The sequence below is a fragment of the Amphiura filiformis genome, chromosome 11 (genome assembly GCF_039555335.1).
Source record: "Amphiura filiformis chromosome 11, Afil_fr2py, whole genome shotgun sequence".
In the NCBI taxonomy this organism is placed as follows: domain Eukaryota; kingdom Metazoa; phylum Echinodermata; class Ophiuroidea; order Amphilepidida; family Amphiuridae; genus Amphiura; species Amphiura filiformis.
This window is the reverse complement of record NC_092638.1, coordinates 4,910,793-5,020,253: the sequence shown is the minus strand read 5'-3', so window position 1 is coordinate 5,020,253 and position 109,461 is coordinate 4,910,793. Positions and strand designations below refer to the sequence as shown.

At 37.4% G+C, this 109,461-nt stretch overlaps 1 protein-coding gene across 2 annotated transcripts; it reads left to right on the top strand.

Moving 5' to 3' along the window:
• The first annotated feature begins 21,101 nt into the window (after positions 1 to 21,101).
• On the top strand, positions 21,102 to 83,533 carry LOC140164247 (ubiquitin carboxyl-terminal hydrolase 32-like). 2 transcript variants are annotated; one of them, XM_072187516.1, is made up of 29 exons: positions 21,102 to 21,248; positions 24,619 to 24,746; positions 34,208 to 34,313; positions 36,246 to 36,370; positions 37,059 to 37,224; positions 46,349 to 46,480; positions 47,654 to 47,761; positions 51,057 to 51,172; positions 54,407 to 54,565; positions 55,154 to 55,321; positions 56,175 to 56,468; positions 56,954 to 57,094; positions 57,871 to 57,991; positions 58,612 to 58,814; positions 59,612 to 59,768; positions 64,378 to 64,516; positions 65,185 to 65,290; positions 66,213 to 66,386; positions 67,823 to 67,997; positions 70,247 to 70,398; positions 72,307 to 72,457; positions 73,490 to 73,839; positions 74,554 to 74,750; positions 78,211 to 78,294; positions 78,817 to 78,937; positions 79,211 to 79,402; positions 80,489 to 81,163; positions 82,264 to 82,356; positions 83,233 to 83,533. In XM_072187516.1, exons 1-29 carry the CDS (start codon positions 21,191 to 21,193, stop codon positions 83,398 to 83,400), a joined length of 4,959 nt encoding a protein of 1,652 aa, XP_072043617.1. In that variant the 5' UTR covers positions 21,102 to 21,190; the 3' UTR covers positions 83,401 to 83,533. The 2 variants fall into 2 exon arrangements, with proteins under 2 accessions (XP_072043617.1, XP_072043615.1); XM_072187514.1 differs by lacking the exons at positions 21,102 to 21,248; positions 24,619 to 24,746; positions 34,208 to 34,313; ... (2 more) ...; positions 46,349 to 46,480; positions 47,654 to 47,761 and adding an exon at positions 49,586 to 49,650.
• The last annotated feature ends 25,928 nt before the right edge of the window (positions 83,534 to 109,461 follow it).

Here is a 109,461-nt window from a genome sequence, read left to right as displayed (position 1 = left end):
AGAATGGAAGGTACAACTGGCGCCATGACCAAACACTAAGAACAATAGCATCAGGACTCTGGGTTGAAAATGTAGATGAAAAAGAAACCTGCCGCTCCCTTTAACTCTTTATGATATTACACAGTGACTATAATAATACTTGTCACACACAAAGAAGTTGTGTTTGTTTCTCAATTGCCATCAGCCATGACATTGTCTTTTCCTTTAATGTGTCTTATATATGTCCTTATTGTACTCTTGCATGGTCAAACGTCACCCGTATGTGACAGTGCAATGGCAAAACTCACTTGACTGTCAATACCTCAGACAATTTCTTAACTTGAACAATGGATGGAGTTGTTCCATATGTTCTTTCCAAGTTTGACTGTAAACAATTAAGTCATTCACATACGCGACGCGTCCCAACCCTCTATGTCTGCCACAATTTGGTTTACCATTCTTTGGAAAGTTGCAGGCGCATTTTCAAGCCGAATGGCGTAACCTTGTACTAGTAAAGACCAAATGGTGTACAAAAAGCATAAATGTCTTTGGCACAGTCTGTGAGTGGAACCTGTCGGTACCCTTTCAAAAGATCAAATTTGCTAACAAATTTTGCATTCCCAATTTTGTCTATGCAATCAAGTCTTGGAATAGGATACTATAGTCTATCTTTGTATAATCATTCGCAGCTCGTATGTCTGCGACTAACCTGTATGAACCATCAGGCTTGGGAACAAGGATTCATGGTGAACTCCATTCACTAAAAATTGGTTCTATGATATTATTGTCTAGCCATTTTATTTATCTCATTTTTAAGATGTTCCATTTCCAATGGATTGACTTGTGTGGATGCTGCTTAATTGGTTTTGTAACCAACAGCGACATCATGAAGTGCAGTATTTGTTATACGTGGCGTATTAAGAAATATATTGTCAAATTTTTGAATCAAATTTGGAATTTGACTTTGCTGGTCTTGAGAAAGATGCCCTTACTTTTGATCCAAGTTAAAGCACATCAGAATCATTTAGTTTTACATTGTTTCACCTCATTTTCCTGGTCAAATGTGATATCAGAATTGTCGTCATCTTTTCTCTTGTCTACAATGGCGAGTTTGTCTACATCGACATATTTATCTACATTATTAGCATGTTTCACTGTACACACAGGTTTTGAAATGCCACTGTCACTTCTTTCAACATACTCTTTCAGCATTTTATGTGGCATAGCTGCCTGCTCTCTTACGTCAACCAGGGGTCTTAATAATACAGTCAAAGACAAAAGCTTGGAATACATTTATTTTTGTATCAAATGCAGTTTATTGTTCTGGAGTAGTGCTCAGTTGATATTAATTGCAAGATACAAATGTCCTTTGATGTTTACATCACACATGTATGGATTGTTTTGATGAAATTTCACATGAGACTGAACCTTAAGCATAGCAGTAGCCTATGCAGACTTTTTATTAGACGTACAATTTTTTATGTAACATATCTACGTTATTTAATCTATTGCCATTCTATTTCCAGTAATGTTTAAGTTCTAACGAATGTTTGGTGACATAAAATCGATAATATAGTTCTACCAGATATTATACGTAACATATTACGTCTAATACTCGGAGTCTGCATACTGCTTTAGTCTTTAAAACCACACGTGTAAATAATGATACTACAGGGTGTCCCAAAAAAAAGAGGCCCCTCATTGCGCCCTCTTTTTCTCCTATTTCTGAAAAGTTGATTAAATATATTTTGGTATGTAAAGAACTCGTTATCTTTAGCTTTAATAAACCAAAACAATTATTTCCATCGGCTCACAACTTTTGAAGATATGCCCTTTTGAATAAAAGTACCCGTTTTGCACTCTGTCCACGGATAGCAATCAGAATGGTTGGGATGGATCATGCTGTGGATGGCCTGCACGATCACCAGACCTCACACCACTTGTTTTTTTTTCCCTTTGTGGCAAAATCCAAGATCTTCGCAAACGTATTACTGGATTCATTTGCAAGTATCCGGCGCACAAGGATGGTACGCATGCAACGCAATTGATGCAATGAGAACCAGGGCTGAAACCTGTATTCGCCAAGGGGGCAACCAGGTAGAGGGCAGAGCAGCACAGTAAACTCACTTCAGAAGAACCAAAGACAAACCAAACAGCCTTTTAGGTCTACCTTTTATCCTAAAAAGAGAAATGACTTATGTTATAAATAAAAAATAAAAAAAGCAAGAAACAACAAAGTAGGAGAGTAAGAAACATAATAAAACAAAAAGGCCAAGAAAAAATAAGTAATTGCAAGTAAAGCAAAAGAAGTCCCATTCGGCATCCATTTTACCCACAAATTAATGACATTATTAACAAAATCCATTGCCCATAAACCCACCGGTAAAGCCCATTCCATAAATAAAGTTATTTTATAAAGTTATCATTGAGGAATGTTTGATATTCATGCATGGTATGTGTACTCCTTTTCAATCTTTGAAGTACCCAAACCTTCTCCGTGGACAGAGTGAAAAACGGGTACATTTCTTTAAAAGAGTTGTGAGCCGATTGATATAATTGTTTTGGTTTATTAAAGCTAACGACTCAAGGTTTTTTACATACCAAAATATATTTGATCAACTTTTCAGAAATAGGAGAAAAGAGGGCGCAATGAGGGGCCTCTTTTTTTGGGACACCCTGTACATACTTGATTACGTAACATCATAGCATAAAATCAATAGGCTACTGACAGTGCAATATCACCGTGTGGCATGTGTGGTGGCCTTCAGTTAGATTCACGGGGGGGGGGGTCGGGTCGGACTACGATATCCCCATTTTTTTTTTTTTTTGAAATCTACACAAACAATTCTAAATGTGGTGTCAAAGCAAAATTATGTTATTCTAAAACCGTTGAGATGCGACAAAGTAACCCGCTGTAAGCATGGTAAGTATGTTGCTTTTTCAATATGTAACTGCTAACCGTTTATTTTGAACAGGGTGTCAGCCTTGTAGTTTCGTCAGCCTCGTACATCACGTGCCGCGTGTCATAAAGGGTACATGCCACCAAATAGCTTTCCATAGACTTTACGTGCAAAACAGGGGTCACGTTTTAGGCTATAAGTCGAGTTACGTCTTACTTTGAAATATATATTTGATATCATTTTAATCAGAACAAATTCTGCATAACATATCTGAAAATGACACCATATTTTAGGTCTACTTTTTGAGAAAAATAGCGCTATATAAAAAGACCCGATTTTCCCGTGTTTACGTCTGACTGCTAACCGCGTTTTGACCTCGTGTGTTCATGCGCTCATCATCGTAAACATCACTCAAATTTTCGCGTTTTCTGTTCAAATTAGTAGAGATCACATTCACAAGTTCTAGCAAAACACGATTTGAAACACTAAAATTGTTAATATTGTACCGATTTTGCACATTTTGTATGCAAAGTTGGGACTATAGTCGTGATAAACTTTTACCGGAAACCGCTTCACACGCGGATTTAGTGGTATGAACCCTTGAAGAGGCTAAAACATCGTTTTTAGGCCTTGAAAATGATTTTGTTATCTTTTTCACTACATTTTGAATTAATTGTAAGAAATTTTGGGTTATTTTCTTTCATACTTTAGACAGGATGCCGATTTCAAGCACAAGCATGATAGCCGACAATTGCCATTTTTCGTCATTTTGATGCACATGAATGCACAATGGTTGCTGATTTGCTATTTTCATGAAGATATTAATTGATGTTAATAGTAAACGTTCTTTGAACATCTTTTGCAAGTGCATAACTTCAAAATTAAAACATTCTCAGTACCTGCAGAATATTTAAAAAGACAAGAAATGTCAATCAAGTAGGCCTACCCCCCCCCCCTCCATCGTCACTTTTAACCCGTTTTGTCCAAAAAGCAAATGTAATGAATGGCTATTTTAAATTAAATATTAATATAACTTAAACTTTGAATGTTATAACAATTTAAAATACTGGACAGTGGTATAAATAAAGCAAACTAGAAACTTAAATATCTTAAATCTAATTTTTTATGTAATTTTATTAAAATTGAAGGCCAAAACTTGAGTTTAAATGACAAAAAAATTGGTTAAAAAATAACAATGAAATTGAAAAACTTCTTTGTAATTTAAACACCAATAAACAATGTTTTCAATATTTTGAAACTCTTCTTTATTCATATCAAAAGGTTTCAAACTTCTACCAAAATCGGAACTTTTATTAAATTGGAAATAAAAGTAAGCCTATTCGCGGAAAACGCACGTACAGCGAAAAACATGGCGGCGTCCATGCACGCGCTTGTTGATGTCCTTCCTCATTTCTTCGCGTGCATTTTAAATAGATAAAGACGCGCGAAAAACGCATGGAATTGCTCCTTAAAGGCCCATTCAGTGATTTGCTCATCCGGACGATCGTAAAAATCATCAAAATTCAGATTTTGGTACCTTTGTAATTGGCATAGATGTGCTAACATAGCCTGCTAGTGGTTCGGTCGAAAGCCGTGTATTTTAGACAAAATAAAGCATTTGCAGGATTCTGGACTTTTGATACTGACAGTACAAAAAGTCCGACTCGAGATCGAAAGAAGCTCACTCTCCACGTACCAACACGCGTTGCGTATTGTTTCTACTACTTATTACATCAGTAGCTACTATTTTAAACAAAATACACAATTTTAACTGTTTTTCATATTTGAATTGACCGTTAGTTTGCCTCGGTGACGTTTAATTGCTTATTTTGTTTTCTACTACAAAAATTAAGCGTCTGTTTTAAATCAATTTAGACTCTACTTCCCCCGTGTTAGAAACACTGGACTAGGAAGTTTTTCCAGTCGATTGGTGGCGCACTGTACGAAAATCTCGATTTTCTCGAGTCGATCTGAGTTGAAGTAGAAAACCTTTCTAAAACTTCTGTTTTTGACTAATTTGTCGATGTATTCAGGGAAAAGTGGTTTAATGAAATTCTGTAGACTTATTCTTTATTTCTAAGCAACTCTGACAAATTTCCATTTTTTTTAATGTTCCTGTGAAATCACTGAAAGGGCCTTTAAATAAGGGTACATGCCACCAAATAGCTTTCCATAGACTTTACGTGCAAAACAGGGGTCACGTTTTAGGCTATAAGTCGAGTTACGTCTTACTTTGAAATATATATTTGATATCATTTTAATCAGAACAAAATTCTGCATAACATATCTGAAAATGACACCATATTTTAGGTCTACTTTTTGAGAAAAATAGCGCTATATAAAAAGACCCGATTTTCCCGTGTTTACGTCTGACTGCTAACCGCGTTTTGACCTCGTGTGTTCATGCGCTCATCATCGTAAACATCACTCAAATTTTCGCGTTTTCTGTTCAAATTAGTAGAGATCACATTCACAAGTTCTAGCAAAACACGATTTGAAACACTAAAATTGTTAATATGGTACCGATTTTGCACATTTTTTATGCAAAGTTGGGACTATAGTCGTGATAAACTTTTACCGGAAACCGCTTCACACGCGGATTTAGTGGTATGAACCCTAAAGGCATAAAGTGTTTAAACGTCAGAGTACAGAGAACAAATGATTTCCATAAAATATCACCGTCATACAAAATCAATGATCCATTGCAGACCTAACTTAATTGGTTTCCATAAACTATGTCATAATTAATATCATGCAGCAATTTGTGCAAAAGGAAAGTATAAGCATGATAAGGATCGCTGTTAACATGTCACTGGCATCTGTCCAAATACCAATTATTTTTGTTCATTCAGCCTGTGAATCAACCATTATGGTAGGCCTAACTCATTTTTTGAATTATATATAAATCATCATTTCATAATCTTTGAATATTTCGTGGTAAAATGAGAAACAAAAAATGAAAGCCAAATAATCAACAACAAAAGTCACATTTTTATTTGAAATCATGTGAAAGGTGAAGGTCTATACACTTTTTAAACAAATTGATTCAGTTATACAACCCCACTGGCCACATTTTCCAGTCTCCTTCACACCCTATAACCCCCTTTTTTGGTGTCAATGATCTCTTAATACCGGTAAGACCCCTAGTTTTGATGGTGTCCACACATCCCCATCTTGCACTTTTAAAAGCAAATCCCCGGGTAAAACAACATAATCCTCTTTTTATGACATTTGTCAGCAGACATCCACGAAAAAAAAATTGTCCCAAAATTTCAGTTGGTTCCGATTTTGCGCCGAGTAATATGCATGGTTAAATATTATGTATTACACTGCTCCATAAAGCCACTACCGTATGTTGTAGGCCTAATTCAATTTCGTTCCGTTAAGGGATCTAAAATGAGCGTTTATTGCATTTCGACAGTATTTTTTGTGGGACATGAGAGCACCTCAGACCTATCGAATTGCATTCTGAATACGAAGCATGTCTTTCTGATATCAAATAATTTTAATTTTTTTAAATCACAATATAATACAAATTTTATGACAAATTATAAAAATTTGATATTTTTCAAATTTTTGATATATAACAGTCCTCGAAGTAAATTATATAAATCTAATGACATATTCTTAAAGTGTATGTAGCAGGGAGGAAAAGCCGACGGTCAATTGAAAATGTTGACCTTTCATATTGAAGATATGGATTTTTTCCCAAAAAGACCTAATTTTTTTGGTGTTTTGGGAAAAAAATCCATATCTTCAATACGAAAGGTCAACATTTTCAATTGATCGTCGGCTTTTCATCCCACCTACATACACTTTAAGTATAAATCATCAGATTTATAAAGTTTACTTCAAGTACTGTTAAATATCAAAAATATCAATTTTTAATGATTTGCCATAAAATGTGTATTAAATTGCGAATTTCAAAAATCAAAATTATTTGATATCAGAATGACATTCTTCGTATTCAGAATGCAATTCGATATGTCTGATGTGCTCTAATGTCCCACAATAAATACTGTCCAAACGTTCATACCCCAGCCCTTAACCAGAACGTAAATCGAATTTCTGCAAGAAATATTTTGTACATAAACATTATGTAGCCAGATTTCCAGTGTTGTAAAAATCTCAGAAAAAGGCTGTGGATCACGAAATGCCCCTTTAATAAAAAAATATTATTATAACGTGTTATAATTTTTTGAACAGCCTAATAAGTTTAGTCAGATGCGTGTTTTTTCCCAAGTTATTATCTTTATTTCATTCTATTTTATTTTATTCTCTTTTGTTTCATTCTGATGTTCGTTTTATTTTACTTTATTTTATCTGTGTTACTTTCTTATTTGACACCAAAATAGAAAATGAAAGCTTTAGATTAATTTTCAATACTAATAATTTGCTTCTCAATAAATAATACTACTACTAGAGTGAAAGTTACGTACGTGGTTTCATAACAATCAATACCGATTTGAGAAAAACGCTCAATCAATTTACTACGAAGAAAAGAACTCCGCTTGGGCTTAAAGCCCACAGCGGACTTCCGGTTTCTTTTTTGAACATTTTCTGTTTTTACTTATTTTTTTAAAGTGAACTTTATGTGATTTTTTCTTCCCAAACATGCCAAATAAAGACATTTTGGGGCACATGTTAACATAATGTACACATTGCAGTTAACCTTTTGCTGGATGGGGTGAGGAGGAGGGATACAGGCCTGGTCTTGTTGATTTGACTAGATTCTAGTAAAATAAAAACTCTCACTTTATTATTTGCTCCAATTGTGTTGACTTAATTATGACAGTTTAGAGCAGAGACCCATCGCTATATTATTCAATTTACCAAGAAAATTGGGACCCTTCGGTATATCTAATCCTTATTGTTGGAAGACTTTGACATGGGTACTTCAATATGCCCCGTCCCTCCGGCCCTCCCCGTTCAAAGTTGCCAGTTGTTTATTTGGCCCTGCCCCCGGGGTCATGCCTCCTAGTATATATACACCCAATATTGCTTGTCACGGGCCGGGACAGGAGGGAGTAGCTGTAAACAGACAGAAAACATAACGAAAGGAAAGGCAGAAACGACAGAAATATTTGGAGTTATGAATTAGAGAGTTGACAAGAAGCTATGGGAGTTAAAATGTTTGGGTTGCATTTTGCCATTAATTGATAATCTGTTGGATAGTCATGAAACTTGTTGCATGTGAGTGTCAAAAATGTTCAAGGTCATATCAAGGTTATATCAAGGTTATCTGATTGTTGGATTGTCATCAAACTTGGTGGTTGTGATCTAAATCAAGTGCCGATATGTTCACGGTCATCTACAGTCAACTGAACGGATATTGTTCGATTGTCATCAAACTAGGTGGATGTGCTTGCAAGTGTTGTGACGATAATTCAGTCAACAATTGATTATTGATCATAGGGCAGAAAGCCATGAATAACCATTCATCAAGTGAACGTTTTTATATCCGATTCCGTGCATCAATTGCACTGAGTGAACCAATGATTTGTTTCTCCGTTAATAAATTCGTCACTCCTTGCTAGCCTTGCGACTGATGCACATCTACTCAACTTTGGTTCACGATGAATAGTTAGACTGGTGACATGATGACGATTCTAATGTCATCATGTCTTGCACGTGATTCATATTAAATTATACTACTTATGTGATGTAACTCTGGTAAGGTTTTATATTAATTCATACACCTTGTATTTTGATCAGTTTAACGTAAATTCATAATAAATTCTATGATACGTAATTTCTGTTTCACCTTGTTCATTTAGAGATTGTCATTCCCGTTTCCGTTCATTCCCTCATCCCTTGGGACTCCAAATCTGGTACCTCGCTCTTCCTTCCCATGACTAATTCCCCAATTTAAATTCATAATACAAGCGAGCGCCGAAAACGTGTAAGGTCATGTCAAGGTCATCTGAGTATAGTTGTTGGATTGTCATCAGACTTGGTTGATGTGATCACCATCGAGCGCCAAAGCTGTTCAGGTAATCTGAGCATAGTAATGTTGGATTTTTTAGATTCAGCACATTGATTTAAAAGTAGCCACATTTGTCGGAATCCATTGGTTCCCGGAATGCGCGACATCGCTCTCCAAAAGTAACCAAATTCAGTGACTAATTAATTGATCAAATTTGACGACAATCCAACAATCTATACTCAGGTGACCTTGGTATAACCATTTTTGGCAATCCATGGTGATAAAACAATCTATATCAGATGACCTCTAATGACTTTGATATGACCTTTAACTTTTGGTGCTTAATGGTGATCACATCACCAAGTTTTATGACAATCCACCAGACGACCTTGATATGACCTTGAACATTTTTGGCGCTCAATGGTGATCACATTCATCGAGTTTGATGACAATTGATCTTAGATGGATAACCTTGACATGATATAGATCAGTTATGGCACACAGTGATGATCACATGACCAATTTTGATGACAATCCAACAACTTACACTCGGATGACCTTGCCTATTCGCGGCACACACCATCAATTACGGGAACATGCGCCCTTAAACACTAATTCAAACATCATGTCAACGCTCTAGTTCATATTCTTTTCTGTCTTTTCTGCCTTTTCTGTCGTTTCTGCTTTCTGTCTGTTACAGTTTTTTCAGAGTCAGACTTCATACCAAGCATTTCAAATATATAACGGAATCGGAAATACGGTTTAAAACAGTTCTATAATGTATAATTTTACACAAGTGTTGCAACTATTTAACCGGGATTATAGCTATAGTTATAATTATAAGCTCCTATAGGCCTAGTTAAAAATTATTATTCTGAGACCATATCCAGGGACCAGATTGTACACAAACGGGCAGAGTGCAAACAATGATAAAAAAAAAAAAGTGGGCTATTTTTTCGGGGGAAAAACACCAAATGACCCACCTATACTCAAAATAACGTACCAAAATTGACCATGAAATTACAGCTCTCATTTCCAACATTAGATATTCCGAAATCAAACCCATGGGAGAAATGAATTATTTATCACTGGAGCCTTCAAAAGCTATAAATTGCGGTTAAAAGTCGGAGACATCTATATTGAACCATTGTCTAATGTCTGGATTTGGGAATAATAAAACGAAAACGAGTTGAATCACTTTCGCAATGTTCTTGCGCTTTTGCATGTCAAGCTAAATTGATTGCAAAAGTATTGTGCAAACGCGTGGTATTTTACCGTATTTTAATTTGCATAGTTCATGAATTGATCACATTATTTTTAAATAGGCCTGCTGAAAATAAAACATTGTGGTATTTTGCTGTATTTTAATAATAATTGCTCATGGCAACCGTATAAACTCACTCACTGATATGATATGTCGTCTTTAAAAGGTGGTACTATACACCCCCTGATAAATTTTGTGACTAATTTTGCATTTTTCTCAAAAATAACTACATAACAAAAGTTATGCATATTGGGGCAAGGAATCCAATTACTTCACTGAAATTTCAGTGATTTCAAGACAAGTGGTTCATTATGTATGTTAAGAAATGAGGTACATTCTAGCGGTACTTCTTTTCTTAACATAAATAACGTACCGTACCGCTTGTCTTGAGTCACTGAAATTCCAGTGCAGTAACTGGATTCCTTGGCCCTATAATCTACATAACTCTTGTTACCAGTGTGTTATTATTTTTTGAGAAAAATATAAAAATAGTCACAAATTTATCAAGGGGTGTAGTACCACCTTAAATTCACTGAAATTCACTGAAAGGCAGATAGTGAAAGTGATGCAAACAACTTGGCGCCAACCATGCAGATAATATTAATGCCTATGCCTAATTGCAAGGCTTGCAAGTTCAGACATAATTTGACACTATTTTAAAGTGTTGCGATTTGGTAGTTCACAGCATCTTGCGAATGGTAGTCAGCTTTGGCAAAAATCGCATTGCTCATTTCATAGCGAGTGTGTAGAAGATTTCAAATATCACAGATATACTTTTGTAGGTCCTGTGGTTCTTGAGTTATGTTGTAGGAGGGCTGAAACACCTGCAACAATTACATAAACGTACATAACTCATTAACAACGGTAAATCAAGCAAGGTTTGAAAGTATATGGTTTGTAGAATGAACTTTTGCAAAACATCAAAGTGTTATTTTTCAATAATATTATTGATTTACATAATGAAAATCGATACTCTTTGGCTGCTTCGACCAACAGTAGGCCTACCTTGTCTACCCTTAAGTCCGGGTAAAACAATGAACTAGTATTATAGCCTTATTATGTCCACAACCAAAAGGCCAATGGCCTATTGCTCAAAATACTATAGGGCCTACTGATCACATAATTTATTAGCATTTTCCAAAAATAAAACAGCATCAACATTGTAATAATGTTCGGGTAATAGAACACTTGCACTACTTATACAGGCAAAACAGAAATAATGCATATCATGATTGTTGTAATTTTGTTGTTGTTGTTGTTGTTATTGTTGTTGTTTTTGTTTTGTTTTGGGTTTTTTTAGTAGGCCTATACACACTAACCATAATTTCTCTCTGAAGCTTCAAATTCAATGTTCCAATTAAAATACAAAATGATCGTAATGATAATAAACCTAACATGGAGAGTATCAGTGTTCCCACTATACGAGTATAAGTGCAGCATAAAGTGGTATAATGTCCTGTCCTGTGCTATCTTCAGTAGACATGAGACATGAAAACCAATAATTCCAGGTCTGTATAATTCGATTTCATGAGGAAAGTGAGCCCTCTCATTTTTCTTTTAAATCAGAAATAGTTTGAAGACTGAAAATAGAGGTGGCGCTGTTACACATAGGGCCTACGGGCATAGACCTGGGCACCAGCCCTAGAGCTCCCTAGGCATAGACTAGGCACAGACAGTATAATAGGGCCTACTGGGGGCCAAAGCTCAGGGCCCGGGGGCTCAGGGCTTGAGCAAAATCTGAGGTATGGCTTTAAAATGTGACTCGAAAGACAAGCTACGATGAAGCATTGAAAGAAAGTGTTACCAGCAAGCCCGCCAGCACGGTGCTATCGGCGACCGTAAGCTATTAGGAGCTATTAGGCCTACACATATAGAGGCTAGGGGCCTTACTGCAATATTAAATGATGAGCGTAAAATGCAGTGGCGGCGCTTTTTTTCTCCCCCGCCAATCAACCAATTTTGCACAGAATGGTCGCAAAAAGTGAAAACTTGTGTGATTTTTTTTGCCTAAAAAGTGGGGGCGTATCATATTTTATTGGGAAAGCAATTTTTGGCAAGGGGGAAAGCAAGTTTTGGCATTTTAAATAAAACTCTCTAAAAATCTTTAATATAAAACTTCGCTTCTAAAATCCAGTGCGCCCCCCCCTCATCGATGCGGTAACATAGGCCCTTGAGCCTATGCCTTTAATTTATTTTATTTTCCAAATCAGTGTGGAGGATATAGCTTGGATGCCAAACGGATGCAGGTCATAACAGTTAGATGTAAATACTTATTACACTCATGAAATGGGCTGTTCCAGAAAATAATCAACCACCCCCTATAGAGGGCACTGGAATTCCATACTCTTTTTGTATGTACTTTGGTCTGGAATTCCAGACTTTTTTCCCAAAAACTCCTTCACAGTCATATACTCCAAACCTATAGAGGGCGTCGGAATTCCAGACTTTTTCCCCCCAAAGCATCAGAATTCCAGACTTTTTCCTCCAACGCGTCAGAATTCCAAACTTTTTTACTTTTAATTTCTGGAATTCCAGACTTTTTTGTAGAAAATAAAGTTTGCCCTCTATAGGGGTTCCAGTGGAATGTGCCTGGAATTCCATACTTTTTGCGGAGGTTGGGTTGGGATATTTTTTCCAAAACGAATTTGGAATTCCAGATTTTTTTTCAAAAAAAAAGTTTGCCCTCCATAGGGGGGTGTCGTTTATTATCTGGAATAGCCCAATCAATCATGTGATCCTCAATAACATGTTAGGGGCTGTGAAATAATTATAACTCATGCAGGCTATTTAGTGATGTCCTATTAGGCCTATTGCTATAAACAATATGTAGGCCCCTATATAGGCCCTATAAGAAAAAAACCATTATTATTTTTATCAGGAAAATGTATTTTTTCGGGATTTCGCAAATAAAAACGCAAAATGCAGTCAAAAATATTATTGCTCTCAATAGAAATTCCCCGGAGAAATTCAAGCGACATCCACAAACTTGTTTGATTATTTCGCGACTTTGCATGGGCCTATTGGCCTAATAGTTTTTGATTTGTTTGAAGCATTTGAAGCGGACACACCGCGCACCGTGAGTTTTCATATAGGGCCTACATCAATTTTTATTTTCTTATAATGTCATATCTTATTGTTTTAGCCTTGTTTTTGTCAATAATCAATAGACCTATAGGCCTAGTTAAGAAGCTAAAATGACTTCGAAAAGGTTCATTAATGTAGGCCTACACTCTAAATTACAAGGATTTAAAAATAAATCCTTAAGGATTGTAATTAGGGACCAATCAATTTTAGATTTAAAATTAATCTTATAGATTTGAATTTTAAATTTTAAAGACTTAATTTTAAATTTTTAAGATTTAATTTTAAATCACAATCCTTTAGGATTAATAAATAGGCCTACTTGAAATTTAGAGTGTAGGCCTATAAATGTCACGTTGAATTTTTGTATATGAATGAAAGTTAACAGTAACACTTCCCCCTAAAAACACTTTTTTTTCATTAATAGGTCAACTGATAACGCAATTCAATGTTTATAGCAAGGCGAATGTGGTAAATCTGTTGAAAACTTAACTACCTATCATTATGTAGGTTTTACAAGTCAAAACCTCAATTGTTCCTAACAATAGTTTGCAAATTTTTTGTCATTAAGGGGGTACTACACCCCTGGCCAATTTTTTGCCCATTTTTGCATTTTTCTCAAAAATTATAGCGCATTGGTGACAAGTAGGCCTAAGATATGTGTATTAAAGGGGCAAGGACTACAACTACTGCACTGAGAATTCAGCAACTCAAGGCAAGTAGTTCATATTGATCAAATATTGGTTTTCCCTAATTTTTGACTGTAACACCACAACTGTTGTTGGTGTTGAAATAAAATTTCAAGTGCAGTAGTTGTAGTCCTTGCCCCTATAGGCCTAATATAGGCCTACATATCTTACTTGTCACCGATGCGCTATAATTTTTGGGAAAAATGCACAAATAGGCACAAAATTGCATATAGGGTATAATCTTCTTCCACGGTAAACCAAACAGCTTCCGTGGTAAACCTTATAGCGCCATCACTTGATGAAAGTACGTTATTAGTAGGCGTGAGTTAAAAGCTATCTGGGCTAGAACTATTGCGACTGTAGGGGTGAGCTTGCCTACAGGTAAAAAAAAACTCTTGGCGGTTATATTACACGTCTAGTTTAGGGCAACGGGGTGGAAAGGAGGGTAGGCCTACTACGGGGATGTGTGACAGATTCGGGGTGCATTTTGGTTTATTGATGGCCCTCAATTTCATGAAAATTTGGTTTAAGAAAGATTGTTTTTATTTATTTATTTTTAAATTAATTTGTTTCCCAAATTTTTATCGGAAAGTGTGCCATTTTTTTTAATTGTTACCATGGCGTGCGATAATAAATAGGCCTATTAATATGATTTTATTATTTTGTTATTAATTGAAAATCTAAAATAGTATAAAATCGTATGATGCCTTAAATTAAAGTTTAAAACATTCTTCCAATATTAATAACTATAATTAAATAATTCCTAATATCTCGGACAACACGCCCCCTCCCCCAACACACACACCCCCCACACCCCTACACCAACAACCACATGCCAAGTCTTGGCGAAAGTCTACCTTGCACATCGTGCACGCGCGCGTGCACCATCCAGCATTGTCCCGCTAAAATACACTACCCTATTACGAGCAATGGAATAGCCCGTCAATCATGCACAGTGGTTGCTCCTGGAAGGAGGATTATACCCGTGACGCGGTTGCTAATGGAAGACAAGAAGGATTATACCCCTTTTCCAAAATTGGGCAGGGCTGTAGTACCCCCGGCCCCCTTAAATGAAAGATAGACACAATTTATAGCAATGGCAAATTCTCTCATTAAATTGCAAATCTTGTGCAAAAGGTTACTATTTTCGCCTATTTTGTCATACAACTGCAAATTCAAAGAACTATGACTTTGCTAAAGAGCGCTTACAAATAATTGATGAGAGTGAAATGTGTTTTTTTTTTAACCACTCTTGAAAAAAAGAGTGAAAACCACTCAAAGAGTGAATTTTAACTCGTCACTGAGTTATGGCCTAAATGATTGAAGGACAACACGTTTTTAGAGTTAATGTCCTTCATTTAACTCCTTGAAAGAGTTACAATTCACTCTTTTAGAGTGGTTTTCACTCTTTTTATAATGGTTTTAAAGGCTCGATAGGCCTGCAGAGTAGTAAACTTGGAAACGTGACTAGGAAAAGTGAGAATGTGCTAACACTTTTATTTTAATGACTTCTGAGACTAGGTAGGATAGGATAGGATAGGATAGGAAGCTTTATTTCACCACGGAGGCCCAAATCAACAAAGTTGTTCTTCCTTGGGGCCGTGGACATAACATAACATACAAAATATAAATAAACAAAGTACAAATAAAATTTACATCATCATAAAATTGATAGATTTAAACAACAGTTAAAAATATACACTTTTAGCATTATGTTTGAAAATATGTAAGGTCATGGATTTTTGAATAGTTTCATCTAAATTGTTCCAGATGATTCCACCTCTATATGATAAACTACGTTTCTTATAATCTGTCCTCGGTTGAGGGATCTTAACATTAAATTTACTCTGGCGAAAGTTGTAATGATTCTCTGGAATTGAAAATATGTGAGTTAAGTACGGAGGTGACAAGTTATTCAAAATCTTATATGTTAAAACAGAACAATTGTACTGCTGCCTATTTGAAACTGGTTTCCAACCAAGTTGATCAAGAACTATATTACTAGATGTGTCCCATTTAGCGTTACAAATTATACGTGCAGCCCTGTTTTGGATAATTTGTAGACGTTTTGCTACAGAAATACTACAATTTCCCCAAACAATGTTACAATATTCTAGATGAGGCAGAACAATTGAATTATAAACTATCTTCAAAATATCTTCAATGAGGAAATTAGATCTACATTTTTTTAGCATGAACATTCCTTTGAGAGCTTTTTTACGCACAGTATCAATTTGTTGGTTCCAAGACAAAGTATCATCAATAATAACACCAAGGTGTTTGCTCTCTGGCACCCTCTTAATATTAACACCATTTATATGAACATGGACATCTGCATTATTAATATCTTCTCTTACTGAATGTAACCTTTGTCTTGAGCCTATTAACATGAATTCTGTTTTGTCAGTGTTTAGACTAAGTTTATTACTTTGAAGCCATTTGTTGATGGTGTTAAGATCATTATTTATACTGCTAAAAATATCATTAATTTCATTAGAAGAATAATATATTACAGTATCATCGGCATACATACTTACTTTACAATGTGTTACATAATTAGGAAGATCATTGATATAAATTAGAAAGGCAAGAGGGCCATCAATTGATCCTTGTGGCATGCCACATACTATTTCACATTGATCAGAGAGTACACCATCTACAGAAGTACATTGGGTGCGACCAGTAAGATAGCTTTCAAACCATTTAATACAATAATTACTTAAGCCATATATTTTCAATTTTTAAGAAAAATTTCATGATTTACTGTATCAAATGCTTTTTTTAAATCTAACATACAAAGTCCTACCATATTACCTTTGTCAATTTCATCATACCAGTCTTCAGTTATGTTAACAAGAGCAGAACAGGTTGAATGAGATGGTCTGAACCCTGACTGGTTGATATTAATTAATCCATTAGTATTTAAATAGTTGTACAGTTGGTCAAACACTGCCCTTTCAGCTATTTTTGAAATTACAACAAGTATGGAAATGGGCCTATAGTTACTGGTGTCACTAGGGTCACCAGCCTTAAAAACAGGAATGACTTTAGCTCTTTTCCAGCATGTTGGAAATTTACTTGTTGTGAAGGAGTGATTGATTAAATGAGTTATAATTGGTGTAATGATAGGTGCTGCCAATTTGAGCAGCTTTGAAGGAATATTGTCTAAACCAGTTGCTTTATTATCAGATAATTTACAAAGTTGATTAAAAACATAGTCATAAGTAACAGGAATAAAATCAAAAGTAGGTCCTTCAAAATTTTGGCTGTTTTCATGGTTATAGTTACAAAAATCATTATCACTAATAGTATCTGCAAGTTGAGGACCAATTTTAGAAAAGAAATTATTTAGTTCATTAGCCTTTTCTTTTGGCTCTGTAAGCGAACCTTTTTCAGTCTTAATAAAAGACATTTTTGTACCTTTACTTTTTGAAGGAATGACATGTTTCAAATGTTCCCAAGTCTTTTTGATATTATTTTTGTGTTCATTAAGACCTTGATTTAGGAATTTTCTCTTGTTATCTTTGATCATTTTGTTAGTTTCATTCCTTGCCTTGCGGTAGGTTTCCCAACAAGTGTGATTATTTCCTGATTTGATTGCAATAACTTTAAGTTTATCTCGTTTGCGCATTGCATTTAAAACATCATCATTTAACCAAGGGGCAGTTTTCTTTCGTGTTCTACGCTTCTTATAAGGTGCATGCCTGTCAATTATACGAAGAAGTATTTTCTCAAATAACTCAGCACCTTTGTCAACATCACTGCTATTTAAAACAACCTTCCAATCAGTATTTGCTAAATCATTCAAAAATATCTGTTCATTGAATTTTTTATAATTACGAGACTTTTTAAACTTGTGATTTTGCTTCTGTGCATGGTTATCATCTTTGCTATCAGTATTACTAGATTTAGTCTTACCCCAAATTAATGCATAAGTGAGTGAGTGGTCACTAATTCCAGTATGAATAACACCTGATTTGCTTATCTTGTTAATATCAGAACAATATATTACATCAATTAAAGTTTTACTATTTTTAGTTATCCTTGTTGGTTCAGATATAACTTGTTTAAGGTTGAAATTATCACAAATTTCTTTAAGTTTAATTGTATAACAGTGGGGTGTGGTTGTCAAGAGATCACAATTAAGATCACCCATAAGAATATAATCCTTTCCTTCAGATTCAATGACCTGTAAAAGATTTTGAAAATGAACAAATAAATCAATAGAGGAACCAGGTACTCTATACCATAATACAACAATGATTGGCTTCCTCTTCGATGGCATTATTTCTATTGTTAAGAGCTCAAGTTTATCTGTATTTAGATCATCTCTAATTTTATGGTTACATGCTTGATTTACATAAAAGGCTACACCTCCACGTCTATTGACATTTAAGAATTTTCTATCCTTTCTGTACAGGAAGTAATTATCAATATTTACATTGTTATCACTTATAACATCAGACAGAAATGTTTCAGTAAGTCCCAATACATCAATGGGATTATCGTTTAAAATGTTGTTAAGCTCATCAAAATTGTCAACTAAACTACAGATATTTAGTTGAGCAATAATTGTACCATTTGAATGCAAAACACTATAAGGATTATTAATCTCATGATTTACCAAATTTGTACATGTATCTTCTGGTATTTGATTGTCAATAACATTAACATGACTACTTTTATCGTCATTTAATGAAGTTAAATTTACAGCACCATCATGATTATTCTCTACATTATCATTTCCGAAATGAGCATTTCTTCTTACAATTTTAGTTTCATTTACACTATCTTCATCATCAAAGTCATTAACATTGTTTGCACCATTGACTTGAACATCTTGAGAATAATTTTCATTAACAATTTTCATAACAGAAGTACATGTACCAACTAAAACATCATTATTTACACTATTTACATTATCATTCATAATTTCTTCATCAATACATGTATCATTCATATCATTTACACTTTTTGCATCTATCGCATCAATTTCATGTGGATGAACAAATTCATTATTGGTAACAGAGTCTAAGTCTTTGGGAAGTGAGGGCTCCAACAAGGAAAAACAGTTGTAATAGCCGTGCGTAGGTTGATTACAAGTCTACTTAAGCCCTTGTAATTCATATGAACGTCATCCCAATATAGTTCCTGTAAGATATCTCCTGTCTGTGTTACAAAAGATGTGGCATTGTCTACAAATGAGACATTGGGGTTGTTCATTGAGTTCCTGGCAAACATACTGTTGAGTTCATAGGCAACGCGATTTGGCATATTCTTATGCAAGGGGCATAGTCTTGGCAGAACACCCGAGATGATCACATGAGCTGTGGGGAATTTCACCATAGTCGCGTTGATCAGTTCTGTTGCATCTTTGTGGCATTCATCAGGGGTTTGTCGCGTAGTGTTATTTGTCCAAGCTTGGAGAATGACAATTGCAGGTGAAGTTTCTTTGGAGTCTGCAACTAGCTTCTCTACATCCTTTATACTGGCACCGCCTTTGTGATAAACTTTTGTGTTCTTACCTCTGTAGAAACGCTGTTCAACAATTCTTGCACATATAGAATTGCTGAAGATTACAATGTCAGCTTTGGAGTCTTCTTTGGTTGGGGGCTTACTAAGTTGCTGATCCATTTGTGGCTTAGGAGTACTAGTGGGTTTGGGGGGATTGCGACGAGGTTTACGTGTAGATGTCTGTTGTTTAGGTGGTGTCATCAGGGACATGTTAGGTGCACTTGGGACTGCTGGCGCTGGTTCCAAATTTGTCAGTTCATCCGTAGGAAGATTGAATGGATTCGGTGACGTTGATATGGCAGAATCAGGCTGGGGGCAGACACATGTTTTGGGGGTGATGATGTAGCAACTGGTATTTCAAAGTTCAAACATGTTTCTTGCTTGATCAGGCTGGAGAGCTTAGCTTCCAGGACACAATTGCGATCACTCAGTTCTCGATATGCTGATGTAAGGTGGGCAAAGTTACTGCGTACCTCTTGGAATTGGGCCAGCTGTATCTTGTAGTCTTCAACTTTTGATGTCAAAGATGATATCACATCCTTCAGCTTAGGGTCTCATCTAGTTGAACAGGAGTTTGTGTTGCTCTATCACAAACTGAGGGGCTAATTTGGCAGCCAGCATGTTGAACTGTACTAGGTTGATAGTAGGGGGATGTAGACTGGTGGTGTGGTGCAATTGGTGTTGATGTGCATGTAGGTGCTGGTTGATCTTCAAAGGAAACAGAAAGTTCATGGTCATCATCATGTGGACTGATTTTCTGTTCAATAATGTCCAGAGTAGAACCAATCCAGGATTCATGAAAACATCCTTGAACATGAAGCAACTTGGAGGAGCTGTAACATGTTATGGTGACAACAGCTGGGGTTCCATTTTCATGTTCCATGTTGCATTTGTAGATCAGTCCATGTCTACCCTTGTTCACTGGGCATCCATATAAATTTGTAAGTTCATCTGTCACTAGATGGAATTTCTGTGGGTTCACATACACCGTTGTTGATTGAGAGTTTTCTTTAATTTTCCATAATGAAGAGCCAAAAACTTCTTCATTGTTAAATCCAGTGAAGGAAGATCTCTCCATTAAGCTAGTGCTCATTCTTGACCAAACATGACTCATAGCTCCCATTGTATTGTTCAATATTTCCATTGTTATCTATTGATGTTGCACAGCAGGAAGTTCAAGTGGCAGGAAGATGCTTGATGATAAAACTACACAGTCAATATACTGAGATATAACAGCAATATTTGGTTCTATTTTCATTAATATTTCAGTAAATATGCAGATTTATTGTAGACAAAGCACATCAGAATAATCCTGGTGTAAAACCCTTGAAGATGATATAAAATTTAGTATTGAAATATGTCAAAAAAATGATATATTTCGGATGAAAGCTGGAGACTTCAGAGAGAGCACCCACACGTACAGCACACAGCATTTACAAAGGTATAGGCCTACTAGTCTCAGATGACTTTGACCACAATTTTTTTTTTTAATATCTTAAAAATTCGATAATCTGCGCTTTAAATATTGAACAGATAGTAGCCTAAAATCAATCAAAACCATCTCCATCCCCAGTTTCCATCAATGAAGCTTTCCAACTTCAATTCGATGACTTTTCCTTGCGGTTTTTTAATTGTTCCGTGTGTTGAAAATACTCCTTTACAAACACGTGATGTCGATGCGGAATCCCCCAATAGTTCTTGGAAGCAGCGAAATGTGTCAGGTGACAACATTGACAATATGGCGGCTATAGGTGTGAGAAAATATTTCCTGACAACCGAGAGAACAAACTGGTTTATTTGGTAATGTGATTGTCGTTTGCAGAATTTAAGTATAAAAATGGGGAATAAGGAATCAAGGCCGTCGATTATTCCTTACGAAGATGCAGTCAGAAAAGGCAAGTATTTGTGAGAGCGTGGAGAAAAAAAGCTGTTGCGCAGTTCAGTGATGTCGCCTATTTCAATACACGGTGAAGTGCTATGCAGCAGTACAGTCACTGCAGTGACAGTGTGTACAAACATGACAAATCCCATCACTGAATATGCGTAAAATAAAATACATGATAATAAAACATGTACTATGAATCATGGTGTTGTTATTTGTGTAGCCTACATGGCATGCATTGCATTTATTGCTTTGCCATCCTGTTCAATGTTGTATTTTAATGAACCAATTTCTTGGAATGTCGATGTGATACATGTATGTGTGATGTCACTTGTGCAAGTTGTGGGTTGTGTCATACATGCATGCACTGCTCTGAATGCACATGCATGATATTATCATTATGTGGTCTCTTTTAACAGTTAAAATTAAATAAGAATCATTTTTTGACTTGACTTTGAGAGTATATACTCACAACGCTTTTGTAGAAGCCAAGCGCGAAGGGATGTGAGGGCACATAGCCAATTATATTGGAACTCACGACACGGCTCCGACTGTGAGTTCCAAGGGCTATGTGTATGTGTCACAGCGATTTAGTGTGCATTCATCGCCATATTCACATGTACATAGTCGTGGGTGGACTTTTCGCTGCTCATAAAAGTCACTCATAAATCGTCTTTTTAAATATTTCTTTTGACTAAAGCTGATGCGTGGAATAAGTTGAGCGATCACAGATGACATACATCAGGGACACAGGTTTCTAAAGTGAATATTTTACTAGATACACTAATGCAAACTTGCCAAAATTAAATCCTGGAGGCACAGTAACGTTCGAAATTTGTAGTTACTACAACTAGAGGGCACGGGGAGTTGATTACTCGCACCGTTGTTGCTTTCTTAGTAGACTGTGGCTGAAGTATAAGTCTTGGTCTTTGTTTGAAGATTTTGGTTGCAGTTAAGTTGACTAGTTACTGATTCTGTGATAGACCTGCCTGCATGTCTTCAGTCCTATCCTTCAACATAGGCCTACTGACATTTACTGGCAGTGTTCGAAATAAGCACTTATCCTCTTGTCCTCTTGTCCAAAAAGTCACTGGGGACAACCATATTGAGATATGTACTTATCCCCCGGACAACCACTATATTTTACCTCTTAAATACGACACATTTTGGGGACAATCAAAATGTTTTGAGGACAAGCAGAATTTATGCTTTGGTTGTCCTCGGGACAACCTCCATATTTTCCTTATTTCGGACACTGTTTACTGGGCCCGTTCGACATGCTGCGGTTGATTGGCATCCGTTTCGCAAATAAATTCGCCTTCTTCATCGCCCCATAAAATATGTTATATAAAAAATAAACACCTACATCATGTCTAATATTTACCTCTAAACTACAAGCTTTCCATACGCTGTTGTTAACACTTCACTGTATTCTTCATTTTCTTGTAAAAGCAATTATTTCAGGAGCACTTTTTGGTCCCGTTACATGTATATTCTAAGTAGAAAGTTGTCGAGAGGAAGTGTGGTTAAAGGTCAAATTTGTCAACACGTGTGGCGTGTTTACAAACTTACACCTTGGGCTGTGTCAGAACAGCATGGACGTGGTTTTACAATAGTACGGTATATTTATGTAATAATGCTCCCAAAGTCCTATATCTACCTCCAAGCGGTGAGTGACAGTAACGAGTGTTCTGGATAAAAGTTGAATTAAACCTTGGCTGTAAAAAATATATGAAAATTTCAAAATAAAAGGGATGTAGAGCCTCCCTTATTTCCACTTTAAAATTTTGGCCGATTGTTTGGCTATTGGGCGACATTTCACGGCTATTACCCGCGACTTGGGCTAAAAAGTTTTGGCAACCCTGGTCGGAAGTGACGTCACAAAATTCACACCATGTAAACAGTGTGAAACGAAATGTGGAAAGTCCGAAAAAAAACCATCAAATTACAGTGTTATAAGTGAAAATATCAAGACATCCATATGCGGATAGTTCGCCGGAGTGTCTGAAGTTCACATATTGGACTACATTTGCGTAAGTTATTTATATGATTTAGAGAAAGAAGTTTTCGGCAACCGGTAATCATGTGGTATTGGCCAGAATAAGCTTCTTTGCGAAAATGATACGAATAGACCGATCTGTGACTCAGTAATCAGATAATGTCATAATGTTAAATAAAGATTACTGAGTTACAGTTACTGGAACTAATTCTGTGACTGAGTCAGTTACTGTATTACAATGTATGGCAGTATGAAGATCCACTGGTCATTGACAGTCAACAAGAGGATATCATATAGTGACCACACACAAAGCATCAACAATATTATAATACTTTATAAAGCACCCCAAACAAGTACAGCCAAATCTTCAAATCCTATCTATATATTGCTTTCCTCTGTGTGTTCATCAGATTTTATGGTGAAAATGAGTGTCCTTTTTCCAATCATTTGTAGAGCCAAGATTTCTTTGTGTTGTGGGCCCACACAGCTTGATATCTACTGTGCAGTACTTACGTATTGAAACTCCAGGACATAGCACTAGAGATTCAATTATTGGAGCTTGGATGAGATGGCTGAGTTTGAGAAATCCATCTACTATTCATGCCAAACCGATAGTTACAGGTGTAGATAGTACATAGTAGATAGCTCCTTGAGTAACTTAATTGTCAATTTTCAAACGCATTCTGTGTGAAGAATTAATGTTACTGAAATTTATTTTATGACTTATCTGCGTGTCTTCAGACTAACCAGGCATGCTAATTGCTAACAGTTTGCCGATGTCTCATTTGAACAACTTTTTCAGGGTTCGACTTACCATGGTTACTGATAACATTAGAGGTTAAAATCCTTTGCTATGGTAGTGAAATCTAGTAGAAATCATGAAGCATGACACTGTAAAAAGCAGTGGAAGTTCAGAAGTAAATACAGCCATTAGCACCAACCACCAATCCGGCTTTATATATCTAGATAGATAAGTTTATTAGAGAACAAGGATTACTTTCAAGTCTATTTGTGGTACACTAGGAGGTTTATCCTTCAGATTCTCACATTTGAAAAAAAGAAATAAAAAGAGTCTCCTCATTTTTCTCAAGCACTGGTGGAAAAGACCGAAAACTATATACTACGGTACTACATATATAATGCTAATTTTACATTGAAATAAAAAAACAAATTAAATGCTTTAATACTGTATGTAGCCAAGTGGCCTGTAAAAGTGATTGGCTGATCAAGCATCATGACAACTAGATGGCTGGCCACTGGTTGATGGCGAGTACAATGTGTGCAGAGAAGCCATTGGCACGGTATGACCAGTGAGTTGAAGGCATTGGTTTTGGCCCTTCATGATAATACTCATTTTGTGACTTCTGTTATTGTTATTCCACAGTTTCTGATGATGAATTCAAGAGACTTAGAGAGGCCTTCAAGAGATACTCTACACCAGCAGGGTACATGAGTAGACCCATATTTATTAAAGATGTCTTGGGTGATAGCATGCCAGCTAAACTGGGAGAGGTAAGTCAACATCTGATTGTAGGCACAATGTTTAAAACTATTAATTTGTTCCCTTGATTTTTGACGAGTGGCTGATCTAGATCTAAATTTTGTCTTTGTTGTTGGTTAGCATGTAAACATGAAATGTGCTCCACTGCTCCAGTATATCAGCCGTCTGCGTGGCACAATAAATCCATGTATCGCAGTGTGTCTTCAATATCTTGACTGCAATATTTAAAAGAATAGGGCCCCTGGGCTATTTTGCTGACAGGGCCCTTTTCCTTAAATTTGCCACTGAATCCATGGTATGCAGTTGTTGTTTGTGCTGTTACATGTACAGTAAAATATTTTATTAAAACTTAAAATGTGACACGATGTGGTCCATGGAGGGTTGCAGACCAAAGGAGGCATTTTTGAAAACATACATTAAGTTGTCATTTCTGAAAACACCAAATGTCTAGCATACTTGGTTCTAAAGTTAGGAAGTTTTGTCTATTTTCTATGTATTTTATTGTTTATTTACTCCATATTTTTGCCTTTATATCGATTTCAAATTTTCCGCCTTTGGCCTCCATGGAATGGACCAGAGCATGTCACAAATGTTCATTCTGCTGCGCGTAGTTTGGGCAAAGGTGGAGTTGCCAAATAAAAAACAAACAAACAAACAAGTTCTAATGGCCCATATCTATTCCAAAAACTGATCTAAGATCAAGTCGAATGTGATTTGGATTCCTTGCATCATTTCCTTTCTGAATATATACTTCTCATCATTACATTTTGAGGAGAGCGAGAGCAATCACTCTACTGCTCTCCTTAAATCTGATATGGGAGAGTGATTTTTAGCTCTCCTTAGTTGACCATTCTCTCCTTATAATTACATTCTATTGTACATGTGAATGCTTAAACAGCTTTCCTTGAAGGCCCCAAAAGAGCTATTTAATGCTCTGCTGCAAATTCCAAATGACAGTCCCTGCAATAAAAAAAAAACAATATTTAAATTACTGACTCAAGAAGATACAGCAGTTGTCACTACTTTCCCGACCATAAACATGTTGTACAGTGTATTTTGTTTTATTATTCCGCTACCTCATAAATATTTTCACTATCACAGTCATGTAAACAAAGCACAAGGACAATACCTGTGTGCATACTGATGACTACCTCTCATTGAAGATTGAGGCTTACCTAATTTTATATGCAGGATATCTAATCAATTAATGTAATGTAATTCCTTCCTATATTCTTTGTATGCACACAACTTTGTTTCATAGTCTAAGTCAAATTTGCAGGGGTACCGGTATATATAATCTTGACAATTTCTTACTTTGTATCTTGGAAAAATAAGCACTTTTGGAAGTTATTGAAAGAAAAGACCTTTTACCCAATGAAATACATGTCAATTGTCAAGTCATGGACAGTTAAACATCTCTTGAAAATTAAGGTATGGAAAAAATAAGCACTTCTGTAAAATTGTATGTTTTGTACCCCTGCAAATTTGTATGTTATTATTCACTCACTGTTGATTACAAAAACAACCAACTGCAGATGCCATATAGTCGTCTGTTTGTACATGTACATGTATGAATATTTTTGAAGTAATACAAGTTTTTATAGTAAATATAAAACTTCAGAAGCAGATCATGTGAATGTCACTTGTGATGTTCTACTCTCAATAGACAATATTTTGTGCTGAAATTGGTCATGAAATATAATTTTTAGGTGTGTTGGTGCTGGCACAGAATTCCACAACCACATGGTGTAAAAGGAGTTCATAAACAGTGGGTGAGGCAATGAACCAATGGCAGCGATTTTGTCGACGTTCAAATGACAAAAATCAATGCACTTACGACTTAATTTATTCACATTACAATGCATGACCCCGGTTAAAAAATTAGAGGGTGCTTGCATTGATTTTTGCCATTTGCACTGCAACAAAATCATTTTGCCATTTGGAGGGAAATTGAATAGTGAAAAATGTGTGCAATTTTGGTGGTAAATTGTTTGTATGTTCCCAGAAATACATGCATGTACACTTGGGTATAGGTTGGGGTCTTAAATCTCTCATCCATTTATTTGCCTGAATATGCTGCAGTTAAAACAAATTCTGAAATTAAGAATTGCACGCTTCCGGGAGAGAAGATGGCTTAATGGACTTCTGTCAAATATTCATAAATCATCTTTAAGTGAGCACTGTTAAAAAGAGAACATGCTGAGACAAAATGGCAAGAGCGGATAAATTAATATCCCTACAATGTCATGTCTCATTCATAACTTTATGTTTGTGACATGATCCTAGCAAAATTATCCATTTATCGCTTTCGAGTTTGAGAAGAATTTAATTCCTTATTTTCTGCATCTTAGCATAATTATCTCTGAGATGCAGCGTCCAATTGTCACCATGTTGTTGCTTGTTTTATTAGCTTCCAATTAACAATGTACATTTAGTAAATGGTATGAATATTAAATGAAGTATAAACATTGATTTTACTCAGAAAATGGTTCATTTCCACGATCGCAACAAGCATAAAAAATATTTAACTACAGTGCATAACTGAAAAGGTTAAATGCATACAGCAGAAGATCTAAAATATTTATTTTATTTCTTTAATCACATATATTTAATCATAAATTTACTTACATTTATTTTTATTATGTACAATACAACTGCTTTTTTTTATTTGGCCATGATTGGCTGGATAATATTCTGGATTTAAGTGAAAATTACTTTTTTTTTGCATTTTGGTTTTTTTTTTCCCAAATCCCCAACACACAAGACGTAAAAGACAGCACAAATTCAAATTTCCTTGTAATTTTTAAAAATTTCAATCCTTGAAAGATGATCTATTCTTGTCAAACGTCAAACGTTTACTAAAAAAAATTACAGTAAAAATCCAAAAAAAAACAAAAACAAAACAAAACGACCGCATTAGATTAAATTCAACTTGGGAAAGGCTTTGAGACAAACCATTAAATTTTAAAGATGGTCTTATTAAAGGTGTATATTTCAGGTGATATTCTCAAGTTGCACTTAAATGACAATCTGAAGCCTTGCATTTAAATTAAATTTCGGATTGTAATTAGTAAACATATCCCATATATATCGGAAACTTGTGAAAAGCAGAGATTCTTAGGCTAAAAGCAATACAAGTACATATTGGTTTAAAAATTACAAAGTATCAGCAGTTTCAAATTGCACCCAACTAATACTCCTATAACCTATTGCATGACCTACATATAGTACTAGATAGAAGAAGCCTCCCTCCCTCCTACAATGAGAGGATAAGCTTACACAGTCCGGTCTGGGAATACATTACTATTATGTATGTCACACACACACTTCTTCTGCCTGGGCAAAGTACTTAACCAAATACTGTCTATTCACAGCACTATCTTGCGTATTTATTTTATTCACTTTTTTTTTTGCAAAGCATAAATTTATTAACCGGATATATTAATGTTTCTGTGTTTTTGCTGGTTGAAAATTGTGCCCAATATAGCATGATACCTGAAAGGCTTATTTATTGGAATAAAATAAAAATAGCATTGATTTGTAAGCAAAAAACATGCTAAGAAAAAAACATGGAAAATGACGGTGTTGGGGCATTGTTGTGATCAATGTGAATTGCGAACCTGCTCAGGTTAGATAACAGGGTTGCCAAACCTGCGATTTGGTAGCCCAATTGGGCTACTCTTGAAGATTTTACCTGCGACTTCTGAACGATTCCTTTCCAATAGCTAAGAAAAAAATTGGGTGACTTTTCAACATTGGCTCCTGTGACTTCTGTAAGTTTCCTGTCCTCTACAAACCAATGGAGAAAAAAAATTGGGTGCCTTTTCGACTAGTTGATGTGTGATTCGGGCTGAAAATGTTTGGCAACCCTGGATAGGTAAGCAGGTTGAGTGGCAGGAATTTACACTAGATGCAGGGTTGCCAGTAACGGAAAGCGTGGCAAGTATTACGTCAAGGTGACGATGGGTGACGCTCAGGTAGCCCACTTTCCTGTCATAGGAAAAAACGACATCCCAAATTGGGTCAGGATTTGAAATATTATTTTGATTACAACTTTCACTTTGGGCTATTTTTCAGATCATATTATGAAAAGTAGCCCTTCACTGTTGAATATTCACAGAGAGCTATTTTGTGAAAATTGGGGGAAAATTTTCCTAGCACAATCAGTGTACTAGCCTTTTGAGGGCTTGATTCAAAATCTAAAGCAGAATGTGTTCTTTACCCCCCGACTCTAACTCTTACTCAGTTGAAATTTACATTCTAAAACACATAATGAAATATTTTCAATAATTTAAAGTGCTTATAAAATTACATAATTCTTGCGGCAAATACTTTTTAAAACATATTTTACCAACATATTTTTATTTTAAAAAATGGGGGGAAATTAAATTGGTCGCTTTCTCCGAGACAAATGCAAAAAGCAAATGAATGCATGCAGTGCTCAGCTTTTGAGGCATAACAATTGTGTGGCCTTATTTGTAAAGGGCACTTTCACTTTTATGAAACGATGAAATTGGGCAATTAAGTTCCAGTTACAGTTTCAGTATTTTAATTCATTGATGCTCTGTGAATATGAGGTACCGTATGTGAATTAATAAAAAAATTACAAAACACATTTTAAGTAAGTAGCTTAGCAACAAATACCTGTTCAGGTAGTAAAGTAAATGACAATTTAGCAAACCACCGAGCTTTGATTACTTGCAAGTAGCTCAACTTAAAAAAAGCACTAATATTTTGTGAGACATGGCAGCCTTGGCAGGGCTGTAAACTTGGTCAGAGAATTGATTCATGCAACGATTATCCTAAACTTACCTTGGCAGGGCTGTAAACTTGGTGATAATTAGAGAATTGATTCATGCAACAATTCTCCTAAACTTAGTTTGAGAGAATCAAAATTGATCCTCCTAAAATCATGCAGATTCCACCAACACAGTAAGAGAGATGAGATTGTAAGCAAGCCTGGAAATAAGCAGACTGGAACCAGTAGCAATTTGTTTTTGAACATTGCTTCTTTGTTCACTGGGATTTTACAAACACCAGGAGCAATATTTGAAGAAACAGGAGCAATTTCCAAATAGTAAATCCATTTCTGCACATACAGTATATAGCATTCCAGCAATTCCATCAAGTGGAAAAACTGAAACCAGGAGCAATTTTCTAAAATAAATTGCTCCTGGTTCATCAATGTGAATTTGACAAGAACTAGGAGCAATTGGTGGCTTTATGAGGGCAAATTTGCTCCTCGCGCCTGCTTATTTCCAGGCTTGATCGTAAGATGAATTTACATGTAAGTGAGAATCAGTTCTATGAGGATCAATTTTCCCAAATTGTTCAATGTTCATCATTTCTTGCAAGAATGGCATGGTTCTGAAGTGATATTGGTTTTCAGAGGCCATTCACTGGACCTTCTCTGACATAGCAAGGGCTCTGACTAAGAGCTGCTCTGAAAGTAGCCCAATATTGTGCAACTAATGGACTTGATAGCAATCCTAGACTGCATGGAGATGTAGTGTGTGCAGTGAATGACAAATTGTGCTTGTCAGGATAGTACTGTGTTTACAGTGTTTTTGTAAGGGCATAGGTAAGGGTTTATTACTTGGCAGGTTGCAACCTGTCATTTTGTTGCTTGTTTGTTGGTTTGGAATCAGTTGCCATTTAATCAGTTAAAATTGGGGTCTTCATCTCATATTTTAAAGGTCTTAATGCAAAATAGAGGTCTTCATCCGAAATGGAAGTCTTCATCCCAAATTGAGAACTTATCCCAAATCCCTGATGAATGACACTCATACCAGCACACACGCAATGTCTATCCTTGTTTAGGGGCAAATTTCAAACCAATTCCTTGCTTAGGATGTTCTTATTGTGTCTATCCTTGTTTAGGGGCAAATATCAAACTAATTCCTCGCTTAGGGTGTTTTTATGTGAGTAAAATCCATGTTTAGGGTTAGTTTGACACATTTTCGACATCCTAGCTTAGGGTCATTTTTGAAAGTCAATTCACACGGATGCTTACAGCTTTAAAACATGAGTCCCCCTACCCCCCCCGTATTGGGGTCTTCAATGCAAATTAAAGGTCTTCATCTGAAATGGAAGTCTTTATCCCAAATTGAGGCTTTTATCCCAAATTGAGACTTATCTTCGTCCCAAATTGTTCATCATCAAGTCTGCTAGTTGCAAGCAAGTCATCCAATTTTAAATATATAGAAAAAGTGTGATAGTTTAGAAACCCCTTTGTAATGTACAGTTCCATAATGTAGTGTAATATATTAAAAACAAATATTTTTTGTCCATTATGTTTTAACATACATGTACTTTGTGTAACTTAAATATTTATGGGGAAAGAATGAAGCCAAATTGACTTAAAAAAGCATGACATAAAATGTTCAGGATACAAAAGTGGAAGTACATTGTAAACCCCTTGTACATGGTTTGATACATATTTAATTATTGACATAAAGGCTAATGTTCTATTTGTCAAGTGGATTCCTATTTACATAGGGCTATATAATTCTACAATTCCATCTAGGTAATAATTGACAGTCTGATGAGTCGGATTATAATGTCTTCGCATATTCCTCCCACTTCTTCCATCGGCTAATTAACTTTAATGAGGAATTGAAAAATATTGCAATTTTGATATTGTCCCAGCATGTTGTGTGTTGATGAAACCTTGCTCGTTTGGCATGCTAAATTATGAAGATATCAATGTTGTGTAGGCTGAGTGGTAATTGTTTGGTGGTTATGACTTATGAGTCAGAAAGAGAAATGATATGTTAAAACAGGATATAATATTATAAACCTTCTGTTATTGTTTTGTGATGATATTGTTTTTCTATATATAGCGTAAGCTGCCCATTCAGATATTGTGTCATTATCAGAAAAATGCATATGTCTCAATGTGTTTTAATATAGGAAAATATGACTACATTTGTATTTGTCATGTGATGAGGAACGTGTGGAATGTTCTCAAGGACAGATCTAAAGGTGATAAAAGCAATGTTCACATGAGTATGATATCTTAAGATATATAGATAACTTCAGTGTGATGATGATAAATCGATTACTTTAATAGTAGAGCAAAGAATTCTGGACATCCATGAGACGATTACACCAAGTTTACACCCAGTGGCAAAATACTTAATGTGTTCATGGTACTGTGGCCAAAGATCTCGCTAATTTGGGACGGTATTTAAAAATACCACCCTGTTCTATGGGCACATGGACCAATCAAGTAGGGTCGGTCGGTCTGGTTATTTTGTATTTTTTTGTATTTTTTTTTTCTGTAAACCAAAATTTGAAGTGGTTACCAGTTCATTCATATGGTACAATTGATCTTAAAATTAAAGATATCATTGATTTGGAGTAAGGAAATGGTACATTCAAAGAGTTAGGAACAGCCTGTACACGTATGTATGACATTGTATGTAATACCAATATTACCAAGTTTATGCTTTTGTAGCTCTGCTTTTAAATCCTAATTTGGTAAAACTATATTATATTATTTCCATGTTATTGGCCTCATTTAAATTGAAATGTCATTGTAAATTTATTTTATTTTTCTTGCAGTTTTTTTCTCTTCATTCACTTCAAATCTTAGGCACATGTTTTTCTCATTTTCTACATATGTGAAGTACTGCAAATCCATGTAGTAGTTCTCCCTCTTCAGTCCTCATTCTCCATGATTGTAATTTATATGTCAAAATATGAAAAAACAACATGATTGATTCGATTTGACTCAGAACAGTGCATGGGTTTTGGAAAGGTGTCAATCCCCCGAGAGTGGGGGGGGTACTGGATTATTTTGAAGGGTAACCGAAAATAGGGACCCATATCTAAGGATTTTCAGGAAATAAGGACCATATCTAAGGATTTGAGCTTACAAATACTAAAAGCAACATGTTTCCCCCATGTTTTTCACAGAAGGATTTTTTCTTCAAAACATAGACCCATGTCTAAGGGTTTTTTTGTGGAAAACCTACCTATTTGGGCGGCACATCCCTGTATAGCGTTTGTATGTGAGTACCCCCCAGCCTTTCCCAAGAAAAATGAATGCGACATGCTGTCGCTCTGAATATGAGATTAGAATAAGAATATAATAATTGTTCAAAGGTACATGGCTAAGTTAAATTTATGAGTAATGAGTATGGCCGGAACTGATGCTGTCTAATTGCACCTATTTCATGCTCTAAATGAGTCCAATCTTATTTTACACTTGGTTACATCTGGTAATGTGTGTGTCACTTAGACAAGGTGTAGGATTGATAATAATATTATGTACATCTTAGATACCATATTTACTGTATTAAGGTTCGTTCATACTACCACCGCATTTGCGATGCGTTGCTTTGCGATGCCGATATATTGATTACTTTTGCCGCAACTCCGCAACTCGTCGCATTTCCAGGTTAAAATGTATTTAACTTTATTGCGATATCGCAATGCAGCAGATGCGGTGCGACAACGCACCGCATCGCAAAGCAACGCATCGCAAATGCGGTAGTAGTATGAACGGACCTTTAGTCTCCTCCTTCTATTAAATGCCCCCAATAAATCCTGAAATTTCCATACTATCTTACAAGTAAGCTTACCACGGTCCACACGCGATAGAAAATGACAACTACATTGCAGGTGTTATTTTATTTTGTATTTTTTTCAGCCACCTTCGGCATATCAGGTCTAAAATAACCAAATGAATGGTCTGTAATGTTGGTAGAGCATTTGTTTTTTCTCAAAAAACAGTAAAAAGATTTCCCAATTATTTTACTGATTAATTACTAACTTACAAACAAGCAACAGTAATCTATCATTTGTAAAGGAGCATTTGCCTGTCAAATATCTCAAAAAGTGAAAAGCTAACATTACAGCCCATTTTAGATGGATGGTCATGTAGGAGAATCTGTAATTTGCATTTCTAGGTCTACATGTTTACAGACTGAACAAGTCTATAGCTCAAATGTCACATACCTGTAAAGCATGAGACATCTAGGTATAGGCAAAAGGAAAAACTAGTTAACTGTCTCCCTGCTAGTAGCATACATTGTAGTCAGGATCTTTTTCAAGGGGGCCGGAGGTGACTTTCAGGGGCAAGAGGGGTACATGATATTCCACAGGGAGGAAACTGCCACTGGCTATGCCACTGCTCAGGGCCATAGCAAGGTTGAAAAATGTGGGGAGGCCATCACAAATGTGGGGCGGCCAAAATACAAATATATGCCAATATTGAAATAAAGATATAAAGAAAAACATAACAAATTTCTCAAAAAGTGGAGCGGCCATGGCATCCCCGGCCACCCGCTTGCTACGGCCCTGCCACTGCTCCCCGCATCAATTTGTAAATGTTCAAGGTTATGTGCTTGTTCTAATGAAATATTTATTTTTTATTTCTGATCTTGATCCTGAAATAGAATGATTGATATTTAACATGTAATTAACTGATTTTCTTTATCTTTTTTTCTTGTTTCTCTGATTACAGCATCTATATTACGCATTTGGTGGTACTAATAGGGGAATGGTATTCAGAGACTTATTTAGCGGCCTTGTCTTACTTACTAAAGGAACACAAACAGAAAAACTCAAATGTAAGTGTCAATATACTATAACTACAGACTACTACACTGGGTTTCAGAGAAGAACGGCAGTCCCTTGCTCAGATTGATGCAAGCGCCCTGTTAATGAGCGACCAACACAGAGCTGTGTGTTCTCTTTAAGAGCACCAAACTGTGCCGACCAACGTTTTGATGTGTAATCGCCCAATCAGATTATCGGTTTATTGTTATGATTGTCAGACGATTGAATCAGCCAATCAGAACCCCACTTCTGTGTTTACGCTCTACACGCTCTCAAAATATAAACAAATGCTGTTCTTCTGACAAAAACTGTAGAGTACAGACTATTCGCCAACAACCAAAGTCCCCATGCTTTGTATGCTGTAAATTCTTGCATATTCATTAGGACCAATCGTTTGATCATGCATGTCTAGTAAATTACAGCGTTGTGTCCCTTCGCATTATGTGTGTCTTTGCGTTTGCACAAGAGACTATTTATGTGGTATGTGCGAAGCAGCTGCATCTATTGCACTGCATGGAATTATGGAATTTTCCTGTTGGCGAATAGTATGTTGTAGTCATTGCATTTAACAGGGTGGGTTGAGGTAATGATTCTTGTGATGTGTAGGTCAAATCAGAGCTGAAAATGTGAATTTTCACAAACTATAAACTCAATTTTTTCCCTCCAAGAAGATAGAATTTCCATTCAATTTGTTATGTACATAAATTTCTTCATTTTCAAACTTTAAATTTCCTTCCAATCCCAAATTTTTACAATTGAAACTGGAAGTCCAATTTTGATGGAGTTTTCAGCAAAATAAGCTCAAAAAATGACACATAAAATGAATTTTGAAACACATTGATTTTCCTCAAGAAACTACTCATTTTGCTTGATCACATCACATCAGTAGTGTTAAAAGGATGAAAATGACCTTGCTTAGTTGCTTGTATGTGTAAGAACCAGATCATACTATTGATGTATGTAATCAAATACAGCAAGTGTCAGTTTTGTCAAGTAGCGCATATCAAAATAAATAATAAATGTTTGATTTCAAATGTTTGGTATTATTATGGTAGAAATGTGTGGTGTAATGATTTGTGTGGGTGTGTTAGGTGTGTGATTTGGCACATGAGTAGGTTTGTGGGTGTTTCAGTCTGTTTCCTTTTGATCAGAATTAAAGTAGAAGAATTTAATTCTGTAAAAGTGGTAATTTTTGCATGTGTAATTTTTTGCGCTTTGCTTATTTTGAACTTCATTGCTTGTTTTAATTTCCCAATTTTGAGTTTCTTATATAGACCTATTTGTGTGTTTTTATTTTTAAATATCCACTTTTACAGTACATGTACTGTATAAAGCCAATATTTTTGCGTACAGATATTTTTGCGGTTGTGAGATTCACTAGCGTTGTCGCAGATTGATGATTTTGCAGTTATAAATTTTTCAGTAATTAGCGTAGTAATCAAGTTTCATTATTGGGCGCATTGGTGGATGTTGAATTCGCGGGCGTATATCAAACTGGGAAATATGCAAAAATAAAGCCACAAAATTGAGGCTATACAGTATTGAAACATTTATATGGAAGCCCAATTGATTTTTATAGGCACAAGAAGGTGGAGAGGGTTTTATTTTAATGAATGTAATTGAATCATTCTGTCAAAAATTCCAAGGGTTTCTTAATATTTTCATATGAACTCCTGCTTGAGTACTTAAAAGACCAAACAAGAAGGTTCAGTGTGCGCTGGGTAAAACAATGTTATTCAGGTTGTTAAGTATCAAGGTTGTCACAAATTTCAGCCCATTTTGGAGACACAACACTTAAAATGTTGTACAAATTTACCAAAATCCGCCCCAAATTTTATCTTTTCAGAAATGGGCGGCTGAACGCAACAATCTCAAGCCTAGTTTATGTAAATGTTGATATAATTCATGTATTTCTAACCATTTTTCTGCATATTTTGTTGCAGTCATATTTGCACTATGTGCCAGTCATGACAACGGGATGTACATTAGCCGAGATGACTTGGAAAACTTCATCTCGGCTTGTGATGGCAGTCCTCCGTCGCAAGAGGTAGCGGTGCTGTTCAGAGAGGTAAGACAGAAATCAGCCAAAGACTAACTTTAGAAATAATGGTCGTACAAACCAAAAGTTCAATGGCGTCCTATAAATAAATGAAAGTCCTTTCACTAGAGGGAGGCAGTCAAAAAGTCTTAGTAAAAACTAACTAAAATATCGGTCAAAGATCATCTTTCTGGTTTTATTTTCAACATTTTACACTTACGTACGTTACAGGGAGGGAGGGGTCAGTGTCCTAATAATGAAAGGACATCATCAACCTTTTGGTTTGTTTGCTAAACAACCTCGCCTTACATGTATTGCATACATGCACCTGGAAGTAGAAAATCATTTTTGTGAAATAAAATATTTTATCTTCCTGATGGGTTGAAACTGGATTCAACTGTTTATTTTTATGCAACTTTATCAGTCTTAAAATCAAAAACAACTTTTATGACATTTTCCTAATCATGTTTGGTTTGAGCGCAATTCCCAGAATGTTTAGATGTTTGTTATGGATGCTAGGCTATTCCAGTTGAAATCCATACACCCCATGGAAGACATGTTCTTAATCTTCTGCACAGGGAGTGTGAATTTCAAATGGTGTTAGAATACCAGAATGGGTGCCAGATCCCAGTGTTGAAGATTAAGGTCATGTCTTCCATAAGAGGATGTATGGATTTCAAATAAAATAACCCATTATCATTGTTTTGTTCAATCACAGGTGGATAAAGTATCCTATGAGCAGTTCTGCGCATGGTTGATTAAACACAGTCATGTGATGAAGCTGTCGGCATGGTTACTACAAGACGTCAACAAAGCCGGACTCAGGTTATCGGACGAGAGTGAAACACCTACATTTTATCAGACTTTAGCTGGTGTGACACACTGTAAGTAAATAGAATAATGGATGAACAAATCTCTAGAGCCCTAGTGTGGGGTCCTCATCAATTGTTGTAGAGATAGTGGCGTAGCTGGGACTTTTTTCGGGGGGGGGGGGCATAGGGGACCCAATGGAATTCAAAGTTAATCAGGCACAGAAGTTTCTATTTTTGAAACGGATGGATGAAAGAAGGTGATGTGAACTTAAAAATTAATTTAGAGCTCTGTCTTCCGTCTTGGATGTAAACATTTTATTAATTTATATGTTTCTTCATACCATATTATGCCAAGGTCCCCATATATATAAGCAAAGAGAACGGTCATGAAGGATCTTGTCAATTAATGGCACCTTAAGGGCATACTACACCCATATATTGGTTTGATTGGTCTAAAAAATATTTTTTCATTTATATATATGCGATATATGCAAGGATCATCTGAAATTAAGAAAAAAAAAAAAAAATAAATAAAAAAGGTGTTTTTAAACCATTGTATAGTAAGTCATTTTAGCCCTATATATTTTTTGTTTACCGTATCCTGGTAACTCAGATGCGTGTTTCATAACAAATCATAATTTATTCTTTTCAACATGTTCAAGTAGGGTACATGAATAGAATACATTAAATCCTTTGTTATACTCTCTATAGAAAATCTAGTGGTGCTTGCAAAATATATAACACTGAATAAATTAAATAAACACTTACACAATAGATGCATAGTCATTAGTCAATTTGATATTGATGTTGTTATTGATGTGTTGTTAGCAGAAGAAAAGGCTATTATGTCACCGTATGTCAGGTTATAGGTCAATTGGTTCAGGTCAAATTTAAGCATCAATTTTGAATACACATGTGAGAGTCTGTGATACAAAATGTATCATAATGAGGAATAATTTTGATAGACTCAGTACACCGGTCGATCTTACCGCTTCCGATGTTGATTAAGATACTTCTTGCATCGATCCCGAGATGCGGAAAAACCAATAGTCATTTTGTCCCACATAAATGAATAAATAACAAAACCCCCGATCCCCGGTGGACTCACCCAAAAGGTGACGCCACACCATATGATCGTCCCTTATCCTCCTTGGTCTCCGACTGACACAGACGTGCCTATCGATTGTTCATAGCACTGTGTATCAATTTCTCGACCAAAGGCGAGATATACGGTTGTAGTTTCACACCTTAGGTAAAACCAAACCGGTATTGTTCGGCTGAGGATAGTTTTGACGGCATTTTCTGGCGAAAAAGTGACAAAAAACGATCCAAAACTTAGCTACATATCGTGCCTCCGTTTGTATCACGGGACACACGAGCAATTCAAAATGGCCGCTCGTTGGCGCCATTCATTTTGTTTCCCACGTAAAACAACCATTGCAGCCTGTAAGTTACAATAGATGTTTGTACATACACATTGTATTTCATGTACGGTAGGTTATTGTTGCTATGTTAGGGTGATTACTCTATCGTTATGTCTTCATTACCGTCCGATAAGACGAGTTAATCAGATATTCATACGGTGGGGATTGGTAGGGACCCGTCTGACATTTTAGTAATAAAGTTAGCCAGTCCTTACTTTACCACTAACGTTAGCGACCAGCCTCCGTGCTCAGGTTTGCTTACTGGGCTTGAGTCGCGTGTTGGGGGGGGGTAGTGCCCCCTCCCTTATCTCCTCGCTTCGCCTCGGCCCTGTCGGGCTTGCCCTTCCCTGGTGACAGAGCGGGACCCACACCCGCTCTGTTTCACCCACAGGGAGTGCTCACGATCTTCTAGATGTCTTTCTTTTGCTTAGGACTCTCCGAGTTCCAGCTTGACGATTGGGATAGGCTCCGTCATCGCCATAAGACGAAGAAGAAATCTACCAAGGGCACTGGTAAGGTCGATACGGTGGATTCTGCTGTGACAGCCCCTATGGGTCATGGCAGGTCTGCTGAAGGGGGCGCCGGTCCCCGGACAAGCAGGCGGTTCCTTAGGGGACTGATAGCGCTTCCAAAGGCTCAGCAGCCAGCGAAAGCACTGACTATACGTCGGAGCAAAGTAGCAGGCAGCAGAGCGGTAACCACCAGCGAAAACCCTAGCGGGTTTTGCAGCAGGAGGATACCAGTCGACACGGTAGATTCTGCTGTGACAGCCCCTATGGGTCATGGCAGGTCTGCTTAAGGGGCTCCGTCCCCGGACAAGCAGGCGGTTCCTTCGGGACTGCTAAGCGCGTCCAAAGGCTCAGCAGCCAGCGAAAGCACTGACTATACGTCGGAGCAAAGTAGCAGGCAGCAGAGCGGTAACCACCAGCGAAAACCCTAGCGGGTTTTGTAGCAGGAGGATACCAGTCCTCTAGCAAAAATCCTCACGGGTTTTTAGCAGGAGGACACCCGTCTGTTGCAGGCAGGGCTACGGGCTCAAACAGCCACAGTAGTAGCCAGCGACGGGCAGCATGCAAGGGTACCCCGGGCGTGCCTGGGTTGAACCCTAGCATGCATGGGTTCAGCAGAGACGATACCGCGGCTAACGCTGTGGGTGTAGTCTTAGCAGAACCAACTGGGGTTGTCACACGGCAGCGTTCCATGGCGGGACCGCCGAGTGATACCCTGGGCCCTAGAATAGCTGCTGGCTGTCCACAGGGACTGGCTGGCGATTATTCAGGGGTTGGGCTCACAGTCTCTCCAAGACAGCGACCCAGGTGCATTCGGTGGCAGCTACAAAGACGAGCTACGGCTTGACTTCAGTGGTAGCCGCTATGCACCCGCCCATAGCTGCCGTGGAGTGGTCCGCCACACACAGCGACCTTTTGGGCGAAGCTCTAGAGGGTACAGTAAGTAGCTTGAACAGCCTAGCTGATCAACAACCCACTTATGTCCTCGAGAGCCAGCGGAGCGTGGGTGATCCATTATCGTCAATGGGTCAATTACCCTCTCTTGATCGATCACTGTCAAATCAACAGGGCATAGCTCCATTGATTGACGCTGCCTATTCAGGTGGCGAGATGATTGATCGGGGGTATGCACGCTCAGCTACCCGTGGTACTAGGCAAGCTCCCTCTAGCCAAGGGACAGCCGGTATAGCGGGTACCCATACACACGGCTTGATCTCTTGCGGGGAACGCAGTGAGGCAGGGGTACAGTGGTACACAGCCGGAGCCCTCACGGGCACCTACGCTGGAACCATGCATACAGCGGCACACAGCCGGGAACCCTCACGGGTACCCACGCTGATACCGCGATCGGTACCGCAGCACCGCTTTAGTCGCCACAGTCTCTGTGGCAACAAGGGGGAGGCGGTGCTGGTACTGCAGTACCATGGGGTTACCCTGGTGGCGGATCCTTTCAGGGTCAGCTGCCGGCTGGGTATGCCCCGTGGTACCCGCCGCGGGGTGTTTCTTCCACGGCCTAGCTCCGTGGCGCGTGTCGCCTAGCGATGGCCACGCAGTACCAACATCAGCTGTTGACCAGGCCAGCCGGCATGGGGCTAACCCAGATCTTGATCAGGGTAGGCCCGTGCTGCTAGCGCTTAGGACGACGGCTGCGAGAGCATGCGGACCCAGTGGTGCCATGGCGGATACCTCAGGGTCTTGCGGGAGTACTCCTCTTCTGCTGGCAGGTAGTCGGCGAGCCACACAGTGGTTATGCCTTCTTACCCGCTTTCAGATGCCCGTCCTCAGTTACCGTCATCATCGGAGCATGATACGGATACTGTGGGCGAGGGAAAGGAGTCGAAAGCTGAGTCAGGTAGTGACATCACTACAATCTCCTTCCCCCGCTGCCCCGCGAGGGGAGCAACAGCACTGATCTTCCTCCGGACACCCCTAAGGGGAGTCCATGGAGGAGGACCAGGGATCCTTTCAGTAGGATGCTCAGCTGCTGCTTCCTCACAGGGGACGCCTGCACTCTCATTCCCGCAAACCTCACGGGTAGATATCGTGGGCTGTCGAGCTCAGTAGAGCTATGACGCCGCGTGCTTGCACGCTTCCTCTGCGTGTAACACGGAGGACCACGGGACCTACCTGAGGGGATCCGAGAGGGACCCAGATGTCGCAAGCGGCGCCAGACAACATCTGAGCTCTTCCGCGAGGTGAGCCTATTAGCGGTGCTAACAGCTAGCCTCAACGAGAGCTCCATGGGCCTAGCCCATAGGGTGTCCACTCAGCGCCGGGTGGGGCCTGCCACTCCAATCGCTCAACGCGATGGAAAGGCATGGTCCTTTTTCTCTTTTTATGCTTCTGCGCTACGGGGCACGACCGTGCAAAGAAGCTACCAACGGGAGCACTCTGAAGAAGTCGGAAACTGCCCTTACCATGGGTAGGAGCTCCGACTTCAGCAGGCCGTGCACCACCAACAGTACCCGAGCCCACTACCTCTGCAGCACCCATTTCTGGGAGGCGCAAGGGTAGCACAGGAACAGCTGGCAAGCCCCGAAGAAGAGCAAGCGCTCTTCCAAGGGAAGCTAGGCAGAGCATTCCTGGGGGCTCAGCGTTTTCCACAGGGGATCTCCCAGTGGATTCGACCGCTTATGGCTTTCACCCAGAGGTGGGAAACCATCTCTTTGAGCGCCTGGGTATGGTCAGTGGTGAGTGGAGGTTACAGACTGGCAACCCAGTCTCCCCACATTCGCCTGCACATTTCAGAGGTCCACAGTAGTGCCGTCAGACGGCCCCCAGCGTCGGGCACTACTGACAGGGATCACACAGCTTCTCACGGCGGGCGATTGTCCCGGTCTACCCCCGTTCTACGGTGATCTTGGAGCCATTGGCTCCAAGGAAGACCGGCGACGGGAGCCCCATACGGAACCGCAGGCTGTTGAACACGCTCTTCAGGCCCAAGAGGTTCAGAATGGGGACTCTCGCCTCGGTGCTAGCCTGCCCCATCAGGGGCATGGGAACAGCATCGCTAGATCTCTCGGACGCCTATCTGCATATGCCAATCGCCTCTCAAGATCGGAGGCATCTGCGCTTCTAGGTACAGGATCAAAATTACCAGTTTGATACCGGCCATCCGGCCTGTCCATCTCTCCCAGGGTGTTTAACACTCTCGGTCAGAGCGGTGGCAGCGTACCTGAAGCACAGGGGTGTCAACATCAGTTGCTACCTGGACGTTTGGCTCATATACGGACGCACTCCACTGAAGACTACGGGTCTCATGGGGTTGATAGTCCGTGGGTGCGGGACCCTGGATTTTTGATCAGCTCAAAAAAAGTCCAGCGTGGTCCCGACGCAGACACCACTATTTGTAGGGGCCCAGATCACCCTCACGGAGGGGTTCGCGGTGCTCTCACCCGAGCGGGTGACGAACATGGTGCGGTGTGCCTGACTCTTGGCCGAGTCTCGGGCAAAACCCGCTGTGGCATGGATGAAGGTGGTAGGCCTAATGGCCAGTATGGTAGACCTCGTACTGTACTGCCGTTTCTACGTTAGGCTTACCCAACTACACCTTCTAGCCTGCTTGCAGGCCCAGTCGTCACCAATATCCCTCGCGTTCCGTTGTCGGAGATCGCGCGAGAGGAACTCTGGTGGTGGACCCATCAGCCCAATTTGACCCAGGGTGTCAGGTTTCCTGCACCCCGGTATGTCACGTGGTGACGACCATAGCCAAAACGGGCTGGGGGTCCACATCCACGGAGACTCCGCCTCGGGCCTATGGGGGCCATAGAGACAGAGTTTCACATCAACCTCCCTGCGCTACGAGGAGGTGATCGTGGAATCACATACCGTTGTCCTGACGGATAACACAACCGTGGTAGCCTACCCCAACAGACAAGGGGACTCCGGGCCACCACGATTGAGCCTGTATGCACGACACCTGATAGGGTGGTGCAAGTTCAGGCAGATTACGATGAGAGTGATACACATCGCGGCGTCACCAGCATCCTCGCGCACAATCTGTCACGAGGAAGGGTGTCGGGACCAGCAGAATGGTCCCTTGTTCGCATGAGGTCGCTCAGACGATCTTCAAGGGATGTACCACCCCACGAAAGATCTGTTCGCATCTCATCGCAATCATCCACTGCCGGTGTACTGCTCAAGGGTCGCGGACCCCAAGCATTCACCGTGGACGCTCTGTCCATAGACTGGGGAGGATGACAGCTTATGCAGTCCCTCCGATCTCACTACTCATGAGGGTGGTGGCCAAGATCGGGTGGGAAGACTGCATTGTCATTCTGCTAGCGGCAAGGCCGCGGGCACTCCCCGAGGTACCAGATCTACCCCGGATGCCCGGAGCGGAGGTACCCAGTCTATCACTAGAGCACCTGCAGTTAGCTGCATGGCCCTTACCAGGGAACGCGCAGCGGAGGGATACTTTTCATCAGAAGCTGTTTTTCTCATCGCCGGGGCTAGACGAAAGTCTATCCTCCGTACGTATAGCCAGAGTCTGGCTCCATACTACGCTTGGTGCAATGAGACAAATAGCTCCCCCGCTAGAGCCTCTGTGCTGCTAGTGCCGGAGTTTCTGACAGAAAAGTTCCAAGCAAGACTTCAGCGGGCCACTGGGGCCAGCTATAAGTCAGCTGTCCTCTCCATTCACCGAGGTTTCGAGACGTGTCGACTATCATAGCCGATGGTTACCTTATTTGTTTAAGCCTCGACCGTATGTTCAACGAGTGTCTACCAAAAGGAAAGTGATCCTCCTAAGGGATCCCAACACAGTCTTAGATTACTTTAAGGGTCACCTTTTGACCTTCCGTCCAAAAGCGACGCTTAAATACGTAACTCTCAAGATGGCTTTCCGGTTTGGCGTTGGCTTCGGGACGGCGGTGCTGAGTTGCACACGGTCTCGAGGTTAGCTTCCGTGTTCACAAACACTGGAGCGACACTGTTTCGGCGCTCTGTTCTCGTGACTTCGAACGGGCGCGGTGCATACCGACATTCGTCCCTCTCCAATCCCCAGGGTTGGGCAAGGTTCGGCTGAAGCCAAAGATAGGCTGGGGTGTCCGATAAGGCGCTGCAGCACTATTTCTTCCGAACACAAGCCTTGCGAGGACTCACGACCGCATTCATCACCCTTACAGAGCCTTTTCGGTCCAGCCGCTGTCGCAATGGCTGGTCCAGGTGTTGGTGGGGTCCGGGGATCGCGAAGGTTTCGCGTCCCACGACCCACTCGACACGAGCTATCTCATCATCTTGGGTATACCGCTCGGTTGTCCCTTGAGGAGATCTAGCAGGCGGTGTCCCGAAGCCACCTTCGCCTTCTCTCTCACGATACTTCCGCTTACGTTAGTAATCAGAGACGGGCGGAGGTTTACCGGACATTGTTCGGGCGATCATAATACGGTGGTGTACGGGTACCAGGTTTTCAGACTATACAGAATACTCAGCATGGTAAGAACCAGTGTCGCTATTCTTAACCACCAAACTTATTAAGTAAGGAGGTTTATGTCTGTGATCGCGTGGTCTTTTTTGTTTTCCCGACCGCTGGGGAAAATATTTTCTGACCTCGCGAAAACCATCGTTACCGCTCCCGATCCCTGATCAGATGCTGACCAATCTTGTACCTCCATCCGTCGGTTACTTGCTAGATCGATCTTTCAGATGTTGATGCAAGAAGTATCTTAATCAACATCGGAAACGGTAAGATCGACCGGTGTACTGAGTCTAGTCCCAAACAAAAATGTTTGGTAGACTCATAACCGTGCGATCTTACCTTTCGATGTTGATTATCCCGGACCCGCCACCCCTACAAGTTTGGTCCGAGTAGGGGATCCCATGTCGGATAAGGGATTTATCATATGGTGTGACGTCACCTTTTGGGTGAGTCCACCGGGGATCGGGGTTTTTGTTATTTATTCATTTATGTGGGACAAAATGACTATTGGTTTTTCCGCATCTCGGGATCGATGCAAGAAGTATCTTAATCAACATCGGAAAGGTAAGATCGCACCGGTTATGAGTCTACCAAACATTTTTGTTTGGGACTATTCTGTCTTTAACTGGATATATATCGAGAAGTGCAAGGTGGATATACTAATATACCTTGGGATGTAAATGGTGAGTACAATTTAGAATGCCTAGTTGAGATGGATTTCACAAATAAATATAAAATAGTTACCAAAATCACAAAAGCTAAGCTTACGGAAAACTACCCAATATGGTGGTATAGGTGACAAGAAATACAATTTTTTTCAACATTGCTGTAGTATGGTTGTGGTAACCTGTTACCTATGGCTTAATTAAGTTTCAGTGAAATAATGTCGCAAGTTAAAAATACAAAATATAGCTCAACATTGAAAATAGAAGCATTTTAACCAGTTCCTTTTTGATAGTTGTGGAGCACCAAGTTCATGAAGTCATAAAAGAAATCAGGAACCACTTATTCCCATTTTACATATCAACTTTATTTCCCTAACGTGTTAGCAACACATATCCAAAATTTTAACGAAATCCGTTGATATTAAGCTTTCCAAAATGAAGTGAATTTAAATCATCAGTGATGTACCACCTTTTGGCTTCTACTTTTAAAAGCATGTAAGCTACGTTGATACCGATGCCACCAATAAAACGAGAAGATTTGCCCCTTCATTTTGCATACCACTTTGTCCAATTTTTTTTTGTAATTTCTTCACAAAATGCAAAAAATGCAAAACAAAATCAATGGGTGTAGTACCCCCTTAAGGAAGGGATACAATGTAGTTTAGGATTTTCTGATTGTAAAATAAGTATTAAAAAAAAGACCACCCAAAATGAATTATCAATAATATACTTGTGGATGGGTCAGTAGCAGAAAGACCTATGTTAATTTGCTGCTGCATGTATGTGTATATATGATTGGCTGTGATGTGTATGGTCAATGCATATGTATATTGAGTGAACTCATACATACCACAGGCAATCTTACTCACAGCTGTTATGGGACATATTTTTTGTGCCGCTGAATGAGCCATTGCTCTGGTAGTGCCTGGGTGACCCAGCTGTTCTCAAGCCAATCCAAGTTATGTAATTGCCTAGGTGTCCTTGACAAATTGCATTTGATCAGTTACCTTATCAAATTCTATATTCAAGGGACTGACAGCCTTTGATTGTCCATTTTTGTCCTCCCAAATTTCCAATTTTTCAATTTCGTCATGATGGTATATCAAATGATTCACCATGAAAGCAGTAGAATGTTACCTTATGACAACTTTTCATGTCATTTCATCTCTTTTTTTACAGTGGAAGAAGCTGATATTATTGAGCTTGAAAAGAAGTACTGGGTGCTACAAGCGCAATCTAAATCTGGTCGTTTTGATTTGGATACATTTATTCCTCTCATCTCACCACCAATGCCATCAGATTTATGTGAAGGTAAGTAATTTTTACTATATGCCATTGTAATAAGATATTTGTGGTAGCTTTTTACCCTTTTCACCCAACTATATCATGAAATAAGACACTGATACCTTGAGATATTCATCTTTTCTTCTCATTTTGGGTAGTAAATGGTCATAGTGATATGTCATCAGCCATCTTGCACTCAACTTGCATGTGTCCAATTTGCAATTGTACTTGTAGGTATATCAGCAGTCTAAAAAGTAACCGCCTGCCATTGGCTGTAACTTTTTGACTGGGCCGGTAACTTTCCTGACTAGCAATCTAGTGGACTATGCCATAGTCGATTTTTGATAAATAAAAGCATGTTATTAATGTTAATCATGATGAAAGCATTCAGTTGAACTCGAAATTATACTGATATTTATAACATCAAAATACTAGTATAAAATTGTTATGAAAAAGTTTATATAATTATATTAGTGACAGTAAAAGTAAAGTGTACGTAGGCTTATATTATTGAATGCAACATATCATAATGTCATAATTGTATTGGCACTTCAGTACTGAACAATTCTGATTTTAGAATCTGCCAGGTTAAAAATCGACTTTCAATTTTAAACAGGATTTTGAACGGGCAAAGTCCCTTACACTCACACTGTCAATCATACTTGTTTATCAATCAAATTTAACCGCAAGCAAATTCATGTTCATGCAATTACACAACACAAAGGCCGCATACTTGTGTACCATGTAGTTATTAATGGTAATGACAGGTACCCAGAGGATTTAAACCATAAGGAGATCTGGGCGACCAATCACAAGCCAGATCCATTTAAAGATGCATTACATCATGGCCAATTTTAGTAGGCCAGATTTCCGACAATCTCATCCATAGAAGCTCATAGACAGTCGTGTTAAGCATGCAAACCGCAATGCAAAGTCAGTAGTCCACTTGGGAAGCTAACAAACAGAAGGAGTAGGGTGACTGAAAAGATCAGATGTGAAAATCTATCAATTGTGCACTCATTGATTAAATCAGAGTTTTAAGCTTAAATACAATATCCAGACTATGCACAATGGGCAAGTGGACTACGGGGTAGTCTAGCAATCTAGTTGCCCGCCCCGCTGGCCGGTACATTTTTAAATATTCATGAATGCATCATCAATCTGTCATTATTATTTGTTATATTTGATTTCAATCAACAGGTGTATTCCATGCATTTGATGAGAACTGTGACAATCATATTGATTTAAAAGAGATGGCATGTGGACTGTCAGCTTGTTGTAGGGGTCCACAGGCTGAGAGGCAGAAATGTGAGTATATGTATGTATTGATTTAAAAGAGATGGCATGTGGACTGTCAGCTTGTTGTAGGGGTCCACAGGCTGAGAGGCAGAAATGTGAGTATATGTATGTATTGATTTAAAAGAGATGGCATGTGGACTGTCAGCTTGTTGTAGGGGTCCACAGGCTGAGAGGCAGAAATGTGAGTATATGTATGTATTGATTTAAAAGAGATGGCATGTGGACTGTCAGCTTGTTGTAGGGGTCCACAGGCTGAGAGGCAGAAATGTGAGTATATGTATGTATTGATTTAAAAGAGATGGCATGTGGACTGTCAGCTTGTTGTAGGGGTCCACAGGCTGAGAGGCAGAAATGTGAGTATATGTATGTATTGATTTAAAAGAGATGGCGTGTGGACTGTCAGCTTGTTGTAGGGGTCCACAAGCTGAGAGGCAGAAATGTGATTATATGTATGTATTGATTTAAAAGAGATGGCGTGTGGACTGTCACCTTGTTGTAGGGGTCCACAGGCTGAGAGGCAGAAATGTGAGTATATGTATGTATTGATTTAAGGTGGCTGTGTACTCTCAGACATGCGTGTAGTAAAGGTGCAATAACTTTGTAATTATTCACATAAAAACATATAAAAGTATACATTTTTATGAAGGCAAGACATCAATAAATCTTAATATAAATACAGATTTGGGGTAAAAACAACAATTTTGAAGAAAATCACAAAAAGTGAGTTTTTGGCAATATTTGTTAGGTACATCATAACAAAAAACACTCTTTCCAAAATATTTTATTTTGTTTTTAGCTCAATCTTGAGGCTCCATTCCAAAAACGGTTTTTTTATTTTTTTGTTATTGTCCTTATTTTTGAGATATTGACCATATTAGGCATCAAAATGAACTTTTTAAAATTCAAAAACGCCTATTTGCACAAAATGATGCCCAAAATCGGAAATAGACCAAAATATAAAAAAATGAGAAAACCGTTTCTTGAGTCGATCATGCTTTTTACGATGATCATATTTGCTTACCTATAGATGCTGTATTTATTGAGTTATCGTGTACCTAAATTGTCATTTTACCGAGAAAATGAACATTGAAATAATGGCCGTTGAAGTTTAAAGTGGTCACATTTTGCACTTTCATCGAATCTCACAGGAGAATGCGACAGTTTTCGCTTTTGTAACTTATATTACGTGAACATCGTTTAAATCCACAGCCCCTTGAGAAGTTTGAGCTAAATCCATTCATAACTTGATATTTAAATCTGGGGAAAGAACTTGAAAAACCCCACATTTTATCAGCTAAAACGGAGCCATTTGACCACTAGGTTTTTGTGAAATCAGTGCTTCCGTGGTGTTTCCATAAGATGCGCCAAGATGCAGATAAGCATCGCGTTAAGCGTCAGCGTATTTGTGCGTTAACAAATTGCGCGATACACATAACGCGATGAGTTGTTGTAGCGTGTACCTTGCTGGTACAACAAAGATTTTCTTTCCTTTTCAATTTCAAACACGAGTGGAATAGTGAAATAAAATCCTTAAAATATTGCAGTTGGAGATTACTAATCTGGATTTTCATTCCTTGTATGTATAAAAAACATAACAAGGTACAAACATATCATAAAAACTCAATTTTGAGAAAGAAACAATGGCTAGAGTACACAGCCGCGTTAAAAGAGATGGCGTGTGGACTGTCAGCTTGTTGTAGGGGTCCACAGGCTGAGAGGCAAAAATGTGAGTATATGTATGTATTGATTTAAAAGAGATGGCATGTGGACTGTCAGCTTGTTGTAGGGGTCCACAGGCTGAGAGGCAGAAATGTGAGTATATGTATGTATTGATTTAAAAGAGATGGCATGTGGACTGTCAGCTTGTTGTAGGGGTCCACAGGCTGAGAGGCAGAAATGTGAGTATATGTATGTATTGATTTAAAAGAGATGGCGTGTGGACTGTCAGCTTGTTGTAGGGGTCCACAGGCTGAGAGGCAGAAATGTGAGTATATGTATGTATTGATTTAAAAGAGATGGCGTGTGGACTGTCAGCTTGTTGTAGGGGTCCACAGGCTGAGAGGCAGAAATGTGAGTATATGTATGTATTGATTTAAAAGAGATGGCGTGTGGACTGTCAGCTTGTTGTAGGGGTCCACAGGCTGAGAGGCAAAAATGTGAGTATATGTATGTATTGATTTAAAAGAGATGGCGTGTGGATTGTCAGCTTGTTGTAGGGGTCCACAGGCTGAGAGGCAAAAATGTGAGTATATGTATAGAGGCCGGTCGAGTGCAGATCCGTCGGAACATGCATTCCAATACGGAATAAATGCTAACCTCATTGTGACATCATCCAAGCAGCAAAGTTCATTTCCCATTGAAAAAGCGTTATCCAACTGATCTGCAGTCGACTATTCTGTATATTTGTTGAATTGGGCTATTCCAGTTGAAATCATACCGCTATGGAAGACATGACCTTAATCTTCCACACAGGGAGTGTAAATTTCAAATAGTGTTATCTGAATGGGTGACTCCATTTGAAATCTGTTTGGGAGAATAAAAGGTCATGTCTTTCATAGGGGGTGCATAGATTTCAACTAGAATAGCACTTTGTCAGTGATATTTATGGTGCATAATGTCCCCAACCCCTATTCTTTCTGGAACTGACTGTGAGATATATGCAGTAACATTGTATTGGGTTTCGTAGATAAATATTTAGCCCCACTTTAGGGTCTCATTCTAAACAGTATCCCATTGGGTCCAGAGTTTGTAAGGTTAAAATTACATTTGCTTAGATGTAATTGATGATGGAAAAAACATATGTATATTTTTGTTGTTTCTTTGATTTCTTTTCTTTCTAATTTTCCCCATCTTGTTTTTTACTTTCTCTTTTTTTTTTTGGGGGGGGGAAGGTCCTTAGTTTCCCTATGGTGGACCACTGGATAAGCATTCCATGATCCCAGAAAGGAAAATGGACTACTTAATAGTAGCATTTGTACAGGGCATCAGTTTCGTGCCAGTTTGCGAGAATCTAAAAACATCTGAGTCACTTTACTTCCTGCATGATTCAATGAAAGAAGTTTATCCTCGCAACAAATATTACGAGAATCATTAGGAGAGTCTATTCTGTGATTCTCGTCGAATCTGAGGCCCTGTTATATTTCAGATGTTAACTAAAATGTATGTTTAGATTTGAAAAGCAATTAACTAATTGAATTTACCCACAGAAGTAGACAGGTGGTTTGTCAATTTTGTGATTGTATCTGTGCATTTCTTGATAATATTTCAGTTGTTGATTGCGTTCATTTATTCTTCATTTCCGTAGTTTGCTTCAAGATTTTTGATGCTGACCATGACGGTTTACTAAACAGGACCGAATTGGAAACAATGGTGAAAGCACTTATCAATGTGCGCAGAGAAAACAGAATTGGTTCAGAAATAGTGAGTAAACTCTCCTGGTTGGGAGTAATTTTCACATTGAGAGTAACTCTACAAATCGGGAGGAACTCTCCAGACCCTGGGCTCTATAGTCTGTATACCTTTCTCTAATCAGTAATATAGATATTGATCTCTAAATATCTCTAAATGTTAAGATGAGAAGTATATAAAAGTATGCATTTTCAGAAAGGAAATGATGCAAGGAATCCCGCTAGCATAACAGATTCCTGCAAAAATGAACAGTTTTTGAGAAAATCTCAAAATTTGATTTTTCTTTATTGACTCGAGAAGGTATACAGACTATAGACACTATCTTCTTGTAAAGAAAGAAAGCTTCAGTCTTCCAATCTTTGCATTTGCTTCAATTGCAAATGTATATAAGATTGCCCACTCAATGCGAGAGTGAACCTTTCACTTAAATTTGGTAAAATGTGTGAGCATAGGATCTACAGAAAGATGAATGTATATGTGACACGATCTGGTCCATGGGGGCCAAAGGCGGCAAATTTGAAACTGAGATAAAAGGTAAAAATATGGAGTAAAAATCAATAAAATACATAAGAAAATAGACATAAAAAAACTTCATAACTTTAGAACCAAGTATGCTAGACCTTTGGTGTTTTCAGTAAATGATTATAGTATGTATAATGTAATAATTATAGTAACTCAATTGTCAAAAATGCCGCCTTTGGCCCCCATGGACCAGATCGTGTCACATATAATGTGACCTGCTCCCATGAAGTGAGCATAAAGTTGCAAGTTTGTGTTTCAAAACCTTCCAATTGTTAAGTTGCTGTTCTTTGTTTGAAGACACCTGTATAGTCAGTGGTATGTCCTTTGTGAATGGGAAGATACTATGCTCTACTCTGTATTCAATTCTGTCCGTATTCACAAAGGACATAACCACTGCCAATATCGGTGTTTTCAAACAAAGAACAGCAACTCAACAGTTGGTACGTCTCGGAACTCCCAACTTGCGAGTGGGAGCAGGTGACATATTTCACTTCCTGAAACTCTCTCTTTCATACACTTTGGGTATCTTTGGTTTCATACCAAGTACATCATTAATATATATCATGCTTTTGAAGTGTTTTACTAATTTTCAAATCATGGTGACTAGATGCACTGGGTATCTCATTAATAGTAACATTATATTACTTAGATAATAGATATGTAGATGGAGAGTGCATTGGTCACATTCACACTAACATGATACAACTCATCATTTACTGAACTCGGATTATAATCGGTGTCATGAAGCCAGAAATATTACAATTTGATTTAACAGACTCTGTTTGCTTTACATTCAATGGTTAATCATGTACTTAATCAAGATAGCCAGACCTTTAAATTCAGTGATTACTTCTAATTCCCTTTACATGATAACAAACCATACAGCTTGGGCACCAGAACCAAATTTGTTCGATCTTTGGATCGACTGTCGATGCTGCTTCAATGCATGTTATTAATGAACTAATTTATAAGAATTAATGCTAAATTTATATTGGTCAATATCAATACATACTAAGATTCATATGTTATCACAATTAACAATAGTCAATTAATTGATTTCATAAATAATAAGGATCGACCAAACATCGAAAGTTGATCGAAAAATGAATAGAAGGAAAAAATACCATGTAATTTTTATCAATTTAGGACTGACCTACTTCTAACTTGCACCTGCATAGAAAACTAACATGGATTATTAACTGTATCACGTAGCGTGCCTCTGGTAGATTCCACCCTTCAACATGAAAAGAACATTAGACTCATTCTTGACACTTTAATAATTCATGCTCAGGGTTGTAGAAGAGCAAAACACAAATTTTTTTAGGGAGGGTGATACCCCTGGAGCTTATTCCCTGATCACTCCCGTTCACTTAAGATTGTGTCCCGAACCATTCATGGACTTAAGCAATTTAGAGCCCACCACTATAATCAGGCTACCTATAACCCTGTTCATGCTGCTGCCACTGCAAAAAAACAGAATAATGATTTTATTCCAACTACCTCTACTACTGCTGTGTTTCAGACCCTTTAAGATAGTGATTATCCCCTATTAGCTCCACATTACACCAGGGGTCGATTCACTAACAGTTTTCATACATCAAAAGTTGTTTTTTCCATGTAACTCCAAACCCATATAGTTCTAATATATAAACGTATGGAAGAGTTACAAATGGTTTAGCACCTACATTGGGTATAGAACTTATACATCACAACTGTCAGTGAAATGGACTTTTCCAGTTGAAATTCATACACCCTCTATGGAACACATGACTGTAATCTTCCACACAGGGGAATGTGAATTTCAAATGGGGTTACCTGAATGGGTAACTCCATTTGAAATCTACACTCCCTGTGTGGGAGATTAAGGTCATGTCTTCCATAAGGGGTGTAAGGGTTTCAACTGGAATAGCATATTTGACCCCTGGTTGAGGTGAGACAAGTGAAATTGCCTTGCCCAATGTGTGCAGTATTTAGGTTGTCTTGAGGTTTCTAACCCCAATCCCAAACTAATTATGAGTTAAGCCCTTTACCTCTGCACCACATAGCCCTCTCATACAATGTGCAAATTACATGTCACCAGATAAGTAACAGTCAGTAACTTTGCCATCTTACACAGGTCACTCAAGTGTTCTAATCCATATTATACCCACTCTTTTTACCCCCATCATCACATCATATCCCATTATATTCACCTCCATTTGCATGAATCTTCCTCTCACAAATAACTATGCATTTCTTGACACACTGTCCTTCTTACAATGATAAACTCTTTCCCTTGTTCTAACTTCAAAATCTAATTTCAAATTGGATTTCCTCAATCCGCTTGCAACGTTGTTTCCTCTAAAATGCATGTCAAATTTTATTTTATGTCAATATTTTCCCTTCAATTTTGATTTTGATTTTGCCAATCTTTTCTACGACAACTTGTTGATCTCTTCCACAATCCCTTATGGCAACTCTCATTGCCATACATGTAATACTACACTATTGGCTACTCTGTATGTATGCCAACCAACAATAAATTTGCTGTGTGCACTTTCTATACTTCAATTTTAATTTTGCCAATCTCTTCTACGGCAACTTATCAATCTCTTCCACAATCCCTTATGGCAACACTCATTGCCATGCAATTTGCTGTGTGCATGTGCATTTCTATAGTCCTCTGTAACCCACCCTACTCATGTGCAGTCATCATACAATCCATTCCCGGGATCCTCCCAACAGGATTTCAAGGCCGTGGAGAACCTCAACCCCGCCTCCATTGCGACGGACATCTTAAGTCATCACGACGGCGACAATGATGGTGCTATTACAGCGGAAGAGTTTCAGGTTTGGGCGGTTAAGAATAGCCTTCCTGATGATTTCTATAAGCTACTATTTCAGGTGAGGAATAAAGCGGTATTAATTATTGATTTTTGTTTATGGGGGTGTGTGCATGTTTACCTTCAACTGAGGACACACAAAAGACTAGATTTAATCTGTGGACCTAGCTTGTTGCGGACAGGTGTGGGGTGCGTACGTACGTGCATGCCTGTACAGTACATATGTGGGTGTGTGGCGAGTGTCGTAAATGTGACATCTTGTGTTGATTCTTAGGTGTAATATGGGACTTATGTGGACAGGAGAGATTATTTTGTATGTTTTTGTGTACGTGTGTAAGTACAATGTTTGTGGGGGAGGGTGCATACAACATTCATGGCAAGGCTGGGCATGTGTTGTGTACATGCTGGTGTGTGTGTGGGGGATACATGACTGTGAAAACGTGAACACAATTTCATATAGAGCTAAAAAAGCTCTTTGAGATCTGTTAGTTTACCGTCATGATACTCATAAATGAATGTTTGTATTACTTGTTGCTTAAGGCAAAAGTTATAAAACTTTTTAAAATCACTTTCTTTATCCCATGATATTCATTGAAACACATAAAGTTGATTTCTTATGGATTTTAATAATGAATAAACTCTTTTTCAGATTTGTCACATTATACTGGGTCTAAGGCCGGCAAACAAAGAGGAAGAAAGAGATATAATCATGGGTTGGGTGGACAGGGACAAGAGGCGAGGATTACGTCTTACACAAACATGGTATCTTATATCAATGCCTTGGTGGAGACAATGGAACAATTATGTTAATAGTAAGGTAAGTATACTTAACAAAGACATGGCAATATATACAGGCTGTATCAAAATGATTGGTACCCATCAATCTTTATATTTATTGAAAGGCCTGCCTCTTCCATATGCAGCATTGGATACTCTTGACATGTTTAAAATGTATAGTTTACAAATTATTTGGATCTCATGTTGAATTTTGATGTGTCAGACTCATCTATTATCAAATTGATGGGTACAAATCATTTTGGTACAGCCCACTAAGTAGAGAGAGATGACAGTGTCACAAACATGACTTGATAAAGTTATGAACCCGCAAAGCTCCTTTCTAGGATCAATGCTGGTTGAATTATCAAACTCAGCCTCAAAGAACTACTTTCATTGGTTACAAAGAGGGCTATATCTTGTATTGAGCCAATCAGATATATCCTAAGAATAGTCAGCAGGGTTGAAACTTAAACTTGCTAAGAGGTCTAAAAGCTCTATTTTGATTGGTTACTCAGATGATTATATCAACCAATCAGTAACGATGTAAGAAAGGCAGATCTCATAGGGTTAAAAGCAGTGATTTGTTAAATAAGAAAGCGCCAAAATCAGAAAATCCAAAAATATCCAAAAAAAAAAAATCAAGATTTTTTTTTTCATTTTTGTATCAAATTTATTTTAGATTATCTGTTATAAGACAGAAAGCGACAGTCCATAAAGGATATAATTTGAGATTTTAGTCAATGATTTACAACAACAGGCAATTGATGGCAGCTTGGCAGTTTACAACAATGCCTGATGAAAATTGTGGAGACTTTATTCTTCACTTAAATAAATGACTTAATAAATTGAAATGTACACCTTCTAATATATTTATTGGTTGACTTGATCCACAGTTTAATACAGGCGTCCAAAAAGCAAGCTCCTTCTCCAGTCCTTCACACAGTTCATCACGTTCCAGCAATCAAGCCTGGAGCGACGTCAAGCCTAGAAGTCCACTCTCGTTACGACGGAATCACATATCCAATTCGGCAGAAACGCTACCAAGGACGGCAAACAATAACTTGGGCAGTCCGCGATCATCGCCTAAGAGGCTGCAGGGAAGCAGTAGTAGTATGGTTGGTCCAACGGTTCCATCTAAACCAGGTCCTATTGATAACACGCCACTTATCATGCCTGATGCTAGAAAGGTAGGTGGATAATACAAATAAGAAATCAGATACAGGTGACATATATGCCAATGGCGGCCTATTTGTTTATCAATACCGTTATTACTAGCTTGACACTTTAGGGAGAGTGTGATAGAATGGTTCAGGTCCTTGTCTTTTGTGTACGAGGTCCCTGGTTCAATTCCCAGTGGTGATGACTTTTTGGGATTTTGACTTTGGGAAAGAATGCCTGTATTTAATTGTCAACATCTGTTGATTTAATTCAGACTTCTGCTCTCCCCATGGTTCATTTATAATTGCGTAAATGAACCATGAAAATGAACCATGAAAGTACTCCATCCTTCACAGGAGATGTTAAACCGTTGGTCCTCTGGCTGGTGGTCTGAAACTTGTTTCAATTTTTTTGGACAGCAAGGTCTATCTTCTATGTAACCCCATGCTCAGTTCTTTTTAAAACAATGCGACATATTTTTCCTCACCATTTTTTCACATGTTGTCATCCACAGGTTAACACATTAACTAACGAAGGTGGGAGATTAAAAAGACACCCAGCCTTGGTTCGAACCAGAGACTATGACATCTTGCCAGACCCAGTGTGGAAAGCTTTAGCCCAGTGGTATGCTGGTGGTCCTGCGTTACCTAGAAATGTGAGTACATATAGAGTCAATAACAAGCTACTAGTGCCTAGTTATCTTGGTGTTTTTATTCGTCAACTGTGAGGTATACTGTTTTTGCAAAGCCCATCCATCTGTACCTCTATGGATTCTGTAGCTCTTGAATGTATAGGCGGATTTACTTAGGATATTCTATGAAATCTACAACAAGGAATTCTATGAAACAAGGAAATCTATGAAACAAAAAAAATGAAACCCTATTCAGTGTCTTAGCTATTCAATGTCTTAGCCTGTCTGTCCATCATTTAAAATGGAGAGTTTGGAATGAGCAAAATTATTGCCTTTCAGATGCTACATTATAATTGCATGTGTTGAGAAATGCTATTGATATATTTAGTAGACCAGATCACCAGATTTGCAAAACAAGACCATAGCAACACATATTTGAACTCTTTGAACCCCCAATGGGCTGTAGAAGTCTAGTAAATGTTTTAAAGGTCAAATTAGGACAGGGCTGTTGAAGTCTGGTTAAATGTTTTACAGGTCAGGCAGGTTTATAATGCTGGGCAAATCTCAATTTCTAGCTAAGACGGTGACACTATTTGTTCAGATTTTTGGGTGGATCGGGAAAGGGCAATACAAATTTCTAGTCATTAAGGATATATTGATTTGAATTTTTTCTCATTTTGGTTAGATAAGATAAGATTGCAGGCTACCTTCAAAGTAGATGGTGTGAATTCTATGGTACATATGTAAGTTTGTCAAATGTGATGATCAAAAGTTTTATCTATTATTGTTATTTTGTTTAGGTTATTGTGCCTTCACAAGGAGACCCAACACCTCAGTTAGAATTATATCCAATTAGTGTGAAATTACTTAGACATCAGACCAATCAACAGAGACAGAATACATGGAATGGAGTTAATATCGGTAAGTATGTAGGGGTGTGCGTACTGCGTAGTGTGTTAAGGGTCATCTAAATATTGTTGGTCAAAGTAGCCAAAAAGATCAATTTTCATTGTCTAAATCAATACATTATTGAAAAATAACACCTTGGTGTTTTGCAGAAGTTCAGCTTACAAATCATATACCTTGAAAACTTGCATGATTATTGTTGTTAATGAGTTATGTACATTTTACAGGTGATGTTGTTTCAGCCCTCTTTACAACATCACACAAGAACCACAGGACCTACAAGAGTATATCTGTGATATTTGAATCCTACATGCTCGCTATGAAATGATCAGTGCAATTTTTGCCAAAGCTTGCTACCATTCGCAGGATGCTGCGAACAACCAAATCACAACAGTTGAAAATAGTTACTAACCCTAAGTTTTCTCAGAATATGGCATGGACATTTTTGCATTTCGATCACTTTTTCAATGAAAAATTGTGGGCTGGGGGCATTTATTACAGACAATAATGTTACTGAAAAGCTGTGCTTAATACTTATGGTAACCTCAATTGTTTGGATCTTGTGAAGGCCCTGTAATATGCATACTACAATGTGTTGTTAACATCGTCTCTATGTATCCTTTCATTTTTTCTAGGGAGTGTCTCAATCAGCTCAGGTGGTATTAGTTTTGGGCAATCAAACAACACAACTAACAACACCCCAGCTGCACCAAAGCGTTATCTTGCGTATACATCATCATTCAGTAAGATGCATACATTACAACAGGTCTACGAGTTCTTATCGGCAAGGCTAAGGATACGCACAGAAGAAATGAGACTATGGAATCTCAGAGATGAGGTAAGTCACTTTACATATACACCATCATTCAGTAAGATGCAAGCATTACAGCAGGTCCTATCATTTACTCTCAGGAATTCAAAATGAGCATAAGTTTCAGTGACTCAACCACGACAATGCACTCACAGGGAGTTAGTGGACGCAGCAGATTTGTGGGATTACACAGGCATCTAAAATGGAACATTGTGTTCATTCAATTGAATTTTTTGAGTATTTTCTTAGGATACGCACAGCAGGAAAAATATGACTGTCATCACCTTGTGAGATGCACATGTTGCAGTTTCTCTCAGTTGTCTTTAGCATAAGTAAATCTCTTTTGGGGGTGCAGAAGGTTTGAAGACATGACGTAGAGTCAAGTTGTTATAGCTAGGCATTATAAAGCCATCAAAAAACGAGATCACTGGATAAAGAAAGATTCGATCGAGTGATTTTCTGATATTGGAGCAATGGGCTATTCCAATTGAAATGTATACACCCCTTATGGAAGACATTAATCTCCCACACAGGAGGTGTAGATTTCAAATAGATTTCTTATTCATTCAGGGAACCCCATTTGAAATTCGCACCCACTGTGGGGAAGATTAAGGCGATGTCTTCGATAGGAGGGGTGTATGGATTTGAACTGGAAAACCCCATTATGAAGCGTTTTTCTACTAACAAATTCTATTCAATGTGTCGGCCGTTACTCAACCAGGTATCCAGGTTCAGTAGAAAGTGACCAAAATCAAAATCCCTGAGCAGAAACATGCTATAAACCACTAGTATAATGCATAATTAAAATTCTGTTCTGTTCATAGAATAACCCAGTGTTGCTTGAGGATGATAGCATTACCATGGAGCAAGCTGGTATCGTAGAAGACCAGAGTATTCTTATTGAAGTACGCAACAAAGACTTGAGCTGGCCAGAGGAAATGTCGCTATTAGCAAAAATAAAACAGGATAAACAAAGACAAAGTAAGTATGAAGTTTGTAGATTTGGCTCATTAAAAAGAGAGAGAAAAGACAGTTTTGGCTAAAGTGGGATTTGAAGGGACAAATTGGAATATGTAAGATTGCTTAATTGCATGTGTACAATATCCATTCCAATAAACACCCATGTCCCTATTAAAGCCATATTATAACATTTGCTGAGGAGGACGCCCTCACTGATTTTTTTAAATTCATTTTTTACACGATTATATTGTACATTATTAACCAATATACCCTGCAAAAGTCAAGACTCTAGGTGCTGTAGTTTTGTCAAAATCCGAGATTTTGAATAAAACAATGGAACCGGCGTTTTATTATTACGATGGAATTATTAGTCGAACACATACACGATGTTCATAACACACAGTACGTACACGGCGTGCGAGACGGTGATCTGCATAATAAAGGGTCGTACCATAACATGACCGAAGGAGTGGTACGTATTGGCGACATATGCGTTGGTAGTAAATTCCAATTTGTTTTGCTTTGCCGTAGTTGTTCGGCTAAAATAAAAGGTGATATATCTGACAGTAAAAACTAACATTTTATGGCAAAGAAATGCTAATCTATTTTTGGCTCCAAGCTTGCTTGACGAGCCATCGTGATCGCGCTAAGTGGACGGTGTATTTTGCTTCATTTTTCGGCCACTTCCGATGGTGCTTTTTTATGCTAAGGTTATTTCTGTGTGCGATATGTGCTTTTAAAATTGAGTTCTAACTTTCGATAAGTTATTTTTCAATCGATTGCACTCCATATTGGGTTGAAATGAGGTGGGGAAAGTAGTTATTTTATGAAAGAAAAGTCCGAAATCGTCATAAGAAACGAGCAATTTCAATCCCTTTGCTTGGTTCCCTGTGTGTGCTAGAGATTATTTTGGTCCGTATAATTTATGTTGCGAGAAGATGACGGAAATAGACGGATTGCACTATTTTTCTTTGTCAAGTCAAGTGCACCTGTTATCTGAACACGGACCGAAAGTCATGCAAGCTCTTCAGTATTTCATCACGCTCTTTGTAGATTTAATTGTTAGAAACAGTCAATTAAACCATATTGTGGACATGATTCTGAGGAGAAATTATATTTTCAATTTGATTTACCCTCTTCGCAAAATTGAAAATTTTTCGTATTTTTCCATAGCAAAAACAGTCTAAATAAATGATGTTCCACTTTGCCCAACAATTTTATACTTCAGAATATCAAAGATTAATATGTTTTCTCCTGAAAAACAGCATAGTTTTTAGGCCAGGACTTCTTAAGAAATTCAAGACCACGGTTTATGTGCCGACCAATCTCGCCATTTTTGACTGTTTATTTTGGTTTCACCACACAAAGGCGCATTGATTGATCATGTTGATTCTGATTGGACGGTCCCAAGGTCATCACCATGAATGAATAATTCATAAGGGGGGTGGCAGAAATAGAAAAGTTGAAATATAAAATGTACATAATTATTGAATTCAAATGTGACTGAACTTAGTGGTTTCAGAAATCATTGATCATGTTGTTTGAAAGTTGCGAAGTTTAATGTTTTACTCTGGCTGTGGAATATTAATCATGAGCTAAGTTTTTGAGAGAAATCAAAAGGAATGTCAAGCAATCAAAGACAGCCGGGGGGTGGATGAGGAAGGGAAATCACTTTTTAAAAAAATTCCCCAATATCAGAAAAAGTTACCAAAAAAATAATAATTTGACCCGATTGCTTACGGAAATTAGTAACAACTGTTGTAAGGGCATGAAACTGGGGTGGGTACAGTCAACATTTGAGTCAAATTTTTGGAAGGTCATTTTGGGGTCACCAGGGGTCATCTGAGGTCAAATGATTAAAAAGTGTTGGATGGGTATGAAACTTGGTGGGTACAATCAACATTTATAGCCAATTTTTGTGAAGGTCATTTCGGGGTCACCAGAGGTCATCTGAGGTCAAATTAGTAAAAACTGCCGAATGGACATGAAATTTGGTGGATACAGTCAACATTTGGAGTCAAATATTTGGAAGGTCATTTCGGGGTCACCAGGGGTTATCTGAGGTCGAATTAGTAAAAAATGTCGGATGGGCATGAAACTTGGTAGCTACCGTCAACATTTGGAGTCAAATTTTTGGAAGGTTATTTCAGGGTCACCAGGGGTCAACATCTGAGGTCAAATGAGTAAAAACTGTCGTATGGGCATGAAACTTGGTGGGTGCAGTCAACATTTAGAGCCACATTTTGGAAAGGTCATTTCGGGGTCACCGGGGGTCATTTGAGGTCAAATTAGTAAAAACTGTCGTATGGGCATGAAACTTGGTGGGTGCAGTCAACATTTAGAGCCAGATTTTGGGAAGGTCATTTCGGGGTCACCAAGGGTCATTTGAGGTCAAATTAGTAAAAACTGTCGTATGGGCATGAAACTTGGTGGGTGCAGTCAACATTTAGAGCCAAATATTGGGAAGGTCATTTCGGGGTCACCAGGGGTCATTTGAGGTCAAATTAGTAAAAACTGTCATATGGGTATGAAACTTGGTGGGTGTAGTCAACATTTAGAGCCAAATTTTGGAAAGGTCATTTCGGGGTCACCGGGGGTCATTTGAGGTCAAATTAGTAAAAACAGTCGCATGGGCATGAAACTTGGTGGGTACAGTCAACATTTAGAGTCAAATTTTGGGAAGGTCATTTCGGGGTCACCAAGGGTCATTTGAGGTCAAATTAGTAAAAACTGTCGTATGGGCATGAAACTTGGTGGATGCAGTCAACATTTAGAGCCAAATATTGGGAAGGTCATTTCGGGGTTACCAGGGGTCATTTGAGGTCAAATTAGTAAAAACTTTCGTATGGGTATGAAACTTGGTGGGTGTAGTCAACATTTAGAGCCACATTTTAAGAAGGTAATTTTGGGGTCACCAGGGGTCGTTTGTGGTCAAATTAGTAAAAACTGTTGTATGTGCATGAAACTTGGTGGGTGCAGTCAACATTCAGAGTCAAATTTTTGGAAGGTCATTTCAGGGTCACCATGGGTCATCTGAGGTCAAATTAGTAACAATTGTCGTATGGGCATGAAACTTTGTGGGTATAGTCAACATTTGGGAGTCAAATTATTAAAAGGTCATTTTGGGGTCATCTGAGGTCTAATTAGTAAAAACTGTCATATGGGTATGAAACTTGGTGAGTACAGTCAACATTTTGAGTCAAATTTTGGAAGGTCATTTTGGGGTCACCAGGGGTCATTTGAGGTCAAATTAGTAACAACTGTCGGATGGGCATGAAACTTGGTGGGTACAGTCAACATTTAGAGTCAAATTTTTGGAAGGTCATTTGGGGTCACTAGGAGTCATTTGAGGTCAAATTAGTAAAATCTGTCTCATGAGCATGAAACTTGGTGGGTACAGTCAACATTTGGAGTTAAACTTTTTGGAGGTCATTTTGGGGTCACCAGGGGTCATCTGAGGTCAACTTAGTAAAACTGTCGGATGGGCATGAATCTTGGCGGGTACAGTCGCCATTTAGAGCCCAATTTTGGGAAGGTCATTTCAGGGTCACCTGAGGTCATCCAGGGGTCATTTAAAGTCAAATTAGTAAAAACTGTTATATGAGCATGAAACATGGTAGGTAGGGCCTACAGTTAACATTTAGAGCCAAATTTATGGAAGGTCATTTCAGGGTCACCATGGGTCATCTGAGGTCAATTTAGTAACAGCTGTCACATGGGCATGAAACTTTGTGGGTACAGTCAACATTTGGAGTCAAATTTGTGGAAGGTCATTTCGGTCACCAGGGGTCATCTGAGGTAAAATTAGTAAAAACTTTTGGACAGACATGAAACTTGGTGGATGCAGTCAACATTTGCAGTCACATTTTTGGAAGGTCATTTTGGGGTCACCAGGGGTTATCTGAGGTCAAATGAGTAAAAACTGTTGAATATGTATGAAACCTGGTGGGTAGTCACTGTTTAGAGCTAAAGTTTTGGAAGGCCATTTCAGGGTCACCTGGGGTCAACTGAGATCAAATTAGTATAAACAGACAACACTATTCTTGACATTGGCCTATGTATTTTGATCAGTTTCAGTCCATTTGGACCCATTTCTATCCAATTCCACCCGATTCGATTCATGTCGCTAAATAGTAATTCCCTAAATTGATTGATGTATTCTTATATGCTCTGCAAATGAGATGTACCCATTGAATGTGATTTGTCACATTGCACAATCGACTCCAAGAACAATTACTTTCACTGTTAGGAAAAAGCGCAGAGCCACAGCGCCATTGGTGCTCTTGTATATGAAAATGTTATAATATGGCTTTAACAAACTTGAGATATTGTCAACAAGTAGCGCTACTACTGGAGAACAAACCTAACCGTAAATCCTTGAGTCGCAACCCTAGAGTGTGTGTGGTAAAAAAACTCACTTTTGCACCACAATAAGCATGCCCACCAATAATTTTCACTGCACCATCCATTTTTGTTGTTACCTTTTCTTTAGATTTTGCCCTCCAAATCATAGAGAGACTTTTTGGTGCCATCAACTAAAAAAACAAAAGACATGCAAAAGTCAAGAAAACCCCAAGAATTAGTTGAATTCTAATTTGTTATGAAACATGTTATATTTTTCTTGTTGTAGTTCGGACTGAATGCGGTGTGACCGGTCTGAGCAACCTAGGCAATACATGTTTCATGAATGCAGCTGTACAGTGTATAAGTAACACTCAGCCACTCACTCTCTACTTCAAAATGGATTCCTACCTCTTTGAACTTAATCCGTAAGTATTAGCACGTACCAGAGATTTGGTAATATATAAACCCATGCAGAAGTCTGCCCTATTGGCTTGTCAGTCATGGGGACCAAATTAACTCTTGTGTACATGTGAAAACCTTGGCAAAGGTACAAAATTGATAATTGGTGTGTCAATGTAGGAACATTAAAAAGGTTTGCATTTAACTCTAATGGAACCAGAAATAACTTAAGTTTTGATCTGAATTGACTCTTTAATCCATTGTGCTTTTCTGTCACTCTCTATCTTTCTCCAGAGTTGACACTTTTCAGGTTTTCGCCTGAATTCAGGTTTTTTTGAGTCCGAATTCTTATGTGTTTATATTCATTTTCAGCCGATTTTGGGCATTTTGTGCCAGCATTCACATGCTTTTACAGGTTTTTCTCACCAGTTTCAGGCTTTTTGAGTGAAACTTTGAGTGATTTTTGACTCCCTACCAATTGATAATATGAAGCCAGGGCTAATTATCAATTAGCCATGGGTTCAACAAAGTTTTGAGGTAGTATTATTGCATAGTGAATTAATTAATGACGAAGGATTATGCATAAGGAATTGATATGATTTCCTCAGGTTTATGAATGTGTATGAGATTTAACAAATATATATCACATATAGCATTGACATGTTCTTGTTTACTTGTTTGTTTCCTATCACAGAACCAACCCACTAGGAATGAAAGGTCATATAGCCAAAAGATATGGGGAATTAATAAAAGATCTATGGGCTGGAAACGCCAAAAGTATTGCACCTCTTAAACTAAGGGTGAGTACGCTTGTTTGTTGATATGCCATATTCTTTCTGATGACCTCCAGTCAGAACTCTTGCCCTCTAGATGCCCCCAGTAAAAAAACCAAAATTACCCAAATTTTTCACTTTTTGCAGCATTTTGCACAAAATTAGTGGATTATGCTTCCCCTGAAATTCACTTTGCCCGCCATGGCCCCTCTCAAAAAAAAATATTAGTGCTGCCACTGGGCTAAACACTTTGAAATAGAGACTTTCGAATTGTAGAGAATCATGCAATTTGTATGCGCCAATTTCCCTTAAAAGAATTTGCAAGAAGTTGTATTGAATCTCATAATACAGTATGTTATTCCATTTTAAGTCTACATTCCCCCGGTGGTGGAAGATTTAGCTAACATCTTGAACAGAGGGCGTATGGACTCCAAATAGAATAGATAATATTTAGCAACTTCCAGTTAAAATACTCACTCCTGTTGTGGAAGATATAGGTAAAGCCATATACAGGGGGAGTAAGGGTTTCAAAATAATAACCCTAGCTAATTCCATGCAAAAAATATACACCATCTGTGGAAGACATTTCTTAAATCTACAGGGGTATGACAGATTTCAAATGGAATGGCCCATTGTACATCAATAAATAATTATTGTACCTTAATCCCCTGAGCACTACCTGATCTAACATTGCCTCTGATTGGTCAATTACATGATATCTTCACTTTAATCACCAATCAGAATGGAGGTTTGCAAATAATTCACCCAAATTTTTTTTGCGTGGAGAAATTATTCTAACAATGTTGGTGATTGGGCCAATTGATATGAATACTTCTTTTTGGCCAATCAGCAGGTAGTTCTCATGGTTAATCTTTGCGAGACACCTGTAGACATAACTAGTTTCAAACCTTGCAGTAATTGATATAACCCTGTATATTTTACACCACAGTGGACAATAGCCAAATATGCCTCACAGTTCAACGGTTTTCAACAGCAAGACTCACAGGAACTTCTTGCCTTCCTGCTGGATGGTCTGCATGAAGACCTTAACAGAGTCCAGGAGAAACCTTACACAGAACTCAAGGACAGCGATGGAAGGCCGGATCATATTGTTGCAACAGAGGTGAGATATTAGACTTTGGAATACAGTTTCAAAACTTGACAAAGATGTGTGATATGAATGGTGACAACTCTCTAGTCCAAAGGTTCCCTAGTCCGAAGGCTTCTTAGTCCAAAGGTTCGCTAGTCCGAATACATAATTTACTATTCGCTAGTCTGAATTCTGAAAAAGGTTCATTAGTCCGAATATCAGGTTCTCTAGTCGTTGGGTTGGCTAGTCCAAATAATAAATAAGGTTATCTAGTCCGAATATAGAATAAGACTTGCTAACCCTCATCCCTAACATTAACCCTTATTCTATATTCAGACTAGAGAACCTTCGGATTAGCAAACTTAATTTGGTTTTCGGACTAGCGACCCTTAGGACTAGAGAACCTTCGGACTAGCGACCCTTCGGACTAGAGAGAAGTCACAGATATGAATAGCCTTAGATTGCAGAAGAGAAATTTATCTCTTTTTTTAATGTATCAGGCTTATCGATTCTATAGGTCTATACAAATCGCAAAAGAATTAAGGTACCAGTTATTCTCACCCCTGTATATCCTAAACAAAGACATATATGTCATAATTAGAACCAGCAGCCAATAGTTGCATCTTTTAGCTCAGATTTATGACCTCTTTTGTTGAAATGACCTCATTTGTTAAAATAACCACATTTGGTGAAATGACCACATTTCTTGAAATCGGTCAAGAAATGAAGACACAATGATCCAAAATCCCAAGGAAGATGCAAATTATCAAAAGTTGCAGATTGTTCATTCGGTGCTCTATTGTTTTGTACACTAAGCATTATCAAACAAGAGAAGTATGTTTCCATTGAGTAGAACATTAAAATGCAACTATTTATTTTGTTACTTCCTTAGGCTTTAGTTCACCGTCTCTTTAATTCTCAACAGATTTCAACAAATGAGGATTAAAGGGGCATTTCGTGATCCACAGCCTCATCCCCCACTTTTCTCAAAAAAAGTTGAGATTTTTATATCACTGGAAACCTCTGGCTACATAATGTTTATGTACAAAATATTTCTTGCAGATAAATTCGTTTTGCAAAGATATCGTGAAATTTGAATTTCGTTCTGGTGCACCAGAACGAAATTACAATGCATTGTCTATGGAGCAGTGTAATACACATAATCATACATAACTCGCAAACGCAAAATCGGAATCTACTGAAATTTTGGGAATAGGCGTTTTTCATGGATATGTACTGAAAAATGTCATAAAAAGAGGATGCTAGGATCACGAAATACTCCTTTAAGCAAAAGGTATTAGCTTCTGGTTTAATTTTGACATTTATCATTGTTTAGAATGAACTGGATTTCAAATGAAAATAGCATGTCACCAGCAAAAAAAATTCTGACATTGATTTTAATGGTGTTGAATTATATTACTATATTACTGTATATGAAATCAAGGCTTAATTTGTGCTTATATTTGCAGGCATGGGACAACCATCTATTACGCAATCAATCCATTATTGTGGATCTCTTCCATGGACAGCTTAAGTCTCAGGTTCGGTGCAAGACATGCGGTCATGTCAGCGTTAAATTTGATCCGTTCACATTCCTTTCGTTACCTCTCCCTATGGAGAGCTCAATGCATCTAGAAATAGTTGGTAAGTTGTATAATTGCAAGAGGTTTGGGTGAAAATATGGATATGGAATAACAGACAGTGCTCTGTAAATAACCTTAATAACAGCAAATTAGTTATTGAGAGGGAAATAATTATACAAAATAATGCATGCGTACTGAGATGTTGATGTGTTTAATGCACTCCCCCTTGCTGAGCTCATGCATTAGATGCATCAATATTTCGGTATAAGTGCATTATTTTGTGCAATTCTTCAAGCAACAAGCGAACATAGTTTTTAAACTGTTTATACACAAAAAAATCTCATGATTTTTGCTATTCTTATAACAAAATTTTCACTAGAAGTGACGGAAAATACTAAATACTAGCAAATGTAAATGCATCAATTCGTATGGAAAGGAATTAGTGCTATGTGACGTCAAAGCACTCGGAAGCACCGAGCTTAGTATGTGGAGTGCATTATGCACTGTCAATACACTCTGCATACTTTTCTAACCACTTCTCTAATTGGCTGCTATGATATAGGAGTGTACAAATGTATCTTATCAGAGGTCTTTATAAATATCAGGGCTGTAAAAATGCAAAGTTTCCCGGTAATGTAAATCCGACGAAGTCGGATTTGCCGCCGCGGAAGCGGCGGAGGGGGGAGTCTGAGGGGATGTGCCCCCCTCAGATGTTGAAGAATTTTGAAAAATGACACCTTAAATGACGCGATTTGGTGCAACATTTTTGTGATTTTTCGTTTTATATGACAAGTCATAAATGAGCCTAAATAAGCTTTAAAAATGAACACAATTAGCACTTTGTTACATGAATTACTCACGAAATATAGCCATCAAAGTGTCACAACAGTTTCGGAAATTCAACTCGCAACAGAACTTGTTTACCACTCTGAGCTCCGCCCATGTTAAACTTTTTTTCCAGCCCAGAGCACCGCCCTACAAAAATGCATCGACCTCGTGTATGAAATTAAATGTACGCATGCGCCGTTTTACCGAGTGACATCATCACAAGCAATTATGTGACCCCTCCCGGGCCACACTACGTCATCGGTTTCAATTGCCGATACCCTCCGTGCTGTGTCTGGGCTATTTGCCCACTATTTTTCGTGTGCTTTTATTTTCGCGTTTATGAATTCATTGATTTCATTCGCGAAACATATTAATATTTATTGTCTATTATTATTAAGACTATTATTTATATTTTTTTATAATTTCAAGATCAACTTATTTTTCCTGGTAAAAAAATATCGAAAAATTAGTTCTAGAATTTAACATTTATCACACCGGTAAATACTTTTAACTTTATCATTTTAATTTAACTACCCCACATTAAAAGCAATTCCCAGAAATAGATGTGTCTAAATAAAAAATAATGCCATGAAAAAATATGCCGTGTAAAAAAAATCATTGCGAATGTTGCAAACTTGCGATAATTTAACACGTGCGAATGCTGGCTTCCGTTTTTTTCATTCATCCCATTACGCACTATGTAATACTTGATCGGTGGGAACCACGAACATGACGAACCAGGAAGTAGAATTGAGAATTCTGCCTGGGCAATTTGCGTACGTATTTTTATATGGGTTTAAGCTTAATTAATATCCATTCACATCAACTTCAGGCCAAGTTGCCCTAGATTTCCCGCTGGCAGTAAAAGCTACGAACCAGGAAATAGGATTGAGAGTTCTGCCTGGGCAATTTGCGTACGTATTTTCTATGGGTTAATAAGCTTATCCATTCACATCAACTTCAGGCCAAGTTCAGTGAGTTGCCCTAGATTTCCCGCTGGCAGTAAAAGCTTCCCGGTAATGAGATTACCGAATTACCCACTTTTTCCCGCTGTGATAAATATGACACAAAAACATAAATTCTATTTAACCAATGTATCTTAATTAGTTCAATAACACACTTGATGATGTAGCACTGTGTCATCTGAGGTAGATAAAAATAAATGAATGTTGGGCATTTAACATGTACTTCACCATAAGGTACTAGCAAACTTCATTCCACTTCTACAAGGGTGAAACTATAGCATAGTTCGTCTGTGCACATAAGAGTGTAATTATCCCCTTACAGCTTAACAGCTTCCCATTTCACCTGTGTGGGGTGAGGCAAGTGAGGTAAAGTACATTGCCCAAGTGCATAATACGTTGGTGCTGCAGTGATTTGATACAACACAATGTACCAAGTGTGCTTTCTGCTTGGTGTAGCATTCTGTGTTCACCTGCACATATCTGATTCACTAATTTTATTTCTTTATTGCCATTTCAGTGGTAAGATTAGACGGGACAGTGCCAATCAAGTACGGTCTACGACTAAACATGGACGACAAATATAAAGTATTTAAGAAGCAGCTAGGCGATCTGTGCGGGTTAACTCCAGAACAACTTCTGCTGGTAGAAGTTGGCGGTGCAATGGTCAGGGTAAGCTAGCTAGATGTGTAGAGACAAAACCTCACTTCAACTGATTGTCTTAAAGTTTTGTTCAACTAGAAATGATATTTTAATTATGTAGTCTTTTAAATCTGCTTCTTTTGTAGTTCAATGTGGCTTCAATGGGACACACAGAGATTTCCTATAAAATAGTTAGCCTCATTGCCCCACAAATACAATGTGCAAAAGAATTAAAGGAAGTGTCCGGCAATCACAACATTATGTCTTATATATTAGAAAAAATAATTATCAAGCATGAATCACATGGTTTTATTTAAAACAAAGTCATATTAACCATAAAAACAAATAAAAATAGCAATCTCTCAACACGCGATATTCAAAATTCCCGCGCCGAAACTTTCTAGAGCAATGACGTCATGGTTATTTGTGCTCATTTGTCGTCAGATTTCATTGAATTATCAGGACGTCATTGCTCTAGACAATTTCGGCGCGGGAATTTTGAATATCGCGTGTTGAGAGATTGCTATTTTTATTTGTTTTATGGTTAATATGACTTTGTTTTAAATAAAACCATGTGATTCGTGCTTGATAATTATTTTTCTAACATATAAGACATAATGTTGTGATTGCCGGACACTTCCTTTAAGGTACCAGTTATTTTCACCCCTGTATATCCTAAACAAAGACATGTGTCATAATTAGCCATTTATCTCAGATTTGAGACCTTGTTTGTTGCAATTGGACCAGAAATAAAGATACATTGATCAAAAATCCGAAGGAAAATGCAAATTCAGAAGTTGCAGATTGCTCTATTGTTGCCCTTTTGAGAGTTCTACATTGTAAGTCTGTGCTTTCAATCATTAAAATGCAACTGTTGATTTTTTCCTTTCTAGGGTTTCGATCACTGTTTCTTTAATTCTCAACTGATATTTCAATACACGAGGTCTTAAATCAGAGCTAAAGGGGACAGGTATTGGCAGCTGCTTTTAATTTTGACATATTTGTCATTGTTTAGGATATGCACTGGTGGATATAACTGGTAGCATAATTCTTTTGCTCTTTGTATATTTAGGTGTGTTTGTTTGACCATAAATGTTTATACTTGTTTGTACTCAGAATACGATTCTGTTCCATCATTGTGTGTGCTCATCATGGACGAAAAAGATAACATACCGCGTACGAGCAGTCAAAGTCTCGGCATCATCCGATAATGAGGGCCGATTGTTCCATGAAACGTGACAGTCGAAACTGCTCCACACCTACCGTATATTATTATGGTTACTTGTGAAGTCACGCAATGCTCTATCGCGTATACGCAAAAGCACACAACACTGGTGTGATTGTTAGACTTGGAACAATTAGCCCTGGATATGTGAGAATTTACAGCATACAATGCACGGGGACTTAAACTGTTGATACATGGACTGTAGTAGTCTGTGGTGCTCATATACAAAGTACCAATTCATATTTGGTAATCTTGACCTGGGCTTTTTTTGTAGGCGAAAGTCAGAAAGAGGACAATATTCCTGCACTAGAACTGGTAAAAAAGTTCAAATTAAACCGCTGAAATCGTGAATCTTCTTCAGCAATCAGCAGTAGCAGCCACTCCAGCTTGATTTAATATTTCGCCATGTTTGTGTTGTCATTTTACGGCAGTGACAAAATATTCTCATAGTCAATGTCGATGTTCAAAGTTATTTTTATGCTTTATGGACTGCGATGTGGGTATGCTGCTATCCGTAAATAGTATATATCCAGAAGTACTATTTACGGCTTGGAGGTACTATTTACAGACGTAAATAGTACTTTTTCCACTTCTTTCCAGAATAGTGTGTTTATTTTTGATCACGTGACACACTTTTAACCAATCAATGAACAAGAATCTATTAATGAAGGATATAATATCTAATATCTTACAGTTATTGATTCTACCAACAGAGTTTCCCTTCAGATGCTCAGAAGATCCGTACATTACTGGGTGGGATGCTGTATGCGTATGAGATCCCTACTCCAACCATTCACCTAGCTAGCGTAGAGAGTCTGACGCATTCATCAAAGTCAGCTCAGACACAAATCAACTGTAATCAAGGTTAGTATTGGGTGATTAGCAAGTTAATTTCAAGGGCAGGCCATGTATTATTTACTTAGTTAGAAATGTCAGAAGTGTCTTTTTGTTGCAAAACTAAGTTATTTACATCAGTATGGGTAAAAATGGAAAAGTGCAACAAATTTCACAGCCAGTGTGCAACTTAATGCTGAATTGATATCCTGTGATTCGGTATTTTAGAAATTGGTTTGAAGTGATCATATGTTACAAATAATCTGAACAGCTTATTACTCACAATGTGCTAAATATGATCATGTTTATCACTGTTAAACAGAATATGTGTGTATATACATCCTTCACTGCATTCTGTATTACCCTTGTTTCATGCAACATGGGTGGTCTTGCATTCAGTAGTAAAAACAAACATGGCTTCCACGCATGGCACAAGTGACTGGCAGATTCAGAATTTGTTCGCCGATCCAGGATTTAAAATATCAAATCAAATAGAAATTAGCTGCTAGTATCTAACAATCAAATCTGCTTATCTAGAAAAGGCAGTTCAGATGACCCATGATAACAGATATTGTTACAGTCGGTCCCGAACAGGTTAATACCCGATTATCGACTACACTTGCCTGCCCTGTAAATATGCCCGACCCGCTATCTATGGCAACCCTCTTCACCAGGTCATTTGGCCTGGTTGAAGTTTCACCAGCATTACCTCCCCAATTCAGGTGTTATTGCCTAGGTATGATTGACAATAAATAACAAAAAATGGACTAATTTTCACAATTTAATGGGAGGTTTCCTTGTCTATCAAAGTAGCTAATGTTATATTGTTCATCCATTTGAAAATCGTTGTAAGGCAGGAAAAACCTCTTATGTGATTATGGCCCCTGAACATGTTTAAAACAAAACTGTCAAAAGGTTACATAAGATGTTTTGCTTTAAACATGTTCAGGGGCCAATGACACATAGGAGGTTTTTCCTGCCAAACGACGAAATGCATCTCCTATAAAATTTCATTTATTGTCAGCTAACGATATTTTGTTTATATTTATATCCATTTTACAGAAAATACCCCTAACATCCAACCTTTACCGCCAGTAGATTGTGGGAGTGAATCTAACAGCTCAATAAATCACCCCAACGGAGGTATCAACCACACAACAAACAACAACCCTGTATCACCTAAAAATGAACCACCCCAGGGTGATGGCAATACAAATAGACCCAATGGTGATATTCCGTCTGTGGCAGCTAGTAAAGCAATGCGACCTAATGGAGATATACCAGGGCGAGGGAGCCCCATGAAGACGCATAGTAGGAATCCGAGTACCACCAGCAGTGCCAGTAGCGTGGGGCCTATCCAACCTGGTAGTCATAGCTTTGATGGGTTTGTGGTAGCAATGCATCGAAAAATGGTGAGTGATGGGTAAATTTGAATTTCATTCCTCCTCTGAGAAAGATTCAACCTGAATCTTCCACAGAGGGAGGGTGAGTTTCAAATGGAGCTACCTAATGTGTTCCTTCCATTTGAAATTCATACTCCTCCTGTGGCAAGTATTTCCAAAATCTTCCACAGTGTGGATTTGAAATGGAATAACCCAATTTCCATACACCACCTATGGAAGACATGACTGTTATCTCCCGCACAGGGGTGTAGATTTCAAATGGAATCACTCATTCGGGTGACCTCATTTGAAATTCACACTCCCTTTGTGGGACATTAAGATCATGTCTCCAATTGGTTGTATGGATTTCAACGGGAATAGCCAATGTGTATCACATAATGATGTCTTTTTAGAGACCTATTATATATGTGGTTTCCAGGTACAGGAAACTGCCAATACTCAGTCATGTGGGGAAATGGTTTGCACAGAAATAAGAGATATTGTGTTTAAAAATGAGAATACAGGTATTGTTTTTAGGCACTGTTGTGCATTTATCGCAAAACATTTGGCGTAAAACAACTTGGCTTTGCCTCATTGTTTTACTTAAAATAATGATGTCGCCCTTGTTATATGAGACGATAGATGCATGACAGCAGCTAAAAACAATACCTTTATTTTCTAATTAGTACTCCAGATTGTAGATAGGACTGCATGCTCATGTAACATTTCCCCTCTCAATTTCAGATTCGAATGGACATGTACTTCCTGTCATGGCAGAAGAGCCGGCCATGTTTATTTGGTATTCCACTCATCCTTCCTTGTACACCGACCACTGCTCATGAGGAACTGTACAAAGCCGTCTGGATGCAGGTGGCTAGACTAGTCAGTTCCCCTGCCCCAGGGGAGAGTACCACTATCAAGAAGAATCATGCTGAGGATGGGTGAGTTACAACCATGGACAAAAGAGATAACAGACACACTCCAAACAGCCAAAGTCTCAGCATCGCCCGATATTGAGGGCTGATTGTTCCATGAAAGGCGACAGGCGAAACTGCTATGCACATACCGCATAGTTTTACGGTCTTTCGCGTAAACGCGAAGACACACAAAGCTCTATCACTTAAAAGCAAAGGCATGCAATGCTGGCATGATTGTTAGACACTACACAATGGAACAATCATCCCTCATGAATATGCAAGAATTCATAGCATACAAAACACAGGGACTTTGACTGGTTGCGAATGGTCTGTAGTAGTCTGTGGTTACAACCATGTTCTCCCCTGTATCATGTATACATATGTTGCCTTACTATACCACACAAACTATATGTAAGAAACCTTTACATAGCTGAATCTAGTTGATATTTAGTCAGGTCCTGTTGCTAGTTGTTATCCCATGAACTCGAAGATTCTAAGGGCACTTGTTAATGCAGGTGTCAGACTGCAAAGCAGCAAAATGTGTGTAGTTTATGCACCCAACACGTAATTACGCAGTGCTGTTGATTGATGGCTCTCGTGATCTGCCTATAGATGGCAACAGTATTAAGCCCCTCCCAGTTCATAAATATTCCTACACCTAAAATGGATTCTGCTTCTTACTTTACTTAACAAAATAAAGCACACCAAAACAGAACAAGCACATTTTTGTGTAAAACAACATGGAGCATAGCCCTAACGCTAAACATGGTTTTGGGCTATTGGAACAGAAAGGAGGAACGAAGAAGGAGAGAAGATGAACAAATTTTTGACTTGGCACCCCCGGGATTTGAACCTTAGACCCCTTGGGTGCCATACACAAGAGCACGACTTGTAGCTACGGGCGTTTGGTGGGCCCAGCCAGCGATTCCCTGGGTATATGTGACTTAGGCTGATTGCCTCATACCCGACACATGCAATGCATGCATGCGCAGTGGTTTCCTTTGTAAGATTTTTACAAGTTGGGGCTAATCTAATAGGACAGTTGGTGAAATCCTCTAATAAAAGTGTTTCTTGTTACATTTGCTCCTTACAAAGGGAGGGGATGTTTGTTTGTGAAAGGGACGGAGGGAAAGGAGAAGATAGATTGAGAAAGATTGAAACATTTAATTATTTACCTGGATTGATTCTGAATGTAACAAAGAAAATAATTCCAAAGTTGTATCATTTATATTGTGTTACAAGGATGATGGACAATATTTATAAATATCAGAGATCAAATTGTTACTTGCATAAAATGAAAGAGAAAACCATTGTTAACCATGTAAGTATGGAGACGAGCATGGTTACCAATATGATATATAGGGAATAATGTCTTGTGGCATGTTGTGCTGGACAAAACTTTGTACAGAAGGCTAATGATGACCAGGATGTCTTGTCTCAAATCAATTAATTGTGTTTGCTATCAATATTTCAGTAGTAACAGTGCAAGTGTTGAAAGCAACGAAATTACGTCATGAATCATCTGACGGAAGCGCACCTTATTTGTTGCTTTATAAAATGCAGTAAAAGCCATTCCGAGAGAGCATAGCCTTTACACATTGGCTACACTGCAATATCGAGTTACACCTGTTTGTACGCAATGTAGACCATGAGCCCCATTTTGCTTGGAGGTAGATCAACCTGCATATGATATTATTTGGCGCATAATATCTGAAAATTTCAACATTGGATATTACGGACTTTGACCTGGTTTTTCTTGTTCAGGCCCACAGATGCTTAAAAATGAACTCCATGGGCACTACTTTCTTTCTTACAATGCCTTTCATTGGTTCATTATATGATATAATCATCTCAGTAACCAATCAAAATAAAGCTTTTAGATCTCTTATCATTTAAAAGCATAAGCCCCTGCAGCCCTACTGACCATTCTTACCATGTCTTTGATTGGCTCAATATATGATATAGGCTTCTTTGTAACCAATCAATATAGCTCTTAGATGGCGATAATTTGGCCAGTAGTACCCAATGGGGTAAATGGATATCTTGGATGTCATTAGCCTTCTGTGCACATACTTTTTCTTACCATTCATGATGTGTCCACCACATAGAGAACACATAAAGACCTGATTTTATTGTATGGTTGCTTACAATTTTGAGTTGCAATATGTGGTGGGACGCATCATCATAATTTATGTTTTTAGTTTATTCTGTCTTGCCTCTATTTTAGATTTTATTTTACATGCTTTCATTTCCATGCCTTGCAAAGGGCTATTCGAGTTAAAATCCATACACCCCCTATGGAAGACATATCCTTAATCTTTCACACAGGGAGTAGGTATTTCAAATTGCGTTTCCTGACACCATTTGAAGTCTACACCCCCCTGTGTGGGAGATTAAGGTCATGTGTTTCATGAGGGTTTATGGATTTCAACTGGAATAGCCCAATATATGTTTGCTTGCTTGCTTGCTTTAAAAAAAAAAAAAATAGGAGTCCAAGATCAATAACGGATTATTGATTAATTTGTATAATATTCAGATATTCTATCAGATGAAATTTTTAATACAAGTTTATAATTCTTTGTCAGATAATATCAAATAATTGTTTGAGGTAATCTGCTTCTGAGAGTGAGTTTTAGAATGACAGCATTATACAAATTTTGATTTGCTGATACATTTCATGAGAAAAAAAACAACATGTTAAGTTTTCTTTGCACAGATGAAGAGTTGAAAGAACAAGAATGTTGAAATTAAAGGTTACAGGAGCATTTCTTTAAAATCTTAAAAACTTTCAAGTATAGTTTTCACATTTGTATTTAAACTATACATACAGTTAACAAAGAAAACAATAGGTGGTGCTGAACATGAAGACCTTGTCTGCTGAGTTTACATTTGATCATTTATCTTTCAAAATTGCTTTTTTTTTTCATAAAAACCAAAATTCCATATAATTTTGTCTAATTATACCTATAAGTTTATCAAAACTCCTCGATGAAAATTTCAGCACCACCGTTTTGAAATTATTTATTTATTTTCAATCATTTATTTATGATAATGCGGAACTGTATTTTATCAAAACTTCCCAATCAAAATTTCAGCACCATCCTTTTGAAATTATTTATTTATTTTCAATCATTTATTTATGATAATTAGGGGTGTGATTTGTCTGGATTTTTCCAGATTTTCAGGATTTTTTTTTTTTGACCAAAATTTACACAATTTTATTGACTTTCAGCCCGTTTTAGGATATATTTGTCCAATTTTACGCTTTTTTTCTGGATTTTTTACAATTTTCTTGATATTTCGCAAGCTTTGAATCACATCCCTGGATAATACGGAGCTGTACATAACAAATTTGCATGTTGTTTGCTTCTGTGTTGACTGTTCTGTTATCCCCTTTGAGAGGCAAGACACTTTCTCTTCCTGTCGCAATCAGGCAACAGTTTCTGTGATCATGACTTTTTCATGTGTGCGTTATCTTTGCCAGGGACAGTCCACGACACAGCTACCCCTTTGTGCTCAAGGCTGTGCAGAAGGATGGCCTCATGTGTGCATGGTGTCCATGGTACAGGTATGTAGAAGAGACTGTAAGTGTTTTACATTTATGAATTATATAGACAGCAGACAGTGGACTAGAAACTCTGTAAGAAAGGCATCTAACACTCGCCATTATGGAAAGTAGTAGACTGCTGCGCTCATTCATCAACTTTCTGGGTTGACGACTGAGAAACTGGTGTGTTAAAAAAAGTGTCAGATTTACCATCAAAATCTGGTGATCAGAGACTGTGCAGTTGTGTCCAAATTGACCTTTTGACCAAGTTTGTTTGGACACATATTTTTAGAACATCAGAGTGCGATCTTGTCACAACGGCACGGTACAATGGCATGGTACACAGGCACCGATAGGCAGTCATGCTGCTGTGCACAACCAAATTGGCGCTATGGCACACAACTAAAGTGGCGCTATGGCTTACAACCAAAGTGGCGATATGTATGGGTTTCAACTGGAATAGGCCAATCTAAACAGCAGCAACTATTTGGAAGCATGTGTACATGTATATGTGTAATAATTTGCACCTGTTTTTTATTGCAGGTTTTGTCGTGGGTGTGAGATAGCATGTAATAAAGAAACCTTTGGGTCTGGGACAGCATTCCTTGCAATAGACTGGGACCCAACAGCTCTACACTTACGTTATCAGTCTTCACAAGAAAGGGTAAGGAAAATGAAGAGAAGTTAAGAACTAAATTCAGTTCAGTGAACCATTTGGCAAATTTTTAGAAATCAGAACTGTACGTATGATTTTAAGTGATGCACACAATCATGTTTTGGGAATTTTGAGTGGTGGGCAGCAACACTAAAATAACCATTTAGTGGTGGATGGCATTAGTGAGTGCAGGGTAGCAACACCCACTGCTGCCCACTGTACTACAACCGTGTCCATATACGAATCCTGACTGTTATATATGCTGTGACTTGTTTTCATTAGGTGGTAACCGAACACGAAAGCGTAGAGAAAAGTCGCAGGCTACAAACGGAGCCCATCAACCTGGACGACTGCCTGAGGGCGTTTACGAAGGAGGAGGAATTAGGCGAAGAAGATTTCTACTATTGTTCAAAGTGTAAACAGCACAGACTAGCTGCCAAAAAACTGGATATCTGGAGATTGCCGCCAATCCTGGTGAGTGAGAATATAATGTACCATGTCAAGATATTGAATATTTAATCCTCTCTATGCGGGTGTCAACGACAAGTTTCAATTTTTTTTTAATTCAAAAAATTTCAGAATAATATTGTAAATTTTCATGACCATATTTGAAATCAGCATGAAAAATGCATTAAATTGAGTACAAACAAGCTTAGTATTGATTCAGTGGTTCTTAAGATATCTCGTGATATTTTGAGAAAAATCTCTCAAAAATTGCATATTTTTTATGTTGAAGCCTATGGCTAGCATGCAGTTTAGGATGTAGCTGCACAGCTTACAATTTATTTTTAAATATCCTTCAGCCTGTCTGTCTGAAAGAACTTTTATTGTCAACATCTACGTAAAATTTGGTATTTGTCTGGTTTTGGTGACTAAAAAACAATGAAATAAAGCAAAATAAACATATTAAAGCTTTTGCAATATTACTAATTCCACCATTCGTAGCCAATGAAATCTGCTGATACCAATTTGACATTTTGTTTTGCAAAACTTAAACCTTTAGCTCTGTAAATGTCATTAGCTGGTAAGCTAGCCTCGAAATAGTAGGCACCCAGGAGCCATTTACTCAATGATCATAACACTTTGGCTCCTGGTCCACACCAAAATCATGTGAACCAGGCTTTACATTTTAAATCAGTTAAATTGGCTTTTGTATTTAACTTGTAGACTTTGATCCACAAGCCTCAGCACACATTACCGGTTGTTGCTGACTACTACGGCCCAATATTATTCCATATAGACCATTAAACAATAACACCTAGGGACTTGAAGCAAAGAAGCGCACACCCTAGACATTCCACAGTTGTCCTTCGCAGCCAGGATCAGCTCCCCGAGTTTCGTACGGGTTACAGCAAGACAATTAGCAGCAAGTTCCTTGTCCAGGGGAATTTCAAGTTAACTCAATTTTTACATGAGAGCGTATTAACCACTATCAGGGTTCAAACCTGCAACATCTCGCAGAATAGTCGGAACGCCGTATCGATTGAGCTAACTTCGCCAATCATTATGTTGAATAAAATTGTGTAGCCTTATATTATACTCATATTCTTCTGTTTTCAGATTGTCCACATGAAGCGATTCCAGTTTGTGAATGGTCGATGGGTGAAATCCCAGAAGATAGTCAAGTTCCCAAAGCACAACTTTGACCCTTCCAACTTTCTGGCCCCAAGGGTAACCTGCAATATTGTAAGCCCCGCGGGCATTCAAACACCGTTGAAAAAGGACACAGAGACTCAAACATCAGAGGCCGATAGTTTAGGGCCCAAATCAGGCATCAATATTAGCACAATCAAAGTAGTAGATGATTCTCAAACAGAGCAGCAAGGCTCACCTTCATCGCAAAAATGCAACGAAGACGCTGGTGCGTCAGACGAAGTAGATATGGACGTTGATGACGATAATTCAGGAACAAAACTAGCAGCACAATCTGAAATAACTGATACAGTGAAAGAGGTATCAGAAATTGAAGATGAAAACCAAAGAACAGAAGAAATGGTGACGTCGTCAGTGTCAAGACCAAGTGCCCTCCCTGAGCCTCTGAACATTAAGACAGACTTTGACGAGGGAGACGATGGTTCATTTGTGGAAGGTGCTGAAGGAGGAAGAGCTCATCCTCCTCTGATACGATCAAAGTCGCAGCTAAGTCCTCCCGTTGATGCTACAGATGCGCACCCGCTGTTGATGTGCGGTGATGAAGACGATCAGAGGCCTTTATATAACCTGTATGCCGTTGTGGTAAGTCAATTCTGTATTGGGTTCTTTGGAAGACTTATACATGTATATTTTGTTTACTATTGAGAGAAATAAAGCTGACATACAAGAGGAATTGTATGGGTTTCATAAAATAGATCTGAAGGGTTTGATATAAGGGGTATCATTTCTGCCTCAGGCTGATATGCATGATTTTTCTTGGGGAACACCCAAAACATGATAAAACGTTTTGATGTGTTATTAGCCTCAACAACCGCAAGACTTATGGATATAGAAATGTGATTGTTGACTTCAGTGACTATATCTATAGGATCAATGTATTAATATAAAGAAGTACAATACAGTTTTTAGTTAAATGCTAAAAAATAAAGCTCCTGCCATCCCACTCGCCTTAAAATTGTATTTATTGATATATTTCTCATATACCTGTTTTTGTTTACAGTGTCATACAGGCAGGTCGCAACAAATTTAAATTTTTAACTTGCCCTATCAGGCAGGCAATAATCAAAAATTGGTTGCCTGATATCGCCCCAAAATTGCTCCTATTCCCGGCATTGTCAACAATTCTTTTTCTCCGTTAAGTTGATACATAAATGAGTATTCATAAAAAGCACTGCAAAAAATAAACATTTTATTTACTACTGTTTGTTTCTTGTGGAAAATAATTTACATTTATGTGAAATTTTGTCAGTAAAGTCACACGATTTACGTATTTTTGCCAACCACTTATGTCTCAATCCGTACATATATGTAAATCACAGACAGCTGACGTCATTGATGTCATTAAATATATATGCGCAAAACAGATTCTATAATTGGCGTAACTACCATATATACCAATACGTCACATAACGGCAAGGCATCATCAAAATATTTGAGTACTGATTCAAGAAGTTTTTGACTGTTTTTTATTTATTTCTGTGATCATGCCAAGTTTTATATAAATACTCTGTAAGCTTTACTAGGACTCTAGAACAGGATTAACAGCTCTACAGAGTTATAATTGCCCAACAAAAAAATTGATTGCACTGGGCTATCAGAAAGACGATTTGTCGCGGCCTGCATACAAGTGGTCATTATGTTACCTATTAATAAATTTCTGATTTAAATGTTTTTGTTTACAGTGTCATACAGGTATCCTTGGAGGTGGTCATTACGTTGCCTATGGAGTGAATCCTAACAACAAGTGGTATTGTTACAACGACAGCAGTGTCAAGGTAACGCCGCCATTTTTTTCTTAATTCTCTCAATTTCCTTCTTTTTTTTTTTTGCATAATAAGTAGCAGATGTGAAATTGAAAGTAGGAAGTCTAATTGTAGGAAGTTTTTGTTTCAAGGTCTATCAAAATAGGAACAGGAGATTGAACTTGAAAAGGCTGTTTGCCCTTGATAATCTTGCAAAATCAAGTATTTCTTCCCAATTGTTTAATCAAACTTACTTTGTTGTATCAGAAAATAAGAATTTTTTTTAAACTTTTGTTTGCTTTGAAGTAAGTGTATTTGTTTTGATACTTCAGATTTTATTTATCAAATTGATGATTGTTGTTGTTGTTGTTGTTGTTGTTGTTGTTGTTGTTGTTGTTGTTGTTGTTGTTGTTGTTGTTGTTGTTGTTGAGCTTAATATGGCTCCTTTGTCCAAGGTAACAAAGTGCTAACATAAAAACAAACATGTTTTTCACACCAAATAGCCAGCGATGTCCCCATTATTATGTCAAACTTTTGCAGCGTAACCTTCCTTGAACTTTTGCAGGGGATGTTAGTTTACTAAAGTACATATAGAATTTTGAAAAATATTGAGGGCGTCCTTGTCAGCAAATGTTACAAAGCTTGGTAAATCTATGGATATGTTATGTTCAATCATGAGTTTAAATCAATTCACATCTTAACCCCATGAGAACTACCTACCTATTGGTCAAAAAGAAGTTTTCATTATCAATTGGACCAATCAGCAACTTTGTTAGAATAATTTCCATTCTGAGCGGTGATATCACATAATCGACCAATCAGAGCTCGAGGCCATGTAGATCGGCAGGTAGTGCTCAGGGGGTTTACTAGCATACTATTTCACCTTTTATTACCATTATACCATTACAGGAACTTAAAGATGAGATCGACACTGACAATGCGTACATGCTCTTCTATGAACGTACATCACTCAACTACGCATCCTTCGTGCCCGACACTCAAGGTAAGGTAGCAGACACGGCGTCAATCGACGACGAGATCGAAGCGGATTATAAGAAGTTCTGTGTGATCCAATGACTAGTTGAGCGAGGCAAACTGGGGGCACGAGTCGGCTCTTGGCTGTTCTGGTTTTACATGATGACTAAAGAAGGCATTCGTTCTGTGTCGTCTTATGTGAAGAGACCATGAGATCATAAGTGGCTGTTCTGGTGGATGTTCTGGTGGCTGTAAGTGGCTGTTCTGGTACTACGCGATGACTAATGAAGGCATTCATTCTTGTTGGCGTATGGGAAGAGACTGTGAGTGGCTGTTCTAGTATTACTTCATGACTAAAGATGACATTTTTTCTGTGTCAGCTTACGTGAAGTGACCGTAAGATCATAAAAGCGGAGTGGAAAAAGGTTCCTCTTTTAATTTTGATATGCGATGGCTTGCGACACATTTTATATTCATCAATTTGCATCTTGTTTTTGTTATAAAAAATAGAGTTAGACAATTATTATTATTTCTGGCTAATTTTAAAAAATTAATCTGCAGATTCTTTTATTTTGCCAAAGAACTAATCCAAACCTTACTTTTCCCTTTTTTAACAATAAATGACTAAAATCAATGAAGAAATTATTCTTTTTATCACCACACAACTAGCATAATGGAAGAAATTACTTTTTCCACATTGCTTGGTAACCATTGGGCTGTTGCAGTTGAAATTCATACACCTATACATGGATGAAAGACATGAAATTAATCTCCCACACAGGGGGTGTAGATTTCAAATGGGAATCACCCATTCATGTAACCCGATTTGAAAATCACACTTGGGGTTGTATGGATTTTAACTGGAATAGTCCAATGTAAGAATCATGAATAAAAAATTTCTGTGTGACAATCAAAATTGATGTAACAAGAAAAATGAGATTCAAAATATGAATGAATGAATGAATCCTAAAGACAAGAATCAAACTCTTTCTTTCTTGTTGTATCGATAACATCGCTCTTCCCCTATTTTTTCACATTCTGTCCTCGTTGTGATAAACTTATATTTGATACATTTGTGATTTGATCGGGTGCTGTCCAGTTGCGACAAATTTTACTATAAATTGGAAAGTACTTAACAAAAAAAAACATGGTAGTAAACTTATTACCAGATATAAAATCTGTTAATTTTTGTAGGTCTCGACTCTGCCTTTTATATAGTGGGCTTTCATTCAGTTCTTGTTACAGTCAGTGAGTTGATGTTTTTTTAAGAACTGTGGGTAGTGTTAGTAAAATTTAATATACAAGGGTCATTCAAATAATGGTACAATTACCGAATAGGGTGCAACTTACTAGACTTGAGTCCAGTCCTCATTTACGGAGTTTAGGGTTAGGGTTTAGGGTTGGGGTAGGGCAGTCTTGTAATAAGACTAGTAGAGTTGCACCCTATTCGGCAATCGCTCCCAAATAATTCTGCTAGATCTTCAAAATCTGAACTGGTGTAACAGAGATGGGTGTGCAATATTTGAATGACCTTATACATCAACTTTTGATTCTCTATAAGATAAATGTTGAATAAGCCTTTCCATAATGAATTAAATTTGTGTTGTGTGAAATATGTTAGAGAAAGCATGGCTAAGTTGGTGTCCTCAAATAGGTTGGCCTCGCGTGGGCCTAGTAGGGCCATAGTGGAATGTCCTCACTTGGGCCTAGTAGGACCATTGTGGTGTGACCTCACTTGGGCCTAGTAGGATCATTGTGGTGTGACCTCACTTGGGCCTATAATGGCCATAGTGGGGGGGTTTCACTTGGCTAAGGATGGCCATCGTTGGGTGACCTCACTTGGGCCTAGTAGGGCCATCGTTGGGTGACCTCACTTGGGCCTAGTAGGGCCATCGTTGGGTGACCTCACTTGGGCTTAGTAGGGCCATCGTTGGGTGACCTCACTTGGGCCTAGTAGGGCCATCGTGGGGCGACCTCACTTGGGCCTATAATGGCCATAGTGGGGTGGCTTCACTTGGGCCTAGTAGGGGCCATGATGGTGCAACCTGCCAGCAGGCAGCCAATTAGTGCCCTGATAACAACAGGTTTTTCATGACCAAGTCTGACAGTCACTAACACAGTAAATTGGGTACAGTTGGTGGTCTCACTGGTACCTAATAGGGCCATGGTGGGCCACTGACACAGTAAATTGGTTGTAATTATTAGACCAATAATGGACCCATTGTTCTAGTTGACATCAGCATCCATTTGTAATCTGTAGATCTAGTACAACAAGTTATGTCATCTTGTTGGTAACATTCCTGAGTGTTCATAGTGTAGTGATATAATGTCAAAGTTGAACCTAAGAATATCCCGCCCCACTTATAACAAAGTAATAACAATGAGTAATGAATGAATGAATGAAGAGGTCATGATTTGTATGAAATATTGTTCACATTGTTTTCCCATGGTGCCCATGGAGGTTAAGATTATTGAAAAATGTCATGAAGAATATAACTTCTATTGTTCCATAATCATTTTGAGTGTCTCATATATGTGAAGGGGACAAACAACGGAATGAATATTACACCCACATATCACAGATACACACACACCCCACACACTTGCCAACAATTGGGCTGTTCCAGTTGAAATTTATACACCCCCTGTAAAAGACATGACCTTAATCTTCCACACAGGGAGTGTGAACTTCAAATGGAGTCGCCTGAATGAATGACTCTGTTTGAAACCTACACCCCCTGTGTGGAAGATTAAGGTCATGTATTCCATGGGGTGTATGGATTTCAATTGGAAAATATATGTACAGTCTACAGGTAAACTACAGTCTGCGGTTGAATTGGTTCGATAACACATTTTCATTCATGTTTAATTGCAATTGCATGTACAAACAATAACAAACACCGCACACGTTTGCCATCAAATGAGGACTGTGCAATGCACAGTGTGCATGCAAGTGCAGACTGTTTTCACTCGCCATACAGAGGACATTTGCCACAAATTTTTGTGCTTAATTTTTGTCAATTCAAAATAGATGCAATAGTACAGGGCAACCATAGATGTGCCTAACCAAAAGAGGATGTGCAACTGTAATTGTGTTTGTTGTGTATGGCATATAAGTTTGGAACCATCTGCTGGCGGTATTGTGTGAGTCTATGTTTGAAGATGTGTTTTCATACAAATGTCCACAATTGATGGCAAAGGCATACACACCCCACATACATGCACACACCCACATAAACTCCTGTCTTACCAGCATATCCCACTCGTTACCAATTTAACTTTTTCTTCCATATTTTATGTATTCTCATTCTAGCTAATCTAGTTTTACAATTTCTGAAAACCGTATAATTTTAATAGATTTTTTTATAAATTTATTTTCAAGGTGCTTGATAAAAAAGAATGCAGTCAGCAGCAGTTATACACGTTTTATTTTTTATTATAATATCGGAGCTTAAAGCTCTGCTAAAGTAGTCTCATTCCCAGAACAGCCATTGATGACCAGTGCTGTCTAGAACTGTCTATACATTTAGAGTTCACTTTCTTCCTGTAACATTTGAAGTTGTATTGAACTTTGTTCACAGGAGGTGAGGTTGTAACATTTCTATTATTAGGGTTGAAAAGAAGCACCCAAACTTTGGATTTTTAATCCAATTTCCTTAAGTTTTATATAAATATATTTAAGTCCAGTTTGCCTCGCATAGTAAGATCAGTTGTAACTGATTAGAAAAGGAAGAAAAACAAAAAGAAATTGTTTTTTGTACATTGTAAATATTTAGATTTTCATGTGAACACTCATAAAATGAACCTTTCCAAAAATTACAAATTATGAAGTTAGAAATGCAGTGATGGGCACTATCAACACTAGCAATTATGTTCTTGGGGAGGGAAGAAGTGGGGAAAAGAATAATGGGGAAAGTCAAAACTCTCTAAAATTAAGCATTTTTTATTTTGACTGGGGAAATGGGTTGGGGTAAAGTCGAAGATGAGCCATTTTTCTGGTGCTGCTACTGTAGAAATATGAGCTGTACATGAATAGTTACATAATGTAATGATTTGCAATCTACAAGGTCTGGTATTCTGGTCACCCAAGTCAGATGGATGTAAAATGTTAATACAACAGATAGTGTATTTTACTGCTGGAGCAGTATAGGGTATAAAGGGATTATCTGCTGTAATAAACATAATTTTTCACCAGGTTCACTGTCACATATAATAAAGGAGACAAATAGAAAAAGTGATCCTGCCTAGGAATCAAACCCAAGACCTCCGGTTTAGGAGGCCTGTGCCTTACTCACTGGTCCACAGGAGCTTCATGATTAGACAGGTTGAAATTCAAACCTATAAGTGGTCAGTTAATCTTATCTCCTCCCTGCAAATTGCCCATAGTAGCTAGGGCCTAATATGCAAGAAATAAATTGCCATCCTCCATGTAGAGGAAATATCTGCTGTGTGGTTTACTTGTAGATTCTGCAGTGTACTTTGATAACAAACCCCCCAAATCAGGAGTTAGTACCTGCTTTATTAATTACCACGATGTACTGTCTTTCACTTTGGGAGCAGTAGCATTTTTTTTAATTAAAAAAATATTATGTTTCACCAAGTTTAATCCTAATCCTTCTGACATTGTCTTATCTGACCCCAAACAAGCAACACCAGTCATACTGTCTCCAAAGCAATAATACAGTACTTGCAAATATCAAGGGGTCACCGGCAGGATTGATATCCTGCATGGGGTCAGAGCCAAAAGGCCCTAAGTGCATTTTTGGCCAAAATGAGATTTTGGTACCAAAATAATTCTGACAACACTGGGCACCTTATGATTGTATAGCCATAATGAAGCTATAGCCACAGAAACTGTTATCAGCAAAAATGTAAAGCTCTAAGTGTATCACTAATGCATGAAGGCCAGTACGAAAATTGTGTATCATTAAATGGCATTTTTTGTACTTTTGACCCCTCAATATTTGCAAGTATTGTATTATTACTTTGGAGACAGTATGATGGGTGTTGCTTGTCTGGGGTCAGATAAGTCAATGTCAGAAGGAAATTGTTTACAAGTATGTGCGTCTTCCTCTGCATAAAAAAAAAACATTGAAATTATTAGTGTCATTAACATCTGCAATTTCCCGTAGATGCTTTGACTAGAGTGCATGTGACCTTGGCTTATACCAAAATTTGCATAGAACCCCTGATGTTTTACTATTATTATTAATTATTAGCAGATTCATTTTAAACATTTAGCATCATGATTAATATACTCATTTGAACTAAATTATGTTATAGCAACAAATGGAACTGGCCTGTGCCATGTAGTCATAAAAATGTACTCAATTTGTGGTAATTAAATGCTATTTATCACATGTTCAAGCAGGCAGGCAGGCATTCAGTGATTATATTGTACTGTTATTTCAATGGGGTTTCATTTTTCATGATTTTAAATAAAACTTTTCAATATAGGAGATAATTTGAAAGGGTTTTCATTCAAAGAGTGACATCTGAATTGAATTCGGTTTGGCAGAAAGCAAGCGACGAATCCAAGTTGTGTAGAAGGTCACCCAGCTGTAACTACAAGTCTCTTTATGTGAAAATTATTTTTGAGGTATAGATAAAAAAATTCAGTTTTGATTGATCACATTTCATCTTGATGTGAAATATTGAAACAGTGCAATATTTCTGTTATTTTCCATGTAACTCAAATACTCAATCACAATTTATTTCCTTATTCGGGTGAATTTTTTGGATATACTCACTGCACAGCACAACTATAATCTGTGGCATTTGGCTATTCCAGTTGAAATCCACATTCCCCCTGTGGTAGATTTTGGAAATATCTTCCACAGAGGGAGTATGTTTTTCAAATGTAATTGGCCAGAGTTCATCATTTTGAAACCCATACTCCCCCTGTATTATGGCTTTACCTATATCTTCAACAACTGGAGTGAGTATTTCAAATGGAAGTTACCCAATTGTCTATTCTATTCAAACTTGATTCTCCCTCTGTGGTAGACTTTAGCTAAATCTTCCACAGGGATAGTGTGGATTTTAAACAGAATAGCCAATTATATTGGGGAGTCCTTTCCTCTCAACTATTTATTTTTGTAATTAAAACCACTAGCATATAACATCATTTTATGTTCAGGCGGTCCTCAGCTTTGTTTAAAAAACCTTAATATCATGTCATTAATTTATTATGAATATGTTTATTCCCTTTCATATTAAATATTGTAGTTCAAAGCCTCTCAATATTTAAAAGCTATCATTAGGTTGGATTGAATGATAGCGGTTCAAGCATTATCAATCAATGTTTCAAATGATTACTTGAATTCTGCTCGATACTAAACAGTTAATTGAACACATTAATTATATGAGACATTTTATGAGATGATAAGTCCTAAAAAATTGTTTGATTGCCGTAATCCGACCTACACTAAAATTAGGCCCGACCCTGACTTCTTTTCTTTTGCAAAAAAATAAAATAAATAAATAAACAAAATAATAAAAAATAATATAATATAAAAAAAAACCAAGAAATAAAGTTTCAAGGCTTTATCAAATGCAATTTACAGCTTTAAAAGTAAAAATAATAATAATAATAAAAATACCTACCTACCTACCTACCTACCTACCCTAATTTTTTTTTTAAGTTACACTATCAAACAATTTTTTTAGGCCTAAACGAATGACATGTTCTTGGGTTAAACCTCTCATTGTTTAACTGGGTTAAACCTCTGTTTAATTGGGTTAATCCTCATTGTTTAACGGCGGTGATGTATGCATCGGATTGTTGTTATAATGCAGGTTAAGACTGGTATCCACACGCCAACAAGTCATTTGCTATGATAATTACTTCCTAGAATATTACATTTTACCTAGGTAACAAAAGCAGTCAGAAACATTTGCCTCGTAAATAAAAACAAATACATCATCTGCTATGTTGTAACTTTCAGACCTGAAAATTGTCAGCTGATTTCAGCTTTTTCTGTTGTTCAAATTTACACATTTTATTTTATTTTCAGTGTAATTTGAGCTATTTTACCATGATTTCACACTGTTTTTCAGGTTTTTTAGCATTATTAGCATTTCTCTACAAAGCTAATATCACTAGGATCCACAACATGCTCATTTAGTCAGGGCACATTTCTTTAACCCTAATACATTTGTTCATTCATTGAATGACCTTTGAAAATGTGGGTACAATAACTCATACTCTCTAACTTGATGTTAAATTTTGCCCTATTATTGTTTAATTGAGGTTTTATTGAACTATGCCATTGGGATGAGGCCATTGTGGTCCATAGTGTATATTCAGGTCTGTAACTTGGGAGCAAACTGGTTCTAAAGGGTTATTCCAGTTGAATTCCATGCACCCCCTATGGAAGACAAGGCCTTAATCTTGCACTCAGTGAGTGTGAAATTTAAATAGGTTTACCTAAATGGGAGCCAACCATTTTCTAGAATATATTTTATTTTTGAAAAAAACAGCGAACCTGGTGAAAAATTATGTTTATTGTATTTTATTTTGATAATTTATTTATGTTCGAAAGAATGATTCATAATGAAATGAACACACATAGAAAGATTATCATCTCTAAATTACTTTATACCAGACTTGTGTAGATTGCAGAATGTACTTTATTTATCATTATAATGAAAATTAAGGTAATATGACGGATAAAAAATGGGGAAGGAAAATTTGATGAGTTGGTACAACGATAAGTGACATAAAATGTTGATTGCATTCTTATGAGTGAGTAAGTAGATGATTGAGCACTGTTATTTTGTAAAACAAGACCTTACCTAACACTTGGATCCAAAACATACTCATCTGCCAATATGCAGTTCTTTAACCTCAATAGGCTTCTACATGCATAGAATGACCTATGATCGTATTGGGTACAAAACCTCATACTCCACAACTTGAGGTCAAATTTTGAGCTATGTTTGTTAATGGAGGTCATTGAGCTATGCCATTAGGGATGAGGTTATATGGCTCATAGTGTAAACATGATAAATGTTTTGATAAAATAATGAGTATGATCAATATCAGTTGTGAACAGTAACGTAAGTCATGCTTTTTGTATGGTATCAATAATTTGATCTGTAACCTATGTTTTGATACATGATATTATTATGTATAACATTATACTCAACAGAAGTTATTGCACTTGAATAATGTGATATTTGGTGCAGCTTTCATGTTTTTTAACTTATAATAATGTGTTCAAAAATTATTGAAATAACTGATCAGTGACTTGGATTCAAAATGTTGTGTTAACATTCAGGTCAAGTGGATTCAATAGGGCTGAATGGGTTATTCCAGTTGAAATCTATACACCCCCTATGGAAGACATGACATTAATCTCCCACACAGGGGGTGTGAATTTCAAATGGAGCCAGCTATTCAAGTAACCCCATTTGAAATTAAACACTCCCTATGTGGAAGATTAAGATCATGTCTTATATAGGGAGTGTATGGATTTCAACTGGAATAGCCCAGTGGTTATCAAGCTTCACATACGTCCTGGCTTTTAGCATAGTTTGGCATCAAAACTTTCACCCAGGCTTTCACCATTTCAAACTTGCGAAAAGATTGCAGTAGTGCATTTCTAGAATCAATCTGGAGCTTCAAAATAGGTTAAGAAGGCCATGTGACAACTTTGTAATTTGTCTATTGGCCCATAAGTCAACAAACTTGCTTGGCAGCAACCCTAACCTTTCCAAAAGCTACAAAAACACCCAAAAAGCAGATGTGATAATTACATTTAAATGTGCCCTTATTTTCAAGGCTCTCACTTCCCTGATGGTACATAACCATCATGTATGAATACTTTGAAAACAGGCAAAGTCAGGATCCCAAGTATGCTCATCCACAGCAGCTGAAGGGAGTATCCCATCATGCTTTGCAGTCTATCTGCTTTCTCCATAGCAAATACATACAAAACATAAGTAAGAGCCACTTAAATATTGAGTGCTATGGATAGTTTTGCAAACAAAAGTCTAAGCTCCTCTGATATAAGCGAGTATAAGTGAGGTATTTGTGTACACTTTCTATGACATGTGCAGTTGTACTATGGTACCACAGAGCATGATGGGATACGCCTATCAGCTGAGATGCTCATCCATCAGGGAACAGTCTTAACCCCTAATATACTCATACATCCATAATATGACCTTTGAATATTTGGGTACCAAAACTCATACCCACAACTTGAGGTCAAATTTTGAGCTAGTGTTGTTAATAATGGGTTATTGAACTCTGCCTGCAGAAGTAAAACCATCTTTGCTCATGAGGTTTAAACACAAGAGCTGTATAGATTGAAAAAGAGCATGGCCAATAATTTTGAGATTCATCAATTACATAAAGTCCAATGCCACATGCCTCAAAAAAGATAAACTTTCAAGTTCATGCATGGTCTTCATGGCCTTCAGAATTAGGTCTTCTAATCATGCCCTGCCACACTTTTTCCTGATCTTGTGGTCAGATCAAAGCATTGCATGCTACTGTATTCACCATTGTATTTTTGTGGTGTAATATTTTCACATTTTTGAAATCAACCCTCCCATTCGAACAAGATGACAGTTTTAGCCAAGGATTATTAACATCCTCTTACCAAAATAGTTAATGCTTGCTAGCTGCTAACATGAAAATAATATTACATTGTACAATCTTGGGCATAATTCTTGAAAAAAAAAGTCAAAAAGTCAGAAAAAATTTGTTGACTGGCAGCAATTTCAATTTGAATAGCAGATGTTTTTCTGAGAATATTATCACAACATTTACTCACCTTGAAAGGAAGTAATATACTGTAACAATTATTGTGACCTTCCTTTAGTTTTGTGCAGCTATGTCCATTATTATTAAAGTTGGATATGAGAAAGGTTAAAGTTGGTCTTAACCCTGGATTTATGGAAATTTTTGGGCCTCATAACTGCCAAAAATGCAGTTTTAGAGAAAATCTTAAAAACCTTTTTGTGTTTTCAGGAAATGTAACAAAAATATTTTTGAGTAAAAAAAGATATATATAAATATCTGGGACCCATTTGGGTGAAAATCTTTTTTTTTTTATGATTTGTTTGCTAAATTGAGCATTTTTGACCATTTTTGGTGAAAATGTTTTTGAAGTTGGTTAAAATCTTAAAAAACAGGTCCTAGATATTTATATCTAGTTTTTAAAAATTAATAAAAAAGAATTATTTTTTTACCCACAAACTTTGGGTCAAAAAAAATTGGGGGAGATTTCCCCAAAACTGAGTATTTTTACCCAAATTTAACCTCACAGATGGATTCACAGAGTCTTTACCATTCTAAATATGTATACTTTTATATACTTTAGACCATTTAAGTTAGCAGTTATGAGGCCAAAAAGTTTCCATAAATCCAAGGTTAACACCACCCTTAAAGGTAGGTTGTACAAAACACACACACAAAAAATCACTTTTATAAATGGGAAAGGACCCCAATTATTATCAGTTTTATTTCCAAATTGGTGGTGGGGGCTGGGAAGGATTGAAATATGCATCCAAATTTGACATGTTTATTTATTAAGTCAAATTCAAAAAAATTTATTTCAAAAAAACTGTTGATCAACCTCAATTCAAAAATGATGTGTTTTACAGTGTGAACTTAACACAGGTGCAGCAAAAAAATATCTGTTTTACGGTATACTCCAAAAATAAAAATTACAAAGTTATGAAGTGTATAATGATAGTAAATGATAAGTATGAGCTGATCATTTTTTGTATATAAAAAAGAATTATAATAATTACAGATGGTACCTTATTTTATAACATAAAGTAAAGAAAATGAATGTTGGCTTGTATTTTAATAATAATTTTGCCATGATGTTGTACATTTTTGTTATTATCATTGTTTATGATATTGTTTATTTAGATTTTATCAGTGGTTTGCAGTTTGGTGCATATTCCGACCCTGTTGTATTATGCAGATGATTATTTTTTATTATGATTGAAATTGATTTATTATATATTTGTTTTATCCATGAGAAAATTGAATGTGCCATCTCAACGTAGATGTAGTGACTTGATCAGTGTTAAACTCTATAGTCTATCCGATGCAAGTTTGAACCTTTTTGGAGAGGGCATCTGCTCCAGACTGATGACTAAATGTGACGTCCCATGTCAAAAGGAGACACTTTTGGGCAGGATCTTAAATGGAGAAATAGCCAAAAATCTGCCCGGAGGTGATTTTTTCACAATTTGGGTTTGTTGCGAATTTGTGATGTTATTAATGTTTAAAATATTGTCTGATGGTTTCAGATTGGAATATAACTGGCATCTTGTATTTATTGAGACATTTTTCAAGGTAATTCCTACTCTCAACATTGTCAATAATATTTTTAAACCCGATATCTCATTTTCCAATTTATAATACCATAACCTACTAACTCAGTATCTCGCTTAGGAATGTCTGATTTCATTTGGGAAAACAGCATTGTGGAGCAAAATATCTCTTTGTTTAAGATATGTAAAAACCTCAAAATTGATAACCTGCCCAAAAGTGTCTCCTTTTGACATGGCACATCACATATGTCTGATGCATTGCATATTATGTTTGTGTTAATATAATTTTTTTATTAACAAGGGTACAAATCTGATTGGATAGACTATAGTAGTGTTCCCTACTGCATGTTGTATAGCAAGCCATTGGGGTCAATACGTATTGCGACAATGCATTGCTTTCAAAAAAGTAACGCATAAAAGATGGCCAATCAGAATATATTTTTTAGCAACGTGTTGCTTTCGAAAAACAAGATGTTCCTATCAAAAGCAACACATTGCCAAAAGCTCTACTCCTATTGGCTGTCTTAACAATTGCTTTTCTTGAAAGCAATGATAGCAACATGTTGCTTTATAAAGCAATTTAGCAATGTAGAAATAGAAAGGCAATGTCACAATACGTATTGACCCCAATGGCTTGCGATAAGCTTGTACTTACAAATGATAAGTAAAAGGCAACATAATTATGAACGGCTCCTGCAGTATTGATGTTTGTTTTAATTTTTATGCAATGTACTTAATTTCTGTTTTACAGTTTACACCAAATAATGGAAACTCTTATGACCTCACTGTTATTCATATCGTCAATGGGATTAATTCTTGCTATTACGCAATAAGGGCGCCGCCAGCGGTTTGCGATGTAATCGTGATGTATCATGGGAAAAATTCGACATCAAGTCCATAATCTGAATATTACCATGCTATTACATAGGAACACGTGACAATATTTTTTAGTTTGTCAAAATAAAGGTGTTACACGCGAATCGATACTCAATAATACTTAATAATGTGATTTGAAATGTGCACAATTAATTTTTCTCTATCGATTTGCGTGTAATACCGTTATATTGACAAACTAAAAAATATTGTCACGTGTTCCTATGTAATAGCATGGTAATATTCAGATTATGGACTTGATGTCGACCTTTTCCCCATGATACATCACGATACATACGCCATATCGCAAAACGCTGGCGGCGCCTTATTGCGAATAGCGAGAATTATGTGTGATGTATTAGAATATAAGGCAACGAAAAAGGAAAATCCTGTTCTACAGGCCTGACCAACCCAGATTTAAAAAAAATATGAGAAATCAAGTTTTCCTGTCAACCCAAATTTGTTTTTTAAAAATTGTATTTCCCCCAAATTGGCTGTATTGTTTGCAAATCTTTTTCCTCCATTGCATTCCCTCCTGACAATGAATGGAATTTGCCTTGTGTCCGTTCACAAGATGTCACTGTAGCTGGAATGTATAATAACAGGATATGTCGCACACATATTAGCATTATATAATGATAATTGTATGTGTATTTGACTTATTTGCAGAATGTGAAATAAGCAAAATTGTTGACATTCAAACCTTTTGTGACAGACATTCGTTGTCAATGACAAAATCCACCATAAATATGAACGCATTGCATCTTTCATTGTATCTGTCTTGATCAAACACTGCAGTCATAACGTCGTTGGGCAGGAAAAACCTCCTGTGTGTCATTGGCCCCTGAACATGTTTAAAGCAAAACCTCCTATGTAACCTTTTGGCAATTTTGTTTTAAACATGTTCAGGAGCCACAATCACATACGACACCTTTGTTCTTATTTAAAGGTTATTAAATCTGTAACTTTAGTCAACCTATAAATAATGTGACAATGGCACTCAAAAAACTGCAACACAGCATTTCCTGTATGACGCACAAGGAAAAGACTTCTTATTCAGACCAAAACAATCTTATGAATTTCAGAAATGCAGAATTTAATTAAAAATATAATTTAGTTCTACAGGCCCAACCGATCCAGTTGCTGATTGGTGTAAAATCAGCGCAAATGTAACAAGTAGATTTATTTTGGCTGAAAAAAAAAAAAGCTAGTGAAGCAAATAAAAATTTGTAATTCATTAACAGATTTTGGTCATTTTAAGAGTCACTTGCTTTAAAAAAACTGTTTTCTCGGAGAATAGGTTTTAATTTTTTCGTCGCCTTCATCAATTCTGAAGTGATTGGGCTATTCCATTTAATATCCACACGCCTCATGTGGAATATGACACTGCTATCTCAATTTCAGGTGAAATATTCAATCAAAGTTTAAAAAAATTTGTGTGGAAATTATTGAAACCCAATTGGATTTTACAAAAACCTGTGATAACATGTTTTGTGCCATTCCTGAAGAAATAGGGAAGGAGAACCTGGACTCCCTAATACCGCCATATACAATAGCCGATAGTGCTGTCAGCTATGGGGAGAAAATTGAAGGAATTCAGGTCCTTGCCGGCGGTGCGCCGCGGCAACAACGAATGAAAACGATTCTGTATCTCATCTGAAGCGTTTTGGTATCACGTGCAGATCGCATCAAGTGCATCTTTCAAATGCACCCATCATCCAAGTCGCGCTTGCATGCCAGCAATTGCCTCAAAGGCATTTCAAGGGAAAACGAATACCCCCAATTTTTGCTCCATGCCTCTATCAAGATGGCGGTCGAGTCCTGGTTCTCCTCTAATTCTGTGGCCATTCCTCTTCTGTACTTGCTTATTATGATTTGAAAATCATGATTGATATTCATGGATAGACACACAATGAAGCTTGGTTAAAACTTTCCTTTTCCATTTCTACTAAAAAAAGTGTTTTTTTAACCAACATCTGTTTGCCTGGTGCATTCAAAGTGAGTTGGTGTCAAAATGTAACAAATATATCTTGTTTCCGAGAGTATTTGTCTTAATTTGATTGTTTTTGTAATGTTTCAAATACATTGTAAGTATTGTATGAAAGAGAGGAACAAACTTGTACATAATGAAATTAAAGCTTCATGTATGTTTATATGTATATTATATATGAAGCACTTAAAGCCAAATGTCTTTATGATGAATACACTGTCAGTGTCTCCTTCCCATACTCACATACCTCTATTACAAAGAAGATATCTTACACTTCCCATAATGCATTTCTCACATTTCAATTTTCTGAACTGATTTGCTATCTAGTGCAACATGGGTCGATAGTGATGCAATGAACAGAGCATACCCAGATCATGTAAAATATGTTTATTTTTTGATTATCGACTCACCAAGTCTATTCTCAACATGAAAAAAGGAAGCTGTACAAAGTAATGGGAATGTCATTATAATGAGGTGTTGACCCATTCCATGTCAACTCAGGGATGTGCACATAAAGCACCTCTTCAATTTTTTGGGGTACTTTTTTGTGTGTGGTGGTAGATATTGATGAAAGTAAAATTCAACTCGTCTAAAATTTGAGCTTCATACTCCATTTTTTGCCAGTCAGAGCCCTTCCATTACATCAATTTGAAATTTAGGGGTCAGCGTAAAATGTTGACCCCCTGAAAACCAATGTCAGCATTTTGCCCCAATCAACTTCAGGTTGTTGAAGATATGTCCATAAATGTATAAAGGGAACCATTTACAAATTTGAAAAGTATGTATTCTGAGGTACTTATTTGTGTAGAATTCAAATCTGGCATCAGAAAACTTGCAAACTCTTTTACTTCCCAAAGCCAATATCTCTCAGGGCCCTCAAAATACCTGAACCGTCCATCAGGACCAACTTTGGGGTGTCAAAACTCCAAAAGTAAAAATAATTTTTGTCCATTTTTTTTGCCAGTCAGAGCCCTTTGGTAACATTACTCTTATCCAATATTGAGTCAATTAGGATAATTGGATAAGAGTAATGTCCTACCAAAGGGTTCCGACTGGCAAAAAAATGGACAAAAAATTATTTTTACTTTTGGAGTTTTGACCCCCCCCCCCCCAAAGTTGGTCCCGGATGGACGAAGTGGCATTTTGAGGGCCCTATATCTTTTAAAGTAAAGGAGTTACAAGTTTTCTGATGCCAGATTTGAATTCTACACAAATAAGTACCCCAGGATACATACTTTTCAAAGTTGTAAATGGTTCCCTTTATACATTCATGGACCTCCAACATCGCTTTTCGCTATGGACACATTTTTACGCTGACCCTCTGAATTTCAAATTGATGCCACGGAAAACGTAAATGGAGTATGAAGCTCAAATTTTCGATTTTACTTTCTCATCAATATCTACCACCACACAGAAAAAAAAAAAATTGAAGAGGTGCTGCGGTGCACATCCCTGGAGTTGACATGGAATGGGCCTGTTTTATTATGTTGCAAAGGATTCTGGGAAGGGTAAGATATCTTCTTTGCCTCTATTAATAAGTCCAGTAACATATACCTATGTGGATATATACTTAACCAATCAGACCCTTGTGGTGTCATTTTTATATCCTGGGGTGTCAGTTTTTGTGATGTTACAATCTGTGAGTAATGAATCTGTTGAACTTTGTGGGGATGAGAGTGTATTTTTTTTGTGTGACATGAATAATGGTAAATTGTGATTCTCAGTTTAATGTGCAATGTAGTAACTATTCAATGAAATTGATTTGGATATATTAGCAAGTAGTAATATATCTCAACACATGTATGATTGGTATGATGGGTATAGGCCTTATGTGAAGAGTTATATTGGGCTGTTCCAGAAATTTTCCATCCCCCACCCCCACCCACCCCAAGATAACATTGGGATTTCCCACACCTTCCCCTCAATATTATTTGGGAATTCCCATCATGAAATATCAAAAGAACATCCCATTTCCCATTCAGATGCACATCGGAATGTACAAAATTATCAATTCCGATAGCTTTTTTGTGTAAATGCATAGATATCCCAATTCCCAAATGTGCACCCTAAAGTTTTGGCTGGGAAATCCCACTGTTATGTTGTGGGTGGCTCGTGAAATCGCATACAATTTTGCGAAATCATCCATGGGAAATGTCCATTTAACTTTGTCTTCTTTGGGGGGAGTTTGGAAAATTTCTTGAATGGCACGTTTTGGAATTAGGGTGGGGTTTATGAAAAGTTACACAGCAATGGGTTATTCCAGTTGAAGTCTGTACAACCCTGATGGAAGATATGACCTTCACAGGGAGTGTGAATTTCAAATGGGGTTACCTGAATGGGCGACTCCATTTGAAATCTACACTCCATGTCTTCCATATGGAGTGTATGGATTTAAACGGGAATGGCCCAATATGGTCTATTTGTATTTCATAGTCACAGGTAACATAAAGTATCGCCATCATATTAGAACAGCTTATTTCCAAACCATGGTAGGTCTATGTGCTCCCCTGTGATACTTATTTGAAATATACAGCTTTTTACAGTCAAATTAATTATTTATGTTTAAAATGTATTGTAATTATATTTAATGACATAAATATGAAAATGAAAAAAAATTATGACACATTTTATACACAAATCAATGAATTTGAACGATAAAATCATCATGTTTTAATAAGTATCACAAAGCAGCACATGACCTTAACAGAGTTTGGAAATGATCATTTGTTTACATGATTGAATCAAGAATGACAGATTGCTCTTTTAGCACAGGTCTTATACTCTGTCTGGATAAATGGTAACATGGTGGATCATTTGATTACTCATGGTGTACTACTGCCTTATATAATGTGTATTCCATTCAAGACATCAATTGGCAGTGAATTACACTAGCTATTTTATCAGCAACTTCAATGTTATCACACAAAAACCTATTTCACTATAGTAAAGATTTAATTTGAATGGACACAGCTGCCAGTAGCTGTACCTATTGAGAGTGATCGTATGTCATGCATTTCAAAGTACAACATGAACACATGACTGTGGATATAATAATGAAAATACTAACCAATCATGAGCGAGTTGGAACGGTTTGATTCACTTCCACGCTATGCGCACGCGGGCGTTCATTCAAATTAAATTTCTACTGTACAGTCTGTCCACTTAGAAGTACAAACCAAATCTGTGGCATCGGGGTCGATGCTTTGCATCACGCGCGACGCGACGCGTAAGAGCGTGCTGTACAAATCGCGCAGCAGTTGGCGCGCCAAAGAAGCATTACGCTGAAATAATTATTCTCATACCTCCAGTTTCCGAGGTCTATTTACTTTGTACTTCTATGTGGACAGACTATAGTAACAACTTCATATTTTAATCGAGACACATATGTGATGCGATCAAGCAAAATCAGTCGGAACTCGGTAATATTGATTTTGAGATATAGCCATACAAAGGAAATATTTCCTTTTGTTTCCTGTTGTTTCGGAAATTCTTAAATTGCTCATATCTTTGGAACTGGTTGTTCAATTTTAATGGGGTTTCCTTCCAAATCCAGATTTGTAAATGCTTTGTACTACCCTAAAAGAAACTGAAAATTTAATATTTCCGAGTTCCGACTGATTTTGCTTGATCGCCTCACATATTTAAGAGGTCAAGGGCTATAGTCCATTTGGCTCCCTCAAGAAAGTAGCGTCCGCAAAAAGGCAGTGCGCAATGTTGGGCAAAGCGCATGATGTGGCACAAAGTGACTGCGCCCTACAGTGTATCACCCAAAGACACTCCGTCGCCAGAGTGCTACACTATCGTAAGTGACATTTTTGGCAAAAATGAGATTTTGACGAATTATGGAAGGCCATATAAAAACGCACATTTTAAACCAGGTTTTAAGTTTCAAAATTGCTTAATTATTTTTAGTTAATAAAATAAAATATCGTAAGTGCAATGCAATTTTAATTAATGAATGCAAGACTATCGTATGTGCCACTTACGATAGTCTTGCACGCCAATTTTGTTTTTCATTTGCCACATACGCCTAAACAACAAAATCACGGAATGCTACACCATCGTAAGTGCAAAACAGTCTCTAACACATCACTGGCTGTGACGTTGAAGGCTGTATGCGTTGTCACCATGCTGGCTAAGTTCATAGCTCCCATGACTGGTAATAGAGACGATAAATCCGGTGTTTTAGTTTTAGATTCAGTAATAAATCTTGAGAGATAACATTACGGCAAAAGGTGTCTTGCTATTGTAAATATTATGTGCCAAAATAAATTAACACTTGTTAAGAAACATAAAATGACAAAATATTGGATATTTGAGCCGAGATCACGCATATCCTAATTTAGCAATGCATGCTACACTATCAGTATGTGGCACATACGATAGTGTTGCACTCTACACTTATTTCTATTTGAGTGCAACACTATCAGTATGTGGCACATACGATAGTGTTGCCTCTACACTCATTTCTATTTGAGTGTAACACTATCGTATGTGGCACTTACGACATCTAAATCAGTAAATAATTCATCGATTTATTAACTTTAACACCATTTATATAGTTTATATTATTAAAATCAAATTGCTTTACATTCCCATGTAATTTTATGGCTACCTGGAAACAAACGGCTACGCTAAACACAAAAATGCTCCTCCTGTAAAACTGTCCAAACTGCACTTACGATAGTGTAGCACTCTTGGAAGTCAAATGGATATAGTTCTCCTTCACATTGTATAAAATACTCTCATCATGTTATATTTAAGGAAAATGTGAACATTGCAATTGCACTCTGATATTGACATTGTGAACTGTGGATTTGTAGTGTGATATTCCCATAATAAAGCACAGGCTTAATCTATTGTCACAGCCAATTGAATCAAGCTGTAAGGAAATAGATCACAAGGATTAGGACTTATTGTGCCACTTTGTTGTATGGTATCATTAGCATTGGGATGAAAATGTGGGGGTGTTCGGTTCATGGAAACAAATGAAAAAAAAATTGTGAGTTTCTTAAACATCAATATATCTCGTATGATAGATAATACATAATCATTTCTTTGATTCAGAGATCGTGTCATACCATGCAGTGTTTCAAATTAAGCCTTGTCTGCGAGTGTTGCAAAGAGCAGGAACGCATTCTGAGCAACAAAAATACACCCAGATTTTCCTCTATGCTTGAATGCTTGAGCAAAGATGACAATGACTTTTGAATCTACTTGATCTATTTCTGTGGCATCATGACAATAGGTTCATTTTGTGCATGTTTATGCGAACGATAAACTTTGAAATTTGTTCACATTTTGCATTCAGCTTTGTAAATCATTGGATTCAGGGTACGCTACTACGCTACATATAAAATATTTGTATGTTGACTTAGTCTTATTACAGAAAAATACAGCACTAATTTTATTGGATTAAAAAATATTATCCTGTTTTGCCAAATGAAACAGCTAAATCCTAATTTTTAAGATCTAACTGGCAATGAATGTTAAATTTTAATATTTGGTCAATTTTGGAAACATACCATTTTAGGTGGTTTTTTTTGTATGCTATGACAATCAAGCCCAAAGACTTGTACAAAGACTAATTTCAAGTTATCTTTTTCATAACCATTATCAAAAATAACATAAAATATCAAAATTATGAGCTAACTCATAGCCTTAGACTCAAAATTTTGAATTGTTAGACTTATGCCAAGACTTAGAAAATTGTGACTACAATTGAAAACATGCAAAATTGCCTGTTTTGGGCCCATTTCCCCTTCAAATTGCAAAAATAATAAAATTTGACATTTATTGCCAGTTAGAACTAACTAAAGGATTAGGATTTAATTATGTTTCATTTGGTGAAACAAATATTGTTTTAAGTCCAAAAAAATAGCTGTGTATTGTTCTGTAATCAGGAGTAGGTTCATGCTTAGTTCAACTTACTTCTGATGATAGTGATTAATGAGTCTGAAACCATTTTTTTTCTTTTAATTATTTTTACCTAGAAGATGAAGTGTTACAACACCATTGTCAAGTGGATAACGTGATCAGTTGATCATACTCGCAAACCGAGCACAGGCTTTGTGTCATATTCAATAGTAAAATGAGATAGGGGTCCATTTCCCATACAATTGGTGATCAATCGTAAGTTAATAGAACATACAATTTAAGCTTACTTGAGTAATTTAAGTCCATGATCAAAGAGTCCCTTGGATTTGACTCGGTAACATACTTTGGTGCCGCTTATGGATTAATGTTCTATTGATGCCTGAGTGTCTGATGCCAAAAATGGGGAACACCAAGTATGCTTGCAAAATGACATTTTGAACATTTATTTCTGTAACTCACATTAATGGTAGTGAATGCAAGAAGGTCACAAATGGGTTATTCCACTTAAAATCCACACTCCCACTGTGGAAGATTTTGGATATATCTTCCACAGGGGGAAATGAATTTCAGATGGAATGAACTCTTTATGCAGCTCCATTTGAAACTCATCCTTCCTCTGTTGAAGAGTCAGGTTGAATCTTTCTCAGAGGGTGTATGAAATTCAAATGGAGCTGCCTAATGTGTTCATTCCATTTGAAATTCATATTCCCCTTGTGGAAGATATTTTCAAAATCTTCCACAGGGGTAGTGAGTATTTTAAATGGAATAGCCCAATGCTTTGTACAATCAATCTTGCATTCAAAAGAACACCAGGGTTGCCAAATCCACGATTTGGTAGCCCAATTAAGCGACTTTTGAAGATTTTTCCCATGACTTTTGACAATTTCCTGTCCCATAGAAACCAATGGTTAAGAAAAAAAAATTGGGCGACTTTTCAACATTGGCTCCAGCGACTTCCGATAGTTTCATGTCCCATAGAAACCAATGGTAAAGAGAAAAATTGGGCGACTTTTCGATTATTTGACCCGCGATTCAGGCTGAAATTTTTTGGCAACCCTGCCTGTGAACCTAGAATGGACAGACAGCTGTAACTCTTTATCATTTAAAATTGGTGCAAACTTTTATACTAAAAACGAGTCTTTAAAATCAAAAAGGATTTTGTAACAATCCAGTATGGATAATTGTTCAAAACATTGATGAACACTTCACCTACTTTTGTGATTTTAAGACAATTTTTTTTTTTTATTGATACTTTTGTTAATTTTCTTTTCCTTTTTTAAAAATTGTAATTGAAGAATGCAAAGTGGTGAATCTATTTTTGTATATACATGTAACAACATTCCATCGAAAGTTATTAAGTTGATTGTTGTCCACCATTGATACGGTTATCATCAGATGTGTGTACATTTAGAATATTATTGCATGAAAGACTATATTTGCAAAGATATTTATCTATTTTTCAGAGTTTGTTTTTTAGAGTGAATTTGCAATAGAATTTGCAAAGTCGATGTGTAGAACTTTTGCCAGTCTGTTATAAAGTGTGTATAAAAAGTGCAACGTTTGCAAATAGAGTCTTTATGCAGTGAGTCACTGACTGAGGCATGTATTTCTTGTTTATTGATATTTTTTATTTGATATGTAAATCAGATAATCAAAGAGTGTTGTCACCAAGTTATTTCAGTGTTTGAATGTCATGTTAGGCCTTTTATCCGTCACATGTAATGAGTAAATTAATATGGGAAGGGAAAAATAACACTTGAATCAATTTTGTACGAACGTGTTGTAGCATATTAGAAGAATATTATTCCAAACTTTGATGTATTTAAAAGAAACGATATGATATTATCTGGAAACCACACATGAACACTTCCATAAGATTTTATGTGTTTTGACAACTGCTTAAGAAGAATAATTAAATAATCAACTCACAAAAAAGTATATGTGTGTCTTGTTGAGTCATTATATTTGTTGGAGTCTGATGACCTAGTTAAATAACATTGCATTCAGTTTGTATTATACTTCAGGAAATCTAATCAAAATTATTATATCCCAAAATAATTGGACTAGATTGGATTCAAATCTGTTCGGCTTATAATTGGCAAAAATTATTTGGCTCCCAATCATGATCTTGTAAATTCACATAATAGTGCCCGCCGTGCCAGTTACGGAATGCGCAACGAGCGTATAAGTGCTGCCCCCAAATGTGTGTACGCCATTATAACATCTACCAAAAAGTAATTACCCCAGCCCCCTTTAATTAATGGCCATTATTCCAAAACAGTTAATCATATGTTGGATATGCATTCAAAGCAGATTTTTTTTCTGGGCATTATGACATCTCATTTGTCATTTGTTGCAATGGTAGGCATGCCCACATTGCCTATCATAGAGGTCTCCTTCAACACCCAACTTGTGACCACAGAAATGGCTTAACTGTGTAATCCCCATATAGGAAAGTACAAAAATTTGAAATTTGGACACCAGAAACTTTATGTAGAAAGTCAAACTGTCAATTGGTATACCTTGATACAAAAGTTATCATACAGTGATAGTAAGATTTTTTCTAATAAAATCGCTTTTGAGTAAAATGGATCGCAGTGCTGAAAAATGCTGCATTACTTTCTTTTTTGTACAGTAATTCATTATAAAGGTACAGTCAATGATGGTCACAGAATTTGGACAAAGACATTTGCCCATAACTTTGCTAATTTTTGGCCTACAGACATGGTTGACCCCTCATTTTTTAAGTTAAATAATCACCTTTCCAAATAAAACAATTGCCATGTGAAATATCCTACTTGAAAATTTGATGATCATAATAGCAATGGTCCCAATTTTGATGTCGCAGCATACATTTAATGAAAGTAAAGTTGCAGCAAAATCCTATTGCCTTGTATTCGGTGTCTATGGAAGGAAATGATATCAGTTCTCATTGGATTAGTCTTCTTGTTTTGTGAATGCATATCCCAAATTTGGCACGCGATCAACCGTTTTTGGAATAATGGTCAATTTTGGTCATTAATTAAGGGGGGTAGTTGCTTTTTGGTAGATGTTTATATCAATACACAATGTCATGAGTCTCACATTTTTTGCCAATTACAAACTTTTGACATTGTTATGATATGTGATGTGACTTAATTGTAAAATGTATTGAATTGCCCAACAGGTGCAAAGCTTCATACAGTAATTATGCTTTGAAAAGTTGTCAACCATGGCCTATACACTACAAATGTGTGTATTGTAGCTTGAGCCTTGCAGAATGATGTTATCTATTGTGTCAGGTGCCAACTAAATATATGTTATTGGGAATCAAGTTTACAGGCCTATTCAGTGATTTGCTCATCCAGAGGATTGTAAAAATAGATTTTGGCACCTAATCTGCTAAGTGGTCAAGCCAAAAGCTGTGTAATAAAGACAAAATTAGACATTTTACATGAATCTGTAAAATTTTTTCTACTTCAGTAGAGAAATTAACTACATGTATTTGAATTGGGTTTAACTTTGTCAATATACTGCCCTTTTTTTGCATTTTTTTTGCCATATTGTTCATTTCAAAAATACTTAATGATGATTTTAAAGGCCAATATTGGAATGTCATCTTTCCCTGGGTAAGAACTGACACCCATGGCCAGAGGGTAACATTAGTATGTTTGTCTCACCTTGAAGGCAAGTCTTGCAAACATGAGCCAACTTTCCCCTAGGCCATCTAATATGCCATGAATTAGTTGGACTACAACTGGTATCTACTGGTCAGTTCATACTCCTATTTACACATCTGTTATTTTTATATGGGCCTTTAATGACTTTCCTTCACTTGCAGCACAGATGCTTGCAGGCATTTTATAAACAATTATAATTTTTGGACACATCGCCGGGATTACTGAATGGGCTGTTAAGATCTAATTTGTCATCTCAATAATCTCTATACCTTGCAATGAGGACATGTAGTTTCCCCAGTGTTTTCTTTGCAAGCAAATCACTACTTTGTTTAGTCATTTTATTATTATCAAACTGCATGTGTAAACAGCAGGTGGGCTGAACATTTTAACTTGATGGAAACCCACATTAAAAGATTATAATAATAGTTTTTATGCATAATTTATGCAAAATAGAGTAATAAATAAATGTGATTTAAAGTACAGTTTACCTAAGTCATGCAGCAGCACACTTATTCTACTGCAACTGAGATACATTAGAATCATTTCGCTCCAACAAATGCACGACTGTAGCACAGAGCTCCTCTCAGCACATAGATTGTAATTATCCCCTAACGGCTTCCCATTACACCTGGGTTGGTGAGGCAAATGAGATAAAACACCTTGATCCATAGTGCAGCAGTCTGCTCCTCTGGGCACTTAGATTGTAATTATCCCCTAACAGCTCCCCATTACATCTGGGTGGAGTGACGTAAGTAAGGTGAAGCACCTTGCCCAAGTGCATAACACGGTGCTGCAGGAATTCGAAACCCATGCCTCATTCTACCCCATAATTATGAATCGAAGTCTATCACTGCGCCACCGTGTGATGCCCATAAATGTGACCCAAATGAGGCGCATGACAGCAAACACCATTATGTGAAACAAGGTCAACATTTTATTCAATGATGACAGTAACATGATTTTCAATAATTCATTACTTTTTATAGGAATGCTGTAGTATGTTGATTTTGGTATAAACATTTTCATTAAAGGTCCATTTAGTGATTTGCTCATTCGGACGATCGTAAAAATTATCAAAATTCAGATTTTGGTACCTTTGTCATTGTCATAGATGTGCTAACATAGCCTTCCAGTAGTTCAGCCAAAAGTAGTGTATTTAAGACAATTTGTATACTGACAGTAGGCTATATGTATTTGAATGGGGCTTCAACTTCATCAATACTGCTGTTTTCATTGTTTTTTGACAAATTTTTCATTTCAAAAATACCAAATGACAATTTGAATGACTTATCCTTCAATTTTAAGCAATTTATAGACAATTTTAATTTTTTACACTTGAGCTGGGATCACTGAATGGGATGGGACTTTTAAGTCCCATACTCCCATCCCATCCTTTAAAAAGGCTTATTGTACGATTTCCTTCAAATTTTAAATTTGTCATTATATACTCAAAATGCTGAAATAAAACTAGTAATAATGATCGGGAATGGTTTCTGTCCATTTTGAGCTGAAATAACGAGGTAACGTGAAAAGAAACACTGCTTGTTATTTTGGCCGTTTAACACGCAGTTCTATGGGCGGACATAAAGTCATAATTTCTTGAATTATGACTTTATGTCGAACTTTGCTCTGTTTCTTCTTCTTCTTCCAGTTGTAGTGAAGGCTTCTTGAAAAGAAGATTACTCACTGCAAACCTACAAACACAACAAATTTGGCTGATTCCATTTAGGTGCAAGTTGTGACATGTGTAAACATTACAAATATGCAAAAAAATAAGGTTTGAAAAAAATTAACCAAATTCATAAGATCGTACATTATGACTTTAAATGCAGATTACAGATCACTAAATGGGATGGGACTTATAATGCAGATTAATATGAATATCTTAATTTTGATATTGCCCCCCCCCTGTGCCTCATTTACTCATGTTGGGTCACAAATAATAAGGGATTTGTTCTGTCACCTAAAATCAATATCTTATACATCCAACAATATGCCAAATATAATTTTAGAGCACAAATGCTGATCTTTTTCTTGGCTAAGTACGCTTTTGCAGTGTACATTTTCGAAGATAACATTCTGTATAATTATGACATTTTGATGTTTTAGGTACAGTAGGTGATAATTTATTCATACCTTTGTAAATTTTGATGTTTTTTTTTCATTTTCCATAATTCGACAAGCAAAATTTACAACAACGAAACTGAGATTTTCTGGAAAATCAACTGATTTTACCACATATGTTCCAAAAATGATGTTCCAAAAAAGATTGCGTATGTAAATAACATAAGTAGTTTTGTCTTAGTATTTCGTGATCCTAGCATCCTCTATTTATGTCATTTTTCATTAGATATCCACGACAGGCATATGATGCGTGCTGGTATTGAAGCTGAGACTATTATACCTAGTCTCAGATTGAAGTACCCCTCCATCCAGTGGTGGTGCGCCAAGGGGGGGGGCATG

Bases quoted from the DNA above. Each gene is read 5' to 3' on its own strand.
- LOC140164247 (XM_072187516.1), top strand. From the start codon at position 21,191: ATGGGGAATAAGGAATCAAGGCCGTCGATTATTCCTTACGAAGATGCA. The intron at 54,566-55,153 runs GTGAGGAATAAA...ACTCTTTTTCAG, and splicing joins TCTATAAGCTACTATTTCAG to ATTTGTCACATTATACTGGG. The intron at 78,938-79,210 runs GTAAGGAAAATG...TGTTTTCATTAG, and splicing joins ATCAGTCTTCACAAGAAAGG to GTGGTAACCGAACACGAAAG.